The 144,179-nt window shown below is 39.1% G+C and overlaps 5 protein-coding genes and 1 long non-coding RNA gene across 7 annotated transcripts; 3 read left to right on the top strand and 3 right to left on the bottom strand.

Moving 5' to 3' along the window:
* The first annotated feature begins 32,209 nt into the window (after window positions 1-32,209).
* Window positions 32,210-40,369, top strand: LOC119264093. Its single transcript, XR_005130760.1, has 2 exons — window positions 32,210-32,489; window positions 38,065-40,369. It is a non-coding gene; the product is annotated as an uncharacterized LOC119264093 (long non-coding RNA).
* A 5,623-nt stretch (window positions 40,370-45,992) lies between these two features.
* On the top strand, window positions 45,993-59,648 carry ttll10 (tubulin tyrosine ligase-like family, member 10). Its single transcript, XM_017709118.2, has 12 exons — window positions 45,993-46,140; window positions 47,425-47,801; window positions 48,881-49,058; window positions 49,717-49,835; window positions 49,935-50,055; window positions 50,179-50,264; window positions 51,322-51,508; window positions 51,628-51,799; window positions 51,892-52,032; window positions 55,362-55,478; window positions 56,829-56,922; window positions 58,555-59,648. Exons 2-12 carry the CDS (start codon window positions 47,519-47,521, stop codon window positions 59,496-59,498), a joined length of 2,442 nt encoding a protein of 813 aa, XP_017564607.1. The 5' UTR covers window positions 45,993-46,140; window positions 47,425-47,518; the 3' UTR covers window positions 59,499-59,648.
* A 972-nt stretch (window positions 59,649-60,620) lies between these two features.
* On the top strand, window positions 60,621-77,332 carry LOC108434181. Its single transcript, XM_017709147.2, has 12 exons — window positions 60,621-61,147; window positions 64,871-64,976; window positions 66,297-66,347; window positions 66,543-66,686; window positions 67,014-67,100; window positions 67,207-67,288; window positions 68,563-68,699; window positions 69,839-69,985; window positions 70,074-70,160; window positions 70,468-70,543; window positions 75,251-75,327; window positions 76,634-77,332. Exons 1-12 carry the CDS (start codon window positions 61,059-61,061, stop codon window positions 76,703-76,705), a joined length of 1,155 nt encoding a protein of 384 aa, XP_017564636.1. The 5' UTR covers window positions 60,621-61,058; the 3' UTR covers window positions 76,706-77,332.
* LOC108434189 lies at window positions 71,020-73,753 on the bottom strand. Of its 2 annotated transcripts, none has more exons than XM_037541595.1 (3): window positions 73,543-73,753; window positions 73,352-73,447; window positions 71,020-71,872 (listed from the first exon to the last, which is right to left on the bottom strand). In XM_037541595.1, exons 1-3 carry the CDS (start codon window positions 73,720-73,722, stop codon window positions 71,867-71,869), a joined length of 282 nt encoding a protein of 93 aa, XP_037397492.1. In that variant the 5' UTR covers window positions 73,723-73,753; the 3' UTR covers window positions 71,020-71,866. The 2 variants fall into 2 exon arrangements, with proteins under 2 accessions (XP_037397492.1, XP_017564643.1); XM_017709154.2 differs by having other exon boundaries at window positions 71,020-71,855.
* A 393-nt stretch (window positions 77,333-77,725) lies between the features above and the next one.
* arhgef19 (Rho guanine nucleotide exchange factor (GEF) 19) lies at window positions 77,726-106,927 on the bottom strand. Its single transcript, XM_037541594.1, is given in 17 exon segments — window positions 77,726-78,617; window positions 79,588-79,692; window positions 79,811-79,890; window positions 81,086-81,244; window positions 81,506-81,669; window positions 81,781-81,870; window positions 82,451-82,525; window positions 83,579-83,708; window positions 83,867-84,019; window positions 84,192-84,352; window positions 85,213-85,454; window positions 85,538-85,617; window positions 85,726-85,858; window positions 86,370-86,912; window positions 88,187-88,520; window positions 88,522-88,842; window positions 106,291-106,927. Coding segments are annotated over 16 exon segments (2,904 nt in total). The 5' UTR covers window positions 88,819-88,842; window positions 106,291-106,927; the 3' UTR covers window positions 77,726-78,459.
* A 7,630-nt stretch (window positions 106,928-114,557) lies between these two features.
* ano11 (anoctamin 11) lies at window positions 114,558-142,017 on the bottom strand. Its single transcript, XM_017709059.2, is given in 25 exon segments — window positions 114,558-115,831; window positions 124,800-124,959; window positions 125,583-125,673; window positions 126,087-126,229; window positions 126,407-126,612; window positions 126,818-126,954; window positions 130,032-130,060; window positions 130,062-130,117; window positions 130,120-130,129; window positions 131,856-131,910; window positions 133,386-133,497; window positions 133,837-133,939; window positions 134,077-134,175; window positions 134,275-134,412; window positions 135,013-135,156; window positions 135,405-135,501; window positions 136,573-136,663; window positions 136,855-137,020; window positions 137,420-137,530; window positions 138,535-138,592; window positions 138,687-138,823; window positions 138,981-139,088; window positions 139,198-139,394; window positions 140,794-140,908; window positions 141,541-142,017. Coding segments are annotated over 25 exon segments (2,814 nt in total). The 5' UTR covers window positions 141,673-142,017; the 3' UTR covers window positions 114,558-115,712.
* Window positions 142,018-144,179: the final 2,162 nt, after the last annotated feature.

Genomic DNA, 144,179 nt, shown 5'->3' with positions numbered 1-144,179 from the left:
AGCTCAAAGTGCTTTACATAAATATTAATTATTATTATGATGGTTCCAATTGTCTCTCATGCAGATGAAAAATGAACTAGATGTAGAACCATAAGCTCCACTGTTTTCCATTTCGGTTAGTTCTTTGCACTTTCATTCTAATGTGTAAAGATTTTTACAATATTTAGCAGGAAATGCCCCACACTAGGATTTACATCAGTGCATAATCTATAAACAGGCCATAAAATGACTGATTATAAAAATCAGCTATAAATCCAACGTCTGTGAAATAATAATAATTAACTTTTCCCATTTACTGGCAAATACTATATCAGAAACCATTATATTGTGCACCCCAGAACAACTCCATTAAAGCAATGGTTCACAATGTCTTAATTACAGTGGGCTCCACAAGTCTGAGACCACAAGAAAAATGTATTGCTTTCTAATTTAATACAAAGTTAGATTACAAATGATATTTTCAGCATAATAATTTGAATCTTTGAATGTTTACATGAATTTCAGTGATATGCTCAGTTCACTGTGCCTTGACACAAGAAGCTCATGCTTAGAGTCTGTTCATTTCATTGGACTAACATGTCATAGCAGCACCACAGCAATCACATCAAGTAAGCAGAAGATTTTTTATGTTGTTTTTATTGAGATGCAGCCATTTTCATAAGTAACCATGAATGCCGTGGTTCTAATATTCCTACAGCAAATCAACGGTAGGCAAATTGTGCTACATGTTATTAGAGGCCATGCTAACTTATTCAAATAGATGTCCTTTTTAAATAAATGTAAAAAATGACCTGGCCTGTCTGTCATGATGGGTAAGGCCACAGTTAAGGCAGAGCTGCTTCCAGGAGCACATTCATGTTTGTCTGTGCTGTGCTCCTCCGGCCCTGTTGCTATGGTAAACTGACTCTCACTGCTGGTGAAGCCTTGTGGGTTGGCCTCCTTGGAGAAACAATAACGTTTACCTTCTTTTAGCCTTGCCTGATATTTTACTCCACATAAACACATGAATACCAATATTCTTATCTCATTTTGTCGTTAATCAAAATATTATTCCAGTTGTTGTTTTACTGGTCTGTTGCACTCCAGATGGTTCAGCACATAATCTGTGTACTTGGGTGTGTCTGAATTCTCTGCCAGGCTTGCTTTAGCTTTCTGTTTCGAATATGATCAGATCAGTTTGTTCTACCAAGACGTATGGAAAAATTGTAAAACGTTGCTCTCAGGTTGAACTTTATTTAGTAATAATAATAATATATATATATATATATATATATATATATATATATATATATATATATATATATATATATATATATTACTAAATAAAGCAAGCCTGACATAGATTTGGCCATTTTATCAGCTCCACTTACTATATAGGTTCACTTTGTAGTTCTACAGACTGTAGTCCATCTATTTCTCTGCATGCTTTGTTAGCTGCCCTCCAGCAGCGCTGCTGTGTCTGGTCCACTCAGACCAGCACAGCTCACACTAACACACCACTACCACGCCAGTGTTACTGCAGTGGTGAAAATTTTCCAAAAAAGTGTGTGTGTGTGTGTGTGTGTGTGTGTGTGTGTGTGTGTGTGTGTGTATGTGTATATACACAGACCACCTGACAAGCCATCAGCCTAGCAAGACCTTAGCACCCACCTGGGACAACATAATTTAAAACAAGTTGCACTCTAATCCATAAATTAAGTGCATATTACTGGTGCAAAAGTGTCTAGTACATTGTGCATTGGTACCAGCAGAACCTAATGGTGTTTAGCTTGATTTCCTGTGACTTTTGTAAACCTTTCAGCAGAAGCCAACAAGCAAATTCTCGTCCAGGTGAGGATGAGTTACCAAGCTATTACATCACCAAAGGCGCAGAAGGAATTGAAAACTAGAATGGTACGTTGATGTGTCAATTGCTATTTTTAGCATTATTAACTTGTAAGAGTTTGTTAATCGAACATCATCGCATTCACTACCCTTTTAGCCCGCAGGAGGCTCCTACTGGCTTGGAAATCCCCTAACCCTCCATCAGCTGCTACCTGGCTAGAGGACGTGATGCTTTACCTTAAACTTGAAAAGTCTAAATTTACTTTAAGAGGATCTGTGAGAAAGTTTTACTTAAACTGGGAACCTTTTCTGTCTTATTTTAAGAATATTAAGGTGTTACCTTGACAGAATAAATGTGGACACTTTGACTGTGATTATGTGGGATGGATCATGAGTATGTTTAGCTCGATGTACATGATAATTTAAGGGTATATGAACATGTGACCTCGAGATAATGAGTGTGGATTTACGGATGTAGATGTGCAGTTTTATTTTGAATGATAAATGACTTACGTATTAGACCAGCTGCCTGCCAGAGGGGGTGGGGGGGTTAATTGGGGTTATGTTTGTTTTATCTGTCTGTTGTTATATTATATAATAATAATGGAAGAAACTGTCCGAACACATTTTCTCTGTACTGCATTTGCCTTCCAATAAAAAAAAAAAAAAAAAAAAAAAAACTTGTAAGAGTTTGTTAAGGTGACATGAGGGAGTTAAGAAGATAACAGAATTAAAGTTCATGCTAGCCTCCACAGAATTAGTGTTTTTTGCTTACATAATTACACTCCACAGCACAGTGTTACAGAGCACTCTATTACTTCACGTAAGCACAACTAGTATTAAGCTAAGTAGTTAGCAAGATGGCTAGTTAGCCAAAGGAGTATAAGTACAGCATAAGGATGACCAAAAAGACAATAAAATAACAATTAATCGTGGTTATTATGATTGTTCAAGCTCTTTTTAGCTTTTTAACTAGTGTTCAGCTAAGATAACTAGTTAGCAAGATGGCTAGTTAGCCAAAGGAGTATAGGTAAAGCATAAGGTTGACCAAAATAAATGACCAAAAAGACAAAAAAATAACAGTTAATCGTGGTCATTATGATGGTTCAAGCTCTTTTTAGGAAGTAAAAATGAACCAGAAGTAAAACCGTGAGGTCCATTGGTTTCTGTTTGGGTTAGTTCTTGTTTTTGAATATTCAGCAGAAAAATGCCATTTTATCATTCTATGTAAATATCTTTCATTATTTGACCCAGTATTAGTAGCTACCTTTGTGTCAATGGTGCTAAATTAACATTTGTAATAATCACCTATAATTCTGATAATAAAGCTGAATAAAAATTCAGCTATAATATCTGATAATAAAACTTTAATATTCGCATTTATGATATATCACCTGCCAATACATTGTGCACCCCAGTACATATACATGAAGGCCATGGCTCTTAGTTCCACTGCTCTGTACATTTTCCCTGCTCTACCTTACTTGCCTCATTTCCTAAAGGCCTAGATAAATAATGCTGTGTTGCAGGCATGTTAGAGCAGACGAAAAACATGCTGTATGCAGGGTCCCGAAAGCTGATGGTGGGAAACCACGGCAATAAGGTAAGTCCAACATGAAGTGTATTCTATACCTGTGTGTACACTATAATTGAGCTGTCCTAGTAAGGGCCATCTGTCCTGTTGTGCAGATGCAGATGGGGCTCATTAACTCAGTCCACTAATCATCACCCTCTAAATGAGGCTGTGCATGAGGAGCCTTTGGGGGAAACAGGTAGGCTCAGGGCAATCTGTGCCAAACTTACACTGCTGGATCTTCGGTTACCTGAAGGAAGTACAACATCCTACAGGTTTTACTGGTTTCCTTATCACACATATCCACCTACATACTGTCAACTGTACTGTTAACCCCTTATACTGCAAGTGTTTGTAAGAGGGTCCACAATTAAGTTCATCACACTTTATGCTAATTACACAACATACAGAAAGTACTAGTTTCATATAGTTACTGAATGATTCATAGTAGTTGTTATGTAGTACATTTATAATTTAGTAGTAATAGTAATTTGTAGTAGAACATTTAATGCTGACAACTAATCAGCATGCAGTTTATTTAACAAGTAAGTTCATATATCATTTAGCCTTTAGACCAGGGGTCCCCAAACTTTTTGTACTGCAATGTTTGTGGAATGTTATCCAAAAGTAAGTCCAAAAGTGCAAAACTACATGCAAATAAAGAAGGTAGGCAGGTTCTAAATGAGTTTATAAAATTGTGTTTTCTAAAATGACACTGTAATTTGTTATTAAGTAACTTTCTGACATTTGATATATTGTAGAACACACTGTAATGTCTTTTTGACAGTTCAGTCAAAGGAATCCAACATTTTGCTTAATAAAAATAAAATAGAACTCAAACCCCTGTCAAACCAAGCAAGCTGTAATACCACATGAATAACGCTATTGTGTAGTGTAAAGGGGAATTCAACCTATTGTTCAAAATTTCTGCATAATTAAACCATTAAGATGTTAACAAAGTCATTCAGAGTGGTCTGATATGAACTGCCCCATTCTAGAGAAACATACCAAGTCAGAATTGTTAACAGTGATGGTGAGAGGAACCAGACATTTGAAGTGTGTACTGCCTCTTAAAGCTTCCTCACAGAAGGTTATTACCATGAAATGGTTTAATAAAACACTGCCTGATACCTGAGAGATTGTTTTATAATAGATTTGAGTTCAAATTTGGCCCGAAAACATCTACTAATGGTGGAGAGGTGCATGCAGGGCATCATAAGGTTACTTGCAGAGAAACCTATGGCATAACAGAGGCATAACAGAAAAAAAAAATTATTACATGTATAAGTCAGCAAAGACATTTAAGTTCACTGGTTGTTTTGGATCGCTAAAAAAGGGCTACATTTGCACTGTATACATAATGGCACCCAGCTCCTATTGCCACCATTATAAAGAAATCTCTATAATCTATAAAGACTCTGTAAGTTTTTTGCAAGTAACCATTTCATTTCATATCGTTTAAATCTCAATGACTTTTGAATTATGCAGATATTTGAATAAAATTGGTAGCATTGCCCTTTAACTTATGGTAGGGAGGAATTTGAGTTTGAAGGGTTAATTACACAAAACAAGAAACTAAGCTATGTGAAGATGATCATGACACATGAGCACACTTTGTAAGTTGGTTTGCTTTTTGTTGCATTTCTGGCACGTGCAGATGTCATTACATCTTAAAACAGCTCATACGACACTGCCTACTTAGTGTGTAGTGTGCAGTTCCTCCAATCTTTTTTTCCTACTCAACCCCTTAACAAATCGTTTTATTACACAGTTCTATAACCTAAGAACAGGTCCACTAGTTTACACTGAATTCCCTGTAGTTACTGAATTATAAGCCTTTGTATGAAACCTGGAATGTTAAGGTTTTAAAGAAACCTTAACAAATTCAACAGTAACTACTATGAAACTACTGTATGTGTCAAGTTGCTAGTGAGTTTGGAACAAGCTGTAGAATGATGCTCTCAATACAGAAACCTGTTGCTCTGGCTGAGCTCATGCATTGTGTTCTCACTGGGGGATGGTGCTGTGCTCTGAGCGTCACTTTGCATATTGGTTTGGTTGGACTCAGAGAGTGAGACAGACAGCAGACGGCACAGAGAGGCCTTGTCTCACGTTGCGAACAGCCAAGTACTTAGCCAGCCCATGCAAATCTATTTGAATAGAAAAATGAAAATGAGAACTTTCATTCCTGTCTCTTCTGCATAAACCTTTCATTCACTGAATGTGTAGAGAATCTTAATGAGTGAATGATGTTATTACTGAATGAATGTGAATAACGTTTGTCACTGAGGTCATCATACACCGATCAGGCACAACCACCTCCTTGTTTCTATACTTAATGTCCATCTTATCAGCTCTACTTACTATATAGGTGCACTTTGTAGATCTACAATTACAGACTGTAGTCCATCTGTTTCTCTGCATACTTTGTTAGCCCCCTTTTACCCTGTTCTTCAGTGGTCTAGACCCCCATGGACCCTCACAGAGCAGGTACTATTTGGGTGGTGGATCATTCTCAGCACTGCAGTAACACTGATGTGGTGGTAGTGTGTTAGTGTGTTGTACGAGTGGATCAGACACAGCAGTGCTGCTGGAGTTTTTAAATAATGTGTCCACTTACTGTCCACTCTATTAGACACTCCACCTTCTAGATATAAAGTCAGAGACGATAACTCATCTGCTGCTGCACAGTTTGTGTTGGTCATCCTCTAGTCCTTCATCAGTGGTCACAGGATGCTGCCCACAGGACGCTGTTGGCTGGATATTTTTGGTTGGTGGACTATTCTCAGTCCAGTAGTGACACTGAGGTGTTTAAAAACTCCAGAAACACTGCAGTGTCTGATCTATTCAGACCAACGCAACAAACACTAACACACCACCACCATGTCAGTGTTACTGTGCTGAGAATGATCCACCACCCAAATAGTACCTGATCTGTGAGGGTCCATTGGGGTCCTGACCCCTGAAGAACAGGGTAAAAGCAGGCTAAGTATGCAGAGAAATAGATGGACTACAGTCTGTAATTGTAGAACTACAAAGTGCATCTATACAGCAAGTGGAGTTGCTAAAATGGACAATGAGCGTAGAAACAAGGAGGTGGTCATAATGTTATGCCTGATCTGTGTATGTGTTTAAGGAGGTTTTACTCAAAAAATAAATGGGTTGTTTAGAGTGCTGTCCTATAAGAACCACTGGTAAAGTTACTTTCTATACTAACTGACTGTTGAAACGGACTAACTACCAAGAGTCCAGACCTGATTCGGTCCGTTCTTCCACTGTAAGAAGATAATTCAGAGTTATGGATCTGAAAGGATGTGTAGCTGCCAAGAAGCTTCACTGAGAACAGGAAATAAGTAAAATGGGAGATCTACTGGAGTTCTCAAAATAACGGGCTAACCAACCCAGAGTCCAGACCACAACATCACTGAATGTGTTTGGAATTACTTGGATCATCAAAAGAAGGAAATGCAACCAACTTCTAAGACTGAAATTTGAAAGTGTGGAAGAATATCTCTTTAGATTTCTTTGAAAATACTCAAAGCAAGTGTCCTGAAAAGAGCAGAAGCTGTAATAGAGGCAAAGGGTGGACACACTAAATACTGAAAAATGTGGTATTACCTTTATTGTTTAGACTTCCATGTAACTTTCTGCTGAATGTATGTTTTCTGCTTTTTCCCTGACACATGACTGTACTTAATGGCTGTTTCGACTAGACATAAATAAACACAGGGAAGCTTCTGACTTTTGCACAGTACTGTATATCTCAATTAAAGTATTTTATAAAGTTTAGAGAGCCACAAAAGTGTACTAGTCTAGATTATTTCAATGTTATTTCATAGAAGCATTAATGCCAAAAACAATGTAGGAACCTTGATTTTTGGAACGTGCATATAGTTTATTGGTAATACTTTGTGCACTGCAAAGCATAAACATTCAAGCACAAACTAGTCCTTCTCTTTGTCAATATCTACCTCCTAGCTTATACAGAGATGCTATATGACTGTGCTTTGCAGAAATTCGGTAAAAAGAAAGCAGTGGCTCTTTCTCTTTCAACTAAAGCATCACACAATAGTGATTTGCATGTTATGCAAATATTAACTGAAGCAATGACAAGACCAATGCAGCAGGAAGCATGACACACAAATTTGAATTTCAGCAGGTGAAAGAGAAACACACCTGATTTACCTGCTGCTTGGGGTATAAACATTGGACTAGGATGTCACCTGCTGACATCTGACCTTTCAGTTTGCTTTGTCCGTGATGGTTTTTAAAGGCAGACAGCAAACAGCCCGCCTTTGCAAGGTAAATTGTTGGTCATTAAGATCTTTTGCACTTTTTTGCACACACACATAATAATATAGTTCTCGAGTGAAACTTGAACATTTATAAACAGCTCATGTCAATAATTGTCTTTAATAAGTAAAATGACAATGCATTGACAATACTGGCCTTAAACTAAAGTGACAGACATTTGCTTTATTGACACTGTTTTGACATTTGCTTTAATGACTCTGCTTTGAAGCATCATTCTCAAATAATGAAACTTGAAGGTCAGAGGCTTATAAGCTCCATATTTTAGTTCTATGGAATATCTTGATGCCTTCAAGCTTGAGTAACTAATTTTAAGCACATTTTCCCATATGTAACCCAAATATACATCTTCTTATATGTAGGAAAGAGTAGAAATACACTTGGTAAAATACCACTCATGTATAAGTAACTTAGCAGAAATTGTACTTTTGTACTTTAACTCAAGCAGAAACGCATAGAACTGATATACGGAACTTAGGCCTCATAAATCTCATATGTTGCTTCACAGCGGTGTTATTAACGCAACAAATTGTAATCACTTTAAGGCCTCTTAAGACAAAACAGTGCCATTTACTTTGATAAATAACTTGTCTTGTGATTACTGACATAAGCTGTGAATAAATAATGAAGTATTGCTTCATAAATACATTATTCAATGCTTATATGTATGTTATGATGTCTCTATACAGAAGTGTTACCCAATATTATTATAATTTGGTGGTATTTAGGTTTCGGAGATTTGTCTGTTTAGAACTATAAGCTTCTATCTGTGTTAGTGAAGTAGGTCAAAGATTTCACATTGAAAACAGCAAAATGCACTAATTGTCTCATGCAGTACAATTACCTTCCACATCTTAACAAAGTAATTGCCTTCAGAACATTAAAATCCTATGGTTTTTGGAAATAGTCTTTTCTGGAAGACAGATACAGATAATTCTGAGCACTTTCTATACTTTCAGAATTATAAGGATCTAGCTGTGAAAGAACTCTCATTGAAATGGAAACCTCAAAACACTGAAAATGTGGGTATAAAGTTTTGGTTTAAATGTTTAAAATGTTTTTATGCGTTATTTTTTCAGTTGTTTGTAAAATTTGACTTAGTTTATTTTCCAAAGTAAAAGGCAATGTGCATTTAAAAACTAGACAGATAGATAGATAGATAGATAGATAGATAGATAGATAGATAGATAGATAGATAGATAGATAGATAGATAGATAGATAGATGGAATAGGTTAGCTAACTTTAATTAAGCTACACATTAGTTAGCTAGCTGGCCAACTAACACTAGCTAGATAAGCAAAGGTAAGTTAGTTAAATTTCATATTTTATTTCCTAGTACTACACTCAAAAGATGTTCATATTAGCTGATAAATGACTGATCCTTGAACTCCTTAACTTATAACTAGTTAGCTAGTTCTGTGTTTTGTAGAAATTACAGTTTAGCTAGCTGGCTAGTAAGCTGAGTATTTATCTATTATATAAGTAACTGCTTTTTATTTTATTTATTATATAAGTAATTATTATATAAGTAACCGCTTCTAATTCAAAAAGGCTTCATGTCTAAAAACTTTTAACTAAGCTTCATAGTTACGCTACTAAGGCCTCTAAACAACTTACTGGGGTAAAAACCTGAATTTTGATTGGTTATCACACATTTATCAGCTGCACTGATTGACTGGTGCAGACAGAACCATAACACCAACTTAGGCCATTTTCAAGAATAATTCTATTGCTAGCATAGCAATAAAAGTATAGGCTCCATGATTTTAAATCATCACAGCAACAATAATCAGCACAAAATGATACAAAATGTATGTTATTTAATGTTGACAATAGTGTAAGAAACATATACAGATATTAGTCCATGATTTGATGATTTGTGGGCTAATTTATGGTAATGATAGAAAAGCAAGCTTGTTAGATATTTTTTTTACAAAGGTCAAAATAGGCCAGGCTTTCAGGATTCTGATGAGTGACTGATAATAATTACACAATAGACTAGGAGACTTGACTACTTCTGAGGAGACAAATCCTGTTTATGAACCTAATGACAGAGTTATAGAGCGGAGTCTACCACAGACCCTCGCTCTAGCCTTTGAAGTGTGTGCGTCTGTGCATGTGTGCACGAGCGCAGCGGTGTGTGTGCATTCGCCGCAGTTTTTCTGTGCCTCAGGATAACCATTCTGTCTCGCCCCCCAGATGAATAGGCCCTAAGCTCTGTGCAGTCAGCAGCTGCTTCCTTTGAACACACAAAGACAAAAAAGACCCCTAAATCTGCAGGCCCTCTTTCATCTGTGCATTTGATACCCGTCTTCCTCACCTCTCTCGCATTGTGAGCAGAACGAGGGCACAAGGGTGTTCAGTTGTAGCATGTCTCTCCCCTTTTTAGATGCCTTTCCTTATAGGAACGTGTGCTAAGTGTAAAAAATAGGAAATCAGTAAATGTTATGTAAATATGTTATCAACATCACACTAGTGAGTCTCAGGATTTCCTTTTTAAAGTTCACACAAAATGTCTCAACACCTCTTCAAAGAGTAGAATGTGAGAAGATGCCTGGGGTCAAAACAGCCATTATGAACAAATTATTCATTTTTTAGCAACATGAAACAAAAAAGCATATTAAAAACATTTTTGCAGACATTATTCAAAAGCCTTATGAGCTAAATATAATATAAAATTCTTCAGGATTTATTGTGCCCACACTTTTCCTTTTCTATTTTTTTTAGAAGACTTGATATCGGTTTTTCAAAGAAATCGGCATGGATGTCTTTTCACCTCTCCAAAGTTCAGTCTTCAGAAGTCAGTTGCACTTCATGCTTCTTAAACACATTCAGTGAAGTTGAGGTCTGGACTCCGGGGTGGTCAGTTCATTTCTCTGAGAACACCAGCAGGTTGTCTGTTTGATCCGCCTATTTCCTCTTCTCAGTAGCAGCTTCTTGAGCATGTGCTGGCCTTCACCCTCCCAGCATTGGTAGTATCATGTGATTGGAGGAGCCTTAACTAGCAGGTGGAATTGGAGACAACTAAATTGGGGAGAAAATCTGGGAAAAAATCGAAATAAATAAATAAACAAATAAATAAATAACTCCTACTTAATGCCTGTTTTGACTATAAATAAAGGAAAGCATGGTACTGTGTATAATACACAAAAGGCCAAGGCATAGAAGAACACTTTTGGTTCCTTAGAGAATTCATAAATCTTTATGTTTTACATATCTGTCTACAACCTCTACAATATGTGAAGGTTTTTAAACTTTCAAAAGGTGCTTCACATACACTTCGCCATACATCTGGTTTTGTGCAGCCAGAAGAGGTTCCTCGAAGACATTATGGAAAGAACCCTTTCTGGGACTATTATTTTTAAGAGCAGAGAACAGAGAATGAAAACTGCTGAAGTAACACAAGGACAGAAAGAGTGAATATTATATAATTATGCTTTTATAAACCTCAGTCTTCTGGATTCTGACATAATAAGAACAAAGCAATGAAGTAACCATTTGACTGAAACAAACTCCTCATGCTGAAAAGCGGTTCTTCTGAGCTACTTCTGACAGATCTTCTCAGCGGATGGTTCTTTGAGGAGATGAGTAAAAGTGAAGAATTTTGAAGAGTAATAAAGTAGGTTCTGTACCAATCAAAGGGGTTTTCCAACCTGGAATATTATGTCCAAGACAAGGAACCTTTATTTTTCCTTTTTCGTGTTTTTTTTTGTTTTTTTTAGAGTGTAGTGCTATGATACTTTTCTTTCCCTTTGTAGTTAAAGCGATGACCTCAGAAGTAGAGGTAGAGGATTTCAAAGTTAAAAATAGCACCTCTATAAAATAGTGCAAGTGCAGAGCAAGTGCGATAACCCAGGCGGGACACCCTGCAGGAGCCTGACAGACTCCCTCTCAGAGAGGGCAATTAGGAATTCTTTAGGGCAGGATTCCTTGGCTGTGCGTGCAGGCAGGGGCCCAGTACTGTACCAGGCAAAGGTTTCCACCAAGCAATTCTTGCATAACCTCCGTTGATAACGCTTGCGCATTCTTCAAACCAGCCATCACAGGCGGGCCAATGTCTTCTCCCCCCATCTTGACTTAACTCACACACGTAGCACACTGTCTTACTTAGGGAGAAAGGTTAGCACACATGGAAAGCTGTTATCAACCGATCGTGGCAGTGATTCTTCTGGTGGCTGAAGAAAGAGTGGTCAGATGAGCGGCCATACTTGATATCTCTTTTAATACCTGGACCAAAGTGGCTGGATTTTTACGCTGTTCTTTTTAATCTGGATGAAGGCCAGTTGAGCAAGGCCTGGTGCTCTGAGGGCCAATCCTGAGGTAGGTCACCTGAGGTTAGCGTTGTGTCTTTTGTCTATTTTCCAGCATCTAAGCTTCCAAAACATCTTGAATATTTTGATATGTTTTTGTTGCTACCATTTGTTTTGGCATATTGCACTGAACTGCTGTCATTTTTTTAGCTTCTTATTGGCATTGTAGACTATTTTTTGATAATCACCTTAACTTCTGGATGAGTTGGCTTTTCAAAAGTTCAAAGACAATGGTTATATATAAAACTATAGACTGCTATTAATATAGCTTTGCATGGTTAAATGATTCTTTAATATTGTCACACATGCTAAGAAGGTGTGTTTTGCAAAAATAATGTCACATATGAAATAACTTACACATGTGTGTATGGTACTCTCTCCATTTAAATAAATGGTCAAGTCCAAATTCTCATGAAGGCTCTTCGGTTTTCCATGAATTTTTCTCACTATGCAATACTGTGCTCTATTTCTCCACTGCCTAAGCAATCTCCTTGAGCATAGTCATACAAACTACAATGCAGGTTAAGTTCAAACATTTATGGTAGTTGTAGTCCATCAGGCAGTTTCAACACTATACATGAATCTAAGCATTTGTAAACAAAGGGTCTTGTAGTATACAAAATGCCCAAAAGTTATTTAGTTTGGGGCTGTAATGTCATATGAAAAGCCAAATATCCTATACTTAGCCTATGATTTATTTTATTTAGATTTTGATTTAAATTACAAATCCCGTATTAAGAATACTGAGTCCTACTTTTAGATAATAGACTATGTTGTGTCCTATTTTGAAAAGTGTGACTGCAAACATAGTTGTATTTGTGAGCTCCTGCTGGTGTGGGCTTCTTTTTTCGCTATGACAGCAAAAACACTGTTTTATTGCTAGTAGCGCCCCCTTTGGGGTGAATCTGAAAAATGTGGAGAATATCAATTATCTATACATTTTACAGGCTGAACATTGAAATTCAAACCTTTTACACGATGCTTCTGCTTTCACACAGTTAGGATTACAAACTATTCCACCTACTGGAATACTTTTTTACTATATATATATATATATATATATATATATATATATATATATATATACACATAAGTGTTTTATTATATTGTTACAAATTTGAACACTAGTTTTATAATGTGGCTGCATTTTCTACAGGCTGGTTTTGCTGTCCCGTGCAATAGTTAAGCATATGCTGAAGGTATTTTTACTTTCTTTTAAAAATATCAAGTGCAAGAGATTCTACTGGCAAGTCGACATTTGCTGTTTGCCCAAATCCTCAGTACACATATGTTCTATGTACACTAGGGTTTTGCATATGGAGTCAGTTTTGTGCTACAGTGTTCCTGACCTAAGTTCAGTCTTAGAAGTTGATTTTCAGCTTCTCACGATCCAAGCACTCTTTTTATTATGTTTGATTGCTGTCGCAGTGGCCATTTTTCTCAGTGTTCTACATAATTTAACTTAGTAATTTATGCTCATTCACTTCCTGCTGTGATGTGTTGAGTGAAAACACACTGAGCTGGAGTTTAGGTCATTACATCAGCTTTGTGTATGAATGCTCCAAGATGACTTGCACTACAAGAGATATTTTATGTGGAGATGTATTACACATTTAACAAGACCTGCGATCCTTTTTCATCAGAAGTGTCCAGAACTGCATACATAATGCCTGCTAGTGTCTCCATTTCAATAAATCACTTTTAAGTGGAATCCTTATGTTTCTGCTTCATGGGTAATGCAGATCTTGGATTCTTAATACCACTAATAACGCAAGGCAAGGTAATTAAACCACATACAGAGTTGGAGGATTTTATGCCATCATTTTAAAGTTCTTCATGCATATTTAAATGATTTATGGACATCAATTATTTATCTTAGATAACAAGAGTTTATCAACTATATAACCACCCCATAGAAACATGGAGGAGCTCTGTTTGTCAATATGATAAATGCTAGCTATGTGTGTGAGGTTTCAATAAAGTTTGAAAAATTAAATTAAAAAAGAGTATTATAATTAAAAACTATACTGCAACTCAAAGATGTTTCTATGGGGGTGGGTTGGCAACCTCGCCCACAATAATCTGATTTCCCCCTGACCCACTCCACTAAAGCTGGTAGTTAATTGGTATTCTACTCGCATCTAAATTCTACAAGAAATGAAAGAGCTTGTACTATAAATACTACAGGGTGAGTCAAAAGTCACAGGACACGTTTTATTTTATTTTATAAACATCTTTGCACTGTATTGTATGAAGGATTGTTGCTCTATACATTTATAATCACAAGTCATACAACAACACCCCGTCCTCCGCCAGACTCTGTGCCTCGAAATTACTTCAGGATTGAAAATTAATTGAACCTAAAGATGTGTCTCGTTACACCCCTACTTCTTCAATGGTTCTTAAGTAAATGCAAAGGTTATATGTACTGTAGTATTTGAATGCTTACATCACGTGTCAGGCTTCAGTCCTCGCAGGCCAAAACACTGCAAACTTTAGCACGTTGCCTCATTAAAACACACATGATTCAGCTCATCAGCTAATTGGCAGGGCCTTCATGAACTGATATTCAGAGTGGTAGAGGAGATTGTGGATCCTGATTTTTTTTTTTTTTCTAAGAGCACTTTAATCAGCAAACCACCACTGCGAATGAAATATTCATCCGTTCCACATCTGCAAGTTATAAAGTCCACTAAAATGGCTTAAGGGGTTTATTGCTAGAAAAATCTTTCCCACACTTACATTTGAGAAAATGAATGCCCAAACTGGTGTGTCCAAACAGCACATATTTCATCTTGCTAGACAGAAGTGAACTGTACTGAGGGAGGTGGAGATGGCTGATAGCAGACATGCACCACCTGGCTGTGTTCACAATCCATATGTCAGACGCTAAGTTGCTCATGCAAAATATATCACCTAGAGAAAAGCAGGTCTGTCTCCTGAGACTCTTCCTCTGCTCTTAGAGAACTCTGGCGTGTTGATTGAGACTATGTGTGATCTCACAGCCAGCCTTAATTAGCCAGGTGCCAGTCAAAATGAGACTTACCTGTGATGAGTGCTCGTGTTATACTGACATTGTTCTGCAGCCATATAAAGGGATATAGCTGCTTATTAAAGGGAACTGGCAAATGGGCTGAAGACCTGTGCATGGTCAGTTATGAATAAACGTATTACAAAATACAGACAAAATCGAATAGAATTTAATTGGAATTATGATTCTTTAGAGAACAGTATGGTGCATCATGAAATCTTAAATTTCACCAAGATTTGATTCAAGTAATTTGTCTATTATGTTCCATTTTCATAAACAATCGGCATCATTGACCAATATCTTCCTGAGAAAGGTCCTGAGAAAAAGTCTACGTCAGATTCATGACGTGTTTTTAAGGCACAGAATTGTTCACATCTTGGTTCTTGAATATTTTTATATTCTTGAATGCCAAGAATATTCATGAGAACTGCCAAATTGGGGTTTAAGAAGAAATTTTGGTAACACTTTCTTTGTAAGCATCTATAAACATATTTATAACATGTTATAATGCATTCATAAGGCATTATAAACATGGTTATAAATATTTATAAAAATGACTTACACTGAATTACACTTTAAAGCTATGATTATTATACTTTATAAATTGTTAATATAATGCATTTAATTTAATATAATATAATATAATGCGACCGATGGCAGCACTAGTTTAAAATCTGACATTTGAAGCCTGTAATGTGCTTTATTGTGTATGTTTTAGTGTTTCAGTACATTCTTCAGTAAATACTTCAAGTTGAAGCCTCACTTGTAACACTGGAGGAGGCTTTAGCTGAGTATGCTTCACTTTACTTGGAGCAGACAAATAAAAAAAACTTATGAGCTCTTATAATTTGTTATGAACACTACTTATAATGCATTATGTTAACGATTCTTAATAAGCATGGCTATAACGTAATGCATTTTTATAAAAAATTATAGGCATGTTAATTATCTCTTATGAATGCATTAAAACATGTTATGAGTGTGTTTACAGATCCTTATAAACGTGACATTCATAGAAAGTGTTACCAAAATTTCTTCTTAAGAATGGTTGGTGAAAGAGGCCTATTGTTATTGTTGTTATTTTCTGTCCGAACAATAATGATGTAAAAGTTATTCATTCTTCAGTCCCAGAAAAAAAAGCAGGAAATGTACATTTAACAGAAAATTACCAAAAACCTCCAACACTAAGAATAATGTTGTAGCATCCTGGCGAAGAAGGAGACATGGGAGAGGCCAGGATTTGTGTTATGAGAAGTGCTCTTTATTTACCCCAGCAGATAAGATCCATGAAAAGCAGAACAAGTCCAATTATCTCACTATAATAGCAGATAATTTGATTTAATTTAAGCAGTCTTCTTACAGCAAGCAAAATTATATGCCATTACAGTCAGATCTGACTTACTAAAATCACTTAGGACAAGTAAAATGTCTATAAATAAATAAATAATCATATATGTTTCCAAGAGACCATTCTTGCAGTGTTTGGTACTAATCATAATAGAGCATTTACATTACTCTCAACAACAGATTTCAAGAAAAAATTTCATTGATTTTAGAAGGGGTGTTTATGCTTCCATTCCTAATACTGAAAATCTGTACTTACAGGAAAACAGAAAACAAATAAAGTGTGGTCACTGACTTTTTCACAGCACTGTAGATGGTATAAACAATACATCAAGCATTTTTGCTTAGATTTTACTGTGAGATGAGATGAGGAATGGCCTGAGAATTGTTTGTTTAGGGCAAAAAAGTGGGGGCCTAAAATCAATTGTAAAATATTACAATAAAATACAATGTAAACACTCCAAAACCTCAAGTGAATGATTATGATGTATCAATGCATTTTACACCTGAATATCCACTAATGCCTATATGGCCTTTAGAAGTTAATCATGCATCATAGTTTAACACTCCAGCCTATTATTCCAAGCAGTGTTAGTCCAATTTCACACTTTGAGTTAAGCCAGATATGAGCAAGGTTGAAATCATACTTATATTATCTGTTTGCTGCATATCTGAGGCAACTGAAGCCAGAAGTACTTCCTGATTACTGATAAAGCTATCACTTAGTCTTATTCACTGAGTAATGGACAGTGTTATTTTTGGTGCAGCGCTAAGAACAACACTGCCCCAAAATATAGTTTCATACCTCAGCATCTCTTAGAGGATTCTGTGCTTTAACTAGGATAACTTACAAGGCCCTGAACAAGCCCTACACTGTTCGTACCATCCATGGTAACAGGTCCACAGGGGCTGGTGGATAAGTCTGTCTTCCCATGATCACAGCTCCCCGTGGGCCAATTGCATCACACACATCTTGCATCATTATCCCGACTCGCTGCTGCTCCTCCATCTGTGCCCTCATGTTCTCATGGACCGATTAGACGAAGAATAATACCCTATTATTACGAAGCTGTTTGTATGCCTATATCATTCAGTCTAAACACAGATCCCATTTTATTATGTCTAGGGTGACAACATTTTATATGACGAAATGCTGTGGAGTACAGCACTGTGTGATATCATATTGTAAAACTGAGTACAATCATACAGTCTTTTATACAGTGTGTCATGACAGAATTTAGTCTCTTTAAAAGTTATTAATGGTTTAAAATTGACAGTAATGAAGGTCTATTTTAATTTTTATTTTTCTTCAAAATATCTGACAAATAACTCCTATTAGCTTTGAAATGTGCTGTCAGAGTGCAAAACTGCACAATTGCAGTGCAAAAGTCAGAGACCACCCTTCAGGGCCGTTAAGTACAAGTTAATCATTTTTCAGAAGATGTTTCTAAGGAGATCTGCTAGAAAGATAATCCATGTCCCTAAGGAAAGGAAAAGTCAAAGGAAAGTTAGTAAAAATCAATAGTTTCCAAAACTGGAAATTATTGAAAAGATATAGAGAAAATGGGACTCCTAACAACCACGCAAGACCTGGTAGACAAGCAGAATTGTCACCATCAGATAAGCAGCACTTAAAGCTTTCATCTTTAAGTAATCGGAGAAAATGAAGCTCCACTCTTGTTCAGGTCTTCCACTGTGAGAAGACAACTCAACGCTGTGGATCTGAAAGGATGTGTAGCTGTCAAGAAGCCATTATTGAGAAAATAAGAAGCTGCTGGTGCTCTCAGAACAATGGACTGACCACCCCAGAGTCCAGACCTCAACATCACTGAATGTGTTGGGGATAACTTGGATTGCGAGAAGCAGAAAATGCAACCAATTTCTTAGACTGAACTTTGTGGAAAAATATCCTTGCAAAATTTTTTTTTAACTGAAAGCAAGTTTCCTAAAAAGAATGGAAGCTAGAATATTTTATTTTAGATTTAGTTGTTGAGGCTGTGTAATTCTCTGTATGTATATGTTTTCTGCATTGATTCCTGACACTAAAATATGAGTAATTTGTACTTAATAGGACTGGACATTAAATAAATAAAAGTGGATTTCTGCACTGTATTGTAAGTCTACTGGAAATGGATTTAATTTACTGCTATAAGCAATGCGTTTGCAACACAGACATTGCTGATACATTTATAAGGCATTATAATTGCTCCGTTTTCCTTAAGAATACCAATCTCATTGCCATAGGAATACGAACCTCATGAAATGTTTTCATTAGATGACAGAGAAAGCAGGTGTGTTCATGCAATACAAGATTATGTTGTCTCATGAAAAGCACACATTGCTTAACAATACCACATACGCTCTGCAACCCAACCATGCAGGCACTGCACTTAGCACAGAACAATAAGAGGAGAGACCACTGGGTCAACACTCATCCCTGTTTTCTAAATAAACTCTATAGGACTTGATTTCTCTTTCAGTATTTTGTGTGACATGAAATGGGGCCAGCACAGGTGTGTTTGAAGGGCGGCTGAGGGTGGCTTTGTTTTAGGGTATATAATAGTGAGTCAATAGTGTAGTAATCGATCCTCTTTGATTCCAAATGAAATCACCTGTTTCCAGTGTTATAGTAGAGTTTGGTCACTGTGGTCATGCATGAGTTCACTGAGACCTGGTGCTTACTGAGTGTGAGCAGCACAGGACCTACCGCTTTATATTATTTACTGTATTGTCAAAAAAAGTCATTCTGAATATTCTGACTCATGATCACAGTAATCACTGACAGTTGGAGCTAAGCAATATGATAATATTCTTCACAAGTTAAACATGCTTTTCTGAGCATATTGTGAACATAGTATACAAAGAACACTGCATGTTTCATTAGAAGAGCAAAGAGAAAGAGAAAGACAGTTTCCATTCTTTTCAGGAGACCTGATTTCAGTTTTTCTAAGACATCTGTAGGGATATTTTTCCACACATCCAAAGTTCAGTCTTACATTTACATTTATGGTATTTAGCAGATGCTCATATCCAGACCAACTCACAAGGCGAAGGTAGTGTTAGGAGTCTTGCTCAAGGACTTTTATTGGAATAGAGTATAGTGCTTGCCCAGGCAGAGGTGTTAATAACTACACTATACCAACCACAACTGACTTAGAAGTTGGTTGAACATCAAATGATACAACTGATATTTGTGCCAAATGACATAACTGATATTTCAGGCAATGAATAGCATAAATTTAGTTGTTGATTGAAGCTGTTCCATCTTTCGGGTTGCAGATGCTAGCAGTGTTTAGATCCATTACCAGGCTCGCCTCTTTAACCATTTACTGCACACTTTTGGGCTAGTTTGCAGCAGCAGCTGCAAACCCAAAATTTGGTACAGCTTTATTCAAAGGTTAAATTAATATACTTCAGTCTGTGAAGCACATATTTTATTAACATACATGACAAACGTTGCTCACAACGTTGCACATGTCAGCACAATCTTCTCTAGTAAATCTACACTCAGTACAAATTTCTCCACCATGTCTGAGTCAGATCACATTCAGAAGACATGTAACGCCAAATCAGTTGACCGATAGAAAGTGCAGATAAAAAAGTACCAAAAAGAGTGATTCCAGTAGCAAAACATATATCAGCAAAACCAGCAAATGGGGAAAAATTAAAGCAGACTGATAAAATGAGTAATACATCAAAAATGAGCAGTAATCTTTTTGAAAAATAAACTTTGATTTAACTCAGATTTATACTCAGAATTCTGTGTTGCTTTTTTTTGGCACAGAATGAACTCCATAGTTGTCTTCTCACAGTGGAAGGTTGGACAAAAACACCTGTGAAGCACCTCTCACAGATAAAAGCTTTAAGTGCTGTTTATCTGAAAGAGACAGTTTTGGTGGTCTTCCAGGTCTAGCAGAGTCATTAGTAATCTCTTTTTCTCTGTATCTTTTTCTTTATTGTTGTTGTTTCATTCTTGCTTATGCATGTTATTTTATTAAACTCTCTTCTTTGTGAGGATGTTCCCTTATCTACATATATATTTAATCAATGACTGTAATACAGTGTGTATATCTTTCAGTCTGATCTTTATAACAGTTATATCACAGGCCCATGATAAGCCAGAGCAGGCTGAAGCGTGAGAGGGAAAGTTTCATGTGGGTTCTTCATTCGGAGCAGGGCATATAACAACATAGTTTTCCCTCCACATGCTAAAAGCACTAGTTTATTCCCTTAGAAGATTTATAAGGCTTTTGGTGAGGGGAATATGACAGTATGTTATCATTACTGTCATAAATTATTTCACAATATGTTTTTTTCCAAGTACATCATATGTGTTGCCAATACTTCTAGACCAGTGAAGACCTTCATGATTTATAAAAACACAACGGGTTGGAAAATACAGTAATTGGTCTTCATTACTATATTTAAGCATTATTTTGGAAGACTCATACTTCACTCGAGTATTATTGAATTTGAATACTTGTACTTTTACTCAGTTTCCAAGAGAATAAACATATCACTATAAAATGGAACTGTCCAAACTCTTAAAAAGAGTTAAGAGTAGGTGGACACACTAATCTGGATTACCTAGAATGTGATGAGCACAAGGCCAATACTGAGGTTACTTTTAAAAGAAAACGTCCTGATTCTTTACTGAGCGGGCGTCACCAATCTTATCCATAAAGGGCCAGTGTGGTTGCAGGTTTTCATTCCCATGAATCAGGAACATGTTTAATCAGTTAGTATCAGTCTTCAAACAATTGATTAGTTATACCAGGTGAGCTTCTGCTTGTTTTAAATGAAAACCTGCAGCCACACTGACCCTTTGTAAACAGGATTGGTGACGTCTAGGTTAGACCATTTACTTTTTACTTTTAGACCTGAACTTGTTTAAATGTAGCTACTTTTTTAATTCCACAGAAGTATATTTTTGGTCCATCGACAAATTATAAAGCACTCTTTCTATTTCATTGCTGAATTTAACATATTGGAAAAATGTGCCATAATCTTTATACATGCCACATTTAATGTTTAATGTGAAATTCACATCCATACGTGCAGAACTGTGTTCTCTGTGGAGGAATTTGTTAACTTGTTTTCACTTAGAAAATCAACAAAGCATGTTATATGACCAGGGGCGCCCTGACATGTGACTCTATGCACAGTTTCTTTGTACGTTTTCCATCCCTGTAAAAAGCGCATATTTAGATCAACTATAGAAAATGTGAACAACGTCCAGTATATAGCGAAGCTCACAGTATACTTCAAACGAAAATGACATCGAACGAAGCACTGGCTTCAGTTCATACAGTGCAGTGTGTACCACTTGCTGAACAAAGGTCTTAATCATTGTATCGCTTATTCTATACCTCCCCTTGACTAGGGTTGATCATTTTAAGCACATTTACAGCAGTGTGTTCAGTGGTAATGTGATTTCGTTCAGTCGTTTCGTCTGTTGAAGTATACTGCATGCTTAACTCCATATCACCCATCTTTACTTACACAACCCTTTTAAACACAGATAAAACTCATATATATGTACAGCATGGAACAGGAGGAATGACTCCCTCATTAAATGGTGACCCTCTATTCCAGTATTCTCCTTCACCATGTATACTGCTATATACACTGTACAGCCTTGTTCAGTCCTTACTGGACACATGGATTTCTCATCTAGGGATCATCTCCCAGTTTTGGAGAGTTAAAAGCAACAGTAGTGATGTGTCAGTCTCAATTCAGCTCATTCGCCTATAGCTGAGCACTGGCAGATGACTCCCATTTGCAAAGAGCTGTTTTTTTTTCTTTTTCTTTCATATATTTATTTAATTTCTTTTATTGATGAGGGAAATAACTATGAGACTCTTGCTGGAAACTCATTAATAACCTGGAGCTTCAGTAATGTCATGCACTGCATCTGTTGTGAATTCTTATCAATACTGGTTTGGAATAGAGCAGTTTTCAGGCATTTCAGACTCTCACCTACATGTAGCCCCGCCAGCATGAGAATGAGTGCATTGCTGCTTTGTATGGCATTATATGGTGTCTAGTGTTTCACTTTTTTTCATTTTATTTGAACAGTTTTAACAAAAAGCTATTTATCAGTAATATTGTAATATATCCATAGATAGGAAAAACAAATAACTGCAAATCACAATGTCACAGTTTGATTTAAAAAACATGGGCAGTGACATTGAACAAAGAGTCGTCTGCAAGCTGAAAGAATCAGTTCTTACTGGTAAGTGGAGGAATTGATCTGATGCACTGAAAAGAGTTGGAATTCCCATCATTATAACAAAGCAAGCTGGGCTGCTTTTCCCAACTGCTTAATATTGTTTATCTATTTCCAAAATCACGCTATTGTAGTTGCCTTTCAATAACGAGGAATCATAAACAATGTGTCACATTACACTCTGCTCATTTTAAATGAGATGGAGGTTGTGTTATTAGCTCAGTTATGGGCTACTAAGTTTTAAAGCTCAAGATTTCCACTTTTAAAGTAGATGATCTAATTCCTGAATGACTGTTGTGTTTGATATTCACTGATCTGTAACAGCATCTAAGTTATTTGCTGAGTAATGTTTCTCAAGAAGTTGACCAAAAAAGACGGTTTCGTGTTTCTGCTATTTTAAGGGGCTCTTCAAGGGTTTTGTAAGGGCAATGGCTATACATAAAACCTTGTCCACTCAAAGAACCATTTAAATGCATAGATGTTTTTTTACATGGTTCAATAATTATTTTATATGATGGAAACCTGATATTATAAGTGTATACACTGATCAGTCATAACATTAAAACCACCTCCTTGTTTCTATACTCATTGTCCATTTTATCAGCTCCACTTACCAGATAGGTGTCATAGTCACTGCAGTGCTGAGAATGATGTGCCACCCAAATGATACCTGCTCTGTGGAGGTTCTGATTACTGATGAATAGGTAAAAGGGGGTTTAACAAACTATGCAGAGCAGGTGGACTACAGTCTGTAATTGCAGAACTACAAAGTTCAGCTTAATGGTGAATGGAGCTGATAAAATGGATTATATATATATATATATATATATATATATATATATATATATATATATATATATATATATATATGTTTTCACTTAGAAAATCAACAAAGCATGTTATATGACCAGGGGCACCTGACATGTGACTCTATGCACAGTTTCTTTGTACGTTTTCCATCCCTGTAAAAAGCGCATATTTAGATCAACTATAGAATTCATAAATGCCATAGAAACAAAGCCATGATAGAAATATACAGTTATATACTGTGATACTGCAGTAACATGTAAATGACCCTTCAATCACACATCATATAATTTATGTGAACACAGACCTGTTAGCTGCCGTTTGTTAGCTAACGTGTTGTGGAGAAAATCACCTTCAGTAATTGCTATGTCTGACTCCTTCCCTCTGTTGTATGGCAACCGCGATCCATGTGGACCTTCAGGAAGGCCCACTGACACAGACACACACACATGAACGCACGCTACCCTGACGGTCTCTAGGGGCCAATTACCTGATGATGGCAAGTTGGAGCAGGGCTGTGGTTGCAGGTACGCTTGTGCAGCACCAAAAACTCCAGTCTCCAGTGATTATCCAGCCGGCAGAGAACATCCTTTCATGACAAAGGCAGAGTACAGTAATTAAACACAGACACTGGACTTGGCATTTATTATTTAACATATGTACATTACAGAGATTGTATGTGAAACTTCATTATATTTAAACCGTTTCAGGCTATTAGCAGTGCACTGATTAAAGTATTTAAGAGGTTGTATGTAGGCATTAAGCACTTAAGGCTCCAGTATAATTTATAAACCACATTTCAACACAGACACAGCACTAAAAGAAGCTAAAATGCACATTTTCATCTTAGCAGAGGTTCTTTTATCATCCCACCTGTGCTAAGCCCTCATTTCCTGCGAGGACAATGCAAATCTCTGTAATCAGCCAGGAGACACCTCAATCAACAAAAGCAAAGCAGGTGGAATGAAAGACACCTGTGAACAAAAAAACAGGCAGATGTGGTTAGACATATGTGAAGATCTCAAAGGACATATTTTCTATTTAAAAGGCTCCATTAACAGGTCAAAGAGGATATCGTGTTTTAGCTTATCCTCATTTACGCCAGTGTGATAATAATAAATGTTAAACGTGTTTTATAGCTGTATACACTATCCTGTGCTGATTTCTCAGAATCCATTTACAATACAGGCAGATTATACTGTAACAGATACCTAATTGCATGCCTTCTGTCATTTTGTTGTAATAATATTATAATAATGCATTGTAACATTCAGCATCATCAGCTTTGCTGTAAATAAAGGTGCAAAAAGTACTTTTTAAAGCAACAAAGGATCGGTTTGTCCCCTGCAATTTAATTTTGTTTTTCAGTTTTCCATTTTTATTGTTATAGAAATAGTTGAGGTGCATTGTTATCAGTATACCAGCGATGCATAACAGTGGGTTTCAACCAGTGGGTGACCAGTGTCATCATATTATAAAGGCTGGCAATTAAAAAACTCAAGCAACTCAAACTTATTCCTGCATTACACACACTTCCATCAAAATGTGACTCCTTGAACCAAAACAAGGAGTCAATATAATCAAAACATCAACTTCAAACATTCAGACTTTCAGAGTCACCGACAAAGAGTCAACATCAAATCCCAGACGTGCTGGAATAAATGACTCAACTTTTTGGAATCAACCCACTCTCACTACACTAGTGATAAAATCAGTTAATATTGGCCTAGCTAACTAATGCTTGTTAGCTATAAAAGTGAGACTATATTTTTTTCATCATGTCATTATATAGCAGAATTTAATGTAGAAACTTTCATAAATGCCCTTTTTCTTTTCAATTATCTGATTTTCACTGCTATGATAATGTTACTTTCAGCTTCTAAGGGATTTGCAGCGTTATGTTAGCACAAAGTTTACAATGGTGTACATTCACTTTTCCATATTGAGTATAACACTATAAAGTTCTACCTGGAACACTGACTTTTGGAGCTTGTAAAACATGTATATAAAATATTTTTACCATTATAACACTAACAGCTCAATTTTGCCAAAGTTTTTGGTAGTGACAACTTTAGCTAATTTGTCACATAACTCAAATATGCCAACCAGTACATTACTAGCAAACACAGCTTTGAACACATACAGTATAAAATTATGATATTTGTGATTAGAGCACAAACATTTACTGAATTGCAGAAAAAGTGTGTTTTAGTAGTGATATTTCTCATTTTCAGATGTGTGGCCATGAGGGACAGGGATGCAGTCTCATCTCCTTCTCTAACATGGCAAAAATAAGGCTCTACCTGTGGACTAAAATTCTTTGTGTTTCAGTAGTGACTGAAGTTATGAAAAAGCTAAATATAATAGATATGAATATAAATATAAATATAAAAAAGAAATAAAGATATTATAAAACAACAGCATAGAGAAAAACAAGGAAAACAAGTATTCTTTCACAAGTTTAAATGTAGAGGTTAGGGTTTGTGACAGCCACCTCCCGAGAGAGAGTACCCCATAAATGATGGTTGTTTATGTTTAGCTCATGGCTATCTCAATGAAAGCTTTGGCTTTAAATAGAGTATAATATAATCCTGTAAATACCTAAGGCCTGAATACTTAATTGTTTGAACTAATTTGGTAGAATGGTAATAGAATATTCAGAAAAGAGGATATTTGTTGATTATAGTAATATTCTGCTGTGCCTATTCAGTGTGTCATTACTGTAAACAAACATTACATGATGAGTGCTGTTCAAAGATGTTTCTGAGGTTGACTGTACGTGTACATTGTTTGAAATGGTCATCTTCACGCTCCCCTACACTGTTGTTGGTGTGCCGCACTACCATGTATAGTCTTTATGACATACTTAATGGGGTAGAGATGGAATTTGTTTACACCATCATTCAGAATCATTTAGAAATCCATTTCTATTCATTTTCCTAAGAAACAGAGAACCGCCTATATTTTATCTTAAGCTCTTAAATTTCGTGGAATCAATTGTTTGTTATTGAAGAAGAAGCAGATCATTGTGCAGTAGGCTGTGTAGACAGCATTTAGGTAATAAATGCAAACCAATATGAAAAACAGCATGTCACAGTACATTTACATTGTACTCACTGGTCTGAGGTCAGCCTTCTTTAAAATGTGAAGGTCAAAGTAAATCTTTGTGTCACTGTAGACGTGAATATTTAACCTATTGTTAGTGTCCACTGATAACATGTTGCATGTAGATGTGGCAGAGAGCACTACGTGGATGTGATTGCAGAGTTCTTGGTCAGCTCTAAGGCCCTGACCTGTTGGAAAAGCAGCCAGCTGGTGATGAATGTCCCCTCCACTGGCCTTGCGTGACAGCCATGGCTGATACCTATCTCTACCCAAATGAGCTTTGGTTGTGCTCCACCGCTTCACTCTAACCCTCATTTGGAATGCAAATGAGTGAATGCTAAACAAAGCGCACCTTTCAGACAGGCCAATTTCCTGGCCTCTCTCAGGGGCAGTCACAGTGGGGGCCTCCACTCCTGGACAGCCAGAGAGAAGAGCTTCACCCAGTCACCCAGCTAATTGAAACGGCTCTTTGTCCATGGCGCTGCCTCGGATGAACAATTCCCTGCTCCAGTGATCAGTATGCACTGCATGCTAGGCCTCACCAGTCCCAAGAGTGAATGACTAACTAGAAGTCAGATTAAGACCCCCTCCCCTTAACTAAGTATACTGGATTCCAGTTTTCATGAATATTACCATGACACATCAGAGTCAGAGTATTCACTGAACACATTACACAATGTCTGTGTATGATATGTAGCATATTAAACAGACCAGACAAATACGCAAGAATATTAATACATATTCAAGAGAAATATGACAAAAAATATGACATAAAGTGCCAAAAATATTAATATATGCATAAGTGCAGAGCCTGAGAAGATATTCAGAGTACTGTGCAAGATTCTTAGAAAGTGATATGTTAAAGATATTTATCAGGAGAGTAGGAAAAAACTTTAACATTAGAACAAACACCAAGAAACAATACATTGTGATTTGATGTCTGTTAGGGCATCAGCTGAGCTATTTCCAAGCCTCTTTTTGAGGAAGCCCAGTGTTTATAGTTACCATCCAATATCTAGTTCATCTAATCAATCCGTCTAAACTGAATCAGGTACGCTGGTGATGGTATTCAACAAATACATGCAATGCCTGGAGCACGGTAAAAAGTCAGCAACCAAACATGTTCTTCTAACCAAGATAACACTTTTTAAAAACAGAAATATGGTGATTAAATTTTTATGTGTTTGTGATTGCATTTGCGCCCTGCGATGTGCTGGCGACCTGTCCAGGGTGTATCCTACCTTCCGCCCGATGACCGCTGGGATAGGCTCCAGCACTGCCCCGCGACCCTGAGGGAGAAGCGGCTTAGAAAATGAATGGATGGATGATTGCATTTGCATTTATTCTAATGGGATTTGTAGTGTTTTATCTGGTAGAAACAAACTAACTGCCAAGATAAAAAGTTTCAAAGAATTTTCATAACTGCATAAAGTGGAATTCCAAATAATACAGCAAAATAGTCCCAAAATAAAACTTTTTTTTTTTTACACTGTTTTCCAAACTATTAACGTTACATATAAAATATCAGAAGAAACATACAGGTTCTTTGATTGTTTGGAGTAATAAATAAAATGGCTACATTTGTTTTGTAGACATTGGGGGCAGTCGTGGGCTGGAGGTTAGGGATCCAGCCTTGTGACCGGAAGGTGGCCAGTTCGATCCCCAGAGCCGACAGCACATGACTGAGGTGTCCTTGAGCAAGACACCTAACCCCCAACTGCTCCCCGAGTGCTGCGGATTGGGCTGCCCACCGCTCTGGGCAAGTGTGCTCACTGCCCCCTAGTGTGTGTGTGTGCTCACTAGAGTGTATGTGGTGTTTCACTTCACAGATGGGTTAAATGCGGAGGTGGAATTTCCCCGTTGTGGGACTAATAAGGGTCTCTTAACTTAACTCTTAACTATTGTGACCCCATGTTTACATCTCAAAGAAAGAATCATGGAAAGTTTGAAAAGTGGGCCCTTTTAGGACTTTTGCTAAGTACTGTATTTCTCACTGAGAACAAATAATACTACAATCAGTAACAATATGTCTACATGTTGTGTAACTATAAAAAAATTCTAAAAAAGTGCATTAGCCACTAAACTCCAGCCAAAAGAATTACTTTTGTTTTGCTGCCTTATTCACATGTAACAACATTGACCACCATTCACAACAGTGACCACCAAATTCAAATCATAATAAAGTATCTCCTTTTCTACTTTCTACAAGCACAAATACGGTATTTACTGAAAACTAAGGATCTAAACTGACAGAGTTTCTCTGCTTGTTTCAAACAGCTACGAGAAATAATTCAAATTGAATTACACCATGATTTTATCACTGGAGATAATGATTTCTAAGATTTAATATTCCTCTTCACATTCTGTAATATTTACATGCAATTTTGGGCAATAAAGAAGTGTACTTGTCAATAACTTGCTGTAGACTTGAGCAGTACAACTATGCAGTTATCCACACAGCTGTGCTGCTTTCATTACCTGCAGTACTTTTATTTTGCTTTGGTTAGCAGTACATTTATTAGTGTTATCACTGTATTCTTGTTTTACCAAACACTTTTCAAAGGCCTAAAGGGCATTTCTCAAAGACAAACCCTTGGTGACCCTACAGGGTTTTAGTTCAGATCAGTGTGGAGAGATTCATTGCAGAGGTGAGGCAAGCCATTGTGTCCTACACCTCTGAGTATCAGGTAGTCATGGGAAAAACCTCAGTCTTTTGTTCTGACATGATGCTCAGACACACTCAGAAATGGTTGTGAAGTCACCTTGCCATTTAACATCCTAAACCACATAATTAAAGCCATGATCAGGAAACTCTATGACCTGTAAGACTCTACATGGCACTGCAATGACAAAAGGCCTTAAACAGCCCCAGCACAACATGACCACACCCACTAAGCACAACATGTGCAGCATTATTATTGCAAATGACCCAATGACAGCTACGCTACAGTATCAGCATTACTGTCTTTTGGGGGTTTTAAAATGTTTAGCCTCTGAACAGTGGGGTTAGCGTTTTATCGGTTACATTTTCTTGCTCTCCTCACTTTGGCAACACCTTTGAAACACAGGATCAGTACAGCGGCATATCCACATTGTTTAAACTACTTCAGACAATTACAGCAAGCCCTCAGTCAGGCCCGACAGCCTGCAGCAGACAGGGATTAAAGGAGATGCCTCCAGGCCCTGCTACACCCACCAGATGACAAACATTCAATGCAGACTCTTAAACATACAGGCTCCTAAATGGTTCTTGGCTTGGACGTACAGTTCTAGGAAAGAAATATGGGTATAGAACAAGAGAGCTCAACCTTTTTGTCTTCAAGGGTCAAAATGCATGTTTGTGGTGGTTTTGCCTCAACAAAACAATAAACAAATAAGTAAGATTCAAATGGACAATGTAGTATATTTTGTAACTGAAATATCTAATAATACTAACTTAAAGGTTAAGCAAGAGTTAAATAAGTCATTTATACATATATAGGTTTATATATATATATATATATATATATATATATATATATATATATATATGTGTGTGTGTGTGTGTATATGTGTGTGTGTAATAAAAATATGTTTGTTTACTGTGAGGAGGTGGGGTTTGGGTTTACTATCCAGTGGGCCTAATCAAACGTCCTCACAGGCCTACTTTGGTATAGAAGACTCACGCTATGGAGAAGTTCTTTAAAAAGTTTCTCGCACCTTACATTTACAAAAATACTTCTTTAAAGAACTATCCATTGAAAGGTTCTTTAGAGAACCAAAAGTGGTCCTTATATGGCATCACTCCAGCAAATCCTAATTGGAACCTTATAAGACTGCAAGGGCCAGAGGCCATTTGCATAAAATATCTTTCATTTCAATAACATTTCTTTACAAATTTAAAGGTGAATAAAAATAAAAATAAATACATACAAAATAAAAAATATACATTACAATGTGTAACTAGGACTAAAACTTAGGGTCTAAGCCTCAGTTTACAATTATGGATTTTTATTTCATTTCCACTTAAACATTTCCCTGAAGATGTTTTACACAGCTCACTTGATGTGAAGGACCTAAGGCCAAAATGAACTTCAGATGTTCTAAGCACAGGCCTCTCACTTACTACTGAACTGAAACAGGACCAATATGCTGAATTTATCAATAGAAAGGAGCAACAAGGGCTTTATTAACTCAAAAACATGGTCTCTTTACTATTAATCAGACCTTATGCAAGTCCTTTTATAAGTGTTTTAATCTTTAGTATTACAAACTGCAGGGCACCCATGTCTCGAGTTCAGAAGATATTTAATAAATCTGGATCTCTTAGCAAAGCTGTGAGAATTATTTCTGTTTCTATTTTCTGATTATAGGCTTTTGTTACCAACAGGACAAAATTTTTCATGTCTACATGTAGTCCACTTTTTCTGTTTGGATCAAGTAGAGAGGCTCATCTCTATGTCTTTGATGTACTGTAGCTGATGTTCTACTATAAAATCATTGATTATCTGTGACTTGTCTCAGTCTGCTGTGTTTTTGCTGCACTTATACAGCCAAAGGTTCTTCCTGGGAAAAAATATTTCTCATTGAAGTACTTACTCTTACTCTTACTGTGCAAAAGTGAGAAAGTAAAAAGTTAAGGGAAAAAAAATAAGAATAAAAAAATAAGAAAAAAAGAAATATTAAATGATATAAAGAAAACATGAATCCTAACAATTGTGCAACACCTCGTAGACTGGTAAACAGTCCCACAACAAATAAACAGCACAGCTTTCTTCTTTAAATTAAGCTCCACTCTTGCTTTAGATCTGAAACAAATCCACAGGAGTTTCTGAAGCTGTTACTGAGAAAAAGAAACAGAAAGAAGAAAACTTAAATTTGTGAAACAAACCAAGAAGCTACTGATGTTCTCAGAACAGTTGACTGTCCACCCCAGAATAAAGACCTTAACATCACTCATTGTGTTTGTAAGTATTTGGTTCATGAGAATGAACTAAAAAATTTGGAGATGTGATATCTCTGCAGATGTCTTTGAAAACTAAAAGCAAGCCTTCTATAAAGAACAGAAGTTGTGATAAAGGCAAAGGGTAAAAACACGAAATTTTTACAGATCCTGAAAAATGAATGGACTTAATGGCTTTTTTTGACTGGAAATGAAACGAATGAAGGGCAGTCTCTGACTTTTACCCAGAAGAGTTTCCAGTTTACTGACTGAATTCTCAGGTCAGGTTTTTGCTAGGATTGGCTGAATTCTCAGGTCAGGGCATGAGAATACTCATAAGACATGGGGCAAAGGGCAGTTGTTCAGTGGCCTCTCACAGGCAGGCCAGAGTCCAGATCCATTTACAACTCTTCTTCATTCAGTCCTACTGTCTCTTCCGAACAGGGTGTGGGTTTCAGCTTGTTTGTGGTGGTCTCACCGGACTACGGAAGCCAGTTTCTGAATCCCACCAGAGCCACACACAAAGCTAAAGCTGACATCATAAACATTCGCAAAGCACCTTGGGCGGGGGGCAGGTGGAGGGTGTCCTCCAGGGCGGGACTGGCCTATCACAGAGTGAGGGACACACCTGCAAGCGCTAGAGGCAAAGAAGATTGGCTGCGGCATGAAAATTACACCTGTGGGGGTGGGAGGGGCCTGCTACATGTAAAGCAAGCCCTTTACAAATTCCGTCTCTCTTCTCAAAGAGCTTAAACAGGTCGCATCGCCTCAAGCAACCGGCAAGTGTCTTCGCAGAGACAAAGGCTTACCAGTTGATATCTACCTGCAGTTAGGTACACGTCAACCTCCTAGTCGGGAATCCGGTCGCCAGCTCAAGATGGTCTCCCTCTGCCCGAAAGCGAGGCAAACAGGGCGTCGATCAACAAGAAGAGGAAAGAGGAAGACCAGACTTCGAGGCAGCACAACTGACCAACTTACAATGGTGTCTCTCATATCTGGTTTCTAACCAGTGGACCGGTCAAAGGAAGAAAGGGTAACTTTTTAACTTGAAATAAGTTCTTTATCATTTCCTTCTTCTAGTCCGTCGCTACGGCATGCCTCAGTTCTCTAAATGCTGTCTTTCCAATAGTCTTTTTCTATTCAGCCTAGTAGGAGTGTAGTTAGTATGTTGGAAATTTGGGTCATTTAGAAGAGGTGGCAGAAACGTTGTTTGTGAGTTTGTTAAAGCGGAACTTTCTTGTTTGAATGGGGTCATATTATGATCTGTATCAGATTCCAATCTATTTAAATTGAAAGAAAAAGAGAACACAATAGACGCAAGCACTCATTCCTTGACTGGATAGACCAGTTTGGGCAGGTAGAGGCAAACCGCCAGACTTGTCAAAGGGGATAAAGAGAGGGGTTTAGCTGCCTTCTCCTCTACCTCTGATAGCGCGCCATTGGAGGAGCACACTGGGATGTCTGTAAAATGTGGTAACTTACCTGAAATTGTTGCTTTGAGTCAATAATGCTTAGGGTAATGTTTCATTGTTCTATATAGGAAGCTTCTTAATAGACTTGTACACTATGAATTAATATATTTAAACATTTCAAATACTTCTAATGGATTTATGGGCACCTAAAAAGATTGAAATTGAGCTTTTTTAGATTTTAGATTTACATTTAGGTTGGCTGGTCTACATAACCTGTCGATTTGGAGCATCTAGGCTTTGCTGCGGCTTTTCTTTTGCAACCCTAATGGCTGTGAGTTAGGCTTGTCCTTACGTGTCTCTTTGGCATGTTTTTAAAAGAAACAGCGATTTCTAGTTTAGCTTGCTTTTGATGCCAGTGAGATGAGCTGGGGTAGCTTATGGAGGCTTTTGACATTTTGTCATTTATTACAATGCCTGCTCAATAGAAACTGCTGTTTGACAATCTTACGATATGAATGCCATTTTTGAATTTCTTCATTATGTGGAAGGAAGCTGTGTTTTGTGGCGGTGGTCTTCAAGCAGAGAGAAAATGTCGGCCGGCCAGTACAATGGATGCATAGTGAGGTGGAGGCATTTGATTGGTGGAAGGAGGAAAATGAGTCTGTTTCATTCCCTGATCTGAATGACTCATTTGTCACAGTTTTATAACCTGGCCAATGCATTATCAGAGTCGTGCTCCCCTGCAGGAGAATACGGCTGGGTAACACTAGTCCCCACTGGAAGGTGATAAAACCTAACGGCAGTTTAAAGTGAGATTATTCTAGCTGCAGAGTGCAAAGCAAATGTAGGAGCTGGGCAGTGGCTTGTGTATGTTTGTTCCTTCAAGAGGCCACTTAGAGGAAAATGGAGTATTAATTATCATGCAGAGGTGAGAGGTCAGAGAAGTTCAGCACATTGGGTTTGTTTACTTAAGAACAGCCGTTTTAATCAGGGTGACTGTGACTAAACTGTCTGCTGTCATTCATGTTAAATTCAGGCACAGAATACCTTTTCCTGATGGATATTTAACCAGGTTTTTAGCAAGTTTGATGCTTTTAAGCTTTTTTAAGGTCATTGGGAAGTTACTTAGTAACAAGCCTCTCATTACACTTTTCACTTGTTAATAGGTACGATTTTTATGTTTTACATTAAGACTGGCTCATCTACAACAATAATATGAACAGCACCTTTATATACATACATACATACATACATATACACACGCACACGCACACACACACACACACACACACACACACATATACATTCTTTGAACAACAAGTTTATGCAAATACGTTTCTGCTAGTCAGTCAGAAAAGAAAATGAAAGGGTGGTCATAGGAATTCAAATGCTTAAGAGATATTCAAAATACTTCATCGCAAAGGTTGATTACCTTTCAACCATTAACTGGCTGTAAAAAGAGAGACCGTCACTGCTTGGCATAGTTAAAGGTTGGTTAAACGTTAGGTTTAACATTGTGTGACAGTGATGCCCACAGAGAAACGACACAAAGCAACACGCCCATTTAAACCCGAAACGCAATTAGAGCTGGCAGTGCAAGACCCGCCTTTAACTAAGGTTTACGGTTTCTCTTCGCTTTGTTCTTCACACAGACACTAACTATTGATTAAGGTTCAGCCTAGCTTAGCCTTCAGGTTGGTCACTTCACTGTAGAGTCACATTCCAGACAGGAGGGCCCAGTTACCCGATCACCCTTCACTCTAGGCAGCAGGAAAAGGTTAAAGCACACCTGACTGCCACCGAACCAGGAGAAAAACCAGCTCTAACTTGGTTTAAAACAGAGAAGAGGATGGAAAAGAAAGTAAGCAACTAAGGTAGATGGTGCAGAGTAACACAGTATGCACTTGTCTCGTGTTTTCTACTTCCCTCTGCCGTCTTTAACGCTTATTCTCTTTCCCCTTTTCTCCCTTTTTTCTTTCTCAGAAGGCCTGCAGCCCTGGTTTATAATGCTGATGATTAACTAAATAGAGGCTGCAGTCTGGGAGAGCGGGTCTGCTTGGGGTTTTCATTTCATGGGTCCTGACTGAGCAAGAGGAAGCCGCAGCCTTCTCAGGCACTTGGTGGAAATCTGAGATTTTTTTTCTTTCTTTTCTTTCCCCCTTACTCACTTTTTTTGTCACATTCTTTACCTGAGTCCCTTTCACCACGGTAAGGTTACAGGTACTCTCTCTCGCTCGCTCCCTTTCTCTCGTGTACAAGCTCAATCTCCTTTATCCATCTCTACTTGAGGAGCTTTTTCTCTTTTACTCTCTCACTCCTTTTTCTCTATATCCCCTTCTTCCTGTTCTTAGTTTAACTTAACTTGTTTCATTCTCCCTAACCTACTTTAAAGACAATATTATTGAAAACTGACTGTTTTAGGTTAAATTTAGGGTCATCTTTAAATGTTGATTCAGTGATGTTTATTATGTTATAGCTAAAATACTCATACTCGGAAATGTTGCTTTGGTATAACAGCATGTAGAACCAAACGCACTAATAATTTTCATACTAATCATGTATAAAGACATGCAAATCTAGCATCTTCTTCCATTTCTGGTAGCTTTTTCCTTGCAAAAACTGTAAAAGGCAGAAAGCTTGTACTTATCGCTCCATTACGGCTTCTGCCTCGCACTGTATGGCTGTAAACTTCAGGCGTTATTCAGTAAATGAAAGGTGTGTAGAACGACCTTCCGCACACAGAGATTGGTCACAGGTCAGTCCAGTGTAGCATTCCTCCATGCTGTTATCACTGCACACAGTAATACAGAAAGTCTAACCTGCACCCGGTAGAATCAGCTCTGCATGTTCATTGTACACTAACAGTTCGAGGCCTGTCTCTTATGTCCTCCAGAAGATGAACGAAAATCAGCACACCCAGTCCAGGCCTTTGTTGCTTTCCACGCAGTCGTTTTTTGGGCGGGGGTACACCGTAGACCATAGATGCTGTCTAAAGCCAAACATTCTATTGTAAGATAGAACAGCTCTCCAGCCTGTGGTGTCAAATCAGACCAGTCGGAACAGGTTTGGACAATTATTAACTGCCTCAGTGGCCCTCTCTCTCTCTCTCTGCTTTGGTTGCTCGGCTAAGCCACAGCTAACAGAAGAACAAAGCAATCTACTGCGTGTACAATTCCAGCTTTACCAGTTTTGGAGCGAGACGTTTTTTGCTGTATATCCTCCTTCATGCCTCCCCACTTCCTCAGGGCAGGTGGTTCACTGTGCTAGAGCTTTGTTATCAGCCCCAGCTCATCATAGCTGCCGTTTTAGTGTTTTATGGCGGTTAGTATCGGGTCTGATGCAACACTGGGGGAACACATTCAACAGGATTTTAACTGACTCCGAAACTGTTATGAAAGCTCTTGCTGTTGTAACAAAAGCTTGTACTCCAAAATGGAAAGTTCACAATAGAAGGAAAAAACATTTATCATGATATTTTATTCCAAGTAATTCGGAACCGTTTCTGTCAGTCTATTCGTCATGAAATGCTTTCAAAATGTAAAACAGCTACACAGGGTATAAAATTACAAGGGTTACAAGGGTTTGATATGACAGTATTTTCCATTTTGTGCTTTTTTATGCCACTCAAAATTTCCATTCATATTAATATATCATGTTGCACTGTCTAAAAAAAATGAACCACAACAAGAAGCTTTCACTCCAAGAACTGTTTGGATAGTCTTCTCCATCTTACGAGGCAGCATTGGATATCTTCTCTCTCTCTAATACTGCCTGGTAATGATGATGATGGCTGTCTACTGACTTCAGAAGCTACAGCACAGTAGTGCTGTTTACCCCTCGACAAAAGGTCTCTATGAGGCTTCCAGACCAGTTTTGCCATTACAAAGCTACTTAAAGTGGACCAATGGCACTTAGCACCCATCTTACCGGACAGTGCTGGACTGTGTATGTGTTTTCTAACACTGTCTGGTAACGATGTTTGTTGGGTGGCCCAAATACTGCAAAGGATTCTCTCCACTTTCTGTCAGGTCACATGTAGCATGTCCATGTCAGGCAGATAACGTGAATGTTTTCTCTCATAGTATAATCTTTATAAGCTTTTGGTTGCAGTTGGTCTCCAGGATTAATGCTGTGCCAAAAAGTAGTTTTGTTTGTTAGCATTGTTAGCAAGGCAACTGAAAAAGAAAGACTCATGTCATGGACAATGGAAGCACTTTGTTGTCATAGTAACTGTCCTTATCACCCACATAGTGCTCGGTGGCATTTGTTTTGTCTTTATTTTTACTGTTAGTATGAAAATACCAGGTCAGGGCAGGTGTTTATTTCATAGTTTGCAATACACACACAGGATTCCCAGGAATCTTGACGATTATGTTTCTTAGTATGACTCTTCTGTACATCAGCACTTTATGTAGTTTGATGATCCATATGAATATTTCAGCCTCTTAAACTACTGGTTTATTATTTAGTTATGAATCTTGTGACTTGTATATCATCGCTGTCCCCCCCAAAAAAGGTAACTCCAAAATGGTAATGTTACTTTGAAGTCGTAATGAGATTTTATTCCAAGCAATTTTGTAGCATTTCTATTGGTCCATTCTTTGGGCTTCAAATATGTTCGTGTGTTGGTTATTATTTTGTGGTTTTTGGCAAATTCAACATATCATTTGAATCTCAGGAAAGAGAATGGGGTTTCTAGCGTATAGTATATGATACACCATTTGGATTTTTAGCTACACTATTAAAAATAATGGGGCCAAAGGTTTCTCTGGAGTTCTGTCCTAAAACAACCACTTTCAGTTCCCTGAAGAACCTTTCAGTGGGGAATTCTTTAAGAACCATTCTTTTAAATGACTTGTGCAAGTATGAAAAACATTTTTTAAGTTTTAACACCCTCCACAACCTAAAAGTTACCCAAGAACTATACATTCCAGCCAGGGACCCTTTTTTCTTTAGTGTACCATTAGGTTATTAGTTCCAAGGACAGGCAGGTGAAACCGGGGAAAAAGGAGTATGTTGTAAGGTTGCGTGTCAAAATGACTGGCAGGCTGCTTTTGTGTGACGATCTGAGGCGTTAGGAGGAAATAATGGGCCAGCTCATGAGAAATGACTTGAGGGGGGGGAAGAGAGGGAAAAGAGAGGGAGTGTCTAATGTACTTTACTTTGTTTTATTCACTTCCTTCTCCCTCTGTTCAGGCTGCCCTACCCCACCCAGCTTTAGTTAAAGAATACCAGTCCGTTGCCTGTTGAACCAGCCTGCTGAAAGACGTTTCCTCGTCCCCTCCCCCTCACGCTCTGTGTGGCTTTTGTGACTGTAGGTGAGCTGTGATTGGCCCAGCCTGTCTTACTTGCGTGGCACATCCTGCAACTGACACATGAGCTCACCTGAAGGTTCATGATAAAAATAGACTTTAACGACACTGCGGACTCCTCCTCTTCTCATTCCCCCATCTCATGCCCATGCTCATATATTTTTCTGAATACTGTGGATAGTGTAGAGTGAACGTTCATGTTATACTTATTCGTGTATATTCAAAAAAATTTCATTTAAATACACCACTCATTTTTATTCAGACAAACAGAGCAGAGACAACATATTCAAACATTATCTCATAATAATCTTGATACATTTTCACTTTTTAAGTAGGTTTTTAGGCTGTTTATGTAAAAGGGAGCACTACGAACAAATGTGCTCAAGCTCTGGCAAAGTTCTCAAAGATGACGTAACTGGAAAGATTAGAACTCCTTTGTAGCTCATATTTTATGGTTTTCGCTGCTGAAAATGCTTGTTTTTTTTCTCGTTACTGAAAAAACAGTGAAATGTACACATATAAGCAAATGTCAAACACAATCTTTACAACCCAGTGTTTGTTTAAGGTGGAAGAATTGACTCATAAATATTGAACCGCACCCTTGTTTGCCCGTCTGGGGTACTTTTCCTTTATCTGTGTCACAGATGTATGAAATTGACTCATGTTTGTTATTCATGTCCCTTTCGTATTTTTACTAGCCAGCTTTACAAAGTCACATCATTTACCTTCATAAAGCAGGCAGTATTCAGCGCTTTCATCTCCTCTTTTGTTCCCCTCTTTTTTCCCCCTCTCTCAGGCCTCAGTGTAAATGAACTGTGGGTTTCAAAGTCAATGTCACAAGGCTTTATCATGTTTCAGTCACAGTCTGTACAACATTTCACTGCATTTCTTTTTCCCCTAGAGCTTCAAATGTTGCCTAGAACTTATATGTGCATGTTGGATGTCAAAGAAGCAACAAGGCCTGGTGATTGGCGTCTTACCAGACACGGTTAGATCTAACTATATGTGTCTAATACTGTCTGGTAATGCCGTCCATTACATGGTATTTAACGTCGGTCAGTGTCCAACATGTCTATTACTGTTGGCAACAGGGAATATATCCTCAAAGTCATTTTCATGCCTGCAAATCATGTAAAATATGCCACCAGTGTTTATTTCATATGATGATTGACTTACAGTAAGTCCTTAATCATAGTGGTCCTTTAGCCGGCAGTCTAAATAAAATAGTATGTTTCTGGCTTAGGTCTGTATGAGGAACTATGAACCCCACACTGGAAGACCGGTGTCATATGCAATGCTCTTCCATGTGTCATGAGTCAGAGTTTCTCTCCTCCACATCGAGAGATCTGTGAGTCACATCTGTCATTCATCCCACCCTTTCACACTCCTCCAACCTGTGTGATGTAGACAAAAGTTTTGAATGGTGTATGTACACATAACTTTCGTAATTAAAGGTTTCAGAGCTTCTTCAAACTGTAAAAACAATTCTTAACTCCCTCATATCTCATTTTCAAAAATAGCTTTTCAAAGAACTTCCACTGAAAGGTCCTCTGGTGAACTCCAAAAATGCTTGTTTTCTAGCAAAGTGTAACAAAGTGTAATGTTTACACTTGGGCCAAAAAAACATACAAAACAAATAAAAGAAGGCAGGTAGTTTTTGAATCAAGAATATTATACTACTTTACTAAATTACTATTTTACTAAAATACAGTGCAGTGCATTCTCTTCTCGGGTGAGACAGTGGGTTTGGGGTAACCCCCCAGGCCAACTTTGGGCAGTGCTGATATATATCTGTGGCAAGAACCTTTTCGACTGCTTTATTTTTAAGAGAATTTCATATAGAGCTAGGTTTCAACATTTTTAGCCATATAAGTTGGTTCAGGATCATAATATATGAACAAGGGATATGATAGAAGCCTTTTTGTCACTTGAAGATTACCCAGCAGAATGTTCTCTCGCTGTTGTCAAGGTAACCAAATTCCACACGGAAGCCAAATCCACAGTATTCGTCACCAAACGCTATTCAGACTGGCTGCCTTCCAACTGACAGCACTGTGTCCTCTGCAGCTTCTAGTACATTCACAAAATGTCTTGTTTAGGTTTACATTTAGGATTTTCCGACTGTCAACTGATACTTTATGTACTGCACTCCTAAACTGTTAAATAAAACAAATACTTAAAAATCCAAATGACCGTGTGTATGCCATTTCTTTAGTTCAGTTACCTCACGTTACTGTTTTGTGTGGTCAGGTAAGGTGCATGTTTCAGGGGTGTTGATAAATCTTGGCCTGGCTCTGCCGATCGCCTACTCATTGTGTTCATGAGACTCCTCAGTGTGCAGAGTGGAATGCCTGGCCCCAGTGGAGAGCAGATCCGGTTACATGTGAACAGAGCTCCTTTTTAAGTACCTCAATTTACCCATGAGCTCTCCTAGTCAGCCAAAATCTCATTGTTTAGCTCCCACAGCAATCCTGCCCATGATGCCCCTGTCTGTCTGATTCATATGAAAGGATATCAGGCACTATTTTAACTTTAAAACATGTGCAACTTGAAAAAAAGCTATATAAAGTACTTTCACTGCATTTAAGTAACAAGCTTTATTATTCCGATATTAACACATAACATTTAATAACTACCTCGAAATCAACATGTGAATTATGACATTATGATTGTGAAGTGAGTTTCAGGGGTTCATATCTGATGTTCACAGTGATGGACTATTCACTCACTTATGCTAATATCAATATGAAATTACAGAGGTTTTGGTTATTGCTGGGTCATGCTGATGGTGACCACCCACATCAAACCACATACAATGTGGGCCCAAACCACACAGTTATTTTGAGCTATGATGCAAACAGACCTCTGGTCTTGCTTCATAATTCATTCAACTTCAACAAATATGACCTTGTATGAGTTTCCAAATACTTCCTTTAGCCATACCAATTAAAGAGGCTGTGCACAGTTTAAATGTCAAAAATAACCGTGAGTCGTGAGGAATCATTTTTAGTATCAATTGTCTATTTCTAGAATGACTACCCAGAAATATGTAAAGTTCCAAGTACATTCAGTTCTAGGGGCAACAATGTTAAAAGCTCTTGAATGTGAAAAGGATATTTGATTTCACCTCAAAATTCCATTTTGACTTATATAATACTTGTATAATAGCTCCTCCTATGGATTAAAACCCTTTGGTAGTGACATGAAAATGTAGGACAACACTTTTTAAATTCAAAACAAAACCCATTATAAATCTAAATCTTCGTTTTAAAAGAAATCAAATATTTTAGAAATTTTGAAAAAAACACAGGAAAAGTAATGCATCAAAAATATTCTAAACACTTCAGCAAATGTGATACAGCATTTTCATCGCTCACTTTTAAAAAGCAGCCTAAACCAGAGCCAGCCGGAAAATGTCAATGACTCGTGAAATCTGCAATTTACTCTGACACTCTGACAAATTACAAAATGTTTCAAACGGTAAAATGACATTTGAATGATTTAAATTAATAGCCTACACATTTCCAAAAGCATCAGTTTCATCACTGCAATGGACCTACATGTATACATACACAGGGCACAAGAAGAGAAACTGTTGCTAAATGTAAGTGATATGTGTCTGAAGTGCAGGACAATACGCTGCCATCGCGTGACATCACAGTAGAATTCCAGAGTGTCGGAAAGTTGTGGAGGATTCCTGCGCCAGTCCGTGCATGCTCAGGTGTAGTCCGACAAGATTCCATCCAGTGTGGGGTGAGGTTAAACCTGGTTTGTCGGTGAGGTGGAACAAGCCGTCAAGACCAACACGTGGGCCGTGTTTAAACAGTTGTGACATACCTGTGAGGTTGACTACGCACTGAGGGAACTCCCTCGCTGAAGAAGCTCAAATTCACTCAGTGCTAAAAAAAATTTTTTTTTTAAGATTTTAGAAATACTAAAGTTATCAAATGGTGACTGGCTTATTTACATCTCTTATGCATCTCTTACATCTCTCAGAGCCACCACAGGTTTAAGTAGCTGACCACGTTAAATTTCATTAAAAAGGTTTTTCCAGAATCATCACTGTTTGTGCATCATTGACAAAATTTCAGAAAAGCATTGCTAATGGCACCCTGTTTCAATTTCTACATCAGCTTTTGCTTAAAACCACAGTCCACACACAGTCACCAAACACACTCTGCTGACATTTCTGATGAAGGTAACTCCATTTGAAACATAAAGGGCCTTTCTTTCACTACGCACGTAGTCTGCTGATTACTTCCTGGTATGTACATTTCCAGCATTTCACCTTCATCTGCCTCATTCACACACACACACACACACACACACACACGTTTGTCTTGCTACACATATGAGGACGTCCATAGGTTTCTATTGATTTTTGTGTTACTGTAGCTAAATGACACTAAACATAAACCTAACATAACGTAGCCTTAACTTCAGTATCCAAAAGGCCAGTTTTCAAATAAAAAAGTAATTGTGGTGAAAACAAAACATGCTCGTAGTGAGGACATGGGGTCCTCACAAGTATAGCACTACAAGAAACACACACACACACTCCAAACAGATGGTGAGCCAGGAGAGTTACATGGCTGTAAAACAAGCCTGTTCTCTTTGTGCACCTCCACTCTGCACACAATGTCTATCAGATTCCAGCTCACTAGCAAGGTGTGGCAAAGCCCAACTAGACACCTCATAACTCAGAGCAGCTTCTAAAAGTAATATGAACTTGTTGAGGTTGTGAATGTCCTTTGACATTTTCCAAAATTAAAGTCATTAATAGATGTTTGAAGTGAGAAATGTACAGAGTCAGAATTGTTCAGAGTGAACCACATGTCTGAAGACTGTAGTGCCTCAAAAATCTCCCTCACATGATGTTATTACCTGACATGGCTAAGCATGCACAGCCTGATGCCTGAAACATTGTTTCACGATAGTTCTGAGATTTGAGTTCTTTAACATTTATTAATGGCAGAGTTGCACATTCAGGCACTGTAAGGCAAAATACTCCCTAAGAAAGTTTTCCTATTATTGCTATTTTACCATCATTAGCACTACACCAAAACACTGCTTGTTCTAGATAGCAAATAAAACGGCTATATACCCTTGTTCCTGTCACCACTACTATAAAGAAAACTTGTTTCACTACAATGATGCATTCAAGATACAAATTCTGGCCTTGTATACATCACAACACTTGAATTACGCTGGAATTTTCAAAAATCAGTGGAGTTCCCCTTTTGCACTCAAGGAAAAAGAAATATTTTAAGTTTCAGGTTTCCGTTGGGTAAATTTAAGTGAGAATGCACCTGTTCAGAGATCACCTGTTCAAAAGAGGTAATTAAATCAAAATCAGTCATATAAAAACGTCATTTTCATATGTTATTAAGTGCAGTGATGACATATGAACCATTCTACCAATTTTGTTGAAACTGCGGTCCCACTGTAGATTTTATTTAAAAGGATTGCACTACAATTTTTTTAACCCAAATCATTTATTGAGATGTTAATAAACTAAATCCATACTAAATCACTGTTTATACTTTATAGATCCATTTATAGATACTAAATTTCAACTTGGGAGAATAAAGTTGGGAAGTATAAAGCATAAAAGTCTACATATGATGAATATATTTTTGTTGGACAATTTTTGTTTTAAAAAGATATTTTCAAATTATTTAAAGGTTAAGTTGAAAAATTTGAATTTAACTTAGAGATTCATTTTTAAATTAAAATCTTTATTAAAATTGGTGTCCCACATTTCTATGCCACTACCAAAACTCTAAAAAAAACTCTAACAAAAAAAAAAAAAAAAAAAAAGTGAGGCTGCATCCCTGGCCCTCAAGGCCACATGGTGAGCAGTTAGATCCTATTGTTTGGTGTTTTGAAGTAAATGCATCCCAGATTTGACTGGTGGTGTTCAAACTTTCAACACGACTGAAAAAAATTCCAGTATGCTCTCAAAACTTTTCTTTTAAATTTTCCTAAGTCAGTAGTCCTATTGATACTTTGGTGTTCAGTCAAATACAGTGTAAAAATGTTCAACATTAGAAATGACTTCATATGGCAACAATCGATTTGAACTTGTATAAATAGTTTAGATTAAAAAAGCAATGTTTTATTCAAACCTCAAACACACTTCAAATGAACTGCCTATTTACACTCTTTATGGTGTAACTGCATTTAAATAGATGAAAATATTATAATTGGGCATATTTTTGCCTGCAGATTTTGTGATACTAAGCCTTCTACTACAAAGAGCACACAGAAACTGGCGAGGCTGTGTGGGTGCTGAAAGGAGGCAGGAGAATGGGATTACAGTAACTGTCAGTTGTGTCTAGGTGTGGCCTTCTGAGTCAACTGCTACAATGAGCAGTAATTATTGGATTTTACACTGACAGGCAGACAGCTGTAAACAGAGGACTTGGGGGTACACATGCCCACATGCTGGGAAAAGTATTCCTAACATTTTTTAACATTATGAATAAGAGTTTTCTATTGGTCAAATGATCTTTTACTGTTGCGCACAGTGAGCAAATCATCCAAAAGCTGAACATTATGGAATTTCATGAAGATTATGTAATTTCATTTAACATCCAACGTCACTGCATGATGAAATGGCCATCATTTTGAACAAAAAAATATAAATATCACTCAAAGGGCCCTCATCAAGGTCCCCTTATAATAATCATGTGATTTTATGTACCAAAAACAGCAATAATTGATTTCACATGACCATTTTCCAAATTCCCGTCATCCTTTGAGACTGACATATGTAAGTGAGCTGTATTCTATTCAGTTTTATGCTTTGATCTAAAAGCATTCTGGGCTGAAACACTCCTTATAACTCCAGCGTGAACAGGTGGGGCTAAACTGCTGTAGGCTGAATAAGCAGTTCTATGAAAATTACTGTTTTTGTGAACAGTAAATTCAACACTGGCTGTTTTTGTAGCTTAGTTTCAAAACCTTTATGAACAATGTTCACATACTACATATTATTTTACACAATGCTCTTATTTTTAAAAAGTGAGAATACAGTAGTTGTAGATGTAGAACTACAAACTGCTCCTATATAGTAAGTAGAGCTGATAAAATGGACAATGAGTGTAGAAACAAAGAGGTAGTCATAATGTTATGCCTGACCAGTGTAAAGTTAGAAGCATAAAACGATTACAAACATGCTTTCTAGAAGTACTAGTTAAAAAAAAAAAAAAAAAAAAAAGGTCAGTAAGGTTCTCTACAATTAACTATGTAACTTAAATACACAAAGATTTTGTTTACATCCACTGAATTATGAAGAAATTAAAATGTCCCTTTAGGAAAACAATTAAAACTATTTTTTTACTGAAAATGCAAAAACCATTTTATGGAAGTGATGCACCAACAATTATAGAATAACTGCTTTACATGTTCATATACTCCATACTGAGGTTTCTGGGAAGGCTCTGTGTAGCATAAACACCCCATTGTGACTGAGATTTATATTTAGCAGTAGAACAGTAGGAGAGAACAGAGCTGGAATGTGTTTTGTTATATTTGATGCTGGATCCTGTTGCCCTGTGGCAAATGTTATTTTACACCTAATCACACACAATGGGATGAAACCCCCCACCACACAAATCCATTATGATTGACACTCCGTTCTCATATTACTTCTGTGCCAAAACAGTGAGCTTGGCAACAATTAATATTGAATGACTTTAAACCCGCAAGTTGGTTCGGAGAGCGCGAGGAATCATTTCCTCGCCTTCTATTGTTCTGGTTCCGTTCACAATGAGAAGCTGTTACTAGGATACCAAGTTCCCAGGCAACGGGTAGCTGTTTACTCTGCTCTGGTTAGTTTGTTCATACACAGAGTAACTCTGCCTCAGTGCCTTTGGCGTGTGGGCTAACTGCAGAACAGCAAACTGGCATATCGTCCCACAACAGCCAGTTTAGATGCATTGATTCTTTTATGGAGGTAAAAACATCTTTTCTCTACTGCTGAGAATAGGCATTAGTTAAGAACTGGCATTATACCTTCTATATCAGGGCTTGGCAGACAGTTTAGCTTATTGGAAACCAAGGTGGGCAAATATATCAAACATAGTTGTCCAATTTTTATATATTTCAATTTTAAATCTTGTGTGTGAAAGGCCATTTCTGTTGCAGCCTCAAGATCCCTTTTCATCCTCCACAGCAGACATTTTTAAGATTTTCATTCTCCAAAGCTGTATTTGTGTTTTTACCCTTTTAATCTCTCCAGTCAGTTTTGTCACCTGTGGTTTATGTATGTAATTTATTTATTTATTGCTCCATTTTATTTTTATTTTAAAATGCTTTCACTGTATTGTGCAACAATTCACTCCAAAGTTGTCTTCAAAAGCCACATATTCTGCACTTTCCTTGCACTTTTTACTTTTGTTATGACATTTGTGTAGTTTTATGTACCAAAAAAGTCATAATTATTTTTGTTTGTAAATGAGCTGTTTTGTTTGGCTGTCCTGTATTGTGCCTCATTCAAAAAGCACTCCAGGTAGAAACACTGCTCATAATTTTGCATAGATGTGACATCACAAACTCAATGCATTTAAACTGGCCTGTTTTGCAGCTTATTTACCATATTTGGACAATATAGACTAGAATGAACGGTACAGTCATATGCAAAAGTTTGAACACCTCTGGTCAAATGTTTTGATTCAGCAAGGAAACAGTAATTGTGCATTGTTGGGGGGCAGGACCAGCCTTGTGACACGAAAGGTCGCCGGTTTGATCCCCTGACAGGGATCATGACTGAAGTGCCCTCGAGTAAGGCATCTAACCCCCAACTGCCCACCAGGCACTGTGGATAGGGCTCTGGGCAAGTGTACTCACTAGTGTATTTGTGCCCTTTCACTGCATGGATGGGTTAAATGCAGAGGTGAAATTTCCCTGCTGTGGGACTAATATATAGGGTCACTGTAATATATACATTTGTAGAAGTGTGTACTTAATTTCACTTTCTACATACTATATAAAACCTATTTATTTCTAAAAGAGCATTTTCCATGATATGCTAAAGCAAAAGTGACTCACTTCTTCTGACTTTTCTTGCATGGCCACATTTTAAGAGTAGAAATTATGCCTTAAACCGTTCCTGTATCTTTGACCTTTTTTCTTCAAACCACGCCTCTAGTTTCATACCCCAGCAATCACAGCAAATGCCAAGCTGAAGAGTAACCAGATATGTACACTTAGGCACTCATGCAGCGCGCTGTGTTCCCAGCATCCACACAGGTCAGCCACAGGTGGGCAGGCCCTGATGACATGGTGGATGGAAAATCCTCGTTCCACTCTGTTAATCTAGGCCAGCGACAGTGATGTCATCGGCCAGCTGGGGAGAGCCTGCTCAGAGGAGTGAGGAGTGTGTTACAGAACGGCCGCAGGGTGAAGAGTGCGTCTATGGAGATGCTATAGTTACAGAGGAGCTGGAGGAGGCAGAGAAAGAGTTTGGAAAGGATGAGGTGCAGGGTGGAAAGGAGGGGACGCTGGAGCATGTAGGTGAAGATAAACAGCAGAAGAGGATGAAGTCTCATGGGAGAAGGCAGGATACCCAGGGGATGAATGAAAAACAGGTGACCCAGGCAGATGGAGCTGCGCCAGGTGTGTGTATATGGATATGCGTGTGTACGGGCGAGGGGAAAGACTGTCATTAACTCTGGTCGCTTTTCACTAGTCATTACTGCAGCCTATCCAGGCCATATGTTAATTAGTCTCCTGAGATTACCACGGTCCTTCCTGAGAACATGCTTACTATCAGGGTGGCAGTTCACGGAGTGAGGATTTCTCAGTTAAGCAAATAAATGCAAAATGTCAAGACCGGGCAGTAGCAGAGGGGACATGGCTAACATTATCCATTATCCACTAATGAGAGAAATATCGCTTTGTGAATAACAACCAGGTGGTCTAGTGCTATGGATGTATTTAATAATGTAATATTTTTTTAAGGGTTAGATTTGAATTGACCCCTAGAGTGAAACAGATGAACTGTGTCTGTGCTCAATGTCTACAGAACACTACTGGGGTTAATTAAACACCTTGTTGGATCATGGGCCTCTCTGACACTATTGGTCATAATCTAATAAACTGTGATAGGATTATATTCATCGAATCTTAGGCTGGCGTTACACAGTGAAACTTTGTTATCGTAAGTTTCTTGCGACATATTTTCTTGATAGTTACATGAAGCAATTCAAAAACAATCATAGTTACATGAAACACATTCAATAACTCCTCTATGCTCTGTGTAAAATTAGGTGGCACCAAGAGAGAAAATAAATCCAGCAAAGTCAAAGTTCAAAATCTCCTCAGTCCTCTGCTCCATTCTCTGTAACTCAGCTATGATTGAGCTCAACTGGGCCTAGGTGTCACCCTCACTGCTATTTTGCATGATAAAACAATGGTGAACTAGTCAAATATAATAACTAATATAAAAATAAAATAACTCAAATTTATTAAGTAAAAGCAACTGAAATGAGTTTAAAATAAAACCATAGCAGCAATATGTAAAACAACAATTCTAATCCGTTACGCCCTTAGCGCCTAAGTCACTGATCAATCTTTAAGAATTACCTGTATAGTATTCAAAGCTAGTAAATTGCAGCTACCAGCTACATAAACATTACTGCATCTTATGAAATCAGAGCCTTCCTTTAATTGTCTTTTTGCATGTGACTGATCAGCCTCCATCTGCTTGGTTGAGCACTATCTGAGTGCGAGTAGGAGGTCAACGCTAAAACAGCAGAGAAGGGCTGCGCAGGTGCACTATCCGCAGGCGGACAAGGACGGGGACAAGCATCCAGACGAGCCAAGAGGACCTGGACCCTTCTTCTTTTTTGGAGGTGGAAACGGAGCCTCCATGTGAGTGATTGAGACTGGCCAGCTTTGGTTCACAAGGGTGATTACTTCCAAAATTTCACATTTCACTCAGATAACATTACGATGCAAATAAAGGTCACATCCATGCACAGAGGAATCTCCAGCTTTAGATGTTTTCCACTTAAAACTTCGGCTTATTATTCAGGCTTTAATCTTAAAGGCTGCGGCACACTGAACACGATGCAAATAACCAACATAAAACTGCTAAAGCAGACGAGAGACTATTTTTAAAAATTTTTGTTGTTTGTGCTGTGAAAAAAAGGCAAAATATCTTCAAGTGTCCAAAGACATTCTTTGATCCTCACAAAAAGCCAAATCAATGCCAAGTGGTCGTGGAAATTTAACAGAAGGTAAATTAAATAACGCCACATTTTTTTTACATTTGGTAATACATAAGTTTGATTTAAGTCACTGACAAATTTATTTACTTTCCAAACTAACCGCACAAATAAACCGTGTTTAGTGTGTTCTGGCCTTAAGATTTCTAAATGTATCTAACCCTAAACAAACCATTTTGCATGTTATGTAGTTATGAAAGGGACAATCTGTCAGGAACAAATGTTGAAATAATACATACATTTCTAATGTTCACATAGAATGAACTACTGCAATCACAACATTTGTGTTTAATCTCATTTAGAGTAATTCCATACTGTGAGAGCAAAGGCTGGCAACGTATTTATGACAAGACTCGAGAAGACTACAAGCTAAAGTGGTGTGAACTTAAAGCTCCATGCACCTATAACAGCTTCAGAGCAGGTCATTCTTTTGTGACACTGAATTTTAACAGCATAGCCTCAAATACACTTATGTCATTTATGTCATGCTGGGGTTGTGATTTTTTTTTCCCACTTGTAGGAGAACAGCTGGTTTATCAAATCCCAAATAACAAAGTCCTGACCACTAAGATAGGCCTCCTCAACAGTCTACGAGAGTATGACAGGGTGTGCAGTAAGGTCAAGCAGGGACAAGGCCTCAGGTCACACACCACATACCTTAGATAATATACTAATAATAACTGTAGAAAATTCCTGTGTGAGAAATATGTTCCTATTTTTTTTAACTTGAAAGAGTTCATTAAGAAACGCAATGTGTTTTGTAGGAAGTTGAAGATGGAAGAGTTTATTCCAGATACGTTCCGTATGGATGTGAAAGATGAGAGGGAAGCTTTCTTTGCCCAGCAAGAGGGTAAATGCAAGTTATCGTGTAGTTGAATCACTTTGCATAAAGGTTTATTTTACATAAATGTATTGTGGTCTAAGTCCTCACAATGAAAAGCAAATGCCCGTCCATATCATCCATGCATTTCTTATATATTGATCACTTTTACATTCATTCATCCAGAGAATTAGACAGTATCACAGTATAGATTCCGCTGTTAAGTGAGACTCAGCCGCCAGCTAGCTAGCTTTTATTTGGCTGGATAACCAGCTTACAGTGTTCAACTACGTGGTGGAAGTTAAATGTGACAAAGTCAATGACTATTTGTAGTTTCAAAAATGTCAGCGTATCATCCCATATAACATAAAAATACATTTGTAGTTGTCTAAATTAGATTACAAGTGAGCTAACATTAGCCTGCACATTTTGCTCCACTGTCACTGCTAGATACACAACTGAGTAAACTGTCAAGTGATGGCTGTCATTTAAAAATAAAGATTTATTGTCTTATCATCCACATTGCCTTCAGTAAGTGCTGGTAAAGCTGTTCCTTTCAGCTTGAGTCAGCTGGTAAATCTGTATGGAGCGGAGCTACATTGAGCCCAGCTTTCAAATGAGTCGGCAATAAATGCTCAATACAAACTCTTGCACTGGGGGTCACTTCAACCCCAGAAAGAAAATGTGAGCCATTTTGATTTGTTCTGGTTATTTGGAACAGAATGTAGAGAGTGACCAGTCTCCCTCTTGCATCCCAAAACTGAGCATTCGCAAAAGAGTGCCTCTTCCTCGCAGCTGTGACGTTACTCAGAGCGATAAGGAGTGTGTGAAGTGTGGGAGCATCAGCTGATTTGACAGTTCATGAATTTGTAATATGAAGTAGCTTATGATTCACTATATTCAATTAGTGTTGTCTATGACACCCAACATCACACTGCAGTGTCTAATAAATATTGAACTGAAGCTGCTAATATATCATATTATTATATACGTTCTGATTAAGTAGTAAAAATACTGTGCTGGGACTTAGGAAGTTAGGAAGAGCCAATGTTCTTTCATTTTGTGACACGTTCTGTCCCTGATGTAGGATTACATGCTGGCAAAGGTAACATGTGGATCTGCAAGCCAACAGGCCTAAACCAGGGACGAGGCATTTTCCTTCTGAGGAACCTGGAGGACATCATAGGCTTCAGAGCCAAAATTGAGAACAAAGCAGATGGCCTAGCGAACAGGAAGTTTCCTTTCCGTATGCCACAGGCTCAGATTACTCAACGGTGCGTAGAATGGATGCCTTTATATTTCATTATTTGTAACTGTGCCTTTACTTCATTCATTTTACTCGGTTATTAAAATAGTTGTATAGTCTATAGACCTGAAGTCTTGGATCTTTTAGGTACATCCAGAATCCTCTGCTGCTTAAAGGCAAAAAGTTTGATGTAAGATCATACTTTCTTATCGCCTGCACCACACCATACATGGTGTTCTTTCGCCATGGTTACGTTAGACTGACCTGTGACCTTTATGACCCCAATTCCTTCAACCTCTCAGCACATTTGACCAACCAGGTAAATTATTTATTAATAATATATTTCAAAACTTTTTTGAAAACTCGCAGTTTCTCACTTCTGATCAATTTTGTGCCTGATTTTAAATGCAGTATATGCAGAAGAAGAACCCTTTGTACAGCATGCTGAAGGAAGAAACAGTCTGGTCCATGGAGCGCTTCAATGCCTATATTAATGAGAACTTCATGGAGCCCAAGGATTTGCCAAAAGACTGGGTTTTGAGTGTTTTTGCAGTGAGTTCTGTTTTACTTGGTACACTACCAAAATTTCGAAAACAGATTTAATATGGGAATACTGGGGAGGGTGGTGTAAATAGTTGGAATACAAAGTCCACTTTGCATTTGTTTTATTTCCAGTGATTTTTTAGGAGATATTTCTTAGGACATTATATATAAAAGATAACTCACTTGCACACAAAATGAGATAATCAAAGGTGAAATGGGAGTTTCTTTTTATTTTTTCATACTAGAAATGAAAAAGTAAACAAAAATGTCCAAAATGAAAAACAAGCATTCAAAAAATGATTTGATATAAAAAAATAAAAAAAACACAAAACGATATGACTCCTAGCAACTGTGCAAAACCTGTTAGAACATCAAAACTGTCACCATCAGATAAGCAGCACTTAAAGTACTTTCACCACTAAGAGAGAGGAGAAAATCGAGCTCCACTCTTGCTTCAAATCTGGAAAAACAGGAAGGTGTTTTTGTCCATTCTTCCACTGCGAGAAGGCAACTCAACACTGTCTGATAGGATGTCTAACAGACAAGAAGCCATTACTGCCTTATAGGCCATTTCTACTTATAACTCTAAACACGTTTTGTTCAGTAAGATGCACTGGGGAATAGGGTAGTGTGCTCAGAACCATAGACATAATCTTCCCTTGCATATAAGGGGATTAATAAGAAGTTAGCGAGAGAAGCTGTTATAGGTAAGTATGAGAAAAGGCAGTCTTATGTATAAGGTAGAAGGGTGGAGTTTGAGTGTTGGCACAGTAACAGTGGTTTAATAAGAGTTAAATTCACAAAGGAAATTCAAGCTGTGTTTACGGTTCAAAAGAAACAGCTGAGTTATCAGCTTATAGGTATAACTTGGATCCCAAGAGTGTGACGTAACTGCCAGTTAAACAAGGAAACAAAATCTTTGCACAAGGTCAATCATTAACACCAAATACAGAACATAATTATTTGATCTTGGTTTACAGTAATATGTTAATAATTCCAAGTCCTGCCCATATCCTGTAGTTGTTACATGACTACAATAAATATTCTGATTTATTCTTATTAAGGGGACATTAGAAATTCGTCAAGAAGAGTCAGGAGACTGGAGCTTCAGCGTTGACTGGAGTTCATTTCCACATGCAGATTATGGGTATAACGTGGTCGATCAACAGTCAATCAGCAGGATCAGGAGTCTAGTTTTATTCACGTGCATGCAGACTGGCACAGCTTGATCATCAGTGTGTGACAAGTCTAGTCTGGTCGGTAATCCAGTTTGCAGTCCTGTCTAACAAGAATATTTTGGAAGGACCTTTTATACATTGAAAACTAGAGGGGGGGGGGGGGGGGGGGGGGGGGTAAGGAGGGGTTGTAGAAGGAGAATACGAATAGAGATGTAGGGGTAGAGATAAGGGGAGGTGTGATTGTTATCACCTTAAGGTTATGAGACAAAGGGTAATTTCAATACAAACAAAGAAGTGATCAGGCAAGGTGAGAGTGCGACCAGTTTCACCTTGCTGCCATTTGCTTAAACTCTTAAATGAACATGGTTTAGATCTTAAGAAAATAACATAAGGGAAAACAACATATATTAAGAATATATAAAGGGGGCAGTCGTGGGCTGGAGGTTAGGGAACTGACCCTGTGACTGGAAGGTTGCTGGTTTGATCCCCGCTGCCGACAGTCCGTGACTGAGGTATCCTTGAGCAAGACACCTAACCCCCAAATTGCTCCCTGGGCGCTGTGGATAGGGCTGCCAACCGCTCTGGGCAAGTGTGCTCACTGCCCCCTAGTGTGTGTTTATTCACTAGTGTGTATGTGGTGTTTCACTTCAGGGATGGGTTAAATGCGGAGGTGGGATTAAAAAAGTATCACTTAACTTTTCTCTCAGACAAAATGTCCCACTGCTTATACATGTCCTTTTAAAATGAAAATGGCGCCTTTATTTAAGACACCTTAGCCAAAAGATGTTTGGTTACTGAAAATACAATTAAGGTCAGGTTAAGATACAGACATGTGTGTCTTATAATTTTTCTATAATGAGAACCGGCCCGGTTTACTCCAAATATTGCAAAATTTCAACAAAATATAGGGACTTGTAGTAGACCATGAAATATTACATGAAAACTTACTATTAAAATATTTCTGAGCTTCTGAGTGTGTATATTGGTTAAACTGCTGCTGAAGCTCAGCTAGTGTATTTGGTGATATGACTGGTGTGGTAGAATTGAGGTGTAACCACTGTCCCAGGCTGTTGTGGAGGGGGAAATGGGTGCACACACATCACTGTAGTGCATGCTGGGGATTGTAGAGTAGCGTGTAATAAAACACTAATATAACATTAGTGTTTCTTTATATAAAAATGAAAATACTTTTGCGAGCCTTGTTTGACATATAGGTATAAAGATACATAACAGCACAAAAGTCATTGACCAGTTATTATTTATTTCCAGGTAATTTGGCCATTAACTATACATTTGTCATGTTTTAGGAGATATTTCTGTGCAGATTAGGTAATTCAAGATAATCCACTTGCATATTGAAGGAAATGTCACAGGAAAATACGAGAAAAAAACCCCCACAAGTTTCAAAACTGCAGTTTGAGAAAGACATAGATAAAATATGACCCCTTACAATTGTGCAAGACCTGGTACACCACCAAAACTGTCACCATCAGATAAGCAGTACTTAAAGTACTTTCATCTTTGAGAAAGAGGACAAAATCAAGTGCCACCCTTGCTTTAGATCATAGGGGAAGTTTCTGTCCACCCTTTGAATGTGAGAAGACACCTCAACACTATGAGTCTAAAAGGATGTGTAGCTGTCAAGAAGCCAATACTGAGAAAAAAAAAGAACATCTGCAAATCAAACAAAGAAGCTGGTGTTCTCAGAACAGTGGACTGAGAACCCCAGAGTCCAGACCTCAACATCACTGAATGTGTTTGGGATTTCTTGTGAGAAGTAGAAAATGCAACCAACTTCAAAGACTGAACTTTGGAGGTAAAAATATGGCTGGAGTTGTCTTTGAAACTAAAAGTAAGTCTACTGAAAGGAATGGAAGCTGTAATAAAGGCAAAGCGTGGAAATACTAAAAGAAAAAAAAGGTTTCATTTCCAAATTTCATTGCTCAAGCTGTTATTTTTAGTGTAATTTTCTGTTAAATATTTGTTTCCTGCTTTTTTCACTTATGCTCAGTACAAACGTTCTAAACATTTGCTTTGACTGAAAATTGAGTGAATACTGAATTTTGCATAGTATTTTTCCTGTATTTAGCTACAATATTGTATTATACTACTGAAATTGTCTATAAAGACAGCAACGTGCTTGTGTGTTTGATTCTACAGAAGCGTATGCAGCAGATTATGATACAGTGCTTTCTGGCTGTCAAGTCTAAGCTGGAGTGTAAACTGGGCTACTTTGATCTGATTGGCTGCGACTTCTTGATTGATGAGGACTTCAAGGTGAGATATTGTATCTATCTAAACTAGCACAGTCTGCTAGTTTCTGTGTCTGTGTGTGAGCACTCGCACAGCAGCCTGCGTGTTTGTGTGGGTTTTCCATGCTAACCTCACCAGAGGCTTGGCAGCTCCCTTTAGAGAAACACAGGGGATTATCATCAAAATGATCTTGAAAACGGAATAAGAAGTGTGACAAAAGTATCTTTGTAATGATCAGTGTTTGTTTATATCATAATTTAAGTTCCTTCAAGTCAAATTATGTTACAGTTTTCAAATATTTGAATATTTCTCAGAAAACTTCATGTTCTAAATTACAGTTCCTCCCTATGGTGCATCCTAAATTTTACCCTGTCAAGCAGTTGCTAGGCAACCTGCGTTCCAGCAGCAGTAAACATGTGGTCCCCAGGCTGCAGACACCAGCTTACTGGATCATTATGCATTCATGTGTGATCCAATCAACAGTTTACTAGTATCTGTCTGAGCTGAGTGTTTCACATTGAATCACGGCAGGTGGCTTAATTAATCCTTATTCCTGTCATTTTTAAAGAAATAGAATGATTAAAATCACATTTGTACAGATGTCAGTTTCAGAAACAACGTAAGCAAGTCTATTCGAGATTATCTAACAAGTGTGTGCTGATTTAGGTATGCAGTTTGCATAATGCTGATTGGTAGGTATAAGCCACCACCCAGCAGCACTGCTGTGTCTGATCCACTCGTACCAGCACAACACACCACCACCACATCACTGTTACAGCAGCGCTTAGAATGATCCACCACCCAAATTGTACCTACTCTGTGAGGGTCCATGGGGGTGCTGACCACTGAAGAACAGGGTAAAAGGGTGCTAACAAAGTATGCAGAGAAATAGATGGACTACAGTCTGTAATTGTAGAACTACAAAGAGCACCAATATAGTAAGTGGGGCTGATTAAATGGACAATGAACATAGAAACAAGGAGGTGGTCATAATGTTATGCCTAATCGCTGTATATTACAATTTATGTTATAGTCATGGGCCTACAGCCTTCTCCTTCCATCATGTTGACATAAACTGATATTTAACAGACATAAAAAAAGACATTTTTTTAGACAGTGAGGTAAGGATGCCATCTAATGGTTAGGACTTGACTGATAAACAATCAAATGATACACCACACTTTAGCTATTGATCAATTGGATCAAATGTAAATTAATAATTTGATAATGTACTTTCAGCACCACTGAATGAAGTAGAACAGTGAATTATTAAAACTAAGTAATACAAGCAGTGTGAAGTCAAACGTATCTGCTTATATGCTTCATATACAAAAATGTGCTTGCATTATATTCATAGCATGTGGTTATTTGTAGGTCTGGCTGCTGGAAATGAACTGCAACCCTGCCCTTCATACAAACTGTGAAGTGCTAAAAGAGGTGGTGCCAAGAACAGTGACTGAAACCCTGGGTAAGGCCAAAGTGAAAGTAGCTGGGCCAACCTACACTCTTAAAAACAAAAGTGTCAAAAACAATTCAATCGAGCAGTATAAAGCCCACTTTCAGTCCCCTAAAGAACCTTTCAAAAGAGAGATATTTAGAGAACCAGTTTGGTAACCATGAAACTAAGTTTACAGATCCTTTACACAACATGAAGATTGAACACTGAATAAAGTAGGTAAAATTTTAAAAGCAGAGAGCATCAGACATTTAATGTCGGTCTGAATTTCTTGGGTAACACCTTACTTCAACCAACTGCCTCAACATCTTTGCTCCAGGCTTGAGTAAAGTAGAAGGCAGGCAGTAGAAACTAAACCCTGGGGAGGTTTTTTACCTTTTGGACCTGAACCATCCACCACACCACCATGTCATGGCAGAGGTCATATGGCATCATGAATAGGGGTGAAAGATTATATTCAGTGATATAACAGCACAGTGTGACATTACCAGTAATTGTTATGATAGATGCCATGATGTTTGATGTCTTGACTGGCTAACTAGTGTACATTTCACAAAAATCTGAAGGTGACAAGCTGTCATTTTGTCATGACAACTACTGATAATGAGAACAAGACACTGCTATATTGTTGAATATAATCTGTCATGACAACTCACAACATTTACCATTACATGATTATGGCATGGTTATGCCAACATTATGTAGCAGAAGTCAATTAAAACGTTACTGATTGTTGCGTTTTTTTGTTGTTGTTGTTGTTGTTATGAGAGTGCACATACTAGACCAGTGGTCCTCAGGGACTCCTAGACAGCTCATATTTTTTGCTCTATCCCTGTATGTTGTAAGTTAGTTTGGAGAAAATCAGGACCATCTGGGGACCCTTGAGGACCAGTTTGAAAACAACTGCACTAGATGATAAGGCAAAAAGAAAAGCAAAACACACTAAATGAATTTCAGCTACAAAAAAAAGTGCTGAAATACCCCAAATCTCATATCGTATGATACAAGCAAAGCTGAGTTTGTCTTTTTAAATCAGACACAAAAACTAGTGAAAACACAAACTGAGGATGAAAATTCAATTGAGAAGCACAGATATCATTCTACAGTGTTAGCTGGATAAATATTGTACAATCAGAGTGCCTTAATGTCTGGGCCCATACCTTGTAAACATTATAAGTCTTTTATCTACCCGTGTTCAGCAAGTAGCTCCTCAGTCTGTCATTTGCAGCACATGTGGCATGCATACATCATTTTTGCCCTTTTTTCTTAATCGTGTCTCATTGGCTTCAGTTTTAGATAGTGAAAATTTGCAAGAAAGGGGCAAAGTTAAAATTGAGCTAAAAAGCATCTAGGCATGCCTTAGGACTGTATATCTATGCTAAGAAATATTTTTAAGCATGTACATCCAAGCCAAGGACAAGTATAAGTAGAGTTTTAAAGCTAATACAAAGCAGCACAGTTATTTTTGTTTGTGTAAGAAACAAGGTGCAAAGTGTGTAATCATGAGGGACTAGATGTGTATGTATTCCATGAATATGTGCGATTGCAGTTCTGGTTCAGGGTTATTTATAGTTCTTTGTGTTGCATTCACACGCAATTCTAGCTGTTATGGGTTTCACAGCAGAACATCTTATCTTTTCCTAGATCTAGCCTTAGAGATCTTCAACAAATGCCGTGGTGGGCTGAAGCTGTTTCCTCTGAGCAGCCAGAAAGACTTTGTTCTACTGTATTGTGGTGAGAGCACAAGCATACCTTTCACAAAGCAAAGGAGTAGAACAGTGGGAAGCCTCCGGATGGCCCATCCCAAGAGAGGCTCCACCCCTAAGAAAACAAACAGAGCTACTGTGGCACCAAATGGAGATAATTCTGCCACTCGGACCACAGGGTCCATATGTAGCTCTGAAACCTTGGCTAATCATTCTGTACCTTCTGTATTAGCCAATTCCTCCTGTTCCTCTTCCACTGCTTCATCTTCATTATCTTTTGTGGAGCCTGTTAAGCCAAAACAGAATTCAACCAGTGAGACATTTGCATCTACCACTGACATAACTACCTCAGAAACACCAGCCAACCATAATGTCCCTTTCTCAGCATGCCCCTCCTACTCCTCCTCCTCCTCCTCAGGCCCCACCCCCGCGGTCTTCAAGGCCATCTTTTGTGACCAACAACTTGCTGAGTCCCAATCTAAGCAGGTCTCAGGAAAAACAACTACGACCCAAAAAAGTCGCAGGGCTAAACCTGCAGAAAAGAGCCGAAGTCGCCCACGCACAAGGAAAGCCACCCAAAATCGTTTGGAATTGCGCCTCAATAAGTGTACATGGCAACAGTCAGGAATGACCACTGTCTTCAGAATGCCACCAGAGACAGCAAGGGCTAAGAGTACCATCACATCTCTGTCCAGTCCTGCCTTGAGCGAAGCATTAGACCTCACCCGTGGGCTCAGGTCTCAGGGCAACCAGTATGGACGGAGCTTCTGTCTGAAGCCAACAGAATCTGACCTGGCCCAGTCACTCTCTTGTCAGCCTTTACGGTCAGAAAAGCTGGAATCCTTCACTAGCACAGAGAAGAGTTCTCCAGTAAAGTCTTAGGATGGACACACGATTCATTGTTGCAGTATTGAGACGAGTGATGAGCAAAAACGCAAACGTAAGGTGCTTTCCTTAATACAAGCAGCACACGCAGAACTATAGAATTCACAAAAAATTATAATAAAGATTGAAGTTTGAAAAAAGTAACAATTAATGCCAATTTCTGCCATATTTGTTTATGTTGTGGAGGCTTACAGATGTCATTAAAGTATGTTGAGAATATAATAACCTTATGGTGCAACCCTATCTATCATGTGGTTACCCACCAGTTTTTCCTCTTCCACCAAACAACAAAATTTGCCAAAGCACAGAAAAAAAGGACACAGAGTACTTTGCAAAGGTCACAGAACCTTCATTTATTTAATTTCCTGTCAATAGTTTGTTTTTTTATTTTCAGGAGTTATTTCTACATTCTTTTGCATAAATCGCAGAAGTTTCCAACACTGAAGTTGTTCAGAGATACAGAGAAAATGGGACTCCTAACAACAAGCATTCATCTTTGAGAGATAGGAGAAAATCAAGCTCCATGTGTTTCTATTCATGCTTCTAAATAAAGAAAATCTGCAAATTAATTAAAGAATTTGTTGATGTTCTCAGAACAATGAAATGTTCACCCTCAAAACATAAAGGTGCTAAAAAGCATTCCTTGCGCAATGTCATAGAAGAACCATTTTTGGCACTCTAAAAAAATCCTTTCAACGGATTCTTATGTTTTAGAAACCTAGAAAGGTCAAAAAAGGTCAAATAAAACATACTGAGAGTGTAATACCACTGAACAAGTTAGTGGACTACATCATATCAGTCATGCGGCCACCCACCAGTGTTTTCGAGCAACAAATACGTTAAGTGTTAACCCCAAGTTCAGATGAATACTGTGTACCATTCCTCACTATAAACACACACCTCACTTCAATTTGTGGTTTGGTGTTGTGACTACTACTGTTTGTATATGGGCTCCTCAACGTGTAATCATCTTATCTGGGTAGTACTCCAGCAGTATTGCTTCTAGATCTCCTCCGTGTGTCAAGCTAGATGTAATTAATAGTTTCATTTGTATTGCCCTCACCAAGAGGCAGCAGTTAGGCAGCTCAGGGTGAAACTGAGGAAGTTGTCTTGGCCACAGCTGCGTCACAGCTCAAACTGACAGGAAGAAAGAGCGCAGCACATGTCTCTTGCAATACAGAGTATGCCTGCTTGATTCTCTTTGTAGCCTTATGTTTTCCTGAGAGCTTCTCAACACTTTCCTCATTCTTCCCCGTTTTGCTGGACCACTAGAAGGCTTTAAGACAAGCATTTCTTTTTGCCATGTCTCTGCCTTCCACGCTGTCTTGCTTTCTCTTTATCTCTCTATAGTGCTGTGTTGTTGCGTCCCCCCTTCACCCCACCCCTGAAGGTCTGAGCGTGTGGCTGTGTTTGGGTCAGGGTGCAGGGCAGGTTGTTGGGGTGAGTGGGGCACAGGGGCAGATGGCCCTCAGTGTGTAGCCACAGGGAGGGACCGCTGGACCACTGGTGAGTGGAAAAGACTAGAGGAGAACAGAGGAGATTGTGAGCTCGGCAGACATGGGATGCTGTAGCGTGACTCCGATAACCACAGGCATTGACGAGGTGGGCCCAGATGAAATTGAACTCCTAGAGATCGACGGGGCAGGGTAAGAACGATGCTTTGGTCCCAAATGTTTGTAAATTAACAGTATTTTTTTATCCATGCTTGTCAAAAAGCTTGTCTGCCATACAAGAGCACTTCCTGCTTTCAAACTTGTTTGGAAAATGTTTGGTCACCTTCAAGACCAATGAGGTTTTTATAGAAGGACTAGCTGTGTCCAGATTTATTCAGATTAAAAAAAAAAGGCATACTCAAATGATGCATACATGACTTCAGTACTCTGGAAGAACTATTTGCCAACATTGGTTGTTCTGTTATGTTATTCTATGATTGTGACGGAATCAACACTAAGTGTTCTAAATTAAATATATCGAGGACATGTAAAGAGTAATAAAAGGTATTTTGAACGTTTGCTGAAATGTCTAAACTTTAGAACAGGCATCAAAAGGTACCATGCAACTCAAGGGAGGCAACAAATCATGCAACAAGGGAGGGTTAAAATTCTAAAGCCTTTCACCATTTCAGCAGATTTCAACACCATTTTGCAGTAGGACATCATTTTGGTGCCCTGAAAGAGATAAAATCAGTGCCATTTAATGTGAGGCAAAATACGGCAATTTTGAGCTGTTTTATCCACCCCAAAGAGTTGTGTGTTTCCTGTGGACAGATAGGAGCCATGCTGTTACAGATCTAATTAGAGCCTCTTGTGCAATAAATGAAGCAGCACTAATGCAGTAAGTCTAATTGAAAGAGTAAAGCATGTTTGAGCAGTCTGGTGTCTTGCACAGGGCTGGGCTCAATCCTCTCATTAGGAAACTGCAGGGATTAGGGAGGGAGGTAATCAAAGGCTCAAATACCGCATGTGTCCAAACTGCTAGAGTGACAGACATCGACTGGCAGCATCCCTCCAAAAAGCCCACACCCAATAGACACGGATATACAGCGGGAACACAAGCACACAACATTGCTGTTGTAACAAAACCTTAAATCAAAGGAATGGCAACTTTATCAGAGAAGAAAAATATTATATTATGCAAAAAAAAAAAAATTCTATTGGTTGATGAAATGCATACACAAAGTTAAGGGATGCTGGTATTTTTATATGGTGTAATAAATAAATAAATACATGTATAAATGGGAAAAAAACAGTGATAGTATTTTGATGATGTGCGCAAAGTATCAAAGTGAAAACATTTACACTGTGAAGATTCAGGAAAGGAGAGATAGTAATCATTGGTTAGGATATGGAAATATGGAGGGTCAGATGGACAGTGTCTGCCCCCAACTCACCTCCCACCGTAATCTGCTTATGTCTGGACGCTCGCTTGGCAGGGCAAACAAGGCTGCTGCAGAGGTGGCCAGGGGGGAAGGGAGTAACTGGGGATGAGACAGCAAGTTAGCAAATGGCATTTCATAAAAACCCACTGTAAAAACAGAAAAGGCAGAACTTTAAAGTTTTTGATCAATTTTAGATGATGAAGAACATTATTTTTGTTCATAGGAACTGTTTTTCTTTTTTGCTTTGCTTTATTTTATTTTTTAAAAATCATCTGACTTGAAGAAAATCAATTTAATTGCTTGAAGTACATTTTTAGGACTCTCCATCATTAGTAACAGTTCCAGCCTGCTTTTGGTCTGTTTTAACACTGTTGCTTAATTTCCTGCACAAACAAAAGACAACAACTCTGACGCTAGAGGAGTTAAAAACAACACTTAATATGTCCAAATAGAAAAAACTCATTTTGTGTTACTTGTAACACAAACTACATGCAGTATATTCACATTTTCTTGTTTTAGTTACACTTTCTTGGCACATAACATGTTAAAATAATGATAACATGAAAGTGAGTTTCTAACTAACACATCATTTTTGTCAATGCAAATTCAGGATGTTGGACTGTGGTAAATGTGGCAGCGTCCCAGGGTAGCTGATAATATCTCCAGTGGTAAAGCGATCAAATTAGCACGCAAACACAGAACGAACAAAAAGGCACCTAAATCAGGAGCTACTTTCAGCTTTCGATGTTAGTAAATCTATTGTGCTGTTATTTTGAGGTCATTTATAACATCTCTAGTTGTGTAATGCAATGTGGGCGTTTGTACTGTTTGCCAGAGAATGAGCGACGTGCGGCAGTATGACCTTTTCACACTAAAGTCTTATTTTAAGTTAACAACAACAACAACAACAACAACAATACAGGTCAAGTTTTTGCCATGTACTTATGCACACTGAAGCCATCTTTCACAGCGAGCCAAAACTCAGCAGTTGCTCCTCCTTCCGACTTCGAGGTGATTGTGTAAAAGATTTAACTTCAATGATTTTCTTTGATAGACACACCGTAAATAATGTTTTCACTTTTGTTTTTCTGTTACTAATTTATTTTGTGTTACTGCACCAAAGTGAGAAGCAGAGGATGTTAATGAGATTAATAATGTTCTTATTCAGTTAGAAGCATCACAGTATTTTGGTGTGTGGATGATTTTAATCTGCAGTATTTATGTGTGGCTGCAGAATCAGTGAAATACAGCCAGTCCAAAAAAACAGAGTTCCTATTAATAAATACGACACAGTGGTGACGTTCAATATGGACTCATCTCATAAATACAATACTTCTGCCACGACTTGAAGACAGCACGACACTGCTTTCTGTTTTGATGCTAGAGGTGTGACGGTTCTCCAAATCAGTTTGGTTCAGACCTTGATTTCTGAGCCATGGTTCAGTTCATAGGCTGTTTTTTGCTTTGTTTTGTAGAGTGAATAAGCAAAAAAACAGGGAAATATTTCTGGACTTTATTCAATCACAAACAATCTGGGACACTAATAAGAACACCACCAAAGAACACGATCATAATTTTGTTATTAACGTGTGTTAAAAGTGTTAACTGTCAAATGAAAAGTGAGTTTTGTTACATTAGTAACCGAGTTCAACAGCTTGCTCCAACAGCAGCGGCAGCAGGTTCAGAATCGTTCCATCCCGCATGTATACAATATTCAGGACTGACCAATAAGAACTGAACCATTTTAATACTCAGAGCTAAGAACTGAAGCTTTGTCGTAATTGCAGATGGATGAATACATTTCATCTTCTTCATATTATTCTCAGACTGACAAAAACACAGACGTCAAAGTTTCAATGCACTGAAAATCGCGTATTTTTTATAGGCTGAAAGTCTAAACTTGTGCAGAACACGCCAAAATAAACCTAACAAACCTTCACTTGCACATTAACGTACATATCCAAACAATCAAAACAGGGAACGAGAGCTGACGTTAGTATTATGAAAGGACAAAAATAGCCAAGTGAGGAGCCAGTGAATTTTAAAGACCGTACAGCTTTTTTTATTAATATTTTTCGAGGTTTGGCTTTCCATTCCGTACAAAATGTAAACAATATTTCCTTACTGCTCTTTACCTGACAGCTAGCTAGTTACCTGGATAAGTTAACGCTGTCATGCTAACATGGGAGTGAGCATTCTAGCTAACGTTACTACAACCGCGCTTAGCTATTTCTTAACACTTTTCTGCTTGGGTTCCAGCTTGATACCAGCTTTCTTATTTGGCTCTTTTAGGTCAAAACATTTTGAGGAACTGCAGTGAAGGAACAGTCAGACCAAATATGCTAACTTGGCTTACAATGAAGGGAAGCTAGCGGCTAGCCACCTATTAGCTAACATGGCTACTGCTGATGATTTGTGGTTGCGCACGTTAGCTTTTTTTCACTGAACTGCTGCCCAAAGACATGCATGAGCATTTTACCTGATGTTTCAGGGTGTGGACTCTGGGGGAGAGTAAGCTCCAAGTTTCAACGAGGAGCGAGACAGAAGAGGCTCCTCCACCGCCTCGCTGTCCGTCTCTGAGGCATCTCAAGCAGGAGGTAACATTGGGCTGTCGGTGAGGGGGAAAAGCAGATTTATAAACCTTTTGTTTTTAGCTAGTCCGTCTCTAATTAAAGTTCAATAACCATTCATTAATCACTTATTTTGTCGTTTACTGCAAATAATATGTATTAATAAATACATATTTAATGACACAGTTAAGATGTTGGGCTTAAATAACAGCCGAATGCTAACGTGCTACTGTGAACTCTTTATAGTTAACCTAGTATAATTTTATTGTGCCAAAAATAACTGGGCAATTTTGAAAAGCCGCTGCAGAATCCACTGAACACCTGTTTTTCTTTTGTTTCTTTACCTGTTCATGAGTTGAACTCATAAATAGACATTTACTATACACGTTTCAACAACTCATTACTACTTTTACTTTTACTACTTTACATTCAGTATTTAGTGTGGCCACCCTTTGCCTTTACTACAGCTTCCATTCTTTTCAGGAGATTTGGGCTCAGTTTTTTTTAGGAAATCTGCAGGGTTGTTTTCCCACACCTCCAAAGTTCAGTCCTAGAAGCTGGTTGCGTTTTCTCACAACCCGAGTGTCTGTTCTCTGCTGTGGACAGTACATTGTTATGCAGACTCCAGCAGCCTCTTTGTTTGATTTACAGTTTTTCTTTATTGTCCGTTTACTTTTCTTCTTGACAGCTGAACAGACTCTCAGACTCATAGCATTGAGTATTCACAGTAGAGGATGGACAGAAACACCTGTGTTTTTAAAGATCTGAAGCCAGAGTGGAGCTTCATTTTCTCTGTTTATATGATAGGTTTGGTCGTCTACAGGCTGTTGCACTGGTCTTAGGAGTCCTGCTTACTCCCAGTGTTATAATAGCCTTTAAACATTAGTTTTAGGAAGTCTTTTTTTTGTCATGTTGTGAGTGGGCACCCCCCCTTCCTTATGCAAGTTCATTATCTTATATCTAATCTCATAAGAAATACTATATCTCCTGAAAAATAAGTTGTACTTAAGGGCCATTTTGAACTGGAACTTAAATAAAAGCAGGATGATGGAGATCCTTGCAATAAGAATGAAAATAATAATGATAAAAACAAAATAACTGGCGACCTGTCCAGGGTGTATCCCGCCTTCCGCCCGATGACTGCTGGGATAGGCTCCAGCACCCCCCCGCGACCCTGACGGAGAAGTGGCTTGGAAAATGGATGGATGGATGGATGGAAAAACAAATATAAATATTGAATGCAACCATGTTACTGTGTATCCTTTTCAAGTGAAATGATTATATTGTGCTATATATAACCAAATTTATTAAACAGTCTAATTATATACTCTTCATTTTTCATTTAAGGTCCCAGATCCTGTCTCTTCAAGAGAGTCTACTCAGAAGAGGAACTCGCAAGTATGACTTTTATTTTAGTACATTCATGTAGCATGACTGGTATGACAGTATATGCTACCTGAGCTAAAACGGTGCTACTTCACTGCATACATTCAGTATGCGTGTAGGTGCTAAATGAAGAAGCAAATAGGGTAACAACATGATCTTACTTTTACATGTATGTGTGTCTGATTTGCTGTATTTGTTGCTTGCAAGGTGGTGCTGTGGGGGTGGACTAAGGGTGAGCTACACCAAAGGCTGTACACTCATCCCGTCAGAGACTGGGAGGGCCGAGCGCCTCACTCCTATGGAGACATAATATACTCCTCGCTCGTATCTTTACACAACGGCTACACAAAGGTAACAAAAAGGAACCCAACACCAAGAATACAGGAATAAATTTGTCAATAAACAATTACTGATGAGACAAAATGAGGTTTGAAACTGTAGCGTATGAGCAATAATGTGCTCAAAGCACTCATTGGTGAGGTATGATATGAATACCATTCAGTATGGACCAGTAGTCATGATTTGTGCTTTTTTTAGGGACTTGTGTGATGGTCATACAGCTCAAACTACTCACCTCTCTTTGGTTTCCTGGCCTAAATGGATCATGAGTTCGATGACCTAAATAAGCATGTGACTCATATTGTTCACTCATACATGAATCATATTTTTCCCCAACAGGTGATGAGTGAAAGATATCTGGTTCTGTTCTCCTTTCATTTATTAATCCTTGCTCTGGACAACTCAAACCATGATTTCATCTATGAGGTAATTTCTCTTTGTACACAAACAGAGCATTTTAATGGAGTCTGTTCATTTCTACTTCACAGTTTGCCTAGTTGAGCACATGTGAGCATGCAGTATGTCTTTGCAGGGCATTCTTCCTCTGTCAGCAATTGAGGTACGAGTGATTTCTCAACAGGACTCTACTGCACCACACACGTTCGAGATTAGTGGTGAGTTAGTCTTTTTTTGCAGTCAGAAATGCTTCCTGTGGGGGAAAAAAACAGTTACATACTATCAAATAATGCAAGGTAAAAACAAAAAGCTAAAAACCCACCGCAAAAAAAAAACAGAGCTGTATGAGTATTTCAGACCAGCTGACCAAAGATCGGGCAGGTCACTAGAGAGCACAGGACCACTTTTTCTTTTACCACTACCAGTATTGAAACCTTGAACATGAGGCAATACTGATTCACCGTTTCTTCTTTAAAAACCTCTAAGCTTTAAATGTGGCTGTTGTAACTGATGCTTGTCGCTTAAGATAAACATCTAAAATTAAGGTGTCAACTTCTAACATGGCACTACCCCACAGGAAGAAATACACAGCTAACATCACTTCACATGGTTTTGCATGCTCTTTAGATTAGATTACATTAATTCTTTATGATCCTCTGATATTTAATCTAGGATTTTCTGCTGATATTGGTCCAATACAGACACACATTGATAGCAATCTCTCTACCCTCTGTATATACCATCAATTTTTTAATCTATTTGCTTAATTGGGTTAGTGGTGTAGATTCTGCAAGATGGTAGAGAAAAAGTTTTTGTGTCCTACTCTGTTTCTGCCAGCAGCCAAAATATGGACTTGGTATCTCAAAAGAAAATCCTGTTTCCTCAAAAAATTGACCTATTTATTTCCTCCAAAAATTTTGATATACTGTCTGCTTACTAATTATGACATTTTCTTGAAATTACTTTCTCAAAATATTGGCTTAGTACCGCAAAGTAATGACTTGTTTTGACAATTACTCATGTCCTTGAAATGTTGACTTAATATCTCAATATAGTATCTTAATTTTAAGAAAGTCAGTCATTAGGTTGAACTAATGAGCCAAGTTTCAATTTCAAGAAGATAAATAATTATTTTGGTATACTAAGGCATTATTTTGCTAAATCATTTGGTATCTTGATATAGTCAATATTATTATGGTAATTATTTAAACACGCATCAATAGTTTGATATATTGCTACTGGAGACAAAGAAGTCCTCTACCAGGTGGCAGTGTTGTGTCGCTGCACGTCACCCAGGTGGCAGTGGGTTTTCACAAATTACGTTATGTTACATTAAGTTAAAATGCTTGAATTTTTGCTTAGAAATCCAAGACAACCTCAGCCACATAAAAGACAGATGTATTGACGTGGAATAACCCATATTTTACATAATCACTTAGTGCTATTAGGAATGAGTGATGTATTGACTTGATTCTTCTGTTTGACTTTGCAGGGCCCATGGTGGACTCAAAGATTTTCATCTGTGCTAATGCTGCTGACAGAAAGTGCTGGATAGAGAACATAGAGGACAGGAGATACAAATCTCTCAGGCAGCAGATCAGCCCCTCTCACAGTGCCCTCTCCTACCTGGTACAGCACATGCACCACAAACCCACACTCTCTGAACTATGTACTGTGAATGTAGGTAACAGTTATTAATGACAACGTCAGAGAATCATCATTGGTAAAAAAATAAGCATCTGAAATCCTTTTGCTCGAAGTTCTTTATTAATGTATTAATCATTTTGAATGCTTACATATACATGATTGGCATTAATGCACCCACTGACCAAACCGAAGACCGCTAAGAGCTTATAGGCCTCCCAGTGTCTGTTTTTTGTTTTGTCAGGTTGATACCAATACTTAGCTAAAATGCACCACCATGAGGGCAAATGGTGAATGTCAGGATAAAATATAATCTCACTGCACCTACAGCAAAAGCTTCATTATGGTTGTGAAAATAACTTTGGATATTTTTTTGATTTGGTCATGTAAACCACATTCATGTTGATTTTTACACAGCTAGAGAAAGATGGAACAAATTTAAGGCAGTGCTTTTTGAAAGCCCACTGTGGATACTTTGCAGGTGCTCACATTTCCACTGACATTTAACTTAATATCTACTAAATTCACCTCAAAGGCACCAGATTTTTTTATAATTTCTGCATAACTCAGTCATGGAAGTGTAAACAGTGTAAAGAGTGGGTCAAGAGCCATTTTTTGACTATGGTGATAGGAACCAGGGGCGTCCACAATGCAAAAATATCCATTTTACCTTTGTAATGGCCAATCAGATGTGTCTTCTGAATATTATGTGATATTGACAAAAGTAGAAAATTGTAAATCTGAAAAGAAAGGGAAAAAAAACACCGCTAAACATTTCCTGTGAGCATTTAGGTGTTAAACACTTCAGATGTCAGGTCTTGGTCACCTCTGCTGTGAAGAAATCTGACCCAAGTTTCTCTAGAATGGTAAATTTCACATGAAATCAATGCGAATTACTTAATTTACATCTTAATGTTGTTTCTCTTATGTTTCCCCAACCCTAAAAAAAAAAGTCAAACTAACGCTGTCAGTCAGTTGGGTTTCACGAGATGTTGACAGTTTGAATATGATCAAGAGGTCATCAAAATAAACAAACAATATCCATTTCTGAATTTCTTCACCCCTGTATCTTTACAAGACAAATAATTAGGTTTAAACTCAAAACTGCATTTTCACTATTCAAGTTACCATGTAATGAGAGCTGGAAGAGGGAGGAGCTGAAGAGGTACTTACTGAGGTCTCCAATCTGGCAATGGGAGGGGACTCCTATTCAACACATGGGCCAGCCACTGTACCTGTCACTGGTCAATGTCAGCAACTTGCAGACACACGTGAGTCCAAGGCATCAGAACAATGCACATGCATTGGTTCACAGCAAAAATTATAGAGAAATGAAATGACTCTTTTGACTTTTTACAGGGATCTCAGGAGCGTCTTCTTGTGCTCTTTCCTTCGGACCTCCTAATTCTGTCTGTGGACTCTCAACGGGTTCATGTAAAATATGAGGTAAAAGAATCTGGATGATGGAGTTTCAAGAAAAACGAGTCTCTTGTAACATTCTGTAGTCAAGTATTGCAAATGAGGAAAAACAAAAATTCCAGCACTGTATGGAAAGACTGAACTTGTTGGTCCCTTTCTTGGGTCATTACCATACTGTAGACCACATAATTGGAGGTCTACTTTCTCTATAGTGCCATTAAACTAAACAAATACCTCCTCATTTTGGTTTATGAAAGTGATAAGAGCCAGTTATTTAAGAGTCAATAGTAATTATTCTGTTACCAGTAACATCAATTCACCGTTTATATTGTAGGGTCGTCTTCCACGAAAAAGCATTACAGCTTTGGAGCGATCTGCCCTGCCTGGGAGACTTGAATTTGAACTCACAGGTATGTTTAATAATGACCTTTCTAAAAACTCAGACAGTACTGCCAAGTACTCATTTCTCAGGTGGTCAGATGAAGGATAATCCACTTGCATAAAGAAGGAAAAAGGCAGATGTTTCTAGTACTGTGGTTAAAATAAAATGATTATAGAGATGAGACTTAACCATGGAAGGTCTGGTACACCACCAAAAAAAAAAAAAAAAAAAGTTTTTATTTATCCTTACATTGTGAGAAGACAACTCCCTGCTATGGATCTGAAAGAATGTGTAGCTGTCAACAAGCCATCACTGAGAAAAGGGCAAGTAAAAGTGAGAACATTTGCAAATTAAACAAAGTAACTGTTGGAGTTCTCAGGACTCTGCTTTTTTCTTGATGCTGAAAAAGGAATAAACTTAGCAGCCATTTTGACTGAAAATTAAATGAAGGGTCTCACTTTTGCACAGTACAATAGATGTTCATTTTTCATTAATTAGTTCTAATTCAATATTAGTAATATTTATTTTAAGACAAACTACATGACAAAGTACACAAAGTGTCCACACAGTGCACAGCAAGTATGAAATCACAGCAAAGTTAAATCACAGCACACCAAAATATTTACACTGAAATTTAACACAAGTTTTCAGTTTGTTTCCTAACAAAATGAGCAGCTTTTTATCCAAGTGCCTCATATTGGCTAGAAAAAGCAACAATATAGCCAGTTCCCAAATCTTTTATGCTGTTAACGGATTATTCCTGACCACATTAAAACAGTGCTTCTGCAGATAAAATACCAAAGACCAACTAGTCTAAACAGGCCCTCCTTAATTCAGCACCTTTACTACATCTCTGGAGTTCTGGAACAACTTGAGTGTGCAGTTTCCAAAGGGAATCCTTCAAACACAGTGGCCACATTTCTGGGATTATGGTAGGGCTGAGGTCCATCTTCCTTTATGAGGGATTCTGTGGAGAAAGGGCCGCTGTACTGAACCACAGACTTGAGTGCCAGATTAGACCAGTCCACTGATGTTTGATTATAGCGGTCAGCTCTGGTTGGCAGCGCTACAATCTGCCACTCCGTGGTTGAACATCTCTTCAGGAAGAGTTTAAAGTCTTGAAGCTCCTGTGATACTTGTTTATCCACAGGCATAAAGCATCCATTTACTGTGTTAGTGAGGCCAGGTTCTCTTCCATTGTTGCATTTCACACTTACTTTAGAGGAAAATCCAGGAAACATTTGAAGCGTTGCTTTGACATGATCCTTCATATTTTTGGTCATTCTTCTCTTATCCAGTGTCCAGAGATCCATACCACTTGGACATTGGGGGTCTGAAAACTAGATGACACTCAAGCCTTGATAGTACAAGAGTGAAACTCTCATGTGCAACAATGCAACGCAAGGACATTAAGTAACATACATTTGAATAAATAGAAACTAAAAATATAAACGCTGACGGACTGAATTAATGACTACATACAATTAAATTCAAAAACAATTTGATAAGTCCACAGATAATTGTTAGCATATAGGATTCATTCTACAGAAGTGGTTCAAACTGGGGGTTAGAAAAATGTTAAATGCATTTTCCTTTAAAAATCTCTACCATTTTCATATTGACAAATATTTAGAAATTTATTGAGCATACACTAATGTCTTAGTTTTAGGCCAGTTGGTTAATATTTTCCTGTGCTATTTTCTGAATGCAATCTGCAATATTTATCATTTGTCAGTTTTTCTAACACAATCCAGTTTTTCATTCATTAGAGGTCAACTATTAAAAATAATCATAGTTGCATCTTTTTTTAAATAAATGAGTTAGCAATTAATTGTCACCAACAAAAGTGCCACACAGACAAAAGTTTGCTTTGGCCCAATTTTGCTCTTTTTTGTAAACAAGTACATGGCAATGAACTTGCAGCAATCGATTTTACATTTTTTCTCTGCAACTAGGAAATCTTGCACTTTGTTACAGTAATAAGGTGCTCAGTAGTGACACTTTAATATATGGATTTTCCAACTTTGTTACCATTTTATTTCTAAATATTAAGACATCAGCTGCATCAAAAACCACATACTACTAACATTAATACTACACTGCTGAAAGCACGACTGGCTGTGAACTTTTTAGTATGGTAGTGTGCGGTTTTGGACACAGTCATAGAAACCCTGATGCAAAAGGCCATTAGATTTCCCCCATTTCTCATTTTGCCTTTAAATTTGTGCTTACTAGTGCCCTCACTGCAGGACTAGAAATGCATTTATTTATTAATTTAACCCATTATTCAGCTGCATTATGGCTGTAATCTGAATTCAGGTATGGTAGATGTGCAAATTGACTCACTCAATGACTTTGAGGAGGCCAGCAGGGCTTAGGATGCCATTTGGTACTGAGCTACCTAATCACCACAAGGTCAAGATGGAAGAAAAGGTTTTTCCTGGTCACATGTTTAGGGGTGTGGCCATGTGCTGATTCAGTTCAGCAGTGACTGCACAATTTAGCACAGCATAGTTTCAGTTAAAATAACATGCACATTAAAATTCTCAAAATAGTATCAAATATTTACTAAAATAAGACAGTTGTGTTGCTAAGTATTAATCATGGCATGTTTTTCAATTTATACATTTTTAAACATGTTTACTACCAGGGACAATGTTCTGAACCACTTCTATAGAATGACTCAAAAGTGAAACAATAATGGATGAAATAGTAATAATTAGTAATAATAAATAATAATAAATAGTGCACAATCCTGCAACAGTAGTGAACAACCAAGTGAGTTATGGTCTCAAGTCAGATGACTAGAAGTTCTCTCTGAAAGTTTGTGACTCACCTTTACAAAACACTTGTGAGATGATAAGCAGGTTTTCACAGGCTTCTCAATTCTTTTACTGTCAGCTGCCATAAAAGCCATCATTTTATCTAATATCTAAAGACATGAGATTAATGAAAAACAAAATTATACTAATGAGACATACAAATATCTCAGACAGAAGTACCACAAATGAACAAAGCTGGTGTTACTTGAGAAGTTGAGAGCTTCTTGTCAGGAGAGTCTAGAATAATGCATGCCAGCAAGCCCAGGTAGGAACGACTCTTCCAGTAAAGCGGCTTATAGCACTTTTTCTGTGACATCAGAAGGACGTTACTCTTCTCAGCCTGGCGCATTCTTTCAAGCCAGGTGATAATTTGCGGCCGAGGCATTCTGTGCGTTTCTAGAAAAGTTACTATAAAGTAATGGCTCACTGCAGTCTTTGCTTAAAAGCAGGACATAAAAGACTTCACAGCATCTACAGCCTTCATTCAAAGCACCTGTTGCTGTTAAGCTGTAATTGGAGGAGCAGCCAATCACCATTGAGTCAGTTTTCCACATTAGCAGTACAGTACAGCAGTACTTATCAACATGTGTGGCAGAACTGATGGTGCTCTTTAAAGGTGCACCTTGTCTGCACCATATACCCCTGGGTATTTCGTTTTTTTATCAATATTGACACCAATACCAATTTCCAGACCAATGCTTTTTTCAAAATACCATCTGAGAATGAGTGCAACTAAAAGAAGAAATGAGAAGTGAGTGTTGAGTGATGGAATATATATGCATTATTTTATATATATATATATATATATATATATATATATATATATAGTGTGTGTGTGTGCTTGCGTGCAAAGGGAAATTCCACTGATTTTACCAAATTTCTGCATAATTTAATTACTGGGATGTAAACACCCCTTGAGTTGTTAGATGTGAAATTATGCATTGTAGAGAAACCCTAAGAGCTGATTTGCGGGTGGTGGTGGTGAGAACCAGAGATCACGATGTCTGATCATGAACACAAATATAGCCTTTTTATTTGCCATCCAAAACGACTGGTGAACCTGATGGTGGTAGATTTGAAAGTGGTAGATCAGTTTTTTGGGATCTAATTTGCCTTATAATACTCTGTGTATTATGCCTCTGTATTTTGCCTCTCGGTGCCTTGATGTCTGGTTCCTATCACCACCAACATTCCTGACTTTCTGTAGAATGAGATTCCACATAAAATCACTCTGAATGGCTGTTTGTATTTTAACAATGTAATTGTGTAGAAATTCATAAAAAATGAGTGGAATTCATCTTTAATAAAATACTTGCAGAATATCTTAGCCCACTCATGTCAGACTTCAGTCTTTGCGAGCTAAAACACTGCAGACTTCAGCACACTGTCTCATTAAACACACCTGATTCAGCTCATCAGCTAATTAGCAAGGCCTTCAGGAACTAACAGAGCGTTAGATGAGGGTGAACGTTGATGTCCACAGCGCTTTGGTCTGGAGTCTCCCCAATTTGAAATGCCTGACTTGGATGCTCAGTAGTCCAGATTTTGGAACAGACATGTTATTGGCTCATGGTTGCTGATAGACTGAACACATGGATTTTGAAATTTGGTACTGAATGGCAGAAATGTTTTGATACTCAGTAGTTTTGAAGTAATTTGGTCTTAGTTAGATGTAAATGCAGTATTTCTTAGGGCCAGCTTTGTGGACCTCATGCTCTGAGGTCTATGCTTTCTTTCCTTCTCTGAGCTAGATTAGCTGATAGATATTACTTGGATAAGTTGAATCAGGTGTGTTAGGAGGAGAACACAACATTTGCAGTGTGAAGAACCCACAAGGGAGATTAAGAATTATTGTGCTGAAGCTACAGCATAGGTAGGATTCATTAATTGTTTGATTTCTGAATTTATTTAAGGGGATTTAATGGAACCCTTTCTGGTCTCATGTACTTATCCAGAGGATTATCAAAGCTGGATCTTCCAGTTACAGCAGGTATGAATACTCCCTTTCCTTATTTTAGGTATGACAATGAGTAGACATTAGAGGGGGGAGGGGAACAATTTAACTACCTTCAAAGAACAAAAAAGTGCCATAAAATGACCTTTGAGTGATGCCCTAGGATAGGGGTGCCTAAACTTTCTCAGGTGGGCTGAGGGCCAAAAAGACAAAACATTACAATAAATTAAACCTTTTTATTTACCTTATTTATGTAAAGTGACACTATACTTATATTACTTTAAACACAATTTGAAGAAAAATAATAGTTATGTATAAAAATGTCTGTTCTGATAGAAGAGATGGGGTTAGAGTAACTTTCTAGCTGGGCAAATCAAACATCCACACAGGCCCACGTTGGGCAGCCCTGCCATAGAACAAGTAGACTTTTGGTTCCCTAAAGTGTGTGTTTGATGAACTAAACGATCAGTATACACTCTTTGAGTCCTGGCAAAAGAATTCTTTGTGCAATGCCATAGAACACGGATTCTTCCTTGTGTCACCTTATTTTGGTGGGGTTAAAAAGTATTCCATGACCCCTTCTTTGCCACCTGCCTCTTTCAGTCTACCTGCCCCACACACCAGGATAAACATTAAAGAAATTACAGAAGAATTAAATAGTAAGCTTGCAGTCCTTGGCTAGCACTTTGCTAAAAACCAAAAATATTTAGCCTGGCACTGAAAAAATGCTTCAAGACCTTCCTTCAGTAACGAGCTCACACAGTAGAAATTCATAGTCTTCCACTGCCTGTAGGTGGGGCCATTCAGCAGAGCTTGTGTACGCTTATCAAAATGAAATTTCAGTTTGAAAAGGTATGTCTTGGGTCTACATCATGACCCCCAGGTTAAGAACACCTGCAAAAGAATGGCCGCTTTTGGTTCCCTAAAGAACCTTTCGATGTTTAGTGCTTTGGTGAATCAGCTTTGTAAATGAGGTGTTTAAAAAACAATAATTAATAAACACATAATGCAAAGTTTCTTAGATCAGCCTGTAAATTGGAAATGAACCTTTACATTTTATGAAAGTTCTTAACATTTTTTTTCAAGTTTCTTCACATTTCTTTTTCAAACATGGTTCTTTAGGGAAGCCGAAGTAGCTCTTACATGGCCTTGATCAAAGAACACTTTGTGGCACATTCAAACATGTAAATAGTTTACCTCAGCTTCCTAGAACCTTTAAATTATGTGGAGCTTCCTTAAATGGGTTTCTTCATACTCATAGGTTCTTTTTGGAACTGTGGTGTTCATTTTGCTAATGCAGAAAGCTGCTTTACTCTTTGTTTTTGTCTTGTTGTTTTCCAAGCCTGCAAAGGTACCTCATACGATTCCCAACCACACGCCTCCACCTCTCATACCGAAGAAGCGCAGGAGCTGAAGGAGAGAAGAAAGCTGTGATGGTGTTTAACAGTAAGCTACAAATGAAGGACAAAATTGTGGAGAACGTCTGTGATGAGTCATAAAACTTTGAGTCTTTTGTGATGACTAAGTTCCGTTGCTATGATCTAGCAAAAAAAGCTTGAAGCTTGGCCTGATGTCTGTGTATAGCAAATATCTGACAAGCAGGAAATTGTACAGAAATGCTTTTGGTCTCAAAGGGGAAGTCCACCAGTTTTCAAGGTTTCTGCAGAATTCAGTCAGCTATTTATTTATTTTTTTACTATCCAAAATGACCAGTGAACCTACGTGGGTTGTGAGACATATTTGTGAACATATTTTTGATATAGAATGTAGAAAGGAAAACACTTTCTTTACATTTTAGTTATTGAATTATGCACAAATTTTGAAAATTTGATAGAATTCCCCTTTAAGGTACAGTTGAACTTCTAAATGCATTGTTTAGATACGAGTAGGATGTGCTGATGTGCAGTGATGTCTCCTGAAATGCATGTGTTTTTATTAAGCAAAGCAGTCTGTGTGCTTTTCTACAAAGCTTTGTTGTGTCAAACAAGTACATGTTTCTTTGAGATGTAATAAATTACTTTAATTAGAGGCGCATTCCTGAGCCGCCGCAGCAGGTCTCTTATCTTATTAACTGCAGCTCCTATTCTGCAGCCGTCACCGCTCTGATTTAGAACAGTTGGAAAGTCAGTGAAACCACTCGAAGCTCTTGGTATAGCTGTCACAATAAAGCCATTCAATGCACCTCATACCTAGTCTCGCTCCTGCCTCTAGGCCAAAGATATGAGGCGAGCTAGACTGGAGTAACCTTGAGTGAAAGCAGACTTTATGAGGCTAGCATTGTTGCTGAGTGCAAGCACAGCTGGATACAAGCATAGAAATAGAGCCCGTTTCTCAACAAAATATATGAAAACCTTCAGATTTCTCAGAGAACTGAGTCTGTTTCATTGTTAGAGATGTTTCTTACCTGAGTGGTACACACAAACGGAGCCATTTCTTCCAGATATCAGCATTTATTTAGAGATAAAACATTTACAAGAATGCAACACAAAGGAATATATCTCTGTTTTGCTTTATAGACCATGCTCTGCATAATTATATAGTGTCTTTTCTCCAAACAGAAATTACAAAAATATCCACATCCTGCTGTCATAAATAATGGTCACTGAAATGCAGCTACACTTTATGTAAATGTTGCAAAAGTAGGTGTGGACAAGTCATTTGCAAAAGCAACATTTTCATTTTGATTTAAACATTTGAAACTGAACACAATAAATTCTGAATATTTACAACTATTCTTTAGCTTTGAAACAAGTCAGTTATTCAGTTCTCCATTATGCTGAAGTGCAATCGACCCATATTCAAATGATATAATACCCAAACTGAGCTGTGTATGAGCTCACTTAATCCTTTTCTATTACTTTTACCTATCTGAGCCTGATTTTATCCCACGTTTTTGATTGTAAGACAGCAGTGCTCTGAGATGTGGCCATGAAAAATGCTACATATCTACATGTGCTAATAGCAAAAGAAAGAAAGCAAACTTGAGGGCATTACTGTTGCAGTGCTACCCATTTTTCATTTTGCATCTGTATTATTGCAAATACATGACCACTGTTGTGCAAACCCACACCACAATGGTTTGTCTTATTAAACAGATGATGAGATGACAGTACCTTTTGAAATAAAGCAGTTTTAAATAAAATATGCATCATTTAGCAGGACATGCCCTCACTGAGACTCGCCCTCCAGTTTCTGGGTGACGCACTTGATGCGAATGTTCTCGCGAAGGTTTCTCAAGCGAGCGCTGCGACTCGTAATTTCCTCCACATACGTTTTGGGGAACCAGCCCCTCTCTCCATCAGACAATCGGATCCCCTCCACCCACCCTAAGGATCAAGAAACGACAGGGTTATTTATATACAAAATTAAATGGAATTTCCAAAATCAAATGCAAAAACTAGGGACCAATCACGTCTTGTGGGTTTGTGACCAGGAGCCCCAGCCACTAGAGGGCCCTAGACCACCGTAGAATTAGAACATATTGGCAATTAAGGGTTTTTTGTTTGTTTGTTTAAAAGATACTATTTCTATGTCTATTTTAAATGGACTTTGCTCAGCCGTAGTCAATCAGGTTGTTAAAATGTCTCTCGATAATCATTCTTCACTCCGTGTCACTCTTTTTACTCTGAACACTTTTTTAGTGACACCACCTCAAATCAGCAGGCAAGAGAACCAATTTGCTTTGCTTTAATGAAAATACAGCTCAGTTCTCACTTCCCATGGTTGTGCTCCCATGCAGAGGAGTTTTTGTATATTGATCCATGCAAACAGCCTGCTTTTATGTTGTTCCCCACACATCCATTGGAACTTTTCTTTAAAAAAAAATAATGTTGACGCATGCAGTAGCCAACAAGCCTTACAGCATCTTGGAAATACAGGATCTTGAAGGAGGGGTCCTGTGGAGGTTTGTGCCCAGTGGCCCACAATGTATTAATCAATCCCTGTATAAAATCCACTGATGCAATGACAGCAAACCCAATATTAATTTTGGCAGATGGGAAGCTACTTTATCTTTAATTTATCAAACTTGTTCTAACAAAAACATGCATATACAAGGAGAAGGTAAAACTTGGCCTTAATATATGTTATTGTAATGACATTTTATGCCAAGTAGTTTTGGGCTATTTTTGTTAGTCCATGCGCCATTAAATGTCCATATAATGTAAAGAGCCCGCGACCCTGATGGAGAAGTGGCTTAGAAAATGGATGGATGGATAATGTAAAGAGCAGGTGGTGGCAATGATCAAGTGGTAAAAACAAAATGAGAATTTGTGTATGCATTGGCAATCATCTTACCATCACTTGTAATGGTTTTAGCTTGAAGGATGTCTGCCTTCTCGAGCGTGAGCTCATCATGCTCCTGAGCCTGGTAGCTCTTAATGCACTGAACCTGAGATAGATCTGCATGAATACAACACAGCCCTGAGATATTAACTTTAGACAGATCTTGTTCGTCGTTTTTGTATCTCACAAGCACATTTAAAAATGGAGAGAAACTATATTATATGAGTGGTCTCACCCTCATTCTCACTGGCCTGCTCAATGGTTGTCTTTGGGTCAGGGGGAAACATGGCTGTGATCCATCTCTGCTTTCCACTCCTGTTCAGAAAGTACAAGTTATAGAGCAATTTACAGAGAAAAGACTCTCAAATAGAATTCAATTCAAGGATTTAAACCTTTGCTGTGTGGTGTTGCCAAGTGGCAACAATTCCTTTTCAATTTTGTCACCTGATTACAATTTATAGGTCATTTGTTTTCTTTTCCTTTGGAAAATTGAAAGGCTTTTGTGTAAAATGGTATATTTTTTGATCATATGCAGTCAGTCCTTTTTTCCGACACACTGATCACCTGATTATGTCTGGCTGCTGAAGGACTCGTCAGTGGCAGATCTTGAAGGGCGACAATAGAGACTGGACTGTTCTGCCAATCGCTGATAGCAAAACAACTCCCCCCATTAAGGGCAAGAACACCCTCCCCACAGTGAGGTGGAAGCCAAAGGCATGGAAAAAAATTTGGGATGGGGTATCAGATTGGCGGGGGGGCATGATATAATGCAGAATTCAATATTTATACACAATTTTAAGAAAAAAAAAACAGAAACCGAATCTAAAGGAAATTCTAATTTATCTCTGATAAAATATACAGTAATTACCACGCGGCAACAGTGTGCAACAAAATAAAAAATAAAATATTTGTACAAATATGGCTATTTTGCTCAGGTTTTCTTCGTATATCTATGATGGCTGTATCCAGTAGCGATGTACTGATTTACTCCGAATGTTTGCATTACAGATTCCGGTTGCATTGTTGCATGCTGTTGCCAAATGGCAACAAAATTACCAAAACTAATTTTTTCATATTTCTATGAATTTGGTAAGCATCAGCAAGTATGTATATTTCATAATTTTGCAGTGAAGAGTTACTCTGTCAGGCTTGCTAAGAATAAAATCATCCAAGGTTTCCCAGCAAGTTCATCTATGTATGCAGCCTTTTAGTGAACACTTTTTAGCTTGATCAGTCAGTATAGGATTTCTATGATGGAAGATGTTTTTGCTCTTCTTCCAGCTGTGCTAAATAAGAGTTTGATTAATCAGCTCTTCAGAGTCTTTTCTATGCACAACTGTTTGTATTCAGTCAGCAGAATCCACAGTGAAGAACCAAACCTTTCATTTAAAGCTGCATACGATGTGCTATGAGTAGACTGAGGATTATTAAACTCTCTACTGATATTAGCTGCCAGTACTCAATGCACTGCGGAAGCTTGGCTGTGAATTTAATGGAATGTAGCCCTCACTCTGTCTGTGACTTGAGCAGGATCTGATGTTTGAGCTGCTGGCCTTCGCACAGCTGCAGATGGAAGATGAATCCTGAGATGCCCTGAAGTTTTTGACTCAGGTCCTTCACCTTCAGTTCGCCAATCTTTGCATGTACGAACACCATGAACTTCCATGTGCTGAAGTGGGGCAGAAAGATCAACACTTTGTTACCAGCACGATTTATATACAGTGCTGTGTTATCATGGCTGCTGTCAGGACTCAAACCGTCTAAGCTGGTTTGCAATTAGCACTTAATGCCTCAGCCTTTTACTAACCCTCCAACAGTGTGAAGAAAAAACAACACCACAGGTTCAGGCAGAGCCGGACGTAAATTATTCTTCTCCTTCAGTTACTTTCCCATGCTCTCCCCTGCGCCCTGGCTTTCATTATGCACTCACTCTTTTCTCCGGGATAGCAGGAGGCAGTCATTAAACAGGTGCAGATACACAGGCCGTGTTGGCAGTTTGAACTTCGACCCGGATATGCTCATGGTTTGCATGTCCACCTCTAATAGCTCACCATGTTTCACCAGCCAGCGAGACTGTGAAATGAGAGGGAAAATCTAGGAAAAAAGCAGAAAATGAACTAGCATGAATATACGCTAAATTTGGCTAAATAAATACATTTCATTTGATAATAAAACACTACAAACAAATGGTCATTTTTGTAGTACCTTCCCCTCAAAGTGTATTTTCTTGTTGAGATGAATCAGTTCCTCCATCCTCTTCATGGATTGTACACTGGAGTTACATTCTTTTATAATCTATTCCAGCACATAAGACATTTGTTCACTGAAAACGCTTAAATTGGTACTGATCTACAGTTATATGCAAAAGTTTGGGTGCTCCTGGTCAAATTATATTTTGTTGAAAGGGGGAACAAAGCATAAGATGTGGACTGTCGCATGTTTTATAATTATTTTCTTTTTTCCCCATGTTATTGAAATTGTGTAGTAAATGTTACCATATTTTCCAATTATATTCCTTGTATAGGATGTGTTAATTTTTCAACTGATGGTGTGCTTATGGAATATGGAAATGCTATGAATGAATATCTCCACCATCTCATGACAAAGTTTTTGCAATTCCCTACCACCACCACATCTTCTCCCTGTTTCTTGGTCCTACCACAGTTAAAAAAGTGGTGTCTGGTCTTTAACTCCAAGTAGAAGTTCTCCCCCTCTCTCTATCACACAGTCTCACCTTGTACTACCACCAAACATTAAAGGCACTGTCCACTGACCAGGTGTGTTCAAACCTTTGGATACGACTGCATTCATCTTTACAATCTTTTATTAATATGTTATGGCCTTATAAAAAAAACAATGTTTAACACTTCTTCACCTTTTTCAACTCATTAAAAGCTTTGGTAGCTGTGTCCTCATCTCGTGAACCAGGGGTTGTTCTCTTTAAGATGTTCTGCAAAAAAATTGGGTGTTGTATGTAATGCATCATATTTTCACTTTGATTTGAAGCACATGGTCACTGTCCAATAAACATGTTCCTAAAAAATAGTTACTTTGCAGGAGAAGGCAAAATGTTAACTTTTAATGGAGGCTAATGTTAAGAGATTTCATTCCAGTTCATTTTGGACTGCATCTATTGGTCCAATCATCATGAACTTGTAACACAATAAAATGGACAGCTGCTGTGGAAAAATGAAAATAGAAAAAAGTGTGATTTCAGTTTTTAGATGCTTTCAGTAAAACTATAAAGTGATTTATCTATAGTAATAGGATATTTCACAAGACAGGATTTCTGTTGGCCAGAAAACATGAGCCAAAAGTCAGGCCTGCACAATAGGAGGAGAGCTAAGGGATGTTCCTACTGAACAGTCCTCACTTAAGCTAAAGCAACCCATATATTGGTACTGAGAGAAACTGAAACTGATCATTAGAAACGATTTTCTAAAGATTATTATAAGGAATGTAAATGTTACATTTTTCATTTTAATACCATTTAAGGCCGCTCAAAAATAGAAACTAAACTGCAAAAATGGCCCTTTTTGAATTCCCTGGTTTTGTGATATCACAAATAAACAGTGCATTTATACAGTGAAGCGGGAAGTTTCAAAATTGTTCAACTGCTATTCCTAAAATTAATATAAAAAAAATACAAGAACTGAAGTTGAGTCTTTTGGTTTGATGTGTCAGTTGTATTTGTGTATATACACAAGTTATAAGGAGTGTCTCAGCCCAGCCTGCTTCTTGAATGAGATACAATACAGGGCAGCCAATCAGACCACAGGTAATTTACATACAGGAGTCTTAAAGGCACAGCACAAAATCCACCTGCTAAAAGATAGAGTACAGAAAATAGTCATGTAAAATTGAATTCTGACTGTTTTTGGTACACAGATGTAGAATATGGTCCCTTTAAGTGAGATCATCTACTACACAGACATCCTGTTTTGTACTATCCCCCTTGGACTAAAGTGAGGGATGATTGAAGTTGTTTAGTGAACAACTTTACCTCCACCAGCATTTTGAGACGTGTAATCCTTTGAAAAGGCAGGATGAGGAATGATGTAAGAGGAAGCCGTTGGCATATGGGGTCCTCCTCCAAACGGGCCAGTATTCCAGGGAAGCGGGGATTCTCCTGTCTAGAAAGCAAAAAAAGATGGAACACTGTTGATCCATGGGTAGGTATTGATGTTGCTGGCCTAGTACTTGATGGCTCCAAGTTAAAGAGCCTCCAGTGACCAATGACACTGTGCATAAAGGTTAAAAATAAAACTACACACAGAGTAAGAGTGCTCACAGGAGCCGCTGGTAGGTCTGCTCCTGGTAAGCCTGGTTGGTAACGTAAGGAAGGTAAACCCTCCGCAGTGCCGGACAGTGTTCCAGGACAATGTCACACACATCAAAGCGCAAGATATCTGCCTCTAACCGGTGCTCTAGATCCTGCAGAAACCTAAAAAAAAAAAAAAACTACAATTGGAATCAGAAGGAGGAAAAAAGTTGAAGGCAACAAATGGAAAAAATGACAAAAGAGAAAGAGACAGATAAATAGTACAATAAAAGCAAAGAACCTTTTAAAAAGTTATAGGTACTAAAAATGTTAGTTTTTTTCCCTTCCTTCATACTTCTCACTGACGTCCTTGACATCAGGCAGTTTGGAGAAAAGCCACTGCCTCTCCTGAGTCCCCAGGCACTCTGTTAGCTCTGGAGACATCATAAAGTGGTCCACAGCAATGGTCAAGCTACGGATGTAAGAGGCCTCAGATGTCACCAATTCAAACTTGGCCTGAGAGAAAGAAGAAAGTTAGTGTTTCTTTACCTGTAAATTAAACAGTTAAAATGAAGCATGAATATTTATTGTAGTAGATGGTGCCTTTGTTGTCATTTTGTATTCTCATAGCGATGTCATCTTAAGAATTTCAACAGCAATCAGAGAGATATTTCTCAAGATTCACCCTGAAGACTGTTTAATACCATAAAAGTTTTTTTATTTTTTATTTTACTCTTTGTGGCTGTAACATCACCATTCTGAAACATGGTAACATCTCACAGGGAGAGCTAATGAGGCTAAAGTACTCTCCACTTGGGGGGTGAGTCCTTTATAGTAAATAATTCTCCCATATTCATGAATTTTTATTTTTGTATGTCCAGCTGAATCAAAATGCATTAAAGATGTAATGTAAATGAAATATAGAAATTCCAGTTTTATAATGCTGACATTTGCTCTACTTTGTGATTTTAAAAAATTGTCTTTTCATATTTATTTTAATGACTATATTTTATGTATTTAAGCTGGAATTTGGTGCAAACAAAATAGAGCTGTATTTAATTAATTTTATTTTGCATTAATTTGAGCAAAATGTTACAACTAGCACCTACATCTGTTGCAATTAACCTTAACAATATTTGCACTTTCTCCACTTTTTGATGAATTTCTTATGAACTGTAGGTGTTTGAAATAAAGTTAACATTTTCGTTCATAGCAAAGGTTGCGCCCCTTTCCATGAAAACTGTTATGCTTTAATTAAGAAAAATGTTTTCAGAAGATTAAAATAAATCATGCCAAGAAAGAAAACATGCTCATTTGTATTAAAAAAAATTAACTACTTTCAATGGGCAATCGAAAGTCTCTCAAACTCTCATAACCTCCTGCAGTTTGCGCTCCTCATTACTGAAGTTGTCCAGTTCTCCGCTGCCCCGCACATCAGGAATATCCTGCCAGAGGGAGAAGGCTGAGCCCCGTGAAGATCGAAAAGAGCTGGAAGGAGAGAGATTGCTGGGGGAGGCATAGTCCCCACCCCTGTCTTCATCGTTTCCAGGCTCTGCCCCCTGTTGCCTCTGGATCTCTCTGTTAATGGCCACATCGCTGTACTCCTGATACAGGACCACTGAGAGTCAGAAACAAAATAAGAGAGTGAGTTAATAAAACATGTATACACATGTATCATGAAATGTGCTAAGTCATACTTACAGCTGGGCAGAAAGCGTGACAAGCGTTTGGAACTTCTGGGAGGTGCGTCTCCATCTTCATCAATGGAATCTTTCCTCATGCTGTGGAAAGGGAAAAACAGCATTTAAAACAATTGAGCGTTAAGTGGCATTATGGTTCGAAGCTGCTGTTTGAGACAGTATTTGCTGTCAACAGAGGGGTGTCATTACCTGAGCTTGGAGCTCCTCCTGTGCAGTGGCAGGGTGCTGTCAGCAGAGGGCAGTGGTGGTGCAAATCCCACCGGGCTATGTGGCACACTGTCACTTGACCCCCCTGAAAGACGCTGTCTAGTGCAGGGTTTGTCTACAGATACATAGGGCGAGAAGGGTAAGCCTAAAAATGTAGCACCTCTGTGTGAGAATGACAAGCAGTGAAACCAACTCTAACAAAAAGACAGGTGATGAGTGAGTTTTCCATAGCAGCACCCAGGGACCACCAGACATTCCACATTTTTGTCTTGTCTCAGCTCTGAATACACAAGAACTAAGTAATCAAAAGCTGAAAACCTGGTATACTCATGCTGGGAGCTTGGATACTAGCAAAAATGTGTATTATCTGGGGCTTCCCAAGGACTAGGCTGGAAAATATTGTCAGTGAAGGCCTTCAACTCTGGTCTTGAAGATCTGCCATCCTGCAGAGCTTAGTTCCTCATCTGACACACCTGATCTGTCTAATCAAAGCCTTCGGGAACATCTGAGTATTAGAGCGAAGTGTGTTGGAACTAAGCCCTCCAGAACGGTATATCACCAGAACCAGAGTTGGCCTCCCTGGCATAAAGTCAAAGAAAGCCAAGGTAAACAGCAGAGGAACTCACAGTCGGCAGTGAGGTTCCCAGACGGCTGGCGGTCACGGGAGGCCACACGGGCGGACAGTGACTTGCCCAGCCTCAATGTGAAAGAGTTCTTCCTCTGCGAGAGCTGCAGCCGCGAGATGAGCTCGGAGGCAGAGAACCGCCGGCGCTCATGGTCTGTCGAGCGGGACCGGGGCAGAGGGAGGGGGTGGGTGAGAGACAGGGAGGTCCCACCTAGGAAGGCTGAGCCTTCCGGGACCCCGTTGTCCCCCTGGTTCACCTCGTCCTTTCCTATCTCTCTTGTGTTCTCCTCTAAACCTGTGTCCCTGTGAGGGTGGTTGGAGGACGGCAGTGAAGGTACAGGAAAGGATGTGAGTGCCAGCTCCTCATCTAAATCTAGCAAGGGGCTAGAGCTCTGGGATGTGGGGATGGTGGAACCCACCATGCCTAGCTCTTCCTCCATGAACGACTCAAAGGATCCCGGGAACAGGTAATCAGAATCCAGTCCTGGGCTGCTCAGGGACTCGTCACTCGGACTGTCAGGTGAGTATACCCTCATTTTGCGGCCTGTCAAATGAAACATGACTTGGCATTGGAAACTAACAGGTACAAGCCCATTTTCAGCAAAGTATAATCCTTGATTCCAAAAATAATGGGACACTATATGAAATACTAATAAAATACAGAAATGCTGATGACTTCTCTGGGCTCATTCACATTTGAAATGTACTGATGCACAGCAGAATCATGTATTTCAGACAATAATGGAAAAGGAAATAATGGATTTTGTCCTCTCCAAGGCAAAGAAGAAAAAGATCACCTAGATAGTGACCAGCATAAAGTATAAAAGGCAGTGGCTGTAATGGATATGGGGGTGCATTACTGCCCATGGACAATGAAAGATCTACATTTCAGAGTAACATATGCTGCTTTCTAGACAACGTCTTTTTCAGGAACGTTTACAACATAAAATGACGTTCTGCAAATATTACAACAGCGTGGCATCCAGATCTGTCTCTCACTGAAAATGTTATGTGATGTATTATGAAGTGCAAAATATGTACACATGCAGCTGCGCAGCTAAAGATGTTCACAACAGAAGAATGGCAGAAATGTAACATTCAGAAATTAGTCAACTGGATTCTTCAGTCCCCAAACGATTACTAAAGGAAAGGTGATAACACGGTTGTAAACATGCTGTGCCAATATCATATTTTAGTACTGTTTCCACATTAATACTGGTCAAACATAAGTCACTAACCACTGCTTCTCATACTTTTTCATTTTTTTTATTAAAGTTCATATATGAAGTTAAAATGAATACTATATACTTCAATGAAACATCTTAGTAAAAATGTTATACTTATTGAGATGGACTTGGCCAGAGGTTGTCCACTATAACGTTGTAGATGTATGATCCTTGGTACTGTACACTGTAATCACTGTCCCAGCGCACCTGATCCAACTCCTGAAGGGGTGGATAATTAGTTGATGAGTTGGATCAGGTGCTTTAGGGCAGGGAAAACTTGAAACTGCAGGGAAGTTGATCCCCACTGACACTGAGCTGAGAACCTGGAGTACTGGAATACTACTTTGCACATTTTAGTGTTTCTTTAGTCTATCACACCCACTTCACCTCTTGAAGGGCTTGCTAATTAGCTGATTAATTGCATCAAGTATGACAGCAGAGAAGCCGCAAAATTATGCAGGGCAAGGTTATTTTAGAACCAGAATAGGAAACCATTCAATTAGACCTTAAATGTGACAAGTATTTGCTATAAATGCTTTTTGTTCCTAATTTTCAATAATTTAGGAAAAAATGTGGCAAAGGTAGCACTTACGTATAGACTTCTCCTTTGAAGACCCCTGTGAAGTTCGTCTCTGTAAAGGAAAGAGATCAGGGCTCTGGAGCTCTGAGCCTAGTGGGGAGCTGGGGGAGCTGGGCTGGTGAGCATCTACAAACATGGGAGACAGGGGAAGGAACAAGTCTCTGGGACTGACCACCTGAGATGGGGGCAAGAGCTTCTCAGGATCTGTCTTAAGCAAGTCCACGCAAGGTTCACTTGTGTTATTCTGTACTTCCTCCACATCCTGGTGGCTTTCATGGTTCAGATTCAGATTTGTGTTCAAGTCACTGTCTAAGTCAGTGTCTCCATTCTGGAAGCAGTCTGTCAAGGGACCGTTTTGAGGTGGGCATGGGGGATGGGGTAAGGTAATGTGCCCCCCCCAGCGAAGATGAGGAGCAAAAGCCATTTGTACTGTTCTGCTGGAGGTCAATGAAGGCTAGCGTCTCTTGTTGGCACACAGCAATGTGTTGGCGCAGGAGAGGCCTGTTCTCCCGGGAACTGCTCAGAGCAACCTGGGCCTCGGGCGAGCCAGGGATCCACATGGCAGAGCTCTCCCCTCGGCAACGGAAAGCGTGGAGGTGAGGCTGGAAGTCAGGGAGAGGAGATAATCCATAGCCAGGGAGCATGGCTCAGACAGCACATGCAAGGAGCTGAGGAAAATTGAGAGGATAGAAGCTTTTTCAAATATCAGTATCTTGTATGCACATGTCAAGTTTTAGATGAACAATCATCCACAATAGCAGCACAGATGATAAAAAAACAAAAATATTCCATTTCCTGCTTCATCTATATATATGGCTGTTGTCGGAAGAAAAACTTGCATCTCCATTTTTGTAGTTTTAATATGCTTTTTAATGTTTATTTGACCACATCTGACTATGACTTATTTTTACTACTAGGAGTAGCTTTTCCAAGTAAAGAGCAAAGCATTTGTTATGCCCACTGGATAAGAGTGCCAAATAAAAAAACTAAAAATTTTGTAAGAAATGTAAAGTAAATGTAAAATAATGACAATCAGCATGATATCTCAGACAAAAAACAACATCAGGAGTGAAGAATTAAGAAGATCTTTGTCATCTCAACCTATACAAGTATACAGTGGAAGGAAACAATGTACATCCAGGGCCAGACAGACCATGGTTTACTGACCCACACAGCATGAGTGACCAAGACATTGACTACTCTGCAATTAAACAAGGCAGTGCAGTACAATACTAACTCACAATAGAATAAATACACATTACATATACATATATACAGTCCCTCTAATCCTGAGCAGGCTTAGCCGGTCTCATCTATGTGTCAGTGCACTTCCTAATATTGCTGGGTAAAGCTAACAGTCAGCTGCTCTCCTCCCCCATATGCCTCGCTGGGTTCTGTCGGAGCTTCTGCACTGTCTTCCTGCTTTAATTAAAGAGTGCAGATCCTCAGCTCCTGCCCCTGTACTTAACCCCCCCGCCCCGTCCCCTCACAGCTGCCACATTCACCCCAGACATCACTGCTGCTGCATGACCCTTGCAGCACCAGCTCACAATCATGACACATCATCCACAACTCAACTGGAGGATGAACAGAGGTTTCTTGTCAGACTGCACATATGATTGAAGAACATGTCAAAAGCATCTTGTTCTTGCATGCTGTCTCCTTGCTCTTATCTATTCAAATATGTCCGAAAAACATGCTTCCATTTGGACAAACTGGGTCAGTGGAGCAGCGGAGCTTATTAGTGTCCTCTGCTCTTGCCCCAGGGAGTTGTAGGCTAAGGATAACCTAGGCCATGACATCTCCTGGGTTTTTTAGGCTGGTATGCTGCAGGACACTGTCAGTGCCACTGACCCAACACTGATTCACTACTGACCCACAAAACATGCTATGATGTTCCCTGAACCTGGAAATGGTGAAGATGTCTTTGGGTTGGTCAAACTCACAAGGATTTTTTGGCCTTGCTATGTCGATCATGAGTGGTTTGCTAACCACTTAAATTGGCATTCTAGCCTAAATTGGTTATTTGTTGTTATGCGTTTTGCATCTTTCCATCTCTACTACTACAGTATACAGTATTCACAGTACATGGCGTAAATATATCACAACCATTCCCCATAATGTCAACCAGTCCTGACTTAGCCACTGATCTTAAGGCTAATGAAAAGAATCAATTTAGTTTGAGTATAACCTTGGTTGTCAACACACAATCACATTCTGTTTTTCTTTAGCACAGCATGAATGTCAGTAACAAGTTTTTACCTTGCTAGTAAAAAGACAAGCAATAGAAAAGAAAACAAAAACCAAAGGTATCCAGATATCCAGGTAAGTTTAGCTTGTTGTTCACCTCATCTGACAAGTCATTTCTGTTTAGTTGAGTACTGGAATGATGTTTGAAGACTACAGCAGTTATAAAACAACAAAGAGATATTTAACTTCCTTGCAGTAATGTCAGCTATCTGGCTTCTTTCTGCATTCGTCTCTGATTTCGATGGAGTGTCATGTAAGGACAATTCTCATTCCTACTTGTGGAAATTGAGCAGCTGTTGTGCATGTTCCCTTCAACAAAAATGACAAACGGTAAATCTGTACCCTTAAACAAATGACTTTCACTGACTTGCACAAAGAGACTAGAAGCAAATATTCTATCTCTATCTCATTTCTTTTCTCTCACACTTTGATTCTTTCTTTGTTGTGGTGCACAGACATATTTAGAACCCAGCTTAGCATTGATAATACAAAATACAGACGACTTGCTTCATACATACATGTATCTCCACCAATTAAACAGCCACCACAATCCAACCACTATAGCACACACCCAGTATACACACATGCATACACACAAACCACACCAGCATACACAATGCACAAATGGTTACCTGTTCCCTACTCCAAACAAAGGATCCCTTTATCCTCGCAGATGGGGAAGGCTGTTAGGTGCACAGGAGATTTGAGAGGGTGTGGGAACGGATTGGGATTCTTCACACACACACACACACACAACAGAATTAAAGTACAATTCAAAATGAGCAGAGATTTTGATCGGTAGGCATACTAAACCCACTCAGTCATAGAGACTAAGGCCGTGCAGAGGGAATAAAGAGCCATGGTACTGTGAAAAAGTCAAAGCCCACCCTTGGCCATCAAGTACAGGTTATTTATTTATATTTCTGTGGTGATTAGATAATCCACCTGCATAAGGAAGGGGAAGGAGGTCAAAAATGATTACAAGATAGAAAAAATGAGACTCCTCACAATCGTGCAAGACCTGGCAGACCACCTAAGCTTTGAGAGTGAGGAGATAATCAAACTCCACTCTTGCTTCAATTCTGCTGAAGAAATCCACAGGAGTTTCAGTCCATCCTTCCACTGTGAGAAGACAATTCAACAATATGTGTCTGAAAGGATGCGCGACTGTCAAGAAGCTGCTACTGAGAAAAGGAAACAGACAAAAAAGAAGCAAATTCGCAAATTCAAGAAAAAAAGCTGCTGGTGTTCTCAGAACTGTGGACTGACCACCCCATAGTCTCAACATCACTGAACATGATTATTTGGATTGTGAGAAGCAGAAAATGCAACCAGCTTCTAAGACTGAACTCTGGGGTTGTGGAAACATATCTCTGCATATTTCTTTGAAAAAGAATGACAGATGTAATAAAAACAAAGAGTGGTTAAATTCTATATTACTTATACTTATTGAGGCTTCTGTATAATTTTCTATTAAATATATGTTCCACGTTTCTTCCTGGCCCTGAAAAATTAATAACATGTACTTTATGGTTGTTTTGGCCAGATGTTAAATATATGAATAAGTCTCTGATTTCTGCATAGTGCTGAATGTGCAATGGTTCATGTTCATTACACCAAGTCATTTTATGTTTTTTCCAAACCTATCCTCTAATAATTCTCCTATCAATGAACCTGATGAGCCTTTTTGTTTTTGTATGCAAAGTGCTCTCCATAAACATGTTATAGTGTCCATGACTATCCTGGCTAAGTGAATTCCATTACATACTACATTACAGCCCATTAGCTTGAACCTTTTCTATACAACCAGTTTTATTCCTTATGTCGTTTACTGTTTTCAATAAAAAACAGCATATAATTTGCCTCTCTCTGAAGGTGTTATTTGCGTTGTTTCTTACTTTGCCGCTTCTATTTTCCCTGTAATTTCACTAGGCTCCTTTAAGTCAGCGTGTCTGCATGGTAAATGAATAGAGACCTGGCAGGTCTTTTATGGTGGCTGTGATTAAAGCAGAGAATTCTTTGCAAAAGCACAGTACAGACAGTTGAGGCTAGTATCATCAACTATGAGATACTACCAGTATGTATGAACTTGAATGTGCTCATTGTCATGCTGGAGATTAGAACTATGTATTACCTGAAACAGTAAGTTTTGTGTAAGATGAAATCTTTAAACCTTAGATATCTAAAGCATTTACATGTGTGTCTAAGGCTAGAGGTTTAAAGGGCCCATAGCATGGAATTTTTTTTCTTGCATTTTAAAATTAGTTTGCTATTGTATGATAAAGTTCCAAATTGTATCGTTCATTCCTCGTCCACAGAGTCCATATATATATATATATATATATATATATATATATATATATATATATATATATATATATATATATATATATATACACATTTACAGATACCTGCCTATTCAGCTTACAGCAGTTCAGCTCCAGTGATTCATGTTGAAGTTGCAAGGAGTGTTTACCCTGGACTGATTTTTGAAAGAGGCACAATACAGGGCTTCCAATTAGAACAGAGGTCATTTGCATATATCAGTCTTAAAGGTACAGTAACAAAAACAACATGTTTAAAAGATAGTAGAAGTCTATAAATGTAAAATTGAATTGTGACTGTTTTTAGTACATAAACCCGCACAAACGTTATAAGTGGCCCTTAAGGAAAAAAGTTAAATTGAAGAAATATGGACCCTTTAATGTCAGGTATGGTACACGCACACTGTTATGGGAAAGGAGTGAACAACATGCTGTTCAGAAACTAGAAAAGACACGTAAACCTCCACTTCCAGGACTTTAATCCTTGGGAAAAACTCCAAACTTCCTGCCTGCTATTTTGCATCATTTCTGGGATTTCCCCTCATCTCGAGTGTGTGTTTGAGCAGCTCAGTCTAGCAGTGTGGTGACACAGGCTTCTGTGTGCGTGCTATATTGCACTGTGCCAGACTCACAAGGCCATTCTAATTGACCTGTGACAAAGAACTAGGGTCTGGATGGCCATCAGCTCCATTTCCAGAGAACATACTGCTCAGTAATGAATGTGGGGGTAAAGACTGTAGTAACAGCTTCAAAAATATCTGTATGTTCAAGGCTCAAAATCACTTTATGAGGCAACTTCAAAGAACAAAAAACCTTGAAATCCTCCTTCTGCAGGAGTTAATTCCTAACGTTTGATGTTGAATGTCCTCAAAATTTTCTGCCACTTAAACTTAAAAAGCAACTCGGTTGTGGGTTGTCCTAACGTGTCTAATGTATCGTTAATTATAGGTAATGGATCTCACGAAGGTGGTGGAATTCCAAACGCGAACCTCCCTTATCTATAATAAGAGCAGAGGAATTGATTTTAATCGTGGCAGGTAAGGATTTAACCTGAGGCGGGGTTAACAGGAGCAGCTGGGAGTAAAGCTCTCCATGTTTACATTTGGAGGGGGTCATAATCTCCCATAGTGCCTGAGGCCTTCCTCCTTCAACTCAAGCATGACAGTCAAGAGAATTCCCAGCTTAAAGCTTCGCAAAAGCATCTCCCTCTCACAACCTCCTCCACTCAGAGAGAGAGAGAGAGAGAGAGAGAGAGAGAGAGAGAGAGAGAGAGAGACAGTGAAATAGCCTGCATATATTGAACTATGCCTTTGTGATTCTTTGTATATGCTTTGGACCATTTCTGAGCCAGCTACCTCTACTTAACAAGTTCCACAAGTTCTACACTCCAACCAGTTTGGTGTAAACACCAACACATCGCTTCAGCTATTTCCTTTTAAAAAAGCAGTGACCCTTCCTGTTCCAGGCACTCCCTGTCAAACAGAATGTGGCTATGTACACAGTCCAGCACAGTTTAGAAACAAAACACTCTTGATAAGTGGCACATAAACAGAAGAGTGAGAGCGAAACTGATTTGAAGCAGGAAAGAACACTGAAAATTGCCAGTAAACTAAGAAACAGTAAGCTATTACAACTGCAAATGTAAATAAATTGTTAATAAAGTGCAAATAGGTGAATTTAATGCTTAAATGAAATGATTTAATGAAAAAACACAGAAGTAATTACTTTGAGGTATTGTTGGTCTTACAGAAAGAAGGCCCAATGCTCAAGGTGGTTCCAGGTTTGAAGTGCCCTTTGTTGGCACCGATTTTGCTTTTACAAATATGTATGTAAAAGTCAAAGACATTTTAAATTCATATACAGTCGTCTGCAAAAGCTTGAATATATGATCAAATTAAAGATAAAAAGTAAAAATAAATTATACAACCACTACAGAGAACATTACATAGAATATTACATTTTTCTGCAAATTTCAGAGCAGATTTTGTTTTTATTCATATTTTAATCAATATTTTACATATTGAAAAAAAACTAAAGCAAAAGAGACAACAGGCCACGTTTTATGTTTAATGTTTTATTATAATATGTTAAATTCTGTAAATAAACAGAAAATGTTCATTAAACAGGTGTTAACTTATTTTCCAGTAGAAAATCAATAAAACGTGCAATTTGACTGGGGGTGGCCAAACCATTTTCATACGACTGTATGTAAAGTGACCTTCACATCAACCTATGTGTATGTTTTAGATAAATAACCATAACGACTACACTATACCGCAAAATAGAGTGATTACATTTTTTAAAAATTCTTATTTCTTTCATTTTTGTGTAAATCCATTTAACATCTCATGATTATCCATTTTCACTAGTCATCCATTACAGGTTAAGGAAGCATACACTTTAGGTGTCCTACAATATTCACAACATTTCACCAGTCACTGCATTAACTACTTTTCCTGAAGATAATGGAATAAAAAAAAAATCTGTTTTTTTTTCACGGATACTGCAATATTGACTGAATGAGGTCACTTTGATAGTAAAACTCTGTTATTAAAATTATAGACTGAATGTAAATTATTCATTAAAAAAATAATACTTTTCAAGCAAATCATCAGAATCTTAGGGCTGTACATCCCTTTAGCTCTTCAAATAAAACATCAAACCTAAACATGATGCATTAAGGAGACCCATGAAAGAGTTCCGACAGTTATGGTTAGGGTCTTGGGACCGCCAGAAGTTATACATTAGACAACGAGGAAGAGTTTTTTTAATAGTACCTGCCTTCTTCTCAGCTAGCCTCTCTGTTAAGGCTGGGCAGTATGACGATGTATGATTACCATGATAAAGTTTTTCTGAGCATACTGTCACATCAACTGGATGTTTCAACTGCCACTGATCAACTGGATGTTTCATTAAAAAACAGATTAATTAGTCCTTTTTACTTAGATTTAGTACAAAACAGTAGGTGAATTGTTTAATAAAAATAATTGGTATTTTTTGACAGTACTGTTTACATGTGGCACTTTTGGTTGGTTTATTAAACCTCAAAAAAAAATGTAAATATCATCGTATAACATACCGCAAAAACTTCTTAAAAGTACTGCAATATTTTTGCAATATTACCCAGCACTGCTTAGTTAGAGTTAACCAAAGTTAGAGTTACTTAACTAGTTACTTTACTAGCTTTGCAAACTTTGCAAACATACGTTTTTTTAAAATCCCGCATGCACACACAGGACTTGGGGAACATGGGGCAGTTTCCTATAAATTTTAATGAGCAAATTAAGATCCCTGGGAACATAGCTAACAACTTATCTTACATTGAATGTTAGCGCACATTAGCTAAATTAGCTCTTACACACTCAGTACAACATATAAGTAGTAGCTTTAGACTAATAATGTTGTGTTTGTTAGTCTCAAATGACAAAAAAAGGAAATGGCAAAAGAGCACAGTAGCTATTTAGCTAAGATTATCTATTCAGTCAACTACTTGCTACTTTATATTGAAAAAAGTAGGCTTGCTTAATTGATAACTGGAAATCAATTAAAAGTAAAATGATTTGATTTATTTACACTTATGTAATTACATTACAAAATGCAATCAAGTACCATAATGAGAGTCGCTGGACCTCATTACATTCCATCTCAGGAACAGTTTTGTCCACGTGGGTTCTCTGAGTTCTGTGCATTGGCATTGCTCATCAGAGGTGTGAGCTGGACAGCTGCGGCAGTGGTCTGCCACTGCACACAGACAGCAGGGCACAGTGCCATATTTCAGTTCATCTTTTTATCTGACAAGGCAAAACAGACACACTGCGCTTCTGAATTGTCAAAGTGTGCTCTGAAGTGGATCTACTGAAAATCCATCCACATCAACATAATAGGCATTAATAAAGCAGTGCTTTCTGTTTTCAGCGTTTCTTGTTCAAAGCAGACCACATATCCACTAATGGCACTATTGGCATTCATACTGGCGGTAAGAGACTTTACGTCCTCATTGAAGCTCACTAGACAGCACAATCACATCTTTGATTCGAATGTGAAATTGTGCCACAGCGAGACGATGACCTACTTTTAACAATCTGCTGATGCATCTGCTGTATTCATTCACACTCAACTTCCTGTTTTCTAGTGCTTTCTGACTGCTCTGCTGATGAGCCCCCCCCCTCCCGCCCTGACGCTTATTATCCAGACAGGTAAGGACAAGCCACACAGGGCTATTTGTTTTGAAATGTGATCAGCTTGCTGAAAACACCTTGAGATTGACCAACCCACAGGCTGTCCTTAGTATTTGGCCTAATCAGTGGAAAAAGAGAAGATTATGTGTGAGTCAGCATAAGATAATGACAGGTCAAAGCACCAATGTGTACTGTCCATTAAATGTTAAATAATGAGACTGCATTCCTGTCCCTCATGGCCACATAGTGACCACTTAGATCCCATTGCTTTGAAGTACGTGTCTTAAAGTCTGAAAATCAGTGTGTAACATCAAGAACTGCCACTATGTAAACACATTTACTGCAATAAAGTAATCTTTTTCGTATTTTAATACTATGATTTTGCATGTGTTCAGCTGTTTTGCTAGTAATGTACTGGCTAGCGTTTTTAAGTTCTGCTCAAAATTCACTAAGATTGCCACTAATGAAACAGTCACTATTGAAACATCTGGTAAAGGTTCAGTAGTGTTAAGATTGTTTTGTTATTGACAAAAATATGGAATAGGAATAGTGGAATAAAAAAAAAAAATAGTGGAATAAAAAATGGAATAGATCATAATTAATAAAAGAAACATAAATAAACAAAAGGTATAGGGTCACTCAAAGCAAAAAGATTTTAGTCTAAAGTCCAAGTATATTAAAAGTTCAAAGTGTTTTCAATTCTGACTTTGAGCTAAACCAGTAGAATGATACATGTACCATACATGTTTGGGCACCTGTGGTCATGTTTCGTTGATTTTGAAGTATATATTCGAAAAATATTATTAGAAAATAAATTAACAAACCCTCTACAGGGAACACAATTCTGAACATTTAAATACACAATTACAGTTTATTTGCTGAATTTATACTATATATTGGAAAAAAATCTTAAATGATGTGACCAGTACAAAAGTTATGGCACATTTAATATTGTGTGCTATTTTTCCCTAAATGTGATTGTATAAATAGAAACTGTGCAGAAAAATGAAGTAATATTTAAGTTTGATACATGTAAAGGTTGTGTTGTACATGAATTATTCTTAATACTAGATTTCCAGAGCCATTCCACATGCCTAAAAAGTTAGTGCCATGCTACAGCACTCCTGCAACTTTATCAATGGTCTTAAGCAAGGTGTTCGTAGTTCGTAGTCCCCAAAGTGCAACTGAGGGTGCACACCCACATAGCCAGGCTTTAACATTCTAGCTCTCTTGTAAGCTGACTTCACAGTGCTGGATTTGCTGAGGTAGCTATGTGTCTTCTGCTTAGTCCTGAGGTGAGCGCCAGAGAGGCTTGTGCAGTCTCCTATTAGATGTGATAGGACTTGGCCAAAGCAGCTAAAACAGCCTGCAGGCTGCACAGCTAGACAGGTGCGAGTCTTTTACACATACCTGCAGGGCTCAGCTTAATCAGGATCACTTTTCATACACAAACACACACTCGCACGAAGAAAACAGCATAAAAACGCTGGCCAATATGGGAGTAGGAACAAAATCTGATGGCCTCAGCTGCCTTTTTGTGGTGTTTGTGTACATTAGCAACATTGTTTTCCATTTTTTTCTGCATAGTTGCTGAACAAGTGTTAGGTTAGCGAGTGTTGAACATTGAACATTTGTAAATGTTAAATAAGAATTCCACTGGTAATTTAATAACCAAGATGTAAACAAAGTCTGAAAAGTTTGGTGAGAGATGGCTCATTATGGAGAAACCTAATAACTCAGATTCCTTTGGTGGTAATAGGAACTGCGGTTTATAGTGCAGAGAACACAAATATAGCCAATTAATTTAGCTAAAATGACAGGTGAACCCAAAGGTGTCTTCTGAGTTTTTAAATGTTGATAAAGGTAAAATGGTGGTATATTAAAAATGAGTACTGTTTTGAATTCTTTTGCTATATGATATATGTTATACGTAATAGCTTTCTGTGAGGTAGCTTTCAAAGGCATTAAACACTTTGGACGTCACCACTGTTAACAACCTGAAATGACTTTGTTTACATCTTAATGCTTTAACTGTGCAAAAATGTTAAAAAAAAAAACAAAAAAACAGTGGAATTCCCACCTAAAGCGGTTAAAGTTTGGTGTTTAGTGGAAGAACCAGTATCCTGAATATGATGAGCTATAACAAAATTTATAAAAAAGAAGTAATAGTGACAACAAGCTGCTCTTTACATTGTGTGACCATTTCAAATGGACTAGAAGTAATAAAATGTAATAAAAAAAACTTTGGAGATGTGAGACTTTGTGTCAACAGCAAAGGTACAATACTGAAAAGACATCTTTTACTGCAGCAATATATTAGCCAATTTTAGACAAGCTCACAATTAAATGTTCCAAAGAGAAAGTAAGTGCATTTCCATGAGCAACCCCCGGAACCCCCAACTCCCAACACAAAGCCCTCTGACACATGCAGACACTTTCTGCATTCCCCAAATAACTAGGCTCTTGTCATTCCACTCAAATTGCTCAGTAAAAGCTGCAGCGAGAGACAAACACAGAGGCTTGTGTGCCTGAGCTCACGCAACAAGAACAGACCCCGTTTGTGTGGCTGCATCCTCGCCACTGGAGCCACAGTGACTCCCCCCAGGTGAGGCTTTGCTAGGTCAAATTCCCCCTGCTCTCCATTCTGGGCCCCTACACCTCTTCCTTCACCATCTACTCATTGTGCGGATGAGAGCCACAGTGGAAGCTATTAACAATAAGCCAGGCAAACACAGTTGAGTGAAATGGCATTAGCTGCAAGTTCAGGGCTTCCAGAGACCCAAGAATGGTGTACTGCTAGTGGGGGAAGGGTGCCTGTAGCGTGGGGGCAGATGCTGCCTGGGTGTGGTGTAGCGTCGGTTGGCAGATCCACAGCCCAAATACATGTAGGTGCAGATCCTGGGCCGCTTCCTCCGACTGACAGGTGATGGGGCAGGTGCTCCAAATTGAGCGGGTGGGGGGGGTAAATCAGAAAGAACTCTCAGCTATGCATTAAAAATGCTATCATTCTTTTCAAAAAGAATATCTAATTTACACAATTCACCCCTTTCCCCTTAAATAGTCAGTCAATCAGCTACCAGGCTAATGCAGCTAAGAAATAATGGAGCTGATTAGCATATTGCATTAGCATCATGACATACTGTCATCTATGGATAAAAGAAGGGATGCACCAAAATTTTGTCCACTAAAACTTCTCGGCTGAAAACACTGCCAAACACTGTATATGCGGTTTTTGGTTAAAATAGAAAAACAGCCAAAAATTTTGCACAAAAATAACAAAGATTAAATTTGTCAAAGATTAAATTGTCAAAATCTAAGGCTTTACAAATAATTTTCATAATAATGAAAATGCAAAAGAGTTGTTAAAAACACCATATCTTTCACTCTCCTGCATCAGTCAGCACAGATGCGCTCAGACATTTTGAGCAGCAGCAGAAAAAAAGTGAAAATTCTGGCCATGTGGATCAATTTCCCGGTTTCTATGAGAGATTTTTATAAGCAGTGTTCATGCTGAGTATAAAGAAGGGGTACAATACCCAAGGACTTCTCCATGACAAGCTTGATACCACTTAAAAACACAAAATCCCACTTAGGCAGATTGCAGTAAAACAACACACGCAGGAAAGAAAGTTCAAGCCAATGCTAGACTACATTTTTGAAATAACAAAAAAAGTTCACAAATTCATAAAGTCAAAGTGCAGCGTAACTAAAAACAGCTAATTCATTGTTCTGGATGACCAACCCATCTCTGTTGACGAGAACTTTGTTTAACAGTAGCCTGCATACTGTAACTGCTTTAGTATGCTTATTTTATGTAAAGTGTTTTTATTTACTGTCAGTTTTTTGGTTTCAGCTTTGGCTAAGGATTTTGATTTGGGTGCATCATTACAATGGCAATGTAGCTATTGAAAGAAAGCAACAATTATCATCCTGCATGCCTTCATATAGGACTGTTAAGTAATGACAAAAAAGTCTTGCTTATGTGGTTTCTGACACTGTATAATGTTATTTATAAATATGAAGAGAAAATGTCACTTAGCTCTAAACAGCAGTAGTAGCCATCTAACAAGTAATAGAAGCTTATGTCAAGTAGCTTCCTGCATGCCTACATCCTCACACATTAGCCTTAAATAGCGTCAAGTTGTTTCTCAACTGTGTCAAGTTGTTGTAATCTCAAATAAACTTACTTTATGACGCTTTATGACATCCTGGAAAAAATGTACAAAACACAAAACATCAGCTTCAAGATGGCTTATACTGCCATCTGCTTATACATTAAAAAATAGTAAATCAGAAACCACATAAGCAAGTGTATACTAAGTCCTTTAAACCAAACAACTATAAATTAGACACATGTCTAGCATGGGAGGAGTAAAGGCTCAGCTGGAATTAAAGTAAGGGAGGTCTCCACACGTGTACACCTCATATGCTCATGCCTACACACCACAGCCAGTGTGTTTTTTTTCAGGGGAAGACACCTGTGCATTACGCATGGTTGTCTTCCCTTGTCTGGTACAGAGATGTAATGAGTTTGCTTTTCGAGGAGACATTACCGTGTGCCAGACAGACTTATCAGAGAGTGAACGTGCCTTGTAAGAGTCTGAGACTGCAGTGAGTCACACACGCACACATACACTTGCACATACAAAGTTGGCAGCGCTGGGCACGAGACACAGCAGATAACACTTCATGATAGACATTCCTTCAGTCTAGCCGCCCCCTCGTCTGTGCAACGTTCATATTTCTGCAGTTTGAACCTAAGCTAGGCACTCATGTCCTCGAGGACCCATCCAGTATTTCTAAACGTACCCTGGAGCATCGAAAGTTTACTTCTGTCTCTTACTACCAATAAAGACACAATGAGATTGGTGCCTGTCTCAGATGACCTCCTTATGGAGGGTTTTTATCTGTCTCCAGTTGTCTAATGATAGGGTGCTATGAAAGACTAGTTCATCATTCATCTATTTTATACAACGCATCTCACCTGGGAGACTAGAAGGCACCTGATCTCACTCCATTCAACAGGGACTCAAGCTTTAGTCACCAATATGGCCACTCTTACCATTGAAATATCTGTTTCAGTGCCAGCGATATGACAAAGCAGTCATGCAGAGACAATGACGAGTTGAAGAATAAAGGTGAATAAGGGATATAAGACATTAGTGTGATCTGATACTTTCTCGTTGCGTAAACACCCTTGGTGGAACATGCACCCATGGCCCATGATTTGTTTTCCAACATTAAAGCGGGTGTGCCCAAATGTTTTGTCCTGGCAGGCCAAAGCATAATGTAATGGTGGTATGAGTGCCAAAAAGACACAACAGCTGGCTAGCAATTTATTAGTCTTATGGTTAACACACATGGGTAGTATATATGTGCCAATATGTGTAAATTCAGGTCTTGCATGAGTGCAAATAACTGCACAGGGGTGTTGCCAAAATGGCTGCTTTCCTAGAAGGACAGGTTGTGCTCAGTGAGAAATGTATGATAAAATACACTATATTTCTTATAACTAAAATAATTTACAGAAAAAAGGTGAAAATTAAATAAAAAGCTAGAAAATATATATTCACAAAATTACATTTGTTCTCTAATTGACTTGATTAAGGAAGTTAATCCTTCTTCTGGTGGGCTAAAACAAATGTCCTTGCAGGCAAACTTTGGCCCAGACCCCACACTTGGCAGTCCTGTATTAAATGAATAGACATAAAAAATCTAGATATCATATCGGTATCAATAGGTATAGGTATCACTAGAAAATACTGGATTTTACAAATTTAAGCTAAAATTACACATTGTGTGATGTCATGTTGTGAGTGAAGTACTTCAATTAAAAATAGCTAATATTAAAGCTATTGACTATAGGATCGGTATTGGTTGTAGCTTAAGCCTTTGATAATATCAGTTTTGGAAAATAAAATACTATTGTGCAATCTGTAGACCTAGAATAATTCAACTAACCCATTTTTAATCAATTGGCAAAGGCAGGTATGGTGTCGGACGTTTTCTTATTAAGTTCTATAGTGCATCTATGAGGCTAATGTAATGGAAATGACAAAGACTTTCAGTGTTTATTCGCTACATGAGCCTCATAGCACTACTTTTGGGGTGAGGGGACAATTGTGCAATTTTGCTTTGTTGTTGGACCACTGCTTTAAGTCAGACTCAGGTACTGCCAGTGGAATCTAAGAGTTGTATTTCTATGCAGCCATATTTTACTCAATGTTTCCCTGAAATGCTGTTCACCTTCCAGTAGCAGCACGAAGCACTTAAAGCACTTCATCAGACAACCACCAGGTCATGGAGAGGACATCACAATTCCCTACTTAATGCAAAAACAGACAAACACACACCCTAAAAACACACTGAGAAAACAATTATGTGTCATATATAAGCAGAACAGACACACATACCACACATAGCTATTCAAAATGCATGAATTGTATTTGCTCCATGTTGTAAAACAAATATACATGAACTCCTAGACAATTACTATGATCTCTCTGGTGACAGCGCACTCACTCATCACTCATCAGGCAGACAGACAGTGCTCAGCACTACAAGCTTCATTTCAAACTGCCAGCTGACAGGGACTGTAACGTGTAATGAGATACTAACTGAAGCCCCAAATTCCCAAACTGAAGCTACTATGTACCATTTAACAAATAAAACTGGACAAGAACAGTACGCAGTTGGATAACATATCTCAAGGCCTTAAGGTTTCACTTAAACACCTATTTATGAGAGTTGAGATTCATAAAAACACTTCAGGGAAATACTTAAGTGGATAGTGGAAAAATCCTTGAGGGCAAACTGAGGTTTGGTTATTACGTTTAAAGGAATACTCCAGTCTTTTTCAGCCTAATCTATATCAGCTGTATCTGTAGAATGTGATTGATTACCACAGAACATACTTTCCTTGTATAGAGAAGTCATTCACTCAGACCACACTAATATATATATATATATATATATATATATGTGTGTGTGTGTGTGTGTGTGTGTGTGTGTGTGTGTGTTATGTGTGTGTGTGTGTGTACATATATATATATATATATATATATATATATATATATATATATATATACACAGGTTGAGTCAAAAGCCACAGGACACCGTTTTATTTTATTTTTTATTTTATTATCGACTTTTATCTCTGGGGTGATCTCAGACAAAGTGTGTATGTTGAGAAAATCTGCAACAAACACCACCTTCAGCACCGCATCGTGGAGGCTTGTGACAGCATAAAAAATAAAATGAGATAAAACGGTGTCCTGTGACTTTTGACTCACCCTTATATATATATATATATGAAAATATACATACATGTAATGGTAAAGTAAAAATTAACATTGTAAAAATGACAACAAAACTGTTCCTGTGTAAAATGCATGGCATTATACAAGATGTTGCCATAGGTTGGGAAGATCACATGCAACAAGCAGCAATCATGGTGAAGGTGAAGCAGCGTCCTAAAGTTCTCATGGACAACATTATTAAACTACATTCGAATGGAAAAAGACAGAGACGTAGCAAAGACCGTAAACACCACTGTCAGTATAACTGGTTCAATATGCAGTTGGAAAGTTCATGAAAACACAAAGAATTGTCCCTGGGCAAGTGCACCATGCAACACTTCTCTCAGACTAATGATAAGGGACGTAAAAGAGAAGCCAGCAATAACTCAAAAAGAGCTGCGGGGCCACCTGAAAGCAGCAGAGACAACAATTACAACCAAGAACCATATGCAAAGAACTACCTTGCACCCCACACAAAGCTCCTCTGCTGAACAAGCAGCAGAGATGTACATCTAAAACTGGCACACAAGCATTTAGACAAATCAGAACCGTTTTGGAACAATGTGCTCTGGTTAGACGAGCAATAATTCAGCTCGTCATGCTTGGAGAAAGAATGGTTGAACGTATGATCCCAAGAACACCATATCCATAGCAGCTGCTTCTCTGCTGATGGTACTGAGGCATTTCATGTCATAGAAGGAAACGAAAATGGAATGTTGCGCCAGGAGATATTAGTTGAGAATTGAATTTCATTGGGCAAGAAACTGAATATTTTAGCTTCAGTGAGCAACAACCTCAATCATACAATCAAATTAAGTCAAGACTGGTTTCTTAAGAAGGTGAAGCTCTTTTCATGGCCACTCCTTCTCCTAACTGGAATTGCACTTTAAATTCAAAGAGGACTTGTAAACTGTCCAGCAGAGGGCCCCTCGAAAGCTTGGGGAATTGAAGATGGTTTGCACAGAAGAGCCAAAACTGAACCATAATGCTGCAAAAAGCTAAACTGACAGTAGACTTTTTGAAGATGCAATTGCAAAAAAAAAAAGCTTTGCAACAAGCTGTTAATGTTACTAATTTGTGGTGTCTGAATATGTTTTCCTTACCAACTGTGTTTTTTAAACATCTTTTTTCATTAATTTATACATACAAAGTCAAAAGACTTTGTGTGTGTAAATTAGAAGTGGATACACGACCTGGAAATGCATTAAATAACAGACAAAGAACCGTCAACATCCATCAAATTTCAAAATGATTACCCTGATTGTAAATTTTATGCTATAAATAAAGCAGCTAAGAGTTGCCGAAAAAAGAGTTTAGTAGTGTAATGCAATGCACTAAAGTACAACCTGTAGATTAGGTAGGTTTAAATGCTGAACATAAGATAAATATTTAAGATAATGCAGACAAAGAACCCTCAGTATAGCCCTCTTTACCTCACAGTCTAACAGGCACACTTAACAGGCTCTTTTAAGCCCAGCGAGTTTGACAGTAGCCATGCAGCTGTGTACAGTTCTTTTACTGCTTTCCTCTCTCTCCCTCTGCAAGTTCCAGACATGCACTCACCTGCCTTTTGGAGGTTCAGCTGCACATTTGCTCCTTCAGCTCAGCACACACATCCTTAGCATTATTAGCTATGCAAAAACAACAAGCTTGCATGTTTTCAGTGTTTATCTGATTGTGTTTGCTGGCAAGGCTGAAGGGCACTGCTTGTGCTTGGTATACGAGTGGTTGTTCATAGATTAATACTGGACCAAATCCCAGAGGACGCACATAATAACTGTTAATATAAAAAATCTAATAACAGAACAACCTAAAATATCTAGAATAATTTAATCGGGCAGTTAATTTGGATGTTATTCTGCTCTGTGCCAAAAGAAAAATACTGTTCACAGGGATGACATCCTAAGAAACATGTATCATGTTTGACAAAAAAAGTAACTGTGTTTATAATATTTAAACAATTAGTTAGCATAATATTTAAGATTACATTTACACACACACACAAATATGTCTTGACATATGACATATATATATTTGGTATACATGAGACAGCCATGGACATTTACCAAGAGAAAGGGCAGCTCTACCTCATAAGCGCGAGTAGCTCCTGGACTGGACAGAGACCAGCACCAGCATGCAAATCCAAGCCATGCAAGCGTATGGCTGAGGCACAGTGGTATCCATGACTGCCTTGTGTTCCTCTTGGCTTGTTCTTTTCCCCTGCTCTGCAACACACTACCACAGTCCTCCATGCACACGCCACACAGACGCTGGACACTAGTCAAGATGATAGGTCCAAAGTCCTGCTTCTGATCCTTTGCTCAGCCTCGCACAAAGAAAGCCGTAAAAAACATGAAGGGAAAAAAAAAAAAACACAATCGCTGTCTGTTCTAGCTACTTAAAATGCAGATCCCTCTTCCAGCTCTCTTCACTCAGCTCATGGTCCCCTCTCTCGCCCGCTCTTCTCTGTCTTCGAACAACTCATGGAGAAAGACGTTTGTCTTCCATACTTGCTTCGTTTGTCTCAGTTATTTATGGTTTTATTTCTAACACCTGCCAGCAGAGGGGAAAGACACAGTATGAGAGAGAGAGCGAGAGAGCAAGTTGCTGTCTGTTGGAGAGGAGAATCTTGCCTAAGAGGGTGTGTGTGTGTGTGTGTGTGTGTGTGTGTGTCTGTGTCTAGATTCCTGTGTGTCAACAGTGGTGCTTTGCAAGTGGATAGCAGGCAGGTACTGGAGAGAGAGAGAGAGAGAGAGAGAGAGAGAGAGAGAGAGAGAGAGAGAGGTGGTGCATGGGAATGCACGCACTCGAATGCGTGTGCATATGTGTAATTAAGTAAGTATTACTTAGGAGAAAGCAAGCAGCTGAGAGGACATGCTACAACTCAAATCTATCGCTATTAACTCCCTCCATTCTACACCTTGTATATACATTTATGCAAAAGACGACCCTTCATTCATTTAATTTCCAGTCAGAACTGCCATTAAGTACAAGTTATTCCATTTTCAGCATTAAGGAAAAAAACATAAAACACAGATTTAACAGAAAATTACACATAAACCTTGACAAATAAATATAATTTCCAAACTTATTTCTCAAAGAAATCTGTAGGGATACTTTTCCATACCTCCAAAGTTCAGTCTTAGAAGTTGGTTACACTTTATGCTTCCCACAATCCAAGGAATCCCAAACACCTTTAATAAAGATGAGGTCTGGATTCCTTGTTTGATTTGCAGAGTTTCTTTTGTGTTTATTTGCTTATCTCAGTAATGGCTGCATAATTTACATCTGTTGATTTTTTTAAGATCTGAAGCAAGAGGGGACTTAATTTTCTACTCTCTCAAGGATGAAAGCTTTAAGTACTATTTATCAGATGGTGGCAGTCTTGGTGACCTACCAGGTCTTGCATGGTTGTTAGGAGTGTCATTTTATCTTCTAACTCCAGTTTTGGAAATGCATGTTTTTCACTTACTTTCCTTTAACTATATGCTACGTTATGCAAGTCTATTGGATTGTAGTAGATCTCCTCCAGAAATACAGTATCTCACAAAAGTGAATACACCCCTCACATTTCTGCAAATATTTTATTATATCTTTTCATCGGTGAACACTATAGAAATTAAATTTGGATATAACTTAACGTACTTGGTGTGCAGCTTATATAGCAGTATAGATATACTGCCCTCTGAAAATACTCAACACACAGCCATTAATGTCTAAATAGCTGGCAACACAAGTGAGTACACCTCACAGTGAACATGTCCAAATTGTGCTCAAAGTGTCAATATTTTGGGTGACCATCGTCGTTGACCGCTCATTCCAGATAGGTTTGCGGAAGCAGTTGGGAGAGCAGAGAATCCCAGATGACCCTGTCACCCGTAACTTCCTCCAGCTCATTCCCAGGGACCTCAAGCCGCTCCCAGGCCAACTTGGAGATGTAATCCCTCCAGCGGGTCCTAGGACAACCCCGGGGCCTTATCCCGGTAAGCCGTGACTGGTACACCCCCACCGGGAGGCGTCCAGGGAGCATCCGAATCAGATGCCCGAACCACCTCAGGTGGCTCCTCTCAATGCGGAGGAGTAGCAGCTTTACTCCGAGCTCCTCCTGGATGGCCGAGCTCCTCACCCTATCAAATAATGTGTAGCCCACCACCCTGCGGAGAAAGCTCATTTCCACCACTTGTATTCGCGATCTCATTCTTTCAGTCATTACCCACAGCTCATGACCATAGGTGAGGGTCAGGATGTAGACAGATCAGTAAACAGAGAGCTTTGCCTCATGACTCAGCTCCCTCTTCACCACTACAGTCCGGTACAGTGACCGCATCACTGCTGCCGCCTGTCCCAGCCTGTGGCCGATCTCATGATCCCTCTTCCCATCACTCGTGAACAAGACCCCGAGATACTTAAACTCTCCCACCTGGGGCAAGTCCTTTCCCCTTACCTGGAGTGGGCATGCCATCCTTTTCCGGGCTATTTGGAGGTGCTGATCTGCATACCAACCGCTTCACACTCAGCTGAAAACCACTCCAGTGAGCGCTGGAGGCAACCATGTGATTCAGCCAAAAAAACAACATCGTCTGCAAACAGACATCGGCTATGCCTTGACACCCTGTCCATGAATATCACGAACAGGAGTGAAGACTGGGAACAACCCTGCCGGAGCGCAACGTGAATACTGAAAGGGTCCGACTTAATGCTGAGTATACGAACACAGCTCTCACTCTGGGAGTACAGAGATCGCATGGCCCAGAGTTGTAGCCCCGGTACCACATACTCCTGGAGGACCTCCCACAAAATATCCTAGGGGAACCCAGTCATAAACCTTCTCCAAATCCACAAAACACATGTAGACTGGCTTGTCAAACTCGCATGCCCCCTCAACAATCCACGAGAGGGTGAAAAGCTGGTCCACTGTTCCACGGCCGGGATGGAATCTGCATTGTTCCTCCTCAATCTGAGGTTCAACTACTGGTTGGAGTCTCCTTTCCAGCACCTTGGCATAGACTTTCCCAGGGAGGCTGAGCAGTGTGATACCCTGATAGTTGGCACACACCCTCCGGTCCCCCTTTTTTAAAAATGGGGACCACCACCCCGGTCTACCAGTCCAAGGGTACTGTTCCTGAAGTCCATGCAATATTGCAGAGGCGCATCAGCCACAACAGCCCCACAATATCCAGAGCCTTAAGCATCTCCAGACGAATCTCATCCACCCCCGGTGCCTTGGCACTGAAGAGCTTGCCAATTACCTCACTGACCTCCACCAGGGAAATGGAGCTTGACATGCCAGAGGCCTACGGCCCTGACTCCTGTGAGGGAGGCATGTCTCCCAGAATAAGGAGTTCTTCAAAGTGCTCCTTCCACCTACCAACAATATCCTCATTTGAAGTCAGAGTTTCTGATTCACAAGACAGTTGTCCAGAACCTCCTTGAAGCCAACCAAAAATCTTTTTCCATGGCTTTGCCAAACTCCTCCCACGCCCTGGATTTTGCTTCTGCTACCGTTGCGGCTGTCACCTTTTTCGCCTGTCAGTACCTCGCTACTGAGTCGGGAGTCCTTTGGGCCATCAAGTCCCTGGACGGCCTCCCTCAACACTGGTGTCCACCAGGGGGTTCTTGGGTTACCTCCCCAACAGGCTCCCACAAGCTTTTGGCCACAGCTATGCCTAGCAGTTTCCACAATGGAGGTTTTGAACAGGGTCCATTCAGACTCCATGTCCCCTACCTCCCCCAAGACATGAGAAAAGCTCTCCCGGAGGTGGGAGTTGAAATCATTCTGAACAGGAGCCTCCGATAGTTATACCCTGCACACCTTCACTATTTGCTTGGGCCTACTGGGTCTGACCATCAGTCTTCCTTGCCATCTGATCCAACTCACCACCAGATGGTGATCAGTTGACAGCTCAGCACCTCTCTTTACCCAAGTGTCCAGAACATACGTTCCCAAGTCAGAAGAAATGACAACAAAGTCGATCACTGACCTCTGACCCAAGGAGCTCTGGTACCATGTACACTTATGAACACCCTTGTGTTCGAACTTGGTGTTTGTTATGGACAATCCATGCCTGGCACAGAAGTCCAATAACAATTCACCATTCGGGTTTAGATCGTGCAGGCCGTTCTTCCCAATCAAGCCTCTCCACATCTCCCAGCCATTGCCAACATGAGCATTGAAGTGCCCCAGTAAGACTTGGGAGTCTGTAGGCGGGACCCTTTCCAAAACCCCACTCACTCACTCCAAAAAGGCCGAATACTCTGACCTGTTGTTTGGTGCATAAGACTTTAATTCGCATTGAGGCAACCCTCTCATCCATCGGCACAAACTTCAACTGCACGGCCGCCAGCCGGGGACTCGTGAGTATCCCCACTCCTGCCCAGTGCCTCTCACTCTGTGCAACCCCTGAGTAGGAGAGGGACCAATCCCTATCCAGGAGTTTGGTTCCAGAGCTGACACTGTGGGTGGAGGTGAGCCCAACTATATCTAATTGGTACCTCTCAACCTCCTGCATAATCTCCGGCTCCTTCCCCCCCTCCTTCCACATGCCAAGAGCCAGTTTCTGCCACAAGGGCCTAGGCCACCAAGCGCTCGTCGGGGGACACTACCCCCAGGCCTGGCTCCAGGGGTAGGTCCCAGTGACCCTATCCTGGGCAGGGCACATGTTGTTCTGTGTCCGATTTTCAGGGTGGTTTTTTTTGGATCGTGTTAGTCTGGGTCTTCACTCCAGAACTGTTTGCCCTGGCAGACCCTACCAGGAGCATATTGCTCCCGATGACTTAGCTCTGAAGATCCCTTCCGTCATGACAAGGCCCGGAGCCAGGAAGGGACCTAGCATTATCTAGCACTGCCTAAACCCTCTTGGGCATGGAATTCACCAGAGCTGCACAGGTTGCTATTGGAATCCTCTTCCACTCCTTCGTGATGACATCGTGGAGCTGGTGGATGTTAGACACCTTGCACTCCTCCTCCTTTCGCTTGAGGATGCCCCACAGGTGCTCAATAGAGTTTAGGTCTGGAGACATACTTGGCCAGTCCATCACCTTTACCTTCAGCAAGGCCGTTGTCATCTTGGAGGTGTGTTTGGGGTCATTATCGAGTTGGAAAACTAATAGTACATGTTGGAATTCATTTTTCCCTCAATGAACTGTAGCTTCCCATGCAGCTCCAGACTATGATGCTACCACCACCATGCTTGACTGTATGCAAAAGACTGTTATCTTGGAACTCCTCACAGGGGTCCACCACTCATGCTGGACACCATCTGAGCCAAACAAATTTATCTTGGTCTCATCAGACCACAGAACATTGTTCTAGTAGTCCATGCTCTCGGACTGCTTGTCTTCAGCAAACTGTTTGTCGTCTTTCTTCAGAAGAGGCTTCCTTCTGGGATGACAGCCATGCAGACCGAGTTGATGCATTGTATGGTGTATGGTCTGAGCACTGACAGGCTGACCTCTCACTTCTTCCACCTTTGCGGTAATGCTGGCAGCACTCATGCATCTATTTTTTGAAGCCAACCCCTCTGGATATGACACTGAACACATGGACTCAACTTCTTTAGTCAACCCCGGCGAGGCCTGTTCCAAGTGAAATCTGTCCTGGAAAACTGATTTATGACCTTGGCCACCATGCTGTAGTTCAGTTTCAGGGTGTTAGCAATCTTCTTATAGCCTTGGCCATCTTTGTGGGGAGCAACAATTCTATTTCTCACACCCTCAGAGAGCTCTTTGCCATGAGGTGCCATGTTGAATATCCAGTGACCAGTATGAGCGAATTTTACCCAAAACAACAAATTTAACAGTCCTGCTCCCCATTCATACATGGAACTTTGTAACTCTAATGAGTCACATGACACCAGGGAGGAACAACGTAACAATTGGGCATAATTTGGACATGTTCACTGTGAGGTGTACTCACATGAATGGCTGTGTGTTATTTTTAGAGGACAGTAAATCTATATTGCTATATAAGCTGTATATTGACTACTTATAACTTTGTTATATCCAAGTTTCATTTCTATAGTGTTGTCCCATGAAAAGATATAATATTTGCAGAAATGTGAGAGGTGTACTCACTTTTGTGAGATACTGTATGTTCACACAAAAAAGAACACTAAGAACATATAAGATTCTGTATGCACTACCTGCATGATGAATCTGTGCTATGTTTTTTTTTTTGTATCTTCTTTTTATGAAGATCACCAAAGTTTCTTATAGAGTCAAACTTCCTCTGCTTTTTTTATAAATAAATGAGCTTACAATATTAAAGTTTCAATCCTTATCCATTCACATCACAGTACATATGGTCCACATAAGCAAAGTGGGAGGAAAGAAAATAGGAAAAATTGACTACTTTGTTTTTGTGATGTTACAGGCTATCAAATAATTTTTTAATTTAATTTAAACAATAAAAGGCAATCAGTCAAAATAGAGATAATTTAAATATATCAGTGCTGAATACACAGCAACAAAAGGCCTGTTTCATTCTAAGGGATAAAGTGATAAAAAGAAGATGGTTATGTATTCATAAAGATGGTCATGTATTTATTCATGACTATATTTGGTACAAAAACACACACAAATGTTATAAGTGCACCTCAGAGAAAGAAATAAAATGAAAGAAAAATGTAGAATATGACACCTTTCAAAACAACCTGTAATGTCCTTTTTTGCCAACACACACAAGCAATAAAAGCGCATATATGTATTTTATATGTGCCTCCTGAATATGTGCCTTTTTTGCATTTTTAATGATAAGTCTGAGGCTGTCTTTTCAATTTTAAGGGGCCTTAAGTAATGTCCATTGTGTTAAAATTGACATTTCCGGAAAAGTGTGTGTGCTTTTGAGAGTCACCCTGTAAAACCTGAAATAATAATTAAAAGTCAGAGTCATCAGGCCAAATTTTGTGGAGGTTTTTCAGACCATGCCCTGGGATCCTGCCTTCTGCCCGTTGACCGCTCGGATAGGTTCCACCACCCCCCTGCGACCCTGAGGGAGAAGCGGCTTAGAAGATGGATGGATGGATGGATGGATGGATGGTTTTTCAGACCATGTCATATGTCTTTACATATTAACATCACACACAGGTTCAAAAAGAAGGTGTGGCTAAATGTTAAGGTCTCAAATGCAAAATCAACATTATTCTTCAACACCAAGTTTGACCACATGCAATTATACAAGTTCATCAGAGAGGTCACCAAATCCCCCCAAACTTACTTAGTGTAGCTTAATTGTAAGAAAATCTGTGGACTCACTGAGCCCTTTGACAAAGTATATAATAAACTATATTTAATATTTTGACAAATATTAAAAACATTTTTAAGCTACATTTTAAAATAGTCAGGTGCCCTAAAAGGCACCTTATACTGCTTTCAGCGAGAAATGGTCCTGGCCAAATCACATTACTTTATGAAGATCACAAATGACGTCCTTGTGGAATATTAAAGCCTAACTGCAAGATTTTTTTTTTGGCCAACACGTTTGCCTTCTGCATGTGGGAGGAAGCACATGGACACAGTTATTAGTACAGTATGATGGCCGCTGTCCACGTTTGCATACTTTAGCACTCTAACATGTACTAACTCACTCTTCCTTGAGGCTGAGCAGCAAAAGGAACGCACAGCAATCACAATCAAAAACGAAGCCTCTGCAGGAATAAAGAGAGAGAGAGAGAGAGAGAGAGAGAGACAGAGAGAGAGAGAAAGAGAGTTAGAGGGAGAGAGAGAAAGTGAGTCAAAGTGCCTAAGGCTACAGAGATTCTTTTTGCCTTTGCACTACCTTTGCACAGGCAGAGGGTTTGAGAAATCATTAACAGAACACCTGTCTACTGCTGACTTCTAATAAATCAAAGAACTTTCATTCCACATCTCTGCCTTTTCTTAATTCCACAGCAGGGACTTCTTCAGGTAAAAGGAGTAAAGGGAACTCACCGTGCAGGTGTGATCACGCTGGTTGTCTAACAAAGCTGGCCTCCATTGTTTGATTTAATTAGCTGGAATCTGAGAGCGAGAGATCAAGGAGAAGAACAAGGCTGTAAAAAAAGTGGGGCAGGAGAAATGCGCTCCTCTTGGGGATGTGTTAACAGGAGATTAAGGTTCCAGCACTACTGCCAACTGGCATCTGATCCCAGCTCTGCAACAGACTGCTTAAATGACTTAGTGGTAGCCTTATCTCATTCAGCATTAAAACTTGCTCAAACATATTTTTCATGTAATGCTTCCTGATCGTCCTTTCACAATTAACCACTGTCAATGTAAAAAAGAACACCTGGACCTAAACTGAATGGACTCCTTTCACCCTGACATGGAGGCTAAACATCAGAACTGACAAAGGTACTAATTTAACATTCAGCAAACTAGCTTTATTTCAAAACATAATCAGAATGGTGACACAGTCTCAGTGAACATCAGCAAGTATATATTACAGAGAGGCGGTTCATATACCAGCACATGATGAACCATGGATTAAATTCCTTTTTTTTCACAACTACACTTTCTCATTGGTACAAATATAAACCATAGAAAAGCTAAATGTTCTCTTTTATTGAGACTTGATCATACATTATAAACAGTACTGTGCAAAATCAGACATCATGGTTCTTTTTTGATTTCAATTGGCCAATAGGTACAAGTTACTCATTTATCAGGAGATATTTCTGAGGAGATCAGACAATAGATAATCCACTCAATTCACTTGCATAGGGGACAGAAAAGTCAACAAAAAAAAAAAAAAGTAAAAATGCAGGAATTTCCAAACTCTTAACAACCTTCCAAGACCACAGACCTGTCACTATCACATAAAACAGTATTGCAACTTAAAAGCTTTCATCTTTGAGAGACAATCTAGCTCCACTCTTTGATTTCTTGGATTATGTGAAGCAGAAAATGCTATCAACGTCTAAGACTGAACTTTCGAGGTATGGAAAAATATCCTTGCAGATTTCTTTGAAAAACTGAAAGCAAGTCTCAATAAATTCAGGCTGAAATATAGGCAATGGGCGAACACAATAAAAACAGAAAATGTTATATTAAGGTGTTGAGGCTTTATTAATATTTAAATTAATTTTGTATTAAATATGTTTTCTGCTTTTTTTTCTTGACACTGAAAAAAGAACTTTTTATTTAAATAAATGAAGGGTGATCTCTGACCTTTGAACAGTACTGTATCTCTTATATCTTATTATATCTAATTTTGTCTTATATCTGGACTTTACTACAATGTGATGGAGCAGTTGGTTGAAGGCAGTCAAAAGTAAGTCTATACTCATAACTCAGAGTAGCTGCAAATGAACGGCCTCATTTAGGAAGCATTACAGTCTTGGATTTTGGCATTACAAGTGCACCAGTGACAAACCACTAAAATGGACACGCAGAAATGTGCATGCTGTCTCTAAACTGCATATATACTCATCTATCCAGTGAAAAAGTACACACGCTCATCAAAATGACACATAGTCCAAGTGCAAATCTTTTTTTTTTAAGTCTCCAAACGCTATGGTGTGCCTTCTGAATCTGTGCTGAGGGTATCCAGGCCTGCCTTTCTGAGTGTGCCCCCTCCTGGAAATCCTCTGGCCCTGCAGGTCGGCTTCAGGTTGCCAAACGTGTCGCTTGCTTCAAGGTCCAGAGCAGATGGAGGATGGACGAAAAGGAGAGAAAAGAAAAACAGGAAAAGAGAAGGAACATCTTTTAGGGTGAAGAAATGTGCTAAAGTTAATCCTGATCAGATGTTTCTTTCCCTGTCTCCAAAGTGTAAAACTAGCTTTGTAAATATGACTTCTCTAAAGGAACATTTTAAATACCATTTCTTACATTTTTCTTGTATTTTGTTTTTTCTGAGGTTCACTAATGACGTGTGTGTGTGTTTATGTACCACAAACTATGAGCTCATATACCAAAAAAAGATACAATTCATCTGTATCTGACCTGTGTTGTGATTGTTTGCCCTGTACTGCGGTCATTTAAAAAGCTGTCCAGGCAGTAACACTTCTCATAACTCTCATCATATATAATAAAAGTATGTGGACACCTGACACACTTGACTGAGCTTGTTGGACATTACCTTCTTAAACTATGCATATTAATACAGAGTTGGCTCTCCCTTTATGTCTATAACAGACTCTACTTTTCACAAGATTTTGGAGTGTGTCTGTGGGAATTTTTTGCCCTTTCAGCCAAAAGAGCATTTGTGAAATCAGATGCTTATAAGAAGGTCTGACTCAAAATCGACAATCCAAATGACTCCAAAAGTGTTCAGTGGGGTTGAGGTCAGGGTTCTGTCCTCCACTAAACTCATCAAACCATGATTTTATAGACAGGGTCACAGTCACTGGAAGGTGCCGTCCCCAAACTTTTGCTACAAAGTTGGAAGCATATAATTGTCTGAAATGTCTTTGTTTGCTGTAAACTTCACTGGAACTAAGGGGGCCAAACCCTGAAAAACAGTCATAGACCATTATCCCTCCTCCAACAACTTTACTGTTGGCACAGTGCATTCCAGAAGGTAGTGTTCTCCTGGCATCCGCCAAACCCAGATTCATCTATCAGACTGTCAGATAGTAAAGCGTGATTCATCACTCAGAGGACACGTTTCCATTGCTCCAGAGTCCAACAGGAGCTTACTTTACACCAATCCAGCCAAAGTTTGGTGTTGCACATGGGCAGCTGCTCGGCGATGGAATCCCATTTTAAGAAGCTTTCGAAGCACGGTTCTTGTGCTGATGTTGCACAGTCTGAAAATCTGTAGTGATTAATGCAACAGAAGGCAGGCGATTTTTACATGCCAAGGGCATCAGCACTCAGCAGCCTCACTCTGTGAGTTTACAAAGTCTACCTCATCGTAGCTGAGCAGTTGTTGCTCCAAGAATATTGCTTGTTGCTTCCATTTCACAATAATAACACTTATAGTTGACCAGGGCAGATGTAGCAAGCAGAAGGTGGCACCCTATTACAGTGTCAGGTTTAAAGTCAATAAGCTTTTCAGTATGACCCATTCTACTGCCACTGTTTGTCTGTGGAGATTGCATACCTGAGTGCTTAATTTTATACCCTTGTTAGCAATGGGTGGCTGAAACACCTGAACTCAATAATTAGGAAGGGTGTCCACATACTTATATAGTGTATAATGTTTAATGTTCCCTTTTATTAAAAAAGAGGAAAACTTGATATGTGCCCTCTGAAATGTACTAGGTTAAAAAAGCTGTCCTGTATTTTTTTTCCTGTGCAGGTCCTGAAGTGGCTGCTGTCTTTGAGTGATAACATTAAAAAAAAATCAACTCACCAAGTCCTGGTACTCTATTGCAAAGACTACTCATCACAAGAAAGAAATGAACATCAAGAAACACATAAGGTGCATGGTCAGAACACTGGGACGTACACACCACACTACCACATCACCAACACCACAACAATAAACACTGCTCTTCCACTGTGCACAAATGTGAACTGTGTTCCAAATGCACTGTGACACACTGGGAGAAGTTACTTTTCTAATGGAATGAAGAAACTAGGTTAATTTAGAAAAAGTGTCACAGTAAATGGCCCAGAAAACTCTAAAAGCACTGCTAAATATATATTTTTTTCCTCAACCACTGCCAGAAGGGGCTGTCCAAACATATATACGTAAAGAAATGTAGGTTAATTTGGGTATTTGTATCAAAAAGTGAAGAGGCCAAGAACAGAGCCCAGAAAAGCAACTATAACTAAAAAGCCCATGCTCCATTTCCACAGTAAGCTGTAATTACATTTCTGTATAATATCAGGAGAAGTGGCAATGTCTATTGTTGAGTCAGCAGGGACTTAGGAAGAATGAGGAACAGAGGGAGAGTACGGTGTTAATGAGAATTATCTAAATGTAAACGGATTGACTTGCTCTCTCTTAATAGTTCATCTTCTTTTATTTAAGTTTAAAACACTACTCCAGCATTTATCTAATCTATGCCACATCTGTGTTGTATAGTCGATCACCACATACAATAATTACAACACATTTCCCTGTAACAGAAAACCTTTTTGAGAAAACACATTTACTATAGAACCCAATGGAAAGCTGCCAAATACTTTGAATAAATGTTCATGGAAAAAGAAACATATTTTTGTAAAACCCTTTGAATTACTTAAGGCATTTGTAAATTAAGCTGCAAATCTGTGTAACTAGTTTTCCAGGGGGGAGGCTTCATGGTAGCCAAAACCAAAATTCAAGACACACTCCTGAAATGGTCCTTATATTGTATTGGAAAAAAATTGCCTGTGGCCTGTGCAAAAGTTATGGCACAATATACATTTCATGGTATATTTTTCAAACAGAGTAAATAAACAGAAACTGTGCACAAAATTTGCATAAAAATCTATTTTTTTTCCTGAAGAGAATGTGTTAACTTTTGCATACAAGTGTATGTTGTTTAATGCTTTATTTATGCTTTTAAATTAACATAATAATGTTGACAATATTTCCAAAGTGATAATCATCAATAATATCAATTATCATCATCATCATCGTCGTCCTTAACCACTTAGTCCAGATAGGGTCGCGGTAGCAGTTGGGAGAGCAGAGAATCCCAGATGACCCTGTCCCCCGCAACTTCCTCCAGCTCATTCCCAGGGACCCCAAGCCGCTCCCAGGCCAACTTGGAGATGTCATCCCACCAGCGGGTCCTAGGACAACCCCGGGGTCTTATCCCAGTAGGCCGTGTCTGGTACATCCCCACCGGGAGACGTCCAGGGGGCATCCGAATCAGAAGCCCGAACCACCTTAGCTGGCTCCTCGGAGGAGTAGCAGCTCTACTCCGAGCTCCTCCCGGATGGCCGAGCTCCTCACCCTGTCCAATAGAATGCAGGCTGCCACCCTGCGAAGAAACCTAATTTCTGCCGCACAGGAGTGAAGACAGGGCACAACCCTGCCAGAGCCCAACACTAACACTGAAAGGGTCAGACTTAATGCTGAGTATATGAACACAGCTCTCACTATGGGAGTACAGAGATCGAATGGCCCAGAGTAGTAGCCCTGGTACTCCATACTCCCGGAGGACCTCCCACAAGATATCTCGGGGAACCCGGTCGTAAACCTTCTCCAAATCCACAAAACATATGTAGACTGGCTTGGCAAACTCGCATGCCCCCTCAACAATCCACGAGAGGGTGAAAAGCTGGTCCACTGTTCCATGGCCGGGACGGAATCCACATTGTTCCTCCTCAATCTGAGATTCAACTATTGGTCGGAGTCTCCTTTCCAGCACCTTGGCATAGACTTTCACAGGGAGGCTGAGCAGTGTGATACCCTGATAGTTGGCACACACCTTCTGGTCCCCTTTTTTAAAAATGGGGACCACCACCCCGGTCTACCAGTCCAAGGGTACTGTTCCTGGGGTCCATGCAATATTGCAGAGGCACGTCAGCCACAACAGCCCCACAATATCCAGAGCCTTGAGCATCTCCGGACGAATCTCACCCACCCCTGGTGCCTTGCTACTGAAGAGCTTACCAACTACCTCAGTGACCTCCACCAGGGAAGCCGAGTTTGACATGCCAGAGGCCTCTGGCCCTGACTCCAGTGAGAGAGGCATGTCTCCCGGATTAAGGAGTTCTTCAAAGTATTCCTTCCACCGACTGACAATATTCTCACTTGAAGTCAGTTTCTCCACCCTTGCCAAATACAGCTTGGGCGCAGCCATCCCGACCACTCCTGAGTCGCAGGACAGTTGTCCAGAACCTCCTTGAAGCCGACCATGGCTTTGCCAAACTCCTCCCTTCCCACAATTTGCTTCTGCCACCACTGCTGCTGCCACCCTTTTCACCTGTCGGTACCTATCTGCAGGAGTCGGGAGTCCTTTGGGCCATCCAGTCCCTAAAGGCCTCTTTTCTTCAGCTTGACAGCCTCCCTCAACCACTGTGTCCACCAGAGTGTTCTGGGTTACCGCCCCAACAGGCACCACAAGCTTTTGGCCACAGCTATCAGCTATGCCTGGCAGCTTCCACAAGGAGGTTTGAATAGGGTCCATTCAGACTCCATGTCCCCTACCTCCCCCGGGACATGAGAAAAGCTCTCCCAGAGGTGAGAGTTTGAAATCATTCCAAACAGGGGCCACTGACAGTGATTCCCAGCACACCCTCACTATTCGCTTGTGCCTACCAGGTCTGACCATCATTCTTCCTTGTCATCTGATCCAACTCACCACCATGGTGATCAGTTGATCAGCTCAGCTTTATGTCCAGAATATATGGTCCCCAAAGTCAATCATTGGCTTCTGACCCAAGGATCTCTGGTACTATGTATACTTATGAACATCCTTGTGTTCGAACTTGGTGTTCATTATGGACAATCCATGCCTGCCACAGAAGTCCAATAACAATTTGCCATTTGGGTTTAGATCGGGCAGGCTGTTCTACCCAATCACGCCTCTCCACATCTCCCAGTCATTGCCAACATGAGCACTGAAGTCCCCCAGTAAGACTATGGAGTCTGTAGGCGGGACCCTTTCCAGTTTCTGCTGCAAGGGCCTATGCCATCAAGGGCCCCCCTGCAATCTCCCACTGCCTGTGCAGCACTGCAGCGCTCCCCCATGCTGGACCTTGCAGTAGGTGGGCCCAAATGGTCTCCCCACATTGTCTCTTCGGGCTGAGCCTGGCTGAATTACGTGGGCTGCCCGGCCACCAGGCGTTCGCCGGGGGACACTACCCCCAGAACTGGCTCCAGAATTGACCCTCTGCCAGGTAGGGTACACGATTTTCTGTGCCCGTTTTTCATGGTGGATTTTTGGATCGCGTTATTCTGGGTCTTCACTCCAGACCTGTTTGCCCTGGGAGACCCTACCAGGAGCACATTGCTCCCGAAAGACTTAGCACTGAAGATCCCTAGACCGCACAAGCCTTCTGCCATGACAAGGCCCCAATCCAATTTTAGCATGTCCAATTGGCCTGGACTGCATGTCTTTGGACTGTGGGAGGAAACCCACACAGACACGGGGAGAACATGCAGACTCCACACAGAGAGGACCCCGGTCACCCCGGCCGGTGGAATCGAACCCAGGCCCTCCTTGCTGTGAGGCGACAGCGCTACCCACCACGCCACCGTGCCGCCCATTATAATTAATAATAATGTTAAATAACATTGCACAGAGCACACTGTGTTCATGTGTTTCACTGCAACTGCTCAAGCTGTTTGAATACATCTGTGCTGACATTCACAAAGCATTTTTATCACTGTTTCTCATTTTTTCTTAGTCATTCAGATTATATGTCAGATGTCATTTCTATTTTTAGACTTAATTGTACACCTATTTAATCTTTAAAATTGCCTAAAGTACCTGGAACATTTCACTGATGTTCACTTATGACATTTATGCGGTTTTATGAACCAAAAACAGCTGTGATTCATTTTCAAGAGACCATTTCCTTTTCATCACTTAGAATTAAACAGGCTGTTTTTGTTGCTATGGTTTTAAGATTGATATATGTGAATGAGCTTCTGACTGGCTGCCTTGCAACTGCCCTTATTTAAATAGGAGACTGCTAGCCCTGCAGAAACCTTACAAATGTTAGCTTATGTGTTACGACAAGCTAACCCCCTATCTGCTGACATGTTAAGGTGAGCTAACCTCCTACTAGCTAACGTGTTAGGGTGAGCTAGCCCTGGGTGGAAACGCACCTGCTACTGTTGGCTTTATCACTGCCATTTCATGGCCCAGTGGTCGCATCATGGACAGCCTGCAGCCCAGCGTTCTGATGGCTTGCCCTCTACAAAAGAGGGACTCAACCCTCTCTTGCCTAATGTCCTGTGGCTCCATGATTTCACTGAGAGATTACCACCCCTTGGGGGTGAAGCTCGCTCAGACCTAACTAACCCAGATGCCTCACTATGCTGGTGGTTGTCCTGCAGAGACATTTGCTGGCCGGCTGCTGATCCTTGCCCACCCTCCGCAGTGCACCAAAAAACCTCGCCAGTGGCAAAAGAGCCCTCTTAGTGCTTAAGAGCTACCAAGCCTCAAGGCCCGGCTCATGCAGCTGCCTTTCAACCAGAGAGCTCAGCTCATAGACCCAAAGACAAGCTGATGTACGCCACAGGCACAGCCAAACACCAGCCTGTTAACCTCCCAACTTCAAGAAGAAGAATGGGATCTAGCAGTTATGCTCCAGAGCAGTAGGGGTACAGCCAGTGTCTTGAGACTTCTTGTTTGGCTTTCTTCAGACACAGAACATCTTCTCCTTCTGAAAAAAGGAAGAGGCAGAGTGCTCTAAGCAATGTTCAGTGCTGAATGGCCATATTCAATGCCCCTTATAAACCCTGTTCACTTTATGAATTCCTCCTTATGCCCTTTTGGAGTTTGTGGTCAAGGTCAATGTAAGATGTATCTGCAGGCAACAGTTGCAGCCAAGCACCTTTTCCAGAAACACCTGGAAGTTCAATAGATTCTCTGTTAATAAAGAATTCTCAGGTGCAACCAAGCAGTCGGTCAAGGGCACTGAATTTTCTCACTTTCAAAAAGAAAAGGGAATAAACCAAGACACAAGCATACGCTGATTCTTGCTCACCTCAGCAGAGGGCACAAGGACTGTACTGTTAGATCTGAGCAGATAGCCCCCCCTTCCTGTCCCACGACAGTGGCGTGTGCATGTGGCAGTTCATCCCTGGGTCCTTTACACAATTTACATTGGATAATGGCTTCAGTTCACTGCTCACCCTCTCCTGTTCAGTGGGCTTACAGCCTCAGTAGCAAAGGGCCCTCAGCACATGTAGTAGAGGCAGAAATTTCTTCCATCTTAAGCAGTTGGTGAATTCCAGTGGAAGAAAGCCATAGGAGTTTATATTGTTGCTACCTTCTCATTTGGAAAAAAAGGCGATGGGCTATGTGCCATTCTGGATTTACATGTTCTCAACAGGCCCTTGAGGAAGTATGCACTGAAAATGCTGACTCTGAAGATTCTGTGTCTATTCGTCTTGGAGACTGGTTCACCACAGTCAATTTACAGGACGCATGTTTTCAGATAAGCATCCACCCCGTGGCCTATGATTTTCTCACAGTCCTGTTCGGACTTTTCACCAAAAGTGTGGAAACAGCTCTGACCCCCTTACAGAACAAGGGTCTCAGAATGTGTCTGTACAGATGATTATTGCTTGTTCATTCATCCTCCAGGGGGGGAGAACAAGAATCAAAAATTTTGGTTTCAATATAAACCATGCCAAGAGCAGTTTAGCTACAAAAAAGAGAGGTAGTTCATCTGGGGCTCATGATAAACTATGTCTTAACCCATGCCACACTCTTAGCTAGGAGAGCTCTGCCGGTCTCTTTTTTGCACAGGGCACTCAGTCCTCTTCAGGACATGCCTCTGCCTATTAGGCCTGATGGCTTCCACCTTATTGGTAATTCCACTTGGCCTGCTCAGTATAAGGTGTTCCATGAGGATGACAGTGGAATGTTTGGTGGCTTTGCAACTGTAAAAGAACCCTGTTGTCCTTGTATAGGCCTCTCTGTTAGAGGGTGTCAGAGAAGAAGGTGATGACAACGCTTACGTGATGGGGTGAAATCTTCAAGGAAGGCATAAGCAATGGCACGTGGCCTTTGTGCCTCCAGAGTGAGCCCATACATTTCCTTGAGCTGCTGGTAGTGTTTCTAGTTTTAAAACACTTTCTCCTTCTCCTCCATGGTCTTCATCATCTAGCGCACAGGCTGACTGTGTGGGGCAATGGGACACTTTAGTTCTGCGTGTGGCTCATGTGCCAGGCTCAATGAATATCTAAGCGGATCTCCTCTCCAAGGGCAATCCCTTGTACAGAGAGCGGAGAGTCCACCATCAAACAGATCTGGGAGCGACACTGCAAAGCCACCGTAGATCTTAGCCTCACGCTGAAACATGCACATGCAGACATTGCTTGGTAAAGGTTTGAGGAACATAAGGTGTTTAAGGTCTTGTGCTACACTAATGTTTTGGTTCCAAAAACCACAGGGCACCTTCAGAGGTTTTGTAGAGTCAATGCTTTAGCTGGCTAGAGCTGCAGCACGAGGAGGACCAGCAGCATATCAGGCGGTGATAATGTTTTGGCTCATCAATGTATTATACGTAAGTTTCAAGCACACATGTCTCTGTTCTTTTCTCAAATAAATGTGTTAGCTGAGGAAACCAACTGTACAATACAGAAACACAGGCATTCCTTTAATTCACAGGCAAGACAAAACATTCTGATAACTAGAGGTTACTTCAGGACATCACTTCAGCCTGAATCTGAATAAGGCTTAAAACCCTAAAGACCTGAGAAGCCCTCTGTCCTGCCAAGAAAGAAACTAAGTCATTGCCTACCGGAATCCACAGCGCCTCTCTGTCCTGCCAAAAGGTCAATATGTGAAGGCTGTCCTCATCACTATGAAGACTGGCTGTAGCGTGTCAGCATGTTGGACAGAGTAACACTGATATAACAATGATATATTTAATGGATTGTTGCAGTAAGGATGACACAAGCAGCACACAGCATGTTTTCAGACAGATGAGTAGCCATGTGCAGGGTGCTGGAGGTGAGCACATCTCTGAGAGGCAATGGTCCTGCCTCACAGAGAGGGCAACAGAGGGTGTGGACGTCGCTGCGTGCACTGACCTGGGCTGTGCGCCATCCTGCCACTCACCAACAGGGCCTCCTGATTGTCAGCCAGAGCCTGCTTGGCCAAATAGCGCTCCCGCTTGATCTTCAGCTCCAGAGACTCAGGCACATCCGGAACCATCCAGTCAATCACACGCAGCACAAAGAACACCACATGCTACAAAATGGCATATTTTAAGGCATTAGTACAATTCTTTATACATAAGATTAACTATAGTTACTAGATATAACACTTGATGATTCTGCTAGAAAATTTATGTCATACCATATAGGATAAAAACAACAAATTGAGATGACAAGCTAAATATATATTTAAAAATATAGTGCGTTGCTGCGAGTCACCCTGCACAGTTTGAAAAGTAATTCAAAACTCAGGAGTCTAGGATCAGACTTTGTGGGAGTTTTTGGGCTATGTTACACATCTATATGTATCAAAGTCACATGCACAGACTAACTATAACTATAGTTCAACATTTCACACGCAAAATCAACTTCACAGTAATGATATGATGACAACATACGAAACACAACCCATGTTACGAACTATTCTTCCTCACACTGTGTGCTATTATACACATTTCCAAAAGAGAGATCTAGAAATCCCCCAAATTAGCATAGTGTAGCTTTGATTGGTAAATTGCAAAGTTGTTACAGATGCAAAGTATGCTTTTAAGAAACGATACTTTTAGGAAAGGTCCCTGCATGCAACTGAAGGACAGCTTCTAGAATCAGTATAAATTCACTAAAGGAGTCAGTCTGAGAGGAATGGTGAGTGTCTACCTCAAATGCAATGATGAAGCCAAGTCTGACTGCAAGAAGTTCCCAGTATACTAGAGTGTAGTTCCCATTGTCATCTCGAAAAGCTTTGTACCTGAAAAACAATCACAGCTCTAAAGTGATTTTCATTTAAGGAGCAACTGCGGCCTCCAGTGGTAAAACTGCTACAGTGACTGTTAGATTAACTTTAAACTGCTTGCATTGTAGGCCCACATTTCCTAAACTCTTCACCCTACAAAGCTCTACACCCTAACTACAAAAATTGCACACACATGTGTGTATGTACATAGTACTGCACAAAACTCAGACCATCCTTCATTTATTTAATTTCCTGTTATAACTAGCATTTAGTTCAACATAAATTAGCTGATAAGCATGGCCATTTAATCTATATCACTGGATTTAACAAAAAATGTGAGGATAAAAATAAATGATTTAGTCAATTCTTTCCACTTGCTATGATTAGTTGCATGACTTTGTATTACTATGTATAACATTAGCAATTACCTGCACATGCCATGGCTGGAGTAGTTGTAGCTGGGTGGAGCGTAGGCCAATGTAAAGTTGACATAGCCATGTAAATCATTATCAAATTTATACTGGTACAGCAGCCGAGGCAGGAAATCAGATGTAAATGCAATGAGGAAAGCCTAATAAAGAAAGAAAGAAAAAAACTAATAGTGTTCCCACACCATCAAAGCATATGTTACATGAACAGTTGGTATAAAGGACCTGTATAAAAGCAAGCTCTTGTTCCACTTACAGAATAAAAGTAAAAATAAAAACTTTACAAAGTAAAAAAGTAAAAACAAATTTTGCTCACTCACATTTACTAAGACAGACACATGTGAAAGGGCCTCCAGGATGATAAACCACACGCCGATGTTCTGCGCTCGCTCAGCTACAGGCCGTCGGTACTCACATACAAACTTGTGAGCGTCCAGTCGAACTTCTGCCCAGTTATTGAGGAGGGCAAAGAGAGGGGCCAGTGGGAATGCAGCTACAAAGATGGTGATGAAGCCAAACTGCAGCACTGTTTAGAGTGGGAAGTGATTAGATATCATTTACTAATTGAAAAGAGACAAATTATACAATGAATCCTTAACAAATCAGCTCCACCACCTATAATTAAATTAACAGTAAATGCAGTGGATGGCACAAAAGCAGCCTTGCTTCTTTTCTTCTTAAATACTGTGTTGTCACAACCAGTTGCTCAGCATATTTACGCAGTATCTTACCAATCTCTAAGTATTCGTCAAAGAGCCCCTCACACTCGATCAGCTCATAGTCCTGCTCCCAGCGCTGAGGCTCTAGACCACTCTGAGCCTTCTTCACTGAAGACAGGGCCTTTTTCTGTCTCCATGCTTTTACTTTACTGCAAATCAACATACAGGGATAACAGACACAGCATGAGAGAATATGAAGACAGCTCTAATGTACTAAGGTTACTTGTAGTGTTAAAATAGAATCTACTAATAGAATATCATAGAAGATATAAGGTAGTCTGAATTTAGAGTGAGTGATGCATTATTGAAGAGAGCAGAGAGCTCTGCCTGTGTGAAGGAGTTTTATTCCGAGTAGGAAATGTGTTCTTTTGAAAAATAGGAGAAGTGCACCGTTGGCTTATTCATAGCAGTTTGTAGATACACACCACCCACACTTGTGCATACACAGTTTTGGAAACATGCTTATCATGAAACCTCTCTATATTTTTCCCCTACTACTCTCTATCTCACACTCACACATAAAAAAACATAAAAACACATAAAGGAATGTTTTTAGACATCAGAACATAGGGTCATACATATCTCACATATTTTAGGCCATATATGTAACTATCTGCATAAGCTCCACTCTTGCTTTAGAGGTGAAAAAAGCCACAGGTTTTTATTTCCATTCTTCCACTGTGAGATGAAAACACACCGCTATGAGTCAGAGAAGATGGGTCACTTTCTAGAAACTGTTACTGTGAAAATTAAGCAGGCAAAAAAGAAGAGCATTTGCAAATGAAATAAAGAAGTTTCTGGTGTTCTCAGAACAGTGGACTGATCACCCCAGAGTCCAGACTTCAACTGCATTAAATGTGTTTGAGATTACTTGGATTGTAGGAGGCAGAAAATGCAACCTGAAGACTTCTGAGATTGGTCTTTAGAAGTGTGGAAAAAGATCTTGGCAGACGTCTTCAAAAGTACTGCACAAAAGTCACAGACATTTCAATCAGACACCTTTCATTTATTATTCAGTCAAAGTGGCCATTAAGTACAAGTAATCTATTTTTCAAAATATATTTCTGAGAAAATCAGATATAAGACAATCCACAGGTATATGGAAAGAGCAAATTAAAGGAAAAATAAGTTTAATAAAGGATTTTCTAAAACTGGAGTTCAAAAAGAACAAGAGAGAAGATGAGACTCCTAATAATCTACAAGACCCAACAGACCATCAAAACTGGCACCACCAGAGAAACTACAATCAAAACATGCAGAGACCGGGGAAAATTAGAGTCCAGACCTCAACAGCGTTAATGTTGTCTGGAATAATTTGGATTATGAGAAGCAGAAGAGGCAACTTGATGACTTCTAAGACTGAACTTTGGAGGTGTGGAAAAAGATATTTTTAAAGTTTAGTATGAATTTTGGTTTACCTGATGGCTAAATGTTTTGGCCAATTTTTGTTTCATTTATTTATTATTATTATTTATTTTAAACCTATATACGAAAAACCTGCCAATTAAAATAACCCATATAAGATTATAAGATTCAGTTTTAAGAAAAAAAAGAGCTTTGGTAAAATGCAATTTATAAAGTGAAGACCAATTTGTTGGCCATAACATTATACATTAGCCCCATTTGTCCTACAAAGTCAGGACATTTCTGTATTCAAAGTGTACAAAACCCACACTTTCACACACATTTTAAAACATGCTATATGACACGGTGGCACTGCAAACTTCAGCATTAGTAGGTCTATTCCAGTTGGCTTCACAGTGCCAATGCTGCAGCACTACAGCCTTAATGCAACACTCTGCTTCACCCCTAAGACTGCTGACTCACTGACTCCAACAATCAGCTCAATGCTGATGCATTCATTTTGTACTCTACACTAATTATACAGTAATTAAGACAATAAACACTAATATAGATCAGTAAAATACACTTATATACAGCATAACAGATATACTCACACTGCATTGTACTCTAGACAGAGAAATTCAATGTAGAGTATAGGACTGCAGGAAAAATTCTTTCTTAGATTCTTAGATGCATCGCGATGCAGACGTGAATGATTCTGAATCGATTTATAAATGTCAAAAACTGATTTTCTATATTTTAATTTATAACATAATGTTGACGGAACACAAAGGGCGGAACTTGGAAGTGGGTAAGTGCAGCACCTGGACACTCTGTGGCAGCACATAACAAAAACAAAAGTGAATGAGCGAGAAATCTGATCGGTTCCCACAACCCAAATGTTAAGAAGAGCTGTTCTGTCTTTCAACAAAATTCCAGCCATGCCATTTAATGCCCAGTATGTATCAGTGTGTGCAAATGTCATAGTATACACTAAAAATATGAACAAAAACAGGAACTCACTTTGATCTGATTTAAGCTTTAGCTATAACGATAGCCGCTTTCCTCCCATTTCCACCAGAAAACTTTTCCTCAGAGGTAGAGCAGCTTATTGTAAAATGTCTCTCATTGTTTGACTGTTACGAGGCTGAAGTCGCTTATTCTCCAGTTTCTTGTTTGAATTTTTCCATTACACCTTAAATTCTGACTGAGGCGGCGAATGTAAATGCGGCACCATTTAAGGTGGAACGAGAGAAGCGACTTAATCTTCACAACCTTTTAGTGTTTGACAGTCTCTAGTTCCAGATGTAACGTTCCATGAAATCAACTGCGCTGCTTATAAATGCGAACAAGTCATCTTCAAGTGTTCGCATGTCCCGTCTTAAAGATATTTTACTGACACAGTGACCCTGACTCTCTATAACAATACCAAATCCGAAGTTATAAAATCTCTAAAGAAAATGGGCAGGACGGCTATAACATGTGCTGCGTGGACATCCATTATTACAGGATCTTATTTCACCGTAACTGCGCATTTTATCGCAGATGAGTGGCAGCAGCGTCTCATGTGCTCCAAACATGCGCAGTGAATGAGAGCCTTCCAGTTCACGTACCACATCACTTCCATTTGGTTTATTAATAAAAGATATTGGAAGTAAATTCATTGTCGACTATCATGAATACTTTGCTTTAAAACTACCAAGTCATCACACAGTGAGAAAAAAGAAATCCTGTATAGAAAAAACGATGCATCGTTAATCGTTATATAATCGCTTCGCAGCCCTCTGAATCGTAATCGAATCGATTCGTGATGTGCCGAGATATTCCCACCCCTAGTAGAGGATAAGAGGTTCAGAAAATTCAGGAAATGTAAGGAACCTACGGTATGACAAACTCCTGAACATTGTTGATGAAGCTGTTTTCCCATCATTATGATGAAAAGCTGCTCAGCCAGCTCAATCAGACACCTCCTGGGCCACACTGCAAAAACACCCACACAACAGGAAATATGTATAATCATACATGCAGTAACACAGTAAAACAGAATGAGTTATATGTTTATATTTAACACAAACAGAGCTCATATACATTTTCTGTTAAAGTTTGGGCACATCTATGCTTAAAAATATTTTAAGTTTACTTTGTCTTTATGCAGTAACTTAACATATTAAAAACTAACCAAAACCAGTATCACATGTAAATATCTGTTACTATTTGAGAAAATACTTGAGAATAATAACACAGCCCAAGCATTTTATCAACTTGTGATGTCAGTATTCATCAGCACTTGCAGCATTTTTAAATCCTCAAAAGATGTTCAGTATGAGTTTTCAACAATAAATTGAAGAAGTAAAAGGATCAAATCATTAGACAAAACATACTATACCAAGGTGGACACTTTGATTAATATAAAGTAGAGTGTTAAAAATATACCCAAATTAAGCTTAACTGACCCTTTGGTAAACCCTTTCTCTAAATGCTGACTGTATTTCTAGCTTATGCCTGAGTGTAATCATGACTCACGCCAGTAACCAGGCCCTAGACAAGAACTACAACATGCAGCAACATTATACAAACCATATACCTGATTTTTCAAGTTTGGACTGCAAGAAAATTTGGACTCATTTAATGAACTGAAGCCTGATGCCAGAATTAAATGATAAATGTGGTATCCACACAACAGGGAAAAATTAGCTGAGTAAAACAAGAGTGAGAAATCTACACTAGATCCTTCCAAAAGAGATAGACATTCAGAAGAGAGTCAACAGAAAAGCCAAACTGAAGGTCTACGTATTTAGTATAACTGAGTTATCCTTCTACAACCTAGAGCACAGGCTAAAAATAGAGCCAATATAAAGTGATGCTTGCAAACCCTCCTTTGTTAATTGATGTAACCTTCCATATACGGTGCCTGCAGCAAGCAGTGGAGCAGCGCACTCAAAATCCAGCATTACTCTGATTGTTTTTTCCTCACTTGCCACTCTATAAGTATGTACAACATGGTGGGTTCAGTGGGGCATGATGGTTGGTTGGTGAAGCACTGCCCTTTTAAATGATCCCCTGACATCTGGCTTGAAGAGGAGAGATGTCAGATCTAGAACAGTGTGGGCCAGTTAAACTCGACAAAAACCCCACGTAACACATTCGTCAGCCCAAGGCAACCATCTATGTTAGCTTATTAGCAAGGTTGGCTAGCTTTGTTATTGTTAATCATGTTATCATGTACTAAACCCATAATGTGAGCAGAAAATCCTGGTAAGCTTTAGCATGAAATGGAGAACGGTAACAACCTTTTGTTGCTATTTTACTTCCATGTGATCTACATGATTACAGTCTGATGAGGTTTCTTTGGACTATCATCTGTGGGATTTAAAATCTTTAAAACCTTTGCAGGGTAAATCATCTACCTTTCTACTCTGGGTGGCAGATCTTTCAGTGCTGCTTCCCCCCAACTGGAATTCTCTACCCTTCACTCTGTATAATTGCCCTTCTTTGTCTACCTTCAATTCTCTGCTAAAAACCTTCCTTTTTCCTTCTCTTTAGTCTTCTAGATTTTTTTGACACTATGTAAAGTGTCCTTGGGTTTGTGAAATTGCTACACAAGTTAAATTTATGTCACCAAATATTTACTGGTAAGAGGAAATGCACTTAGGAGAAAGAATGTAATGCAAACAATCAAAGCACTCAGAGCAAACAAAGAACTCACATCCTCGTTCCTCATTCCAAACAAAGTGCCATAGTGACCAGGGTAGCCGACAAATCTGTCATGGGAAAATGGAAGAGTCTTACAAGAAACCATTTTTAACACGTATAAATCATGGAGATAAATGAATTGAACTGAATTTGTAGATACCTGGCCAGTACGAATGTAACAATTTCAATATGTATCAAAACATTAAATTCTAAAATGGTGTATTAAAATTTAGGGTGACACGGTGGCGTGGTGGGTAGCGCTGTCGCCTCACAGCGAGGAGGGCCTGGGTTCGATTCCCCGGCCGGGCGGCCAGGGTCCTCTCTGTGTGGAGTTTGCATGTTCTCCCCGTGTCTGTGTGGGTTTCCTCCCACAGTCCAAAGACATGCAGTCAGGCCAATTGGACATGCTAAATTACCCCTGGGTGTGAGTGTGTGAGTGACTGTCTGTGTCTGTCTGTCTGCCCTGCGATGGACTGGCGACCTGTCCAGGGTGTATCCTGCCTTCCGCCCGAAGACTGCTGGGATGAGCTCCAGCATCCCCCCGCGACCCTGACGGAGAAGCGGCTTAGAAAATGGATGGATGGATGGATGGCATTAAAATTTAAAACTGTATTCCCAATACACTTTTCAGACTCTATTGAGGGCCTCTCATTTATTCTATTTCGCAGAAGCCATGGTCAATAATTAGTATTATGGCATCTGGGTGCTGCATATCAAAGTAAAGAGGGTAGGGAGGGTGACTGGCTTCTGTTGTGTTTTTTTTCATGCATCAATTATAAATGGCAAAGGCTGTGATTTGCAGGGTTTATATTGTTGAAAGGTGGCACAACAGGCATTGAAAAAGTTTTTGGCAAACCAAATGGTGTAGTGTGTAATTAGAACTCTGTAGTATCAAGACACCTGACAAAATGTAAAAAATCTAAACAGATCTTGACCCCAGAATTCAAAAACATTCTGGACACATCTCACATTACTCTGACCTCCTGAACCTGTTTATACTTACATGTCTTCATGGCAATCAATCTAAACATTTTTGCTCTCTGATCACTTTGTTTCTTTTTTATTTCTTTACTAATCACTGTATATTCATTAGTTATCTCCTTAGTCACTATTTAGCTAAGGAGGATATATCTATAGGATATGGTTGTTCCTGAGTCTTTGTTCCTCTCAATGTTTCTTCCTCTTGCTCTCAAAGTAGCCCTCAACTGACTCATTAGGGGTCTGGACTTGGATTTCAGTGAAGTTGTGAAAAAAATGATATACAAATATATTTTAATTGCACTAAGAATTGAAATTCGTATTGAACTTGCATTCATGTATATTGCTAGCATTAACATATTAATACATGAACTCAAAGCACATATTCAGGCCTTATTTTTTTCTGTATCAAAAAATAGATTGTACTGTGACACCATCATATTGTACTGAATTGAATTTTAGTGTATCATTACATCCCTACTGGCCAGTGTTGCAGGACTGCATCTAAAAACATAATGCAACAGGTCTGATATCAAATATCGGGTTATTTTCAGTTATTATTTACCTGCCCTTGAAGAAGGCTACGTAGAAAGGGGATGAGTAGAAGTTGACAAACTGGAAGATGAACACCTTAAACGTAAACGCATCCTCATATTGTGTCTGTGTCCTGTGCATTTCTGTAGAAGTGAAGTAGTAAACTTATTTAGATGAGATTGACCATGACAACAAAATTATACTGAACACAAATATCTCTCAGTACAGTCACACAAAAACATAATTCAGTAATTTCACAACATGAAATCTATAATATGAATTAACTCTGTAATTATTAGTTGAATACCTGAAGTTGCAGTCAAACTTAATTGTTTATTGAGTTAAAATTTCAATCTAAGGTGACAGCATCTGCCTTTCTGTGTCAGAGTGGACTGGTTTAGAGCAAAAGAAGCTAGATGTTCGTTACTGCATATTGAGCAGTGTTGTTTTATGGGCCTGAGGGCCAGCAGCAGAATGCTTACCCCATTTAGTGAGCTGCTCGGCCAGTGCAGTATACACCTGCCCCATCAGCAATATTAGAGCCAGGTTCACCATACTGCTGGAGATGTTGGCAATGTTCCCAGCCTAGGAAACACACACATACACACACACACACACACACACACACAAGTACACACAGTTTAAGAGCTACTGCAGGTGGTCGTATTGATGAAGTGGTGAAAGGGGCAACTTAATTAACTGATTCTCATCAAATTATTTACCTGTGTGCGCAGTACAGAGCTCCCAGTCTCATACATCATTACGCTCACTATACTGCGATAGATGATGACAGTGACCAGGAAAATCATCACCACACACAGCTGAGGAAAGAAGAAGCGATAATGAGCCAGACCACCGATATGATCAAACTGCTGATGAGCTTAAAAGGAACACTGCTTCCAATCAGTCTTCACTCTCACCATTATGACGATGACCATAGAACCAGTCAGCATGCGGGAGATCCGGGCCTTCTCCGGGAAGTAAGGCTCCTTCACCCCCGTCACAGGGTTTTCCTCCATTGCAGGGGCCATGGCTGCAAACTCTGGACGTGGGGGCTCCTAAAAATCCAGAGGTTTATGGAAAAAAGTGTTCTAAGCTGATGTTTTTACATAGAAGTTAACATATGAATCTAGTAGAGGTGATGTGAAGTTGGGTGATACATATAGAGTACACATATAAATGAGATGATGAGATAATCATGATATTCAATAAGGTATGTAAAGTTCTTCTTATTTATGTACTTAATTTTCTGAATACTTTGAACGTTAAAATTAATAAACACTTTTCTGTACTGTTGCACTGTTTTAATGTATATAATGTACTACTGTATAAATGGTTCCTACAGGCAGGTTAGTGTCTTTTAACTCATTCTCTCACTCACACACTCACTCTCATTTAGCAGGCTGAAGATTCTCCACAAGTGGTGCCTTTAACACTCAAACAAATTTGGTACTTCACATTAATGGCATTTCATGTCCTTCCAAAAAATAATTCTGGATCATGTCAAAATAATCAAACCTAATCTTGGTGAAAACTGATATTTAATGCTACACTGACTTTTCCTAAACAACCGTAAAACAATAGAATCGATTTATTGGAAGGTTCTAGTTACAACCGTTCATATTCCAGGACAGTATCTGTTGCTGTTTGTTCCCCACCTCCTCCTCGTGAAAGTCCATGCAGTCCCAGTGGTGGGCCAATGTGGCGTTCTTGCGTTTCCAGTACTCCAGGAAAGTGACGGCCCAGAAGGACATGAATATGCTGAAGAACACTGTGCCAGGGTGGTCAAACAAGTAGCCCACCTACAGCAGGAGAAGAGACACACTTAAACCAAAATACATATAACTTTTCTGTATTGTCTAACTGTTCATTGTGTGCTTAACAATCTTCAATTTACTGGGTAAAGCTGAACAAACAAGTATTTCAATGCTCTTCATGCACATGTCAAATAAAAAGCTTGTAACTTGAAAAACAGAAAACATATTGGCAAACAACTTTGAGAAACTTTGCAATAATATACATATAATTTAGCCTATGTAACTTATCATACCTGAGCCATGGGGCAAATGTCTGACATATTCCAAGGTTTGCAGGTTTCGCAGAGAGGACACATCAGATACCGGCCTCCACTTTCACAGATTTCTTTTCTGTAGACAGCATAAACATAACAGGTCAGACTTACTAAAAAAGGTGCTAATTAGATGCTAATTATAGTCTACGATCACTTTGGCTGGTGGGGGTGGCATGTTTTTAATGAACACTTTAAATGTTACAGAATTTTATTGGCTAATTGTTTTTACTGATATTGCAAAACCAGCTGTCAAAACTGATATTGCAAAACCATTGCAAAATGATTACAGAGCAATGTCACAAGCTCACAATGATTATGAATTAGATAAAAAATGTGTTGAAAAAAAAAAAAAACTCTTTTCTGTCTCTGAACATAACAATGGCAACTATGTCAGCAACAAAAATATTTGCGCTTTGAGATGAAAACTCTTATAAATGAATATGCAATGAGGCAAAAACACAAAAAGCAGTGACCACCCCTTTGGTCTTGCTATGGGCGGTAAAGCATTGGACTTCTGTATTAAATCAAGACAGCCACTTCTTAACACCAAAATAGAGTTTGCAATGGCTTAACTTGGATGTGGGTTGAGAATCACTGGCTTGAACTGCTTTCACATATTCAGATATTAACATAAGACAGTACATGAGTGACTCTCTGCTGAAATGTGCACATCAGTACATTAGTTTGATCTGCAGATCAATAGTGCTAATAGCACAAACACATGAAGAACTGCATCAGTGGCTCTGCTGGCAGCAGAGTCATTGACTTTGATCTTTTCTCTCGCTCTAAGCTTTGTGTTCTGTCTCTATAGTGCAGCACATTTATCCCAAAACAATCCCATCAGCAGTCACAATGCAGGTTTGGTCAAAGGTTGCTATGGAAACAGATGAACAGCACCAAACAGGCACTAACAATATATATTTTGTTGCTGGAGCTAGACAGATATACTTTGATCAAGTTTAGCATAAGCTTAACTGAAGCGCAGATGAACTGAACGTCAAGATGCTGGACACAAATACAAACTACTGCTGCAAGAAGAAGCCACGCTGTGTAAAAGTGAGTGTGTGTGTGTGTGTGTGTGTGTGTGTGTGTGTGTGTGTGTGTGTGTGTGTGTGTGTGTGTGTGTGTGTGTGAAAGAGATACTGACGCTGGGGTGTTGGAGCTCATCGTCATGATGCCGGACACAAACACAAACGTTCCAACTATTGCTGCAGGAAGAAGCCACGCTGTGTAAAAGCCTATAGATAGAAATCAGATCAGATATAGAAACACCTGCAGTTTCAAATAACAGGGTAACTTCACATCCTTATCTATCTATTTCATCATGCTTTCATTGTGGTATTATTTGACTGATATGAATATTATCATAATTTCATGTTAATACTGCCAACTTACATCATACGTGTCATTTTAAGATGTGCTTACTCACCAAGCCAAGCAAAATAAAGGGCAATTTTCTCCCCAAAGTATTCTCGGATGTGATCCAGGGGCTGGTATTTGTACCATTTCGACCAGCGGGCCCAGTAGTGATACAGAACCTGTCTCTTGTTTAATTGGTCAGGAGGGAGGTCAAATCCTGGGAGCTCAAATGGCCCCTAAGCAACACAAATATTACTGCTATTACTGACATCTACAGTATCATCTTTGCTATTTATTTTCTATGTGATGCCATTCAAAAAATGGAATCAGTATGCACAAATATTTCAAAAGTGGTGATTCACTTTGATATCGTTGTTTTAAACAAATTATTATGACATTTTATTTATCAATTAATAACTCTTTGTTCTTGAAATACTTTAAAATATTGAATAAAACTGAGTAAAAAGTGAGTTATCTTGTTTGCATTGTTTAAATATGTCATACTTTATGTAAAAAAAAATATTACTATGAGATTTCTGGCTTTAAACAGTAGCGAACAATATGCATCATCATATAATGAAGACAGAACATGGTTGTGGCTAATCATCTCCACTGGGACAAGGCTGGTCTCTTACCTCATGAAGGGGAAATGCTGCTTTAAAGGCCCCTTCATTCAACAGTCGAGCCACTCCAACCTCTGCACGCTTCCTTTTGCCGTATACAGTTCTCGCTAGGATCTCATATACCTGGAGAGAACAAGTAATACCATGAAGGCTATCAGGCTTACCCAATAAACTCAATTAACTGATTAAAAAATCAAGTAAAATGTGGTTTCTCCATAAATCAACAATAAGCAATAATAGATTAAATTATTCTACTTGACTCTCATACAGAGTACGATGAATGGGCTTACTTATATGTTTTGCCACGTGGTTTTTTTAAAAAGATTTTTAAAAACGATTTCTAGTTCCTAGAATCTTTAAAATACTATGTATGGTTTGCTATTTAGTACATTTTTATGGTTGTTTTAAAAAAACTTAAAAAAAAACCCCAAAATAAACAGATCACTCAGTTGCTCAAATAAGTACATAAATAAATAAGTATATAAATATAATCACAGCCCTGAATTACATCAACTTTCCATATTCCTACAGTGCTTTGCAGAAGTCCATTCTTCGTTTATTTAAAAAGCCATTATTAATTCTAAATTAATTCATTCATATTATTAGCCAGTTATGAATTTTTCAGCATATGAAAAAAGCAGAATCTGACATTAAGTGAAAATTACACAGAAGCCTCAACAACTAAATATAACATCAACATTTTTACTATTAAAGTGTCCACCCTTTGCCTTTATTACAACTTCCACTCTTTACGGGGGATTTGCTTTCAGTTTTTTCAATGAAATCTAAAGGCATATTTTTGCACACCTCCAAAGTTCAGTCTTAGACGTTTGTAGCATTTTCTGCTTTTCACAATCCAAATAATCCCACACCTATTTCACATCTGAAGCAAGAGTGGAGCTTGATTTTTTTTAAAAAGATGACAGCTTTAGGTACTGTTTATCTAATGATCACAGTTTAGGAAACTTCTAACTCCTTTGACACTTATTTCACTTTTCCTTATGCAAATGGATTCTATTATATCTAATCTCCTCACAAATATCTCCTGAAAAATAAAAACGTAATGCCTTTTGCACAATACTGTATACTAAGTCACTGCCCAAGTGATGCTCAAACAGTGCACTCACAATGCGATGTCTCTGTGTGTTGGTAAAGTAATTCTCATGATCCTCAGAGCCCAGAAATCTTATAAAATGAGAAGATAAAGAAAAAGTTTTAGTTTCACACTCTGAAAAAGCAAAAGATTCTAACTGCTCAACCACACAACATGTGCTCTTACTTTTCCATCTTCGACTTGCGAAAGGCACATGTGTAGTAGTCCACAGGCCTGTTGGGCACAGAGTCTGCCATGATGTTTGGCACATAGAGTTTCTGGAGAATCTGGGCTGAGGTGTTAAAGTCTGGATGTGGCTGTGCCTGTGGGTAAAAAAATTATTTCAGTGTGTTAAACTCCCAGCTCATACTTGTTTACAATAAAACTTCCATTGCCTCTGTGATTGCAATGCTGCACTGAGAGGTTCTGCACTGGTGCTAGGTGATAATAGCTCTAGATAATAGTGCTGGAATGGCTGACCTGTAGTGGTGCTCTGAGACACAATTCTTCAGCATAGTACACCAACACATCCCAGGGAGCGCTGAGCTTCAAATAGTGTACTGTTTTTTTCACACTGGATGATTCCTCCTGGTGACAGAGACAATACAAAAGACAGCACACAGTTCTTCATTCAGGACCCAGATTAGTACTGAAGAGAAGACAGTTTACTGAAAAACAGCAGCATGGACAGCTGCACCTTTTCTAACAGTAGGCCGGCACTTTGGATATTCTGGATGAATTTGTCCCTCCATCGGGCCAGCTGAGCTTTCCTCTTCTCAGATCTGCTCTCCTCCTGAGCAGCCTGCACTTCTTCCACTTCCTCAGCCTCCCCTCGGCCTTTCCCTCGGGCTCTCCGCTTCCTACGTGACTTCACCTCCCACACCAGCACAAAATCTGTGTCAGACATAACAATTTGCAAATGTCAAAACTCCCTAACTTAAACAAACTCACCAAGTCTTGTGTTAGTTTAGCTCTTATTTGTCTTCATTTTTAATATTGCTCTATTTTAATAAGCTGATTCATTTCTAACATGGTATCCACATTTTAAAGGTTTACTTCTCTTATTTTATCACTGCAAAATCCCAGGCTTATTACATCTTAAGGCTTATTTTTTAGAAACTGCATCTACTACAATGCAAACTAACGTTAAGCATGATTCATTTTAAGCATACTGCAAACATCAAGAGTGACAGTGTAATCAGTGTAAGGCAGACAAAATAATTGCTTTACAATGTAAAATATTTGATTTTACTCTCTTTACAAATTAGCTTTACAATTTATACAACATTAAAGCCGTGCAATGTTGTACACATTAGCAAACAAGGCTGTAATGTTATCCACTATCTGATAGCCATAAATTGAGAGAGACAGTTAAACTCTCTTTAAAGGCTCAACAGAGTCTGGCATAAATCCCTGTTATTTTTCTGTCTTAGCAAAGTTCTTAGTGCTTTTTACTGGTGAATGATTGTGTGTTTGTTTAAAACAACCACTTCATGCAATGGGGTGCTCTCTGGCAGAGATAGTCACCGCTTTTTATTTAACATTTCCAGTGCTGTGATGCTGCATTTTAGTTACTGAGGTGAAATCTCCATAGGCGCCAGTGCTGCACCAGAGGCGGCGCCAAGAGCAATGAAGCTTGTGAAACCAGAGACAAGCCTCTAAGTCTACTCCTGGGGCACCAGTGGTCTTGCTGAAACAGTTCTTGAAGAATTGCCATTTTAAAGACAAATGTTTTACATGTTGACCAAGAGGTCACATGTACAGTCTGAAGCCAAAGGGGCAGGGGCTCAAGTCTCCTCTGAGGTGTTCTGTTCGCATGCCTGGGCAGGTCTGTGCCATTTAAGGTGACAGTGATTTGTGCCTGTGCTATCCATTGTAAAACAAAACAAAACTCTTGCAATATCAGTGCTTTACTGGCAGAATGTAAGCTAATACCAATAAATTCACAGAATCTTCATAACACTCACAATCTTATTTGTCAGGCCCTTACCAACAGTCTGAAAACAACCAACTGAAAACAAAGCGGGCTGACTTTTCAGTGGGAAAGAATGGTAACATGGACCTTTTTCTGAGCCAATCAGTTATATATGGTCATGCTGACACATCTAGTGACACATCATGCTGACACATCATCTTCTTGAGGCCATGATTATGTGCTTTGGTAACTTCCATATGCATAACAAGTGTCATGGGACTAGATGGCTATCTACACAGGCTGGTGGTGCTGTTGTCCAATGGTGCACAATAAAGCAATAAATAAATAACCAATAAAACTGCGAAGATAAGTGGTTACCTATTTTAGTTTTTCCATCTCTGAAGTAGTTGCCCGGTGGCTGAGTCAGCGGTGTGGATGTACTCTCACAGTGAATGTAGATAGGATCATCGTCATCATCAGCAGCAGCATTCAGCTGTTTATACAAAACAAGCAGAAGTAGTTAATGAGCAGCTTACTTAAATATGACAGGGTAAACATTTGATTAGCATTGAAATGACAGTAAATTCAAGCAAATCATGTGAAGGAGATATGGTGATCTAAAGTTTTTGTCTTTAAAACTTCCTGACTTTCCCATTTAAATAATATTTATCAAAGCACGTGACTTGGACATTTTCATGAAACTGTAATTTCAGCTAAAAATAGGTGCATTTTTTCCTCCTCATTGAAAATTCTCTCTTGAAAAGTAGCGCTCAGATGCCATTATGGCTCAGATCATGTGACAAGTGACAATGAGACAATAAGTATTGTGCAGTGTCAACTTAATGGAAATCTGATAAACTGCAGTTGCTAGAGTAATTAGTCAGAGACTTCAAGGAGGGGTTGAATTACTCCACATTGATTACGTTCATTGCCTTAATGTAACACGGGGGAAAACTGATGGTTTTTGGAGAGGAACATTACAGCCTGACATAAATATGCCAAGAATGAAACACCTATTAGCAGGAAAGGTAATAACTATCAATCTAAGTCAAAATCCCAACACTGTAGAAAAGCAGTTCTCTAAAGAGTGTGCACACAAATAAAACATTAATGAAGGGCACTCACATATCTGGGTGGGATGAAGCCTCCATTCTGCAGGCTGCCATAGCAGTCCGCTCCATGGGTTTCTCCAGTGTAGTCCAGGTCCAGCAGAACCTCACGGTCCTTCAGCAGGTCTGAGCCTTTCTTCCTCAGCATGAGGCTCAGTGTCTCAGAAGCAGAAATGCGAGCACTCTGAAGTCCAGTGGTCAGGGCACACTGCAAGCCAACAAACACAGCAGCTACACAAGCCTATGGAGCCAGTCACACATTCCAGTGCAGATACTCAAACAGAAGCAGTGTTGGATAAATTATGCGAGGAAATGAAATGAGAGGGAAAACGTGCTAATGCATTCCCACAGAGGAAGGGCTAAGTGGACCGAAGAGAAGAAAAAATTCACTAAGTGCTTCAGTAAAGGGGGAGAGAGGAAGGAGGGGAGAGGGTCTGCCGCAAGCTCTGCCTCTGCCCCTCTCATTCACCGCATCCCTCTATCTCTCCAGCCCTCCATACAGAGAGACAAAAGCACTGAGCTACCGTAACTCTCCTAGCAGAGGAGCCCTGCATCCTCTCATCTCAGACACACACAGACTAGTTTCTATGCTTTGTGAGGATGCGGCTTCTTACATATGTCATTCTTTTCACCCTGACTGGTATTACATTGGTATTATGGGTGGTAACAAAATATTTTATGCATCAATTAAACAGAGCAGCTCTTATGTACATTGTGGGACTATTTCATGATGATTAACCTATACATATATGTATATATATATGCTCCAAAATCAACATGGATCATTTGTTGTCACGAGTGGCCCCTCCCAGTCTCCTCATGCGCTTTTGTTTACCTTTTAGTCCTGTCATGTGCTTTTGTTTTGGATTTCTTCCCAGTCCGGCCCCCTTGTTTTGTGACTCCGCCCCTGATTGTTCCCACCTGTTTTCCACCTGCGCCGGTTATCCCTCGTTATCCCTGTTTGTATTTAAGCCCTGTGTTTTCCTGAGTTTCTTGTTGGACTTTGTTTTATGTTCTGATTGTTTGTTGGTGTTGTTTGATTCAGTGTTTCTTTCGTCATGTCTGAACCCCAATTGGCTTTTTGAATCTGGACTGTCATGAAAATGACCCTGGATTTGCCCTTAATAAACGTTGCTTATCTCAGCATATGCGTCCACCTCCTCGCTCCAGGTTACATTTGTAAAAAGCACTTTGCAGATTCAGGACCAGATGGTAAGAGAGATACATTGGATTAGATGCCACATTTCAGCACTACTGCAAGCTTGTTTTAGTGTAAAGCAGAATACATTTACCTACACAATTTGTGGCTTCAAATAAACACTTTGTCACTGAAATATCTTTCTTGAAATCCCAACCCCAATCAGTATGAGGGTCCACACTTCATTTCCTCACACTCAACAACACAACTTCCGTACTGGTTTCAGTTACTAAACAAAATGCCTGCAGTTTAAGGGGCTGAAATATCATAACTGAAATGTATTACTTGAAATTGTATAAGATGCCACATCACAACCCTCCATGCAGTGCATGTGATCTAGACATTATACACTTGCTTATACACAGAAAAAACAAAAATATGTCTGGGGCTCAAAGTTAACATCTTAACATTAACAGCCACATTACTGTCAGCTTGTTGCAGTAACAGTATGATTATACACTCACCTGCCACTTTATTAGGTACACCTGAAACAACCTGTTCAGTTGTTTGTTAACACAAATAGCTAATCAGCCAATCATATGGCTGCAACTCAGTGCATTTAGGCATGTAGAGGTGGTCAAGACAACTTGCTGAAGTGTAAACCGAGCATCAGAATGGGAAAGAAAGGGGATTTAAGTGACTTTGAACGTGGCGTGGTTGTTGGTGCCAGACAGGCTGGTCTGAGTATTTCAGAAACTGCTGATCTACTGGGATTTTCACAGGCAAACATCTCTAGGGTTTAACAGAGAACGGTCCGAAAAAGAGCAGGCAGTTGTGTGGACGAAAATGCCTTGTTGATGTGAGAGGTCAGAGGAGAATGGGCAGACTGGTTTGAGATGACAGAAAGGCAACAGTAACTCAGATAACCAACCAAAATCTCTGAGGAATGTTTCCAACACCTTGTTGAAAGTATGCCATGAAGAATTAAGGCAGTTCTGAAGGCAAAAGGGGGTCCAACCTTTTACTAGCAAGGTGTACCTAATAAAGTGGCCGGTGAGTGTATATCTGTGGATAAAGAAGCTAAAAATAAATTTCTGTAAAAGTGTCATATGAGTGGCCGTAGTTCTGCATGAAAGCTTCGTGCAAGAAAGTAAGACTGTTGAGACTGAATTTGTGCCACTGTAATTTTGCATGCACCCCAGATTTGAGTCATCTTCCTCTTATTTCTCATTCATGCTCAATTCGACATTTTCTGCCTTTGGGTTGCTGCTAAAATATGTCCTCATATCGCTGTATAATTTTACTCCACATCTTTCATTTAGGTCCAGGCAAACACCACACTCCCTCTCTCGCTCTCTCTACTGCATTATTATTTCACACTTTCCAGCGATGTTACTGCAGCAATGCAGAGCAGGGGGTGGGTGTCTTGGATACTAGGTGGGAAAAAAAGTAAAGGAGGAAAACATACTGTCCAATGACCTGCAAGGCAAATAGAAACAGGCATGATGAGTTTCTGA

Source organism: Pygocentrus nattereri, chromosome 9 (assembly GCF_015220715.1).
Source record: "Pygocentrus nattereri isolate fPygNat1 chromosome 9, fPygNat1.pri, whole genome shotgun sequence".
Classification (NCBI taxonomy): Eukaryota; Metazoa; Chordata; class Actinopteri; order Characiformes; family Serrasalmidae; genus Pygocentrus; species Pygocentrus nattereri.
The sequence above is the reverse complement of the archived record's forward strand: the minus strand, read 5'-3'. Positions and strand labels throughout refer to the sequence as shown.

Excerpts from the sequence above, each read along its gene's own strand:
- LOC108434189 (XM_017709154.2), bottom strand. The coding sequence starts at position 73,722 with ATGCCTCGGCCGCAAATTATCACCTGGCTTGAAAGAATGCGCCAGGCT. Across the intron at positions 73,448-73,542 it reads AGAAGCTCTCAACTTCTCAA|ATATTAGATAAAATGATGGC; the intron begins GTAACACCAGCT and ends TCATGTCTTTAG. Across the intron at positions 71,856-73,351 it reads CTCACAAGTGTTTTGTAAAG|TTTTCAGACCCCCAATGTCC; the intron begins GTGAGTCACAAA and ends AGTGTCATCTAG.
- ttll10 (XM_017709118.2), top strand. The coding sequence starts at position 47,519 with ATGTCATCGGCCAGCTGGGGAGAGCCTGCTCAGAGGAGTGAGGAGTGT. Across the intron at positions 51,509-51,627 it reads CAGGCTCAGATTACTCAACG|GTACATCCAGAATCCTCTGC; the intron begins GTGCGTAGAATG and ends TGGATCTTTTAG. Across the intron at positions 51,800-51,891 it reads CAGCACATTTGACCAACCAG|TATATGCAGAAGAAGAACCC; the intron begins GTAAATTATTTA and ends TTTTAAATGCAG.
- LOC108434181 (XM_017709147.2), top strand. The coding sequence starts at position 61,059 with ATGGGATGCTGTAGCGTGACTCCGATAACCACAGGCATTGACGAGGTG. Across the intron at positions 70,161-70,467 it reads GGGTTCATGTAAAATATGAG|GGTCGTCTTCCACGAAAAAG; the intron begins GTAAAAGAATCT and ends TTTATATTGTAG. Across the intron at positions 75,328-76,633 it reads GGATCTTCCAGTTACAGCAG|CCTGCAAAGGTACCTCATAC; the intron begins GTATGAATACTC and ends TTGTTTTCCAAG.